The sequence below is a fragment of the Euprymna scolopes genome, chromosome 8 (assembly GCF_053919585.1).
Source record: "Euprymna scolopes isolate OS-2025 chromosome 8, ASM5391958v1, whole genome shotgun sequence".
NCBI classification, from domain to species: domain Eukaryota; kingdom Metazoa; phylum Mollusca; class Cephalopoda; order Sepiida; family Sepiolidae; genus Euprymna; species Euprymna scolopes.
Genome location: NC_136489.1, coordinates 162,927,661 through 163,071,839, shown reverse-complemented (window position 1 = coordinate 163,071,839; position 144,179 = coordinate 162,927,661). Strand labels below are relative to the sequence as shown.

The 144,179-nt window shown below is 33.9% G+C and overlaps 1 protein-coding gene across 1 annotated transcript; it reads left to right on the top strand.

Moving 5' to 3' along the window:
- The first annotated feature begins 24,556 nt into the window (after positions 1-24,556).
- On the top strand, positions 24,557-121,986 carry LOC145284000 (uncharacterized). Its single transcript, XM_080133093.1, has 9 exons — positions 24,557-24,655; positions 24,837-24,953; positions 66,756-66,785; positions 69,582-69,752; positions 72,889-73,034; positions 96,300-96,395; positions 100,948-101,014; positions 117,195-117,355; positions 120,511-121,986. Exons 2-9 carry the CDS (start codon positions 24,878-24,880, stop codon positions 121,915-121,917), a joined length of 2,154 nt encoding a protein of 717 aa, XP_079989219.1. The 5' UTR covers positions 24,557-24,655; positions 24,837-24,877; the 3' UTR covers positions 121,918-121,986.
- The last annotated feature ends 22,193 nt before the right edge of the window (positions 121,987-144,179 follow it).

The window sequence follows — 144,179 nt, the reverse complement described above, 5'->3', positions numbered from 1 at the left end:
TATATATATATATATAGTAAAAAACTTAATAATTGTGAATTATCAATCAGTTTCAACAGGAAAAACAAAAAATCAACTTGAGTGTACGATCTTTTCGGAAACGATGTTCATTTTAATTAAAATTGACAATAATTATTGACAAAAATTGGTTTTTTTTTGGAACATAATCTCCTCATCAGCAAAAATGGGAGGGGGGGCGGAATTAAGACACCAAAATAAAACTAGCAATTTTGTCGCAAGTAAGGCGGATGTTTCTTATTAAGTTTCATAAGAAAATTTGTTTTAAGTTCAATCAGTGTATCTTTTTTTTACAAAGGAGTAACCACTTATGAAGGCCTGGAGGCCACTCGAGGATAAGGGTTGATAAGCGTACAATGGTCAATGGGACAATGTCGTAATAATTGTTAGTAGTGGAAGTTTGGTAAATTGGATTACTTAAGGAGAACGGCTCATCAAGAACTTATTTACATTGGACTTGAAGATGACCATATTATAGTTAGCTGGAAAGCAGGCAAAAGGAAGAAAGTTCCACAGGTGTGCAGTTCTAAGAAAGAAACTTTGTTTATGGAATCTACGATTAGGTTTAGGCACAGATAAAGAGTGGGGAAAATTATTGATCGTGTTTTCAGCTAGATGAGCGTTTGTCGTGAAAGTTTGGTCGGGGGGGGGACATAGATCGGAGCTCAGACGAGCACTTGCCATGAAAATAATGATAAAGCAGAGACAGGCTCGCAACATCTCTTCTGTGAGAAAGAGGTTGCAGGGAAGAGAAAAAGGCATCTTAACCGGAAGTGATGTAGGTTTAAATTAAGGCTAGACAATTGAAAACAGGCGATGAATTTCGAAAATATCGGCAAAAAAAACGACCCGTCTCTGTAGAAAAGTACCCAATTGAGGGTGAAGAAAGAAAGTAATTTTTCGATATTTGTCATCCGAAGGGTCGAGCTTCAAAATGATACCGATCGTTAAAATCCATTGCCTCTGTCGAAATTTTTTTGCGATACATACATACAAACATACATTTAAACAGACAAGTGAGATCTATATTATCGATGAAGACCTCTATAGCACGGATACACTGACGACCCCTCCAGCAAGTTTTGGGCTGTTCGGGTATTTGGCAGTAGGTATCACAGGCACTGCAGAAAAAAAACAAAAAAAACATGGCGAATGTAAATAAACTTCACAAGCAACAAAATTCCACCCCTACACAGTAAAGATTTCGAGATGCCAGAAAGTCTTCTACTCTAATAGTTTCTTCCCTAGAACTGCTAGACTTTAGAATTCCCTTCAAGGTTCCTGCTTCCCTGGCCGTACTAAAGTTCAAGGGTAATGTAAACAGACACCTTGCTGCTCAACTCCCTACATAGTATCCCTGTAATTGATGTCCCTGACAGTAGCCCCTTACATCAAATGGCACTGTGCCTTGTTTGAGGTGGAGATGCAATAAAAAATTTTAAAAATAAATAAAACGTATCCGCCAACAAACGATGGAGAGTTATAATTACAGACTTTGAAACGTGCACAAGGAAATCAGCTAATTGTTTTGGTCTTTTTAAAATGGCTGTGCAATTTGTCTTTTTGTAATGGATGTTGTACTTTGGTAGGGTTGGTGAAACATAACGTTAGAAAAATAAAACGGGGGGGGGGGGAATCAGGTTTCAGAGTGGAGGAGGGGAGTCGTTTATAGCCGATTTCTATTGTCCTCCACCCCCAAAAATGTTTCTGTCTCTTGAGGTCTCTTGAACATTAGCCCAAGACAACTAAAGAATAAAAAACAGGAAAGAATGAAAAGAACTTTTCTTTTAATATCCAGTACATGTGCGTATGAATAATTATCACCTGGAAAATAGCTGAGAAAGGGCAACAGAAAAAAAAAAAAAAAAAAAATCAAACAAATAATGTAAGGTAACATCACGTCTCCGAAGTTAAGCAATGATAAACCTGGCCAATACCAGATGGGTGACCGTTTCTGAATACTGGACATTTCATATATTGCACTGTGACGTAGAAATTTCCATGTTAGTATCTGGTGGCATGTTTCAGACATGATAGATAACTCCTACCGTTTTTTGGAATTGGTACACAACTGGTCTGCAACAACAAAAGAAAACTGGTTCTTATCAAACGGAAATGACATCATGTCGTCTTTTCTAGTGCAATAATTTCATCGTTCCATCCTGTATTACCGTAATTTATAAAGTTTAATAATTGCCTCTTCAATTGGTTGGTTGTTTTTGTTTTACGGCATATCAACCCTTTTCTGGTTACTTAATGCCGAATCCAAAGATTTGAAGACAAATTTTTTTAATAGAATATATTTGTTGTCTTCACGTCGGTTTCTATTTAACCCATAGTTGGGAGCCTAACAGATACTACCACTCCAGGTCAGAGTGGACCTGGGAGCAATGGTAATTAAAGGGTGGCTCCACACTCCCCAAAGCCCACAAGCTGGGGCCTCACCACTGGATATAGTTTAAGGTCATATCCAGGACCCCCATTGAGGGACTTTTATCCTCTGCAGGGGGGCAGTCGGCGTATTCTAATGCCCCACCGACAGGGTCGTCTTCGATTGACAAAACAGATAAAGTATTTGGTAAAAATCAGTTGTAAAAGTTACACTCTTCTAGGGGTTCCAGGTTCAACCCTCAGTGCAGGCGACACTAAAAAACCAATCGTGAATTATTTAGGACTTCTACTCAGTCATGGCTGATGGAACGAGAGCGTTCTACCCTTATGGATTCAATAAAGGATTCCGTTCAAAATTTTGTGCAGATTCCAGAATTTAACTGAAAAAATTATTGAGTTTGACAAGATGAATTTGACTTGAAGAAGGTCGAAGGTTACATCGGTCGAAACGTTGTGAAAATAACACTCAAGATGAGAACAGGAATTCGAAAAATTCAAATAATACAACTCTAATTGAAATCTGCTAGAAAAATAACTTCAGTTCTGAAATGAACTTTATTTACACAAAACTATAACAGGTTTTTAGTTCTTTGAAAATTGATATTTCTTTGAAATCATTATATAAAACTATATATATATGTGTGTGTGTGTGTGTGCGTGTGTGCGTAAGATTCACTCCTAAACTAATTAACCGATCATTATAAATTAAATGCACCTTCGGTCTTCGTTAAAACATGCATCTAGGAGAAGGAAAACTCTGGTATAAAATCCGAGGTCTACTATCTGCTCTGTCTTATGGTAATCATTTGCACCGACTGAGGTTAGCAGTGATTTCAAAAAGTGTGCACAGTCCTACACAAAGCCTTCACTACAATAAACAAATCATTTGGGTTGATTTCGGACAATTTAGTTGTCAGAACCGCAGACATCAGGATTTGACAGCAGAGTATAAAAGTGAGAATGTGTATGTGCGAGAGGACACTTCTCAACCTATATACTCCACAGATATTTTATCAACAAACCTGAAATTTGGTATATAGAGTATTCAGACATGTGGAAAACTTTTTAGTCTGTTTTGATCCGGATTAAAGGGCTGCTAAGGGGTCAAAATTGCAAAATTGGTACATGGGTGGCCACCGGATTTTTATCTGTTTTCAACTGTTTCACGACTGCGCATGCACGGTCGTGAAATATGACAGCTTCCTTATGTTAAGTATGAGATGGTTTGAAAACACTATTTAAAAGTAATGTCAAGCTGGTGTAATGGTTATCACACTTGACTCACTGTTTGTAAGCTTTGGTTTCAATCTCAGCTCGAGTAGTTTTTTCCTTCAAAAAGTGAGCTGTTTAGAAAAAACATAATGCTCACATGCTCATGTCTCAGTTTGTTTAAGCGTTGTGAGTTCCAGTGAAAGAGTTCTCTGCGTGATATAAAATTCTCCTGCTTATATGGAAACGAGCTTCAAATTGGAGAGAGAAGGTTGACAGTTATGTAGGCTAATTAACTTTACTGCCTCAACAATTAACATCATATTCTTTCTGTGTTTGGAGCAATCCTTTCTGTATCCATGTTTGTTTTAACCGGACTATTGCGCATGCATTGTGAATTTGACAAATGTAATTTTTAACATGTGAGGTCTTCAACCGAAATAAATATTCATTTATAAGTTGAGTCATCAAAAAAAAAAAAAAAAAAAAGAAAAAAACAGTGTTCTTTTCACCTCAAACTTTTTCGGTTAAACAACATTGAACTTTCCTTTTATCATAATACTAGCCTGGGTGGTCGGCGTTGTCCCAACGTTTGGAGGTTGAGCAAAAACAAAAAATAAAATAAAATAACAAAAAAGAAAGAAAAAATGGTAGTAGATAGGCAGGCAGGCTCAAACCCATACCACCAAGGATGAAAAAAAAGTGAAAAAAAAAAAAGGGACATCTTTGCTGCTGCGTTCATCACCAAACCGGAAGTGGCGAAGGTTTAAATTAAGGCTAGTCAATCTAAAAGAGGGGATAACTTTCGAAAATATGGACGAAAAAAGCGACCCCTCCTTGTAGAAAAGTGACCAGTTTGATGGTGAATTAATGGTTTCAGCCAATTTTTCGATATTTGTTATCCGAAGGATCGATCTTTAAAACGATACCGATCCCGTGAAAATCCGTCGCCTCTGTTGAAAGTTTTTGGCATACATACATTATATATATATATATATATATATATATATATATATATATATATATATAAAGACAGGTTAGATTTATATTATAGATGATGGACTAAATGTTCAGCATATTTTTATTTCTTAATTTGTCACAATGGGCCGTAAATTTTTGTCTTGTTTCTGAAGACAGAAACTTTTTAGAAGCTAGAAATTTAAGATCATGATTTAGAAGTTCGTTCTTAAAAAAAAGATGAGATGTAAAAGTAATACAGTTTAAAAAAAAAAAAAGCAGAAACTTCGTTTGCATTAATCTCGAATAATGGCAAGATCTGCCATCTTGGATTTTTTTTTCACTTGGCATGCTCACCAGCTTAGTTTGGATAAAGGCCCATTTTTTTTTTACAGAGATCACTGTGCAGGGCGTCTGCCTATATATATATATATATATATATATATATATATATATATATATATATATATATTTTTTTTTTTAATTACATTTTCACCCCAAACAAGGCAAATTGCCACTTTGGTGTAGGGAGCTACTATCAGGGGCAACAACTACTGGGGTACTATGTAGGGATTTGGGCAGCAAGATGTTGGTTCACGTTACACTTGAACTTCTGAACGTCAGTACTGTTGGGGAAGCAGGGACCTGGAATGGAATTCCAGAGTCTAGCGGTTCTGGGGAAGAAACTATTGGAGTAAAAAGATCTTTTATGGAATTGTCTTCCATTTTCCTGCTTTCCAGCTGACTACAATATCGTTGTCTTCAAGTCTAATGTAAACAAGTTTTTGATGAGCCGGCCCATATAAGTTAACAAATTTACCGAACTTCCATTACTAACGATTACTATATTGTCCAATTTCTACTATACACTCTTTAACCCTTATCTTATCTTGGCCTTGATAAGTGGTGATGCCTATGTAAAAAAAATACTCGAGAGTTAAATCAATAAAAAGAATATGCTGGTATCACTAATCCTTCTTTTTAATAAATAGGATAACCCGATCAAATAATTTATAATCTGGAAACTGTAAGACACATACGTACGTATGTATTTATGTAATTGAAAGGTACTATGGTATTAAAATATAAATGATTCGTTGTAAAGTAGTAATTAAATGAGGGAAATAAGGTTTAATACTCTTTGCAAGTTAATTAGTGAATAAACACTCATTGATCTTCTGGACATCATTTTTTTTTAATTACATTTTCATCCCAAACAATGCAAATTGCCACTTTGGTGTAGGGGGCTACTACCAGGGGCAACAACTACTGGGGTACTATGTAGGGATTTGGGCAGCAAGATGTCGGTTCACGTTACACTTGAACTTCTGAACGTCAGTACTGTTGGGGAAGCAGGGACCTGGAATGGAATTCCAGAGTCTAGCGGTTCTGGGGAAGAAACTATTGGAGTAAAAAGATCTTTTACATCTAGGGATCTCTACAGTGTGGGGGTGGGAGTTAGCAGCCTGTCGGGTTTGTCGAGGGTGCTCACGTCGTGGGGGCACAAGTGATTGCAGTTCGTAAGAGCATTCACCACTAAAATACTTGTAGAAAAGGCAGAGGGATGCAACATTTCGTCGATGGGACAGAGGCTGAAGCTTAGATGCCAGTTCAGGGCCTATCAGGTTTGCGACTCTCTTTTGAACCTTGTCAAGGAGCGAGAGACTAGTAGCAGATGCACCAGCCCAGATGTGGCAGCAATACTCCATACATGGGCGAATGGTGGCCTTATAGAGGTACAGGATACTTTCGGGTGTTATTCTTTCAGTTGGTTCTCGGCAACTTCTGATGTAAACGCAAGTTTTGCATGGTGTATTCGTTGGCCCCCAGTACATGCCCAAACTATCCCTTCTCACTATTCCTTCATCTTACCCTCAATCAGTGAGACGCAAAATGCCTTTGGATGCTGTCATGAACGTGAAAGGAAGACAGAAACATCCAGTGGAAAAAGGTAAGATTGCTTATCAACAGTGAAACGTGAAGACGTGAATCAATAGAAAAAGAGAAATGTAGCAGGATAGGCCGATTCTGTTACTAGATTGAAAGAGAAGGTCGACATTTTTAATACTCAGAAGATAGTTTAGACACAATCATTATCTTTACTATTACATAAAAATCACTGCGTGTGTGTACGAGTTTTTTCCTCATAGGTTCCGAAACGGTTGAGCTGATCTTTTTGCAAATTTCCCACAAAGGTAATTCATACATCTGGCAGCGTTCTTATATATGCGTTGTACAGAAAGTCACTCAGTAAGTATGAAAAATCGAAAAAAAAAAAAAAAAAAAAAAAAATCCGATCTTAAAAATAGCCTTTCTTCTCTTATAGATGAAAAAATAATTTTTACAGGGGAATATTTTATGTTACACCGGCCATGAAAAAATAATTTTTTTTGGTGTAACATAAAATATTCCTCTGTAAAAATTCTTCTTTTTACCAATAAGAGAAAAATAGATTATTTTTAAGATCAAGCCAAAACATCAGCTGATCTTATATTGTAAACAAACATAGACGGAATTTGATGAACAACATTATCATTATTATTTTTAATTTATTTATTTTATTTTTTTTTTTTTGCGAATTATTTCACCGGGCAAATAATTCCTTGTAATGTATAATATTCAATTAAGGATTGATTCTATAAAAATGCATATGCAATCTGCATAAATTAAAATATCATGTTTAAGCATATTGTATGACCGAGCAACGCCGGGCGGCCAGCTAGCTAATTATATATTAAGCAATTTTTAATTTATAAAATATAATAAAATACATCTTTAAATTTGTCATTTTAATATAGGGATTGAAAAGCTTCAAAATACCACTATTCACCCATGTATGGAGTATTGTCACATTTCGGCTGGTGCATCTGCTACCTGTCTCTTACTCCTGGACAGGGTTCAAAAGAAAGTCGCCAACCTGATAGGTCCTTAACTGTCATCTAGGCTTCAGCCTCTGTCCCATCGACGAAATGTTGCATCGCTCTGCTTGTTCTACAGGTATTTTAATGGTGAATGTTCTGACGAACTACAAGCACTTGTACCCCCTTGACGTGAATACCCCGACAAACACGACAAGCAGCTAAATCCCACCCCTTCACAGTAGAGACCCCTAGGTATAAGAAAGCCTTCTACTCCAACAGTTTCTACCCCAGAACTGCTAGACTTTGGAACTCCCTTCCGGGATTCTGCTTTCCCAACTGTACTGACATGCAGAAGTTCAAATGTAATGTGAACAAACATCTTGCTATTCATCTCCCTTCATAATATCCCTGCAACTTATGTCCCAGATAGTAGCCTCCTACTTCAAAGTGGTACTGTGCCTTGTTTGGGGTGAAAATTGAATTTAAAAAATCATCCAAACTTCTGAATTGTCTCGTGAGATATAATCCCTAACTCAGTACAGAAATGGCTAAATATTTCTAAAAAAAAAAAAAAAAGAAAAAGGAAAGAAAAGAAAAAGAAGGAAAGAAAAGAAAAAGAAGGAAAGAAAAGAAAAAGAAAAAAAGAAAAGAAAAAGAAAAAAAAGAAAAGAAAAGAAAAAGAAAAAAAAGAAAAGCAAAAGAAAAAAAAGAAAAGCAAAAGAAAAGCAAAAGAAAGGAAAATCGTATAAACATTGACTCCTTCCACCAAACTATAATAATATGCGATAAATGGTGGATAATTCAAATTTTGCCGTTAGACAAAGTCTAGTGAGATAGTTTTATTATTATTGCTGTGTGAACGGTCTTCACTGAAATCTATATTTCTGCACAAGTCAAGTTGATTGAGTATTTCTAAGATTGTTTAATCATAATTTTTTTTAGTGTTGAGATTGCTGTAAGAAGTTTAATTGTGAAGTAATTATTTGCATACATTTAATTGAATACAAACTCCTTTTATCTACCTTTTTTCTGGGGTTTCTTTTTTTTTTTTTTTTTTTTTTTTTGAAAGACAAACTTTTCCCATTGTTCTAATAATAGAGAAAGTTTTATGATAAATCGATTTGGCACAAAAAATCGCAGACAATCCCCCCCCCCTTTTTTTTTGCAGGCGATAGGTGTTGCGAGACAACTCTACAAACCTGTGATTCATGGACGCCAGTATATAAAAAATAAAAAATTGGCGCAAGCATTACCGTAGGTCATTTGATATCTTTAGAGACATTAGGTTTGTCTTAACCAATCCACGTTTTATATGCGAATCAAATAGACAGCCAAGGGGCATAATTCAAACTATTTTACGTTTTTTTTGTTTTTTTTTTATTGACATTCAAAAAAAGTTCGTACTTTGCACAGTTTTATTACTTTGCATATTTTTTTCACATCGTAACAATATTCACATTTCACAAATTAATTACTAGCTTTCCCTAACCCGGTGTTGGCCAGGAGTCTTTTTACTTTCATCGTCCGTTCTTTGTTACTTTTTTTTAAATGAACATTTTACAATTAAAATTACTTATTATGTTACCATATAAATTATTAATTGAAACAAACCAAGCATGCGGGGTCCCCGTTCATAAGTGAAAAATTTACTTTCACCATGACTAATGTTTGTGGAAAATCATTTTTTTTTTTTAATCAGGGCGTGATTATTGAATTAAGTGCAAACGAACAAACGAACGATTTGGGGGCAATTTTGCCCCTGGTGGGTGGGAGCAATCAGTTATCCTGGAAAATCCGTTCTGGCAAAATTTTACTTTCACCATGACTAATGTTTGCACAAAATTTCAAAATAATACAAGACGTGGTTATTGAGAAAAGTGCAAACAAATGACTGGATAGACGGGAGTAAATTATTAGGTCCAATCCCCCCTTCGTCGGGGCACCAACAATTATAAAACTACAACTATTTTTTTTTCATGCTAATGTTTCAGGCTGTATCTATAAAATTATAAGATGTCAAAATTAAAGTTATTACATCCAATAAATTTTATAAATACAGATTAAAAATTTAAAAGGTTCAATGCATAAAGATTTGCTGTTAAATATTAACATGGTTAAAAGTTAAATTAGTTATTATCGATCTATCCGTCTATCTATTTATCTATCTATCCAGTGATGTTGTCAAAATAGTTTTTTATTGGGAGTTATTTATTGTTTATAGAATTAAGTGCAGCAATAGGTTTTAGCTGAGGATGTTTACATGAATTGGCTGGGTTAAATAAACAAAATAACCTTGGGTAGGCATACATGGAAAGGTCGCACATCAAGAGACGTGTGCTTTTTAATGATAACGTAACTGAACTGAGGTCAAGAGGTCGGGAATATTAGAGAAAGGAGTAGAGTTTGAGTTTCGTCACGGAAGTGAACAGATGTGCTTCAAAAAGCCAGGAAGCAGGCTGTAAAGAACAAGTATGTAGACACATAATGCAGACTATTTGTGAGGACCATTTGAGACAGCTAAAATGTGGTTTCACAAAAGAAGGAAGAACAGAGGTCTTAATTTGTTATGGTGTGTCAGTTTATGTTTCATCACGGAGTTTAGCAGTAAAGAACTCTTGAAGAAAGAAACGGTATGAAACATATTATTCTTCTTATAAAAATGATATCTTTACGTAAATATGAACTGTAATATATACCCGTGTGATAACTCTGATACAGCATGACTCGTTTATACGGCAATATCATACCCCCTGGCTAGACAACAATACATACCATTTATACGTTTATCTCGTGACGTTTGAAGAACAATATATATCATCCTTCTATCCCTGACTTTGGAGCATTGCTAAGAATATCAAAATCAGAAGTAACTTCCTATTCGACAGCTTAACGGCTTCCAAATTCTTTACAAATCCGAAGGTTAATCTATTTTATTTTTCAACTACACTGCATACCAGAATAATATGCATATGAAAACACTGGCGTTCCTGATAAGAAAAAGAGGATGGAGTGGGCAAGAAATCACATTAAGGTAAATTTTCAAACTGTTTTGTTCACCAATGAGTGTTGAGCGACTCTTGATGGATCTGATGGGTGGAGGCGAGAAATGCTGTTCTGACTGCTGTCAAAGAAATTTCATCAGATGAAATCGAAAGACTGATATCTTCAATGGACCAATGGTCCCCCCTCGCCAAACTTTCACAAGAAACACTCGTCTACCTAAAAACACTATCAATAATTTCCCCCACTCTTTATCTGTGCTTAAACCTAAACGTAGATTCCATGAACAAAGCTTCTTTTTTAGAACTGCACGCCTGTGGAATTGTCTTCCGTTTTCCTGCTTTCCGGCTGACTACAATATGGTTGTCTTCAAGTCTAACGTAAATAAGTTCTTGATGAGCCGTTCCATATAAGTTATCAAATTTAACAAATTTTCATTACTAATGATTACTATATTGTCCAATTTCTACTGTACACTCTTTAACCCTTATCCTTGAGTGGCCTCTTGGCCTTGATAATGTGGTGATGCCTGTGTAAAAAAAGGCTTTTTTGTTTCTTGTTTTAAAAAAAATGGCAATTATATACAATATTAATTGTACTATGAAACCATATTAAAAGATATTTGCCCTGTATTCTCGTTCTCAAATTATACATTCCTAAAATAATCAATATTTAAATGCTGCGTCACCACTTCGCCATATTTGATACTTTAGCAACGATGATTTGTATATAAAGCCGGCACTTTGAAACAGGCTGAAAGTAACCAAAATGGCTGTCGGTTTTTGTTATTATTATTGCGCAGATTAGCTTCAAATTTTAGATCAGCGCATGTTAGTGTCGCCATATGATTATCAGGAACGCCAGTGTTTTCAAAAACTTTCTTTCTAGTTTCAAAAGGGTTACAGCGGACATCTATCTTGATCCCATTCATGACTATGCGATACACGTGCTTTCTTATGATTTTTTTTTCCTTTTTCAGAACGTCTGTTACAAAGTTCAGGATTATTATTAAATTCTTTAATTGTGCAATGATCATGGTTCAATTCTTTTGCTATTTCTAAGGTGGTTCTATGGGGAAAGCGGTGGTTGGTTACTTTTAATGCATCTAAAACCAAGCTCCTATCTTTACATCATCACCGCTCTGATCCTCATCTGGCATCAATTGAAATGAATGGCTCTCGTCTTGGGGAGGCTCCATGTTTTGACAAGCTTCTAGGCTTGACCTTTACTCCTGATCTAAAATGGAATGCGTACATCAAATCCGTTGCCAAGGCCGCTAGAAAAATGGTGGGATCCATCTACCGCTCGAGTAGATATCTCATTCCTGATGAAATTCTTTACCTATATAAAAGCCAGGTTCGGCCAATGATGGAGTACTGTTACCACATCTGGGTAAGAGCCGCGAGAAGCAGCTTATCCTGCCTTGGAGTTCAAAATAGACTTCATAGCTTAGTGAGGCATGCCCTTTGATGAAATGTATAAATATATACACATATATTTGTAATTTGTATTTATAAAACTATTCTTCATCTGCTTCGGTTTGTGTCTTTCCGTTACCTCTGCATTTAATTACATACTATACAATGCTTTTGATTTACTTTAAAGGCTTTCTTTTAAAAACAAATTTTATGCATTAATCTATAATATAAATATCATGTCTATTTAAATGTACGTATGTATGTCTGAGGGCTCCCATAAGCCGTGGTGAAGGCAACCTTTCTAGGAGAAGCAAATCTGATTTAAAAAAACAAAGCGGGAGACCAGTACACACATTTAGCTGGTCTGCAGTTTAATTTGTTGCTGGCTATCTTGCTCTTGCTTGTTGCTGGATCTCAACATTTTGAACCGAGAGAGAGACTTTGCTGTCATACAAAGCTAAGATTCTGTAACATCATCTTTGTATAGATACTCCCTCAGGCATTTGGGCTCATGGATTTTAAATGTCCGAGGGAGTGGCACTCATCTGACAAGACGTTGCAATCATCATCATGTATGTCTGCCTAAAACTTTCGACAAAGGCAACGGATTTTCACGAGATTGGTATCATTTTGAAGATCGACCTTTCGGACGACAAATATCGAAAAATTGGCTAAAAACATTCATTTCTTCACCCTCAACTGGGCAGTTTTCTACAAGGAGAGGTCGATTTTTTGCAAGCCATTTTTGCAAGTCATCGTATCGGTTGGATTGACGTTGCCTAATTTTAACGTTCCGAACTTCTGGTCGCGTCATGGAGTAGTGGTAAGACGTCAGATTTTCTTTCACTTTCTTTTCCGCCTTTGCGTCACGGGTTCGAGCCTGTCTACTAGCACCTTTTTTTTTTTTTTTTTTTTGCTCAACACACACCTCCAAACTCCCGGGCAACACCTGGCACCCAGGCTAATAAGAATAGAAAATCAACTATTTGAGGAGCTCTCGATATTTAAAATTTAACGGTTGAAATATCAGACAAGTGCAAAATTGATTTCAACAAACATTTCCATTTATCAAAATAAAACTAAAATATTTTTTGTCAAATTTTCGAATAATAAAAGATTTTTCAGGAAATGCAACCACATTTTTTTTTTCTTCTTACGTGTCATGTGAGCATAACACCCGGCATGTCGTTACAGGTTGGAAATTGAAGTTGAATGATGTTTAAATGTCCGGTAACAGTGTTAAACATTTGATCGAACGCATGGGTTAATAATGATAAGAAATCCAATGTTTGCGAAATAGTCGATATTAAGAATTAGGAATTAAAAATTTAACGGTTGAAATACCAGGCGAGTGCAACATTGGATTTAATAAACATGTCTATTTAAAATAAAATTGAATTATTCGACAATTTGAAAAAAAAAATCAATTTTATTTCAGGTATTTATTTGCTTTCCCACAAAAACCAAATGTGACACAAGGTCGTTTTTAATATGGGGAGGGGACCAGCTCCCCTAAAAGTAGGGCAGAAAGGGGAGGGGGCACTCTGGTTGGAACCAAAAATAATAATTGTTCCAGTATAGAGGGTTTCTCCTCCATTGACCGGGACAAATTACCTTAAGTGCAGCATCTGCAAAACAGATACTAAACTTTGATCCCGGCCCGAAGTTTAATAATAATAATTTTAATAAACAAAAATGTTTATCAAAATCAATTTTGCATTCGTCTGGTCTTTCAACTGTTAAATTTAAAATTTTATGTGTGTTTTAAATCATTTCATTTTTTTTTTTTAATCCTGACTATAGGGTGGGGCTGGGCAACAGTTTTTTTTTTTTGTTTTTTGTTGTTTTTTTTAAATTAAATTAAGACACCCGAAGATATTCTCTTAGGATTAGGTAAACTTTTTTACAGTCATATTAGACGATGTCAAAGTGGGATGAAAAGAGACAGCGGATGTGGAAGAAACTTTGCCAACCCAGTCGGGTAGCTTTACGATATATGGTTTAAGATGAAGACAAAACGATCATTACCAAATTTCTGTCTCCACATAAACTCGGAAAGGTAACTGTCGAGAAGCCCCTGGCTGATCCCATTGATTTATTTTTCCAATATTTTTTTCCAAAGATCGTCTACTCTTTTGCTGCGTATTGATCGGTGTCTTATGTCCGATTACAATGAAACCTTAGTGCCTGACATCATGTTCTGAGCTAAGCCGAGCGGACAGTGAGTTGCGTCGTACTCAAATTCTGCATAAATACCCGGAACCTTTTAATTAATTTCTCAGCCAGGACCGGGTAGAAGGTCTGAATAATTTGCAATTGTATTTTGAGTGTCGACTGCTCTGAGAATCGAACCTTCAACTGTTTTTTTTTTTTTTTTTACAAGGTGGTCACCTCTTATCAAGGCCCGGAAGCCACTCGGGGATAAGGGTTATTGCGTGTACAGTACATTAGTGTTGAGATTTGATAAAGTGTCTTACTTAAGGGGGCGGTTCATCAGGAACTTGTTTATGTTGAATTTGAAGACATCCAGGTTGCAGTCGGGTGAGAAACAGGCAAACGGAACAGAGTTCCACAGGCGTGCACCTTTAAGAAAGAAGCTTTGTTCATGGAATCTACATTTTGTTTTTGGCAAAGATAAAGAATGGGGAAAATTTTTGATAGTGGTTTCAGCTGGACGGGTGTTTTTCGTGAAAGATGGGCGAGGGGGGAACCAGGGATTGGAGCTCAGACGAGCACTATAAAAGAGAATTACTTAACAACTGAATTTTACCAAATACTTTATCCACTATGCCAAGCATCCTTGTAGACAATTTAAGTGTGAATTTGAGGAGCCTTAAACACAATAGAACGAGAGCATTCTACTCCCATGGATTTAATAAAGGGTTTCTATTTGAAATTCTGTGCAGATTTTAGAGTTTGACAAAAATACACCAAAAGATGGTCGAAGGTTATCTTGACGGAACCGTTATGAAGATAACATTCAAGACAAGAATCCAAAGAATCGTAATACAGATGATCGATCCTCATCTCCAAAATTTAGAAACAGGTGGCTGGTTAATTTTAATGCATGTAAAACCAAGATTCTATCTTTACATCATCAATGTTCTGATCCCCGTCTGGCACCAATTGAAATGAATGGCTCTCGTCTTGGAGAGGGTCCATCTTCTGACAAGCTTTTAGGTCTGACCTTTACTCCTGATCTGAGATGGAACACGTACATTACATCCATTGCTAAGGCTGTATAAGAGCCAAGTACGTCCTCGGATGGAGTACTATTGCCACATCTGGGCAGGAGCTGCTAGAAGCAGCTTATCCTACCTTGACAGAGTTCAAAAACGACTTTATCGCTTAGAGCAGGTGTCTTTTCTCTTCCTTGCAACCTGTTTCCCACAGAAGAGACATTGCGAGTCTATCTCTGCTTTATTTCATGGCAAGTGCTTGTATAAGCTCGAAACTATGGTTCTCCCTGGTCTGACTTTCACGAAAAACACTCGTCTAGCTTAAACCACTATCAATAATTCCCCCCCCACTCTTTATCTGTGCCTAAAGCTAAACGTAGATTCCATTATTCTTTTTACTTTTGAAACCACGACTCTATAATAATATATGAAAACTAGACAAATTAAAATATAATATTTAAGCGTAGTTTTTGCCTGGGCAAAACCAGGCGCTCACCCTTCCCCCGCTAGTTGTTTATAGTTTATAAGTAAACATGTCGGTTAATCATTTTGATAATCAATTAGGACTTCAAATCGATTCCTTCTCAGCTGACATTAGTTAAATCCAGTGGCAAAGCTTAAGTCAACTGTAAACAATGCCAGGATGAGCAGGGGGAAAAAAACTGTACAAGTTGGACTATTTGATATTCTGTTTTATTGTTTGTTATAGTCTTCAACGCGGTTAGCATATTGGATATGTTGAATCACTATGGATGACACAAGATTGGGGTATAAGTAGGAAAATGAACACATTTCTAAAGAAATGGCAGAAACACTAGAGGAAGACCTCCAATCTGTGGTGGAATGGGGACAAAAGTGGTTGGTCGCGTTCAATGCTGCCAAGACTAAACTAGTTTCATTCAATAATTACAAGAAACCCTCTCTACCACCTATAGCAATGGCCAACGACTCTTTATCTGAGAGTACATCTTTCAAACTCCTTGGCCTAACGTTCACGGGAAACATGAGTTGGAACAATTACATTGAAGGCATTGCCAGGGCCGCTGCAAGAAAGGTGGGCTCTCTCTACCGTGCTAGACAACTACTAACACCCGAAAGTATCCTGTACCTCTATAAGGCCACCATTCGCTCATGTATGGATTATTGCTGTCACATCTGGGCTGGTGCATCTGCTACTAGTCTCTCGCTCCTTGACAAGGTTCAAAAGAGAGTCGCAAACCTGATAGGCCTTGAACTGGCATCTAAGCTTCAGCCTCTTTCCCATCGACGAAATGTTGCATCCCTCTGCCTTTTCTACAAGTATTTTAGCGGTGAATGCTCTGACAAACTGCAATCACTTGTGCCCCCACAACGTGAGCACCCTCGACAAACCCAACAGCTTGCTAAATCCCACCCCCACACTGTAGAGATCCCTAGATGTAAAAGATCTTTTTACTCCAGTAGTTTCTTCCCCAGAACCGCTAGACTCTGGAATTCCATTCCAGGTCCCTGCTTCCCCAACAGTACTGACGTGCAGAAGTTCAAGTGCAACGTGAACCAACATCTTGCTGCCCAAATCCCTACATAGTACCCCAGTAGTTGTTGCCCCTGATAGTAGCCCCCTACACCAAAGTGGCAATGTGCCTTGTTTGGGGTGAAAATGTAATTAAAAAAAAAAAAAAAAAAAAAAAAAGACAATGAAAAAAAACAAAAAAAAACGGTTGTCTTTAAATATATACTAGCAGGGAATACCCGACGTTGCTTGAACTAAATTAGGATCAACGGGTTCTACACTTCCAATATTGGTAAAACAAAATTAATGAAATGGCCCATTTCTTTTTTTTTACGTAGGTATCACCACTTATCAAGGCCAAGAGGCCACTCGAGGATAAGGCTTAAAGAGTGTTCAGTAAATATTGGACAATATAGTAATCGTTAGTAATGGAAATTCGGTAAATTTGTTAACTTATTGTTAACTCATCAAAAACTTGCTTGCATTAGACTTGAAGACAACCATATTGTAGTCAGCTGGAAAGCAGGTAAACGGAAGACAATCCCATAAGCGTGCAGTTCTAAGAAAGAAACTTTGTTCATGGAATATTACGTTTAGGTTTAGGCACAGATAACGAGTGGGGGAAATTAGTGATAGTGTTTTCTGCTTGACTGATTGCCTTCTCTAGTTGGGGATCCATCGCGGCGCACCAGGAGGAAGCTTCACATGCATCCTTGCAGTGACGTCATCCACAATACATTGTAGTTTACATTGCACTGTGGAGACCATACCGTTGGTTTTATAAAAATTATTTGTTATATAATAGTTTGAATTAAAGTTAACAATGCAAAAGTTATATAGCATGGTTAAATTGTGCTCTAAACAAACATTCATTACCAACGCGCCCGTCTTATTAAAGAACCTACTGTTGATTTTAAACACTGGGCCCTTCTGCTTCTGCGGTGATAAAACTTCTCAAATGAACTTGTGATGTTAGGTTGTACCAGACCTTAACTGTGATACAAATCTGACTGTTCCTTTTTTTAATTTGATTTTTTCGATTATCAACTTTTGATACTTATTAGGGTTATTCCGATTCAAAACCTATCCAAGAACACTCCCAGACGCAAAGTACATTGGTCAAAATGCTGGAGAGTACCAACAAAAGACTTACTGTTAAAAAGTTGATTTTTAAGGGTATTTGGTTGGTTGGTTGCTTGTTTTTGTTTTACGGCATATCAACCTTTTTCAGGTTATTTAATGCCGAATCTAGTTATTTTAAGGAACGATTTTTAATGGAGTATATTTTTTTTTAAGTCAGATTCTATTTAACCCATAGTTGAGACCCTAACAGGTACTACTACTCCGGATCAGAGTGGACCTGGGAGCAATGGCAATTAAAGGGTGGCTCCATACTCCCCAAGGCCCGCAAGGTGGGGCCTCACCATCGGATATAGTTTTAGGTCATATCCAGGACCAAGGGTATTTGGGTTTATTTTAAACAAATATCATATTTAAAATTGTCGCCAACAAATAATTTTTATGATATTAAAATGTTTATTATTCAATGTTTTCCCTATTGCTTTCACTGGTCGCCATGTTTGTTTTTGCGCATGTACATTTAACTTTTGCATGCACAAAAACAAACATGGCGAGCAGCGAAAGCAATAGGGAATAACATTGGATAATCAAGGTCTTGATATCATAAAAACAACTTATCGGCAACAACTTTAAATACGATATTCATTCAAAACGGACTCGAATAATCCTAAACATAAACTTTTTAAAGGTGAGTCTTTAGTTGGTACTCTATCGCAAAAAAAAAAGAAAAAAAAAATCGACCCAGCTTTTTCGGAGTCCATAGGGAACGAACTGACACTCATACATGAAGTGCCTTTTATATATAAGTAAATATACATTTTCTCACAAAAAATGCGATACATAAAAATGGTGGCAAAAAATAAACATTTTTTTTTGTTTTGTTTAAAGCAACAATCACTCTAGCTGGGTTGAACCAGCTTCCTATGAAGAAGGAAGTTCCATGGGAATAATAAATTTACAAGCGGTCCCCAGTCACTTGTATATCTCCATCAGAAAAAATAATGGCGCTGCGTTTTCGCAGATTATGTCAATGTTGTCCTATATACACCAACTTGCATTCCCAAATAGTCACTGAACACATACTAACCAGGCTCAACGTTGCTTAATTTTGGAGATCTAATGGAAACCGGTTTATCAATGTGATTATGCTACACATTACAAACAAATGAAATTATTAACAAAAGAGTCAAATGCCAGTGTGATGCAATCGTATCCAGGAGGGTAACAAGGTTTGTCCGTATTGTGAAAGCATCTCTTGAAAAGAATTTTACTGTTCTAGCATGTTCAGTGCATGGACCCATCCTGTTCAGTGCAGTACAATTGTCACATCCTGGTTCAACCAGTTGTTGTTCATTGGTTCTCATGTCTAAGCCCACATTGTTAACATCCTTAAACACCATGGCCTGATGCTGTCCAAATAGGTAATACCTGTTGTTGCGTTTGATGTTCCTATTTACCTCACCACGAAGGCGGACACAAAGTCCGTTTTTAACATGGGGAAAATCAGGCTCCCCAAAATGGGGCACTCTGGATAGGAACAAAAATAAAAATTGTCTCAACCTAGAAGGATTTCTCCTCTGCTGGTCGAGGTCAAAAAAGGTAAAGTGAAGTATTAGAACAGATGGTGTTTATTTGCTCCCCCACTGAGCAAATTAGGCACAAGGCCGTTTTTAATGTGAGGTAAAAACCAGCTCCCCTAAAAGGGGTCACTCTGGTTACCAAAAATAATAATTGTCCCAGTATAGAGGGTTTCCCCTCCATTGACTGGTACAAATTATCTTAAGTGCAGCATCTGCCGGAACAGATGGTATTTATTTGCTCCCCCACAGAGCAAATTAGGCACAAGGCCGATTTTTAATGTGAGGAGTGAAGGGGAAATGGGGACCAACTCCCCGGGGAGTAAGGGAGCTGGATAGTGACAATTGGTATGAAGGGTTGCCCCTACATTGACCAAGGTCTTATATGTGGGGTCGCCCCCACATATGGTCTTTGCTTGCAGTATCTGCCGGAACAGATGGTGTTTATTTGCTCCCCCACTGAGCAAATTAGGCACAAGGCCGTTTTTAATGTGAGGTAAAAACCAGCTCCCCTAAAAGGGGTCACTCTGGTTACCAAAAATAATAATTGTCCCAGTATAGAGGGTTTTTATTTAAATGCTGCCCACATCAGCATTATGTGGCACAAGGCCGGAAAGTGGGAACCCCGCAGGCTCCCCTAAAGGAGGGGCACTCCTGCAATATTAAAAATTGCCTGAGTAACCCCGTCGGCATTCCCCGGTCGGGGCGCCTCAGGCAGCAAGCAATAAACTTGCCCCACCGGAAAGCCCGGTGGCAAGGCCTGGGAGGGTGGACCTCCTAGGTATTACCCAGGCGGTTCCCAGTATAGAGGGTTTCCCCTCCATTGACTGGTACAAATTATCTTAAGTGCAGTATCTGCCGGAACAGATACTACACTTTGCTCCTTGCCAAAAGGCCAAGGAACAGCTATATTAATTCACGCCAGAGAATTGTCTAGACTTATTAAGGACATCTATAATACAAATCTCACCTGTCTGTTTAAATGTATGTATGTCATATGCTACTGGTACCATGTAACCCCAGTACTACCTGCCTCATGGTCGGGTCACCGACGACTAAACTGGTTCCCCCACCAGACTTGTTTGGTGAGGAGGGCGGCTAGTCTCCCCGATGGATTAAAAACAAGACCTTTCAAAGGGCAAATGAACCATTTTTCGGGGTCAACGGCGAACTAGCACCGTGTGTGTTTGTGTGTATGTATGTGTGTGCTGGGGTGGAGAGGGCTCCCGTAAGCCGTGGTGAAGGTAACCTTTCTAAGAGAAACAAATCCCTGATTTAAAAAACCATAAAGCAGGAGACCAGTACCCGCATTAAGCTGATCTGCAACTTAACTTGTTGCTGGCTAACTTGCTCTTGCTTGTTGCTGGATCTCAACATTTTGAACCGAGAGAGAGACTTAGCTGTCGTACAAAGCTAAGACTCTTTAACATCATCTGTGTATCGATACTCCCTCAGGCATTTGTCTATAAAAATATTCCTGTGGCGATGGAAGTCATTTTTGGGCTCATGAACTTTAAGTGTCTGAGGGAGTGGCACTCGTCTGATAAGACGTTGCAATCATCATGCCTGCCTAAAACTTTCGCCAGAGGTGACAGATTTTCATGAGATCAGTATTTGAAGCTCGACCCTTCGGATGACAAGTATCGAAAAATAGGCTAAAACATTAATTCCTTCACTTTCAACTGGGCAGTTTCCTACAGGGAGGGTCGGTTTTTTCGCTGATATTTTTTTCAAGTCATTCCACCCTCACGCCCACGACGTCGATATAGATTTATCTATTTCCCCATTAGCATAAGATTAGCCTAGGTGCCCGGCGTTGCCCGGGTGTTTGGATGTGTGTGTTGAGCAAAAAAAAAAAAAAAGTGGTAGTAGGCAGGCAGGCTCGAACCCGTACCACGAAGGAGGAAAAGAACATGAAAAAAAACACCAGAGTCTTTGCTGTTGCGCCCATCCCCAAACTGGAAGTGACGTATGTTTAAATTAAGGCTAGACAATCGAAAAGAGGGGATGACTTACGAAAATATCGGCGAAAAAGCGACCCCCCTTCCTATAGAAAAGTGCCCAGTTGAGGGTGAAGGAATTAATGTTTTTGGCCAAGTGTTCGATATTTGTAATCCCAAGGGTCGAGCTTCAGAATGATATCAATCTCGAGAAAATTCTGTCGCCTCTGTTGAAAGTTTTTGTGAGATATACATGCATACATACATGCATACATACATTTAAACAGACAGGTGAGATTTATATCATAGATTATCAATGGCTGCCAAAAATACTTAATTGCTAAAAATCAGAAATTTAATTCTTCAAATAAAAAAAACAAAAAAACTGCTTAATCAATTTACGTGATTTTTGGAGCATAACCTTGTAGTTCCATGACGAGTATGCATGCTATAATTCTAAATATGCAGCAAGAATTCAAGGAAAAATAGGCACAGCCAGAAGAAAGAAGCAGCAGGATACATTATAATTTTTTTATGTAAGATGTCCTCGATAAGTCTAGACAATTCTCTGGAGTGAATTAATATAGCTGCTCGTTGGTCTTTTGGCTAGGAGCAAAGTGTAATATCTGTTCTGATACTACACTTTACCTTTTCTGACCTCGATCAGTAGATGAGAATCCCTCTAGATTGAGACAATTTTTATTTTTGTTCCTATCGAGAGTGCCCCATTTTGGGAAGCTGGATTTCCCCATATTAAAAATCGACTTTGTGTCTATACCTTCATGAGGAGGCAAGCAAATGAGAACACCAAACAACAACAGGTATTATCTATTTGGACAGCATCAGGCCATGGTGTTTAAGGATGTGGGCTTAGACATTAAAACCAATGAACAACAACTGGTTGAACCAGGACGTGACAATCGTACTGCATATTATACTGTTGGAAACAATTTTCGATCTTAACCATATAAGTTCAGTGTATTCGCTGCTCGATAGTCACCACGTTACAGAGGTTGGAGAAGGGGGGGACGAGTTATTATTAGTATGACTCGTGAGTCAAACAGTCGAAGTTTAGGTTGCTGTTTTGAGGATACAGGTTCAAATCCTGTAAAAGTCTTATTTTTCACCCTGTGGTTTTCTTTGTTTATTCTCAGTCCAGTGAACTTAATCAACCGTTTATTTAATAGAATTAAATAAGCAAAGAGAAGTATCTCTACAAGTATATAAATGCAACTTTGTCTGTGTGTGAATGTGTATGAGTTTGCTCCTTATAGACTCCGAAACAGCTGAACAGATTTTCTTTAAAATTTACAGAACTTCAGTGTATGAGTCTAGGAGTGATCTTAGTTAAGTTTTGTTTCAGAATCCCCAAATAATTACCGATAATCGATAATTGAAATCGTTATTTTAATTTATCTATCATCGGTAAAGTCATTTTTCCATGCCGTTGCTTAGCAACAATGATAGAACAACGGGCCGTGAAAATTCTACTGTGGGTAAGTTGATAGTGTGTTTTTTTATGCATGACGTGGTCTGTAGGTTTAAACTCCGCGAGTAAATTTCTAAAAACTTGAAAATTTGTGTGTGTGTGTTTTTTTTTTGTTTTTTTTTTTGTATGACGTGGGTTCAACCCCCTCACGTAAATTTCTTAATGTTTTTTTTTTTTTTCTAACTGGAAAAGAAGTTTATATAAAATAATTTCATAAAAGAAACAGTACATTCTCTACAGTGCAATGTAAAATAACATTTTGGACTAAGTTACTGCATGGAGGCATGTGAAGCTCCTCCCGGGCGATTTCACGGATTTCGATGACAATAAAAATATAGGAGAGTGAAATATTCGTTGATCATCATTCAATTCCGGGCAACGTCGCATCTTCCTGCTAGTCAAGAATAAAAAAAACAAGCAGCAAGAGATATCCATCCGTTCAGCACGGCCGTAGCCGAGATTGAACTCACTACACGAGTTTGTAGTGTAATTCAAATCTTGTCGGTAGCTGAATACTTGATGTATCGCCAGGGCTATCAAGGTTACTTTTTATCATGACCCCATCACTAGATGGGGTGCCTACCATGGCTTAAGAGAGTCCCATCTACCCTCGAGAGAAGGACAGACCGCGCCAGTTTCTCAACTTGGTATTTTACCTCGCGGTACATACAGTGCTTCGCCTTCCCAAATGGTCACTCATCTAGTACTGGCCAGGCTCAACATTGCTTAACTTTGCTGATTTTGCGAGAATTGGTGTGTCAACGTGATTGTACCGCAAGATAGTGATAATACCAAGTTTTTCGCACAAAACTATTGAGCACTTTGCAATATTAACATTATTTAGATCAACATTAAATTTTCATCACTCATGGTCTAATGCTGATTGGCTAATCGCTAAAAGTGCCGACTGTTTAGAAACAGTAAAGTTTTGATCTCGGCTAGAAGGCACTCGCCTGTTTAGCCACTCTGAAAAGCTGTGATACAACGAAACTCTCCGTGGATTACATCATATCTGTATATTAATACGATAGCGTGTGGATTATTCTGTGCCACGCTTACATTTTTTTTTCTTCCGAGTGACTGTCGTTTAATTGTTATGAACGCCCATTTCTTGATAAATAATTTTACCAAGAATTCTTTATAAGTTTTGGTTTCGGTTTGGATTATAGCGGAAGGAACTCAATATATATATATATGTTCTTCATAAATTTTGGTTTCGGTTTCCATTTAAGCTGATGCACCCAAATCACACACACATATATATATATATATATATATATATATATATATATATATATATATATATACGCATACATATATATATTGAAATCACAACTTCATAATATATAGGAAGCAATAGAAAATTGACCCTATAATAATATATACAAAATCTGTATAAATTAAAATATCATATTTAAGCGTATTTTACGGGCTCGGCGTCCCTGCTAGCTTAGAGAAATCTTTTTGCAGTTTTAACAAAAGAGCTACAATAATATCACGGTGTCTCCATTTACGCTGAACATCCACAGAATGACAGCATCAATATATTACATATGAAAGAGTCCGCCGTGGAATTTCCACAGGTCCCGGTAGTATTTTTTTTTTTTGTTTAAAAAAATTATTTAATTTATTTATTTATTTATTTATTGTGTGCATGTGCGCGCCCTTCATTGTTATGCTGACAGTAACCACTTACCTTTTATTTTTATTTTATTTTTTTTTTTTTTTACAAACTTCTTCCGCAGGTGTGTTTGTTTTGTTTTATGTGTTTTAGTCCAAAAAAAAAAAAAAAAAAAAAGATCGGTGTGAAAACTTGATCAAAAAGATGAACGGTGGACAAGAGAAAAAAAGGGGGAAAAAATAACTGTGCGTGGGAAACGAGGGTGGGTGGGGGACAAAACAGGTTGGGAGGAGAAGGTCACGGCCTAACTCTAATTTTAAAGAAGAGGTGGGGAGAGAGAGAGAGAGAGAGAGAGAGAGAGAGAGAGAGAGAGAGAGAGCGTCAGTTTGGCAGTGGCAAGTCATCGGGAAAACCTGCCTTAAGGTGAACAGAAAGTTTGCAAACATTTGCAGACGCGAACAAAAAAAAAATAATAATAATAAATTACACATGCAAATGTAACATATATATATATCATAAATTTGATTTTGAAAAAGTTTACCTACGTAAGTGCAAAATTATTTTGTACCGACAGATAAAAAAAAAAATTTTTTTTTTTTTTTAGGTTCATTCATTGAAATCGATTTTGGAGTTTCATGTTACGTAATGGATCCACGTGAAATTCTAAAGACAACTAGAAAAGTCTTATTTGTATTCTTTCTGGTCTTCATGGAAGTTTCAGGTTAGTTTGGAAAATCCCTTTTGTGCTTACCTTTTTATGTTATTTCTTTTCTTGACCTGTCTTATATGTATCTTTCCTCTTTTGTAAAGTGTTTGCAAAATATATATATATATATATATATATATATATATATATATATATATATATATATATATAACTACTTCATTCACTCACATAAATTAATATACGAAAGTCTGAATTTATGCGTAAACTTCAAGTATTTATATATTATATTTATTAGTGTCGGAACGATTAATCAGAATCGGGACTTTCTGGAGTATCGGAATCGGCAGCGGAAAAATTTGAGCCTATTTTCTAATGCCAAAACCAATTCCTTTTTTTTTTTCCCCGATTTTGTTTTTATAAGACATCTTCCACTGCTTGTAGTAATAATAAAATATTGAATATTGTTTTTGATTTAAACTTCCAGTAGGACTAAAATCTCTAGTACAAGTGTGTTTTTATGTTTGAGAAAATGCACATTAAAAATGCGTTTTTACAGTAATCCGGACAATTTTATAGTAAAATAAAAAAAATATATATATATATATATATATATATATATATATATATATATATATATACGGCATATTTCATTAAATAAAATGGACGTTCTTTGTCTATTCATCCTATTTTCGATCCTTTCCAACTTCCGATTTTCCAACTGTTAGTTTTACAAACATTTCAAGATGCTATTAATTTTAACCAACAGATAAAAACGATAAAATAAATAAAATAATTAATCAATGGGAAAAGACAAGAGAAAAAAAGAAACGTATATAAATTGTTCAAAGCCAGTTAAATTACTTTATCCCTGAAGATGAATCCTGAAGGATTGGAAAGTACTCGGACATGATAAATATGGTGATTACATCAGCCAGTTCCTGCCAGAAGTGAAGACTGTTATTCGGAAGTTGGAAAGGATCGAAAATAAACTTGATAGACAAAAATCGCCTATTTTATTTCATGAAATATCCCATGGAGAAAAAAATGCTTACTATATATATATATATATATATATATATATATATATATATATATATATATATATATATATATATATATATTATATGAATTCGGGATGCTGAACTGTCAGAATTGGCACTAATTAATTAAGGTTCGAATCTCTGTTTATTTGCTCGTTACATCTAGTGACACTGATGTGTCATGAAATGAAAACAGCTGCATGTGGATTACACATGTGTACATACCCGGTGAACCAAGTGCAAAGGAAAAATATAGAAAATTGCACTTGAAGGAACGGTCAGAATCTTAAAAAGATCTCTCTGTTGGAGTGACTAAACTTATGAGAAAAGGTTTGGCACCCGGTAGAATACCTCATTTGAGTTTTCTTTCTTTCTTTTTTTTTTTTGCTGGGGGTGAGGCATTCTACCGGGTGCCAAACCTTTTCTCATATATATATATATATATATATATATATATATATATATATATATATATATATATGCGCATCACTTTCACTACAATGATGAAGACCGAAGGATCGGTCGAAATTACTTACTTGTAAAAGAATTTTTTTTTAATTTATTTCATAATATTTTGTATTGCTGCACGTCACCGATAGAAAACGAATAAAGAAAAGTTATAAACTTTTATGCTTTTCATATTTTTTATACATTTTTACACACACACAGATAAATAGATAGAGAGGTAGGTGAGGAGAGAACTAGGCGCTTCTACACTAATGGGACGAAATTTCAGAGATCGTACTAATAAATTTTAAATGAAAACAATGGCATCTATTCCTCGTATTTGTAAGATGTTTATATCCAAAAATTACGAAAATCGATAAGGCAGAAAATTATTTAAAGAAAATAAAAATAGAATTTGATGAAAACGATCGTAAGACATAAGAAAGTTGAAAAGGGAGGTAATTTTCCGTTTTGATCGAAACAAGATGGCGGCAATTTTTCACCTACAAACACGATTCAAGTTGTTTTGTTTAATAATTCAGTAATATTCAGGTAATTTTGACTGCATAATTTGGAAGCCACCATTGTGACTTATTAGAATTGACAAAAAAATTAGTTGAAACCATTGTTTTTTTGTTTTTTTTATCTGAAAACTCCATTTATCGACTACAAAATCTTGTCCCAATTCTGTAGAAGTGCCGAGAAATGTTAAAAACTGACAAACGTGAATAAATAGAAAACAATTACATCAAATCAAAGTCATGGCTAGAGATATTATTTTGTTTATAATTATTGAAAGTCTTTCTCAAAATATCCATTCAAAACTCGATGTTTATAATTGTGTGTGTGTGTGTGTGTGTGTGTGTGTGTGTGTGTGTGTGTGTGTGTGTGTGTGTGTGTGTGTGTGTGTGTGTGTGTGTGCGTGCGTGTGTGTGCGTGTGCGTGTGTGTACAGTGTATCACGAAAGTGAGTACACCCCTCACATTTTTTTCAAACATTTAAGTATATTTTCTCATGGGGAAAACACTGAAAAAATGATTTTTTTGACACAATAAAAAGTAGTCTGCCTGCAGCATATATAACAGAGTTAATTTATTTTCCTCACAAAATATAGCCATTAAAATCTAAATCCCTGGCAACAAAAGTGAGTACACCCCTTACGAAAAGTTGTCAATATTAACACACAACATGTCAACTCTCAATATTTTGTGTGGCCACCATCATTATCCAAAACTGCCTTTACTCTTTTGGGCATGGAGTTTACCAGAGCTTCAAATGTGGCCACTGGATTGGTTGGTTGTTTTTGTTTTACAGCATATCAACCCTTTTTGGGTTACTTAATGCCGAATACAAAAATTTTGAAGAAAAATTTTTTTAATAGAATATATTTGTTGTTTTCACGTCGGTTTCTATTTAACCCATAGTTGGGACCCTAACAGGTACTACAACTCCGCGTCACAGTGGACCTGGGAGCAATGGTAATTAAAGGGTGGCTCCACACTCCCTAAAGCCCGAAAGCTGGGGCCTCACCACTGGATATAGTTTAAGGTCATATCCAGGACCGTAACCACTGGAATGCTCTTCCACTCTTCAATTACGACGTCGCAGAGCTGGCGGATATTTGAGACCTCCACCTTCTGTTGCCCCTGAGATGTTCTACTGGGTTTAAGTCTGAGGGCAATCTTGGCAGTCCATCACCTTTACCCTCAGTCTCTTCAGTTTAGCAGTGTTTGTCTTGAATCTCATTTAAGCATGGTGGTGGGAATGTTATGGTCTGGGGCTGCAGGAGTGCTGCAGGTATTAGAGAGTTACATTTCATTGAGGGTGTTGTGGTGGCACACATTCATTTGCATATGTGGATAGTAATTACACATAAATAGGAAGACTCAGTTAGTCTGAGTGTGTGTTCACCAGAAGCCACCGAAGGCCGCCGAGAGCAGATATGTTTCTCCAGCAAAGACTCTCTTATTTGACACCATTATGTAAATATCCTGTAAATATACCTTTTCCTAATACACTTCTTATTTGATCTACCTTTGGTTGTTGAGTCGTCATTTGTATTGCTTTCTACGTTACTTGTTTCAACCTGCAAACTTAACAGAGGGAAACATGAACTCCAACATGTACTGTCAAATACTGCAGCAGAGCATGATCCCCTCCCTCCAGAAACTGGGTTGCAGAGCAGTGGTCCAGCATGACAATCACCCAAAACACACACCCAAGACAACCACTTAATTAACACGTACATATTTAGAGTTTCATGTTTGAAATGATCAACTGATCCCGATCTGGCTTCAATTGAAATGAATGGCTCTCGTCTTTGGGAAGCTCCATGTTTTGACAAGCTTCTGGGCTTGACCTTTACTCCTGATCTAAAATGGAATACATACATCAAATCCGTTACCAAGATCGCTGGAAAAATGATGGGATCTTTCTATCGATCCAGCAGATATCTACCTGCTGATGCAATTCTCTACCTATATAAGAGCCAAGTACGTCCAAGGATGGAGTATTGCTGTCACATCTGGGCAGGAGCTGCCTTGACAGAGTTCAGAATAGACTTTGTAGTCTAGTGGGAGATGCCTTTTTCTTTCTCTGCAACCTCTTCCTCACAGAAGAGACGTTGCGAGCCTGTCTTTGTTTTATCGTTATTTTCATGGAAAGTGCTCGTCTGGGCTCCAATCTATGGTCCATCCTGGCCAAACATTCATGAGAAACACTCGTTTGGCTGAAAACACTATCAATAATGTTTCCCACTCTTTAGCTGTGCTTAAACCTAAACGTAGATTCCATGAACAAAGCTTCTTTCTAAAACCTGCACACCTCTGGAACTCTTCCGTTTACCTGCTTTCCAGCTGAGTACAATTTGGCCGTCTTCAAGTTCAATGTAAACAAGTTCTTGATGAGACGTTTCCCTTAAGTAATCCAATTTACCAAATTCACACTTCTGACGATTACTATGATATTGTCCTTTTGACCACTGTACATTCTTTAATCCTTATCCTTGAGTGGCCTCTGGGCCTTGGTAAGTGGTGATTCCTTTGTCAAAAAAAAATGTTTTTATGTGCATGTAAATCCGTTTGGAAGGATTTATTTCGTTTGATAACCTTTATTTGATAGTTTCATTTTTTTGTTGTTTGCTCTGCCCACCTTGACTATCAAGCACTTCGCTTGTATGTACTTCTATTGCCACTTATTAGTATAAGAATAAATTAATCATTTACCTCATAATTATTTACTACTAACGGGACCTGTGGAAATTCAACAGCGGGACTCATTTATATGTAATATATTGATGTTGGCATTCTGTAGATGTTCAGTGTAAATGGAGACGCTCTGATATCATTTGTAGCTTTATTTGTTAAAACTGCAAAAGTATTTATCCAGGCTAGCACGAACGCCCGGAAAAGCCTATTCGTAAAGTACGTTTAAATATGATATTTTAATTCTTGCAGACTTCATATATATTGTTACAGTGTTAATGTTCTATCGATTTTTATATGTTGTAAAATTGCAATTAAAAAAAAAATATATATATATATTCCATGAAATTTTTTTCGGTTTCGATTCAAGCTAATGCACCCAAGTTATATGAATATATATATATATATATATATATATATATATATATATATATATATATATAACTTGAGTTCGTTCAGCCATAATCGAAACCAAAACTTATGAAGAATTCTTGATAAAATTATTTATAAAAAAAGTAGATGATTTAAGTGCCATCAGCTATAGTCGAGACCTAGACCAAAGCTTATGAAGAATTCTTGGTAAAATCGTTTATGACAAGAAATAGAAGAACATAACAATTAAACGACCCGGATGTAATCGTGACACACAAAAGAACACACACGTTATCTTATTAATATATAGATTATTATAAAGCTTTACCTGAAAAGGTACTGAAAATGTATTGATATGTTCAACTTGTTGCTTTCTTGCAGGATAGTTTTAGGAGTTTAGTTGACTTTTTTTTATGTTACTCTTTCTCTTCAACAAGCGACTGTTCGTTTACACATAAAATAAACATATATCGATTGCAGATAAGATTGTGCCGTTCGCTTCTCAGAAAACGCACTTCAAATAAAATACACGCGCGTGCGCGCACACACACACACACACACACACACACAAAATACACACAATGACCGTTACGAACAAGTTTCAACAAGACAGCTACATAATGACTCAGCTACATCAGAACGATAAAGAAACCCGGATTTCAGAAATGTGCTTCGTTCAGTCAACCCAGTAGTGAAATTTATTCACTCGTTGCATAATGAAAATGGCGTCGTTATTAACATGACGGTCGCTCAGTGTACGCACATAAGCAAATTTGCATGATAACTGTCACTTTCAAGAGTATGCGATTATAAGGGAATAAGATCGACAATTCCTATATCTTTTCTGTCTTTTTCTTGTGTTATCAAACATGCTGAATTTTTCTTTCCAATAGAATAACGAAATAACGAAATCTTTAAAAAAAAAACAAAAAAAACAACAACTATATATATATATATATATATATATATATATATATATATATATATATAACGGGCTCCTTCAGTTTTGACAGCTTATGGATACTCACGAAGGGGTGCCTGCATGTGAAATTTTTGAGGTAGGAGGTGCGCAATCTCCAACCACACCTCTCCCAATTCGACATTGTTAAATACCAGTGGCAAGTGAAGTGTCCGTACAGAACGACTGGGAACAAAGGCCGAGATAAGCGGAGAGCGCATACAGCGCCTAAAATTCACAAATCGTCACCCATCTGGTACTAGCCAGGTTCAATGTTGCTTAACTTTGATGATCTGACGAGAACTGGTGTGTCAACGCGATTGCACACACACACTAATACGGCACAATCACGTTGAAGATAAGCAACGATGAGCCTGACCAGTACCAGATGGGTGACCATTTGGAAGGGCTAGGTGCTGTATGTACCATAACGAGTCGTAGAAATATCCAGTTTGGTATCTGGGGACGCATTAATTCACTGGGAGAGATGCACCCCCAGTCTCTGTTAAGACATGCATCTAGGACAGTCATTCCCAACGTGGGGCACATGCCCCACCGGTGGGGCATGGCAATATTTTGGTGGGGCATGGGCAGGACGTGCACCCTTGGGCTTACTATACCATATTATATATTAAATATCACAAAGGGGAGGCATCAGGATTTTAGAAATGCCTAGGTGGGGCATGGCCCAAAATAGGTTGGGAACCACCGATCTAGGAGAAAGAAATCTTTGATGTAAAAACCTGCAGCCTACTATACGCTCTGTCTTGTGGCAGCCATTGCACCGACAAAGATTAGCAGTAATACCAAAAAGTGTGGTTGGTTCTACACAAAGCCTTCACCACTATAAACAAATCAGCAGTATGGATTTCCGAACAACTTAACTGTTATGACGGAACCTTATGCGTCAAAATCGACAGGGGTGTCTACGTTTTTTAATCTATATGTTAATACGATAGCGTGTGTGTAATTTTGTGTCAAGCTTACATCTTTTTTCTTCCGAGTGACTGGCGTTTAATTGTTATGACCTTCCATTTCTTGTAATAAATAATTTTACCTAGAATTGTTCATAAGTTTTGGTTTCGGTTTCGATTATAGCTGATGCACTCAAGTCATATGGATATATATATATATATATATATATATATATATATATATATATATATATTTTGAAATCACAACTTTATATAACATAAAATCGATAGGACATTAACTCTGTAATAATATATAAGAATCGATGAAAAAATAAATTGACTCTATAATATATACGAAATCTGCATATATTAAAATATCATATTAAAGTGTATTTTACGACCGGGCTACGCCGGGCGTCCCTGCTAGCTTACATAAATACTTTTTGCAATTTTAACAAAAGAGCTACAATAATATCAGGTCCTTTTGGTCAAGATCAAAGTGTAGTATCTGTTCTTCAGATGCTGCACTTCTATTTCTTGTTCTCTTTCGGTGGAGGAGAAATCCTTCACGACTGAGACAATTTTTATTTTTGTACCTTTTCTCCACGTTAAAAAACGACCCTGGTGTCTAACTCTGTCCCGTGGGGAGGCATAGTAAATAGGTACAATAATATCAGGGCGCGCTGAACATTTACAGAATGCCAACATCAATATATTGCATATGAAAGAGTCCGCCGTGGAATTTCCTCAGGCCCCACTAGTAAATAAATAAAATAGTGTATCATTTAGTTTTACCTATTCACCCTGAACCTGAACTCCTTAAAAAAAAAAAAAAAAAAAAAGAAAAAAAAAAAAAATGAAAGAGTCCTTTGTGGAATTTCCACAGGTCCCACTAGTAAATAAATAAAATAGTGTATCATTTAGTTTTACCTATTCACCCTGAACCTGAACTCCTTAAAAAAAAAAAAAAAAAAAAGAAAAAAAAAAAAATGAAAGAGTCCTTTGTGGAATTTCCACAGGTCCCACTTGTAAATAAATAAAATAGTGTATCATTTAGTTTTACCTATTCACCCTGAACCTGAACTCCTTAAAAAAAAAAAAAAAAAAAAAAAAAAAAAAGAACGAATTCCCTATGTATTAGGGGAATTTATTGTTCGTCTCGTACAATCGATACAAGTAACTTAGAAATTTAACGCTGCACTATCAATCTGCACTCGATTCGTTTAGGTCTTTTAAAATAACTAGCAGGGCGCCCGGCGTTGCTCGGCCTTAAAATATTACATTTTAATTAATGCAGATTTTTTATTTATTATAAACAGAAACACCGTAGGAATTAAACGTGACATTAAAGCTCTTTAACAAGAACATAACTAAAAAGCCCTAAACAAAAATGGGTCCTGGATATGAGCTTAAACTATATGCGATGGTGCGGCCTCAGCTTGCGGGCTTTGGGCAGTGTAGAGCCCCTCCCTAATTGTTATTGCTCCCGGGTCCACTCTGACCCGGAATGGTAGTACCTGTTGAGGTCCCAACTATGGGTTAAATAGAAAATGACTTGGAAAAAAAAAAAAAAAAATAAAAAAAATAAAAAAATATATTCTATTAAAAACTTTTTCTTCAAAATCAGATGGGTGACCATTTGGAAAGGCTAGGTGCTGTATGTACCATAACGAGTAGTAGAAATATCCAGTTTGGTATCTGGGAACGCATTAATTCACTGGGAGAGATGCACCCCAGTCTCTGTTAAGACATGCATCTAAGAGAAAGAAATATTTGATGTAAAAACCTGCGGCCTACTATACGCTCTGTCTTGTGGCAGCCATTGCACCGACAAAGATTAGCAGTAATACCAAAAAGTGTGGTTGGTTCTACACAAAGCCTTCACCACTATAAACAAATCATCAGTATGGATTTCCGAACAACTTAACTGTTGTGACGGAACCTTATGCGTCAAAATCGACAGGATTGTCCATGTTTTTTAATCTATATATTAATACGATAGCGTGTGTGTAATTTTGTGTCAAGCTTACAAAATGGATTTGGCATTAAATAACCTAAAAAGGGTTGGTATGCCGTAAACCAACCAACCTTAGAAATTTAACGTTGCACCATCAATCTGCACTCGATTCGTTTCGTTGTTTCTTATTAAATTTTTGTTTCGCATTCCTTTGTCGTTCAAACTTTGATCCATTTAAAAAAAAAAAAAAAAAAAAAAAAAAAGGTGATAAAAACTAACAGACTTTCACACCCCTGCTGTAATTCTATATTTCTTTTTCTTTTTTTAAGGTGAAGAATATTTGCTCACTGTTTTATTTTTTATTTTATTGGGGGGGGGGAGGAGTCACCACTTATCAAGGCCCAAAAACCACTCGAGGATAAGAGTTAATGAATGCACGGGTAATAGTGTAGTAGTAATCACTTATGGTGCAAATTGCGTAGAATTTGATTATTTATGAGGACGGCTTAACAGGAACTTGTTTACATGGGATTTGAAAGCTACCGTGTTGTATTCAACCGGGAAGCAGCCCAGCGGAACAGCGTTCCAAAGGCGGGCAGTTAACAAATATGACCATAGAACATAGAAAATATGGAAAAAAAATAAATACGTCTTCATAGATGTTATTTCTTTAGAACTCTTTTACTTCAAACAAGACACATTGCAACTTGGAATGTACTGGAGCTACTATTTCGAATTGCGTCTCACATGAAACTGTAGGGAGTTGAGGAGCGAGATGTCCGTTCACATTAAATTTAACCTTCTGGGGGTTTACTGCAACAAGGGAAGCAAGAAACAGGGTAGGAATTCCAAAGTCTAGAAGTCTGACTAAAGAAACTATTAAAGTAGAAGGCTTTCTGGCATCTAGGAACCTCAACAGTGAAGGGGTGAGATTTTGCTGCTTGTCAAGTGCTAGGAGTTCATTAGAGCACATTTCAGTAAAGTACCTGTAAAACCGGCACAGAAATGTGACATTGCAGTGATGGGGCAGAAGTTGGAGCTTGGTCGATAGTGTGGTATCTATTAGTGTTAGAGAGTGGTCGTGTAGAAGCAGTAAGATATTTGTTTATTTGTTTCTCTAATTATCTGTGTATCTATCGATCTATCTGTTTATCTAGCTATCTATCTATCTAGCTAGCTATCTGTCTACCTATCAATCTATCTGTCTCTGTAAATATCTATCTATCTAGAGTTGAGTGGGCAACAGAGATTGGAATCGCCATGTTTTGACAAATTGTCAAACATGTCAAACTTTGTGACCTGATCAGTTTGCACCGGAAAGTATTGCATGTCACACAAGCATCATTGAGTTGGATTGGAGGCGTTGAATGAACAAGATGAGCTAAAATAGGTCTCCCCATGAGGAAGGGTGAGAGAAGTCTCAGAATGGAGACGTAGAAGAACCCCCCTAAGCCAAGAACGTCGATCATTTCTCTGCTGTGACGAATACCTAGGAGTGAAATAAATACTTAAAATCTCATATTGTCTTGAGTCCTGTCTTAAGTGTTCCTTCTAACAGATTCCAGCTCCCTCAAGGACGTTTGCCGAACCTCCCAGAAGAAAGAATAGCAAGAACAGATATGTCGTCAATGTGTGTGTTATATGTGTTTACATGCATGCACCACCACCTAGACAAATCACTGGTCGCTTAAATAGGCATTAAGGATGAGGACAACAGTTCGTTATACACGATAAACACAGTGTAACAACATACATACATTCTTCTTGCTCATCCGTCGAAGTCGACGATGACCAAGGTATCAATCAGTTCGGCTGAGATGGCTGATGAGGCCAATCTGTGCTCGGCAGACTCTTCCACACTCTGGACATGTGAAGGCGGTATCGGCAGGCTGTGAACCGGCAGCTCTCTCCTTCCTCCTCTTGCACTTCTGCTGGTCGTGTGTCATGCGTTGATTCTCTGCCCTGTCGACTCCTAGGCTGATGCCGCAACGCCAGGCAGAACGTTCCGCAGCGAGACTCTCCCAAGACTGGGGGCTGATGTAAAAGTCTTTGAGGGAGGTTCTTAGGCAGTCTTTATATCGTTTCTTTTGGCCTCCTGCAGTCCGCTTTCCCTGGCTGAGTTCCCCATAGAAAAGTTGTTTGGGGATTCGGCCGTCATGCATGCGATAGACATGGCCTGCCCACCGGAGTTGGGTTTTGCGGATTATGGTGGTGATGGTATGGAGCCCACGCGCTTCAAGACTTCTGTGTCAGGAACTCTGTCTTGCCAGCAGATGTTGAGAAGATTACGGAGGCATCTGAGGTGGAAGCCATTCAGCTGTTTTTCATGTCTTTTATATGGCGTCCAAGTTTCACAGGCGTAGAGTAGAGTTGTCAGGACGACTGCTCGGTATACTTTCAGTTTGGTTGCGAGTGTAATGCCTCTCCTCTTCCACACATTGTCTCTAAGTCTTCCAAATGCACTGCTCGCTGTAGAGGTCCTATGGTTAACCTCAATGTCGGCGGTGCATACATACATACATATGGTCCGGTTATGACAAGAACACAAAAGACATTTAGCAGTGCCATGTATACACATTCAACGCCACGATGCAAACAGCATACACATATATAGAACCCTTCTACATCACAAACACGTATAAACACACGTACGTTTATTTGATACTGTATGTACACAGTCATATATAAACGGTACTTGTACTGAACTGGTCACTGAAGTGTGATGTCTGCACAGATGCTGCACTCAAATTAATTGTCCCCAGTCAATGGAGGGGGGAAAACCCTTCTACACTAAGGCAATTTTATTTTTGCAGAATCCCCTTTTTTGAGGAGCTGGTTATCTCCCGCATTAACCCGACCTTGTGTCACATTTTGTTCCGTGGGGAAAAAAATAAATAACCAGTCATATATAAACATCCTCACAACGTATAACATTTTTTGATCCCTGTCTAAGAGTGAGAAAAGTTAGTGGTCTTCAAACTAGTTTTCATTGATAAAACCTAACTTTAAATCAACCCAGTACATAGCAATAATTTGGTTTTATTGAGAAAATTCATTAAAGCAATCAAGTCTTTTCACTTTTGTTTACACACCAAAATTGGTTTGCAAAATAATTGGTTAAAAGTTGCCAAAATTAATAAAATACAACCTCCTCTTTCCCACACACAAAAAAGTGCTATTTATGGAATCCTTAATAACATTCATCATATAAAAAAATAACATTATCTATATATAAAAGTGAAAGTGCCTGTCAGCCTCTCTGTTTGTGTACATTTCCCTACACAATAACTCCCTCAATTTTAAGTCTACAGACTCGAAATTTGATATACAGGGTAGTGAGATTTGGGAAAATATTTGTAATCCGTTTTCGGCCAGAAATTTGTCTGTTAAGGGGTCAAAGTTCAACGATTTGACCTTTGAGAACTCTACCAAACTCCTCCGACAATTTTAGGTCTAAACACTTGAAATTTTAGATATAGGTTCCTTGGACATGGATCTAATTTAATAATTTGATTTGAACTCAAACTAATAAATCTTAAGGGGTCATAATAGAGGTGAAAGTTTTTACAAATTTGACCTTTGCGGTCTCTACCAAATTACTAAAGACAGTTTCTGGTCTAAACATTTGAAATTTTACATAAAGAGTATTCAGAGATCGTGCAAGCTTTTTAATCAGTTTGGGTCGAAAATTTGAGCTACAAATATATAAATCTATCTATGTATGTTTGTATGTCTGCCTAAAACTTTCGACAGAGGCGACGGATTTTCACAAGATCAGTATCGTTTTGAAGCTCGACCCTTCAGACGACAAATACCGAAATATTGCCTAAAAACATTAATTTCTTCACTCTCAACTGGGCACTTTTCTACAGGAAGGGGTTGTTTTTTCCGCCAATATTTTCAAAAGTCATCCCCTCTTTTCGATTGTCTAGCCTTAATTTAAACCTGTGTCACTTCTGGTTTGGCGGTGGTCGTAACAGCAAAGACGTCACGTTTTTTCACATTCTTTTCCTCCTTCATGGGACGGGTTCAAGGCTGCCTTCCTACTACCACTTTTTTTTTTATTTGCTCAACACACACCACCAAACACCCAGGCACCACCGGGCACCCATGCTAGTGTGTGTATATATATATATATATATATATATACTCGGGTTTTTTTTATTCAAAAGTAATAGACTAGTGAATTCAACGAGGTTGTTAGATAGTGCTCAATAAAAAGAGCCGATAATACTTGTTTATTGTTATATAAACATGTTTACATCCCCTGCTACAAACAGCCATTAGTTTTAATCAAGCAACAGATATCATCAGGCAGCGACCTGACTATTCAAATGTTCAATGAATAATGAATATATATACACACACACACATATATATATGCATATATATGTGTGTGTGTGTGTGTATATATATATATATATATACTTGTTTATTGTTATATCAACAGGAGGAGGAGGAGGAGGATAGTGCGCAAGCAAACAAGCAAACAACCAAGAACGACAGTTTTAGTATTATATATACACACACACACACATATGTACGCATATATATAAACACACACATATATATACACACACACACACATATATATATAAATACGCATATATATACACACACACACACATATATATATATATATATATATATATATATATATAAATTATATACACACACATATATATCTTTTGGTTTTGATAAGTAGTTACACATTAGTATACAATAAGTTGTTTAATTGGGTTAGTATAGCCTCTGCTATGTTTTGGGTAGCCTAGAAAAAGGCTTTCTAAACGATTGTTGTCCATAAAAGGACAGTGTATTGCATCTATTAAGTTGAGAATTAACAGTTGCCCTGAAAAGGACAAGCTATTGCTTGTCATAGTTAATGAAATAAGCTTATCCTAAAACCGACAATTTATCATATATCACATATATCATATATCATGTATATCATGTATATCATATATATCATGTATATCATATATAGTACTGAGTGACATTTTGTCTGTAAGAGGATGTCTTTGTAGCAGCTTATAAATGTTTGGAATCAAGCTTAACTGTTGTGATGATGAAATCGAGTACTTACGTTGATAAGTAGACTGCAGTTGCTGCTGTTACCATTAATGGTTGTTATATCTAGCAGCATTGCTGGAGGTATAGCACCCATGCTGGACCAAAGTAAACTGTAAGTGAGAGATAGAAGGTGCATTCACTCAGTTCCTGTCATTTGATTGGTTAAGAGCTGGAGGAGGAGGATGTGCTGCACTAGGCAGAACAAGGTTTAATTACTTGATGTTGATTTATCATATCGGTTAATGTCACTGCACTCAAGTTGATAATCATGTTGACACACCGGATCCCGTTTGATCACCGAAGTTAAGCAACGTTGAGCCTAGGCAATATTAAAATGGGTAACCATTTGGTTTGGTTGTTTTGTTTTACGGCATATCAACCCTTTTCAGGTTATTTAATGCCGAATCTGGTGATTTTGAAGAACGATCTTTTAATATAGTGTATTCGTTTTTTATGTTGTATTCTATTTAACCCATAGTTGGGACCCTAACAGGTACTACCACTCCGGGTCAGAGTGGACCTGGGAGCAATGGCAATTAAAGGGTGGCTCCACATTCCCTAAGGCCTGCAAGCTGGGGCCTCACCATCGGATATAGTTTAAGTCATATCCAGGACCGGGTAACCATTTGAGAATTCCAGCTGGTGTATGTGCTTTTCACTTATCTCGGCATTGTTTCCAGTCATGCTGAACTTCTTCTCGCCACTCAGGAGAGATGTGGATGGAGGTTACGCAACTTTTGCCTTACAATTCCATGCACAGCTGCCCATTACAGGAGGTATCTAATCTCTTGAGACTGAACAGAGGCATCGCATCGCTCACAAGTAGATAACATGATTCAATAGAATGAGATATAAGATTTAAAAGAAAAAAAACAAAAAAAAAACTGGAATTCTGAGGATAAAAAAAGCGGTATCCTTTTTTTTTTTTTGTATCTTAATTCCTGTTGCTAAAGAATAAATAAAAAATGTGCATAAAAAATAAAAGAAAGGACGTGACGGGCAGTGAATTGATATAACAGGTCACGTGCCTTCCTTCAAGAAAATTGCTTCTTTTTTTTTTTTTTTTTTTTTTTTTTAAAGACGCTTTGTACTAAGAGCAATTACAGTGTCATTAAACATGGAGAGAAAAGCAATGAAAAGTCTAGCCATGACGTAAAGGAAAACATGTAACACCATTAGACACGTTTCTTTCATTTTATTTTAAAATGATGACTGTATTTTTTTTGTTTTGATGCACCAGAAAAACAGAAACAAAGTTATTTTTCATATATCAATGAAATTAAGCTTTTCTTTGAAACCTCGAAATAGACATTACATCACATAACGGAATTTTAAAATTTTTTTCTAAAATTACACATTATCGAGTAATCAGTTTCTGGAAAATCTACGAGTGTAGTAAAAAATTACCTCATTATTCAACAATCATTAGGTTGTTTTCACGGCAACCGAAAAGGCTAACATGCCAGTCGGTTTGTCTCAAACTCTACTTTGAACCCAGCAAACCACTTCCTCCGCGATTTTCCTTTGCGGACAGAAACCAGACTAGATGATCTGAAAATCAATCGTTCTCAAGTAAATGATACCATAAAATCTAGACACCTCAAAAGCATGTGGACCTGATCTCATCCCGGCTGTACTATTAAAAAAAAAAATGCTCTGCTGAGGTTGCTATAGTTCTCTCCAAACTTTTCAACAAATGCCTTAACGAATATTCCTTTCTTTACTGCTAGAAAACTGCTTCTGTGATACCAGTTACCAAGAATTCTGGTGAAAGAACTGACCCATTAAATTATCGCCCCATTAGCCCTCTCCCTCTTTTTGCCAAAATATTTGAGTCCATAGTTAATCAAGCTCTAGTTCATCACCTTACAGTTGCTAAACTTCTTTCTAACCAACAATATAGGTTTAGGCAAGCCTGTTATACTGCAGATATCCTAACTGTAATCTCTGAACGTATATACCATACATTGAAAAAAGCAGAGGAGGGGAGGGTAGTAGCCTTAGATATATCTAAGGCTTTTGACAGGGCATGGCACAATGGTCTTCTCATGAAAATCCTATCATATGGTATTACTGGATGAATACTTAACATAATTAAATCCTTCTTAAGTAAAGAAGAATTAAGATGGTCCTCGATGGTCGTACTTCAAAACGATATTATATAAATGCAGGTGTATCCCCAGGGTCGATCTTTGGACCTTCATTATTCCTGATATTCATAAATGACCTTGATAAAATTGTTTCTGAGATGGGTATATTTGCTGATGACACCATGCTCTATAACAGGCACGAGGAGAAAAACGAATGAGCACATATCTAAGGCAATAATGGAAAATCTGCAGTCTGTAGTGGAATGGGGACAAAAATTGATGGTCACATTCAATGCTGCCAAGACTAAGCTTGTTTCCTTCAAGAATTACAAGAAACCTTCTTAACCAACAATAACTATGGCTAATGATACATTACCTGAAAGTAGTTCTTTCAAACTCTTCGGCTTAACGTTTACAGGGAACACGAGTTGGAACGGATACATCGAGGGCATTGGCAAGGCTGTTATGAGGAAGATGGGCTCTCTCTAATGTGCTAGAAAGCTACTTACGCCTGAAAGTATCTTGTACCTCCCCAAGGTTACCATTTGCCCATGTATGGAGTATTGGTACATCTGTCACTAGTCTGTCACTCCTGGACAGGGTTCAAAAGAGAGTCGTCAAACTAATAGGTACCGAATTGTCAGCTTGGCTTCAACCTCTGTCTCATCAATGAAATGCTGTGTCCCTCTGCCTTTTTTTTACAAATATTTTAATGGTAAATGCTCTGACGAACTACAAGCCCTTGTACCCCGACATGCAGCAAAATCCCACCCCTATACAGCAGAGATCCCCAGATGCCAGAAAGCCTTCTATTTTTAATAGTTTCTTCCCAAGAACGGCTAAACTTTGGAATTCCCTTCTGAGTTCCTGCTTCCCTGATTGTACTGACACGCAGAAGTTCAAATGTAATGTAAACAGACATCTTGCTGCTCAACTCCCTACATAATATCCCTGCAATTTATGTCCCAGATAGTATCCCCCTCAAATCAAAGTGGCACTGTGCCTTGTTTGGGGTTAAAATCTAATAAAAAAATAAAAAAAGCATGATTGAAACCAAAAGTTGTTTTTTTTTTTACATATAGGCGAGAGAGGGGGGGGGTCACTGCTTAACATTTTATTGTAAAATGAACATTTTATGGCCGGTGTAATTGAAATCATGTCTTCACGATGTAGAACATAGTTTCCATCTAGAAATTTGCCATATCAGTAAAACTGTTCATTGAAAGTATAAGAGAAAGATTTCTTTAAATAATTCCACTGCAAATCATGAATTGCATGGTTTTGCAAATAATCATAGAAATAAAAAAATTTTTTTTTTTTACAATGAACATGAGTAGAAAGTGGATTTTCAGTACCTTCTCGCCTCTAAGACATAAAGTGCTAATGCAACTTAGGGATCAGGGCCCATACTTAAAGGAATATCCTAAGATGCACAAAGGTATTTGTTTACATTACATTTAAATTTCTGCATGTTGGTACAGACAGGGAAACAGGAAGCAGAGAGGGAATTCCAAAGGCTAGCAGTTTGAGGAGAGAAATTATTAGAGCAGACATTCTTCAGACATCCGAAGTTCATTGGAGCACATTCCTTGTGAAACAAGCACAGGGATGCCAGATTGCAATGATGAGACAAGGGCTCGAACATGGCAGATAGTATGGGGTCTATTATATTAGAAGATAATTTCTGGATCATGTCTAAGGAGGAGAGGAAAGTGGTCGGTGCACTAGTTCAGATACAACAACAATGCTCCATGTATGAAGGTGTTTTCTAGTTTCCAGACGTTCTTAAAAAGTGTAAATTCCATCTGCACACTTTGGGATGAAAATCCTATTTCCAAAGTTAATAGGATTTACAATTTACAGATTCCATTATAGCAATACAAGCAAGCGCATACGAGGTCCCTTCAATAAGTTTCCAGACTTTTTTGTACAGGCATTTAAACCTTCACTATGTTATTGCTATGCATCTTATGAGATGACTGACCAACTTCTATGATTTCACGTTCCAATGAACGGCTACAGCAAGAATTGGAATACACCCTACTAAAGCCTGATTGTCACAACAGGTGAATTTCAAAAATGCAATCTGGACATGAAGACACTTTAGAAGAACGATATGCAATAAAATTATGTGTTGAACTTGGAAAAAATGCCACAGAAACGTATGGAATGCTTCAGACTTCTTTTTGACCATCTTGCATGAATCGAGCATCAGTTTTTGAGAGGCATAAGAGATTCAAGGAAGGTAGGGAGTCTATGAGGAATGATGAGATGCGTGGGTGGAATAAGGAAGTCAGAAATCAGTGATTGGCCAAATACAGAATTTCATGGATAAGGACTGTAATGTGTCTATAGAGACAATAAGTGCACTGTTTGATGTCAGTGTGGGAACTGTACACACGATTATTCGTGATGAACTGAAGATGCAGGAGATTTTCACAAAGTTTGTCTCAATGGTGCTCAGCGAAGATCAGAAAGAAAGACGTTGTCATGACAACAGGGAGATGGTCAAGCTGATTAATTCAGATCCCGCAGTTCTTGATGCTTTGGTGACCTGCGATGAAATCTGGATCTACTGCTATGATTTAGAGATCAAGAGATAAGCTCTCAGTGGAAGCATGCTGGCTTTCTCAGACCAAGAAGACCAGATAGAGCAAATCCACCCAGAAACTTATGATCCCTTTTTTTTGGACAGCATGTGATCTATTGGACAAACAATCAACAAGGAATACTATGTTGAGGTTTAAAAGGTGTTCAGGAAGAGATTCCTTCTGAAAAGGGCAAAACTCTTCAAATTGAGTCCGTGGCATTTCCACAAGGACAATGTGCCTGACTATAACTCTATCCTAGTCATAGACTATTTGGCCAAGATGGGCACCAAGACAGTTCTTCACAGACCATGTTCCCTTGCTCCCTGTGACTTTTGGTTATTACCTAAGCTCAAGGAAAACTTTGAGGAGATGAAAGAGGCTGTGAAGAGAGTCATTGACACACTTACACAAGAGGACTTCCATGGAGCCTTCCGGAAGTTGTTGGAATGCTACAACAAGTGTATTGCAGCCGGAGGAGATTACTTCAAATGGGACTAGAGTATCATATGTATACTATTAACAAAAGTTCCAAAATGGAAAAAGTCTGGAAACTTATTGAAGGCACTTTGTAATTTAAAGATAGAAATATAAAATTTCATAAAATAATTACAGTGGCTGACTTGTTTTCTATACAACATTAAATAATTCCAATAAACTATTTGTTTCAAACAAAGTATTTGTTGAGTATTTTTTTTTTTTTTCATAAAGTTATTCAGTAAAATGACTTACTTGTTTTCTAAGAACCGAAATGCATTATAGTGGATTTAAATTTATCAGTAAAATAATTTATGTAACTGCGATAGTTTTTTTTTCCTTTTTTTTTTTTAAGCCCAAACAAGACATCGTGCCACTGGCTACTATCAGGATATAAGTTGCAGGGATACCACCTAAGAAGATGAGCAGCAAGGTGTCTATTCACATTAGACTTGAACTTCTGCATGTCAGTACAGTTGTTCTCTGTGAACGTAAGGCCGAGGGGTTTTGAAGAAGTATTCTCAGATAATGTATCTTTAGCCATTGCTATTAGTGGTTGAGAAGGTTTCTTGTAATTTTTCCTTTAGAAACAAGCTTAGTCTTGACTGCATTGAATGTAATGATCCATTTATGTCCCCATTCCACTACAGATTGGAGGTCTTCCTCTAGTGCTTCTGCCATCTCCTTAGATATGTGTTCCTTGGTTTTCCCCTCATGCCTGTTATAGAGCGTGGTATCATCAGCAAATATGCTCATCTTAGAGACAATTTTTTCAAGGAGGTGATTTTTTAATATTAGGAATAATAAAGGCCCAAGCATAGACCTCTGAGGCACTCTCGCGTTAATACAATAGCGTTTGTGAATAAGATTTATATTTTAGGAAATGATCCATTGTAATGGATGACTTTTTTTTTTAATAAATAAACTGCAAAACATTACAATTCCTTTTCCTCTGACCAGGAATAAAAAAAAATGTTTTACACTTGCCCAAAAGGCGGAAAGAACCACTTTCTTTATCTGTGCCTAAACCTAAACGTAGATTCCATGAACAAAGCTTCTTTCTTAGAACTGCACGCCTGTGGAATTGTCTTCCGTTTTCCTGCTTTCCGGCAGACTACAATATGGTTGTGTTCAAGTCTAACGTAAATAAGTTCTTGATGAGCCGTTCCATATAAGTTATCAAATTTACCAAATTTTCATTACTAATGATTACTATATTGTCCAATTTCTACTGTACACTCTTTAACCCTTATCCTTGAGTGGCCCCTTGGCCTTGATAATGTGGTGATGCCTATGTAAAAAACAAAAAAAAAAACAATGTGTCGTTTCTATGTGCTAAGAAATAAAAAGTTCATAAAAATGTTTTGGACCCTATTCTAAATAAATATATTTTTATTTGTTTGATTTTTTTTTTTTCATTTTTGCATAATATTTATTTACTAGCTGAACGCCCGGCGTTGCCCGGTCGTACAATACGTTTAAACATGATATTATAATTTATGCAGATTGCGTATCTATTATTATACAATCAATACTCTATTGATTGATTATTATATATTACAAGGAATAATTTGCCCAGTAGGCTAATTAACAAACAAAATATAATAATGATAATGCCGCTCATCAAATTCCGTCTGTGTTTGTTTACACTATCACGTCAGCTGATATTTTGGCTTGACGATCTTAAAAATAGTCTTTCTTTTCTTATAGATAAAAAAAGATTTTCTACAGGGCAATATTTTACGTTACAGTGTTACGTAAAATATTCCCCTGCAAAAATTATTTTTATTTATAAGACAAGAAAGACTATTTTTAGGATCGGATTTTTTCGATTTTCGATATTGGATGAATTTCTGAACGAAACATATCTAAGAACACTGCCAGACATATAAATTAGCTTTGAGTGAAAGTTGAAAAAGATATGCCGAGCCGTTTCGGAACCTATGAGGAAGGAACTCACTCACACACACACACACACAAAGTGACTTTTATATAATAGTCGAGATTTTTTACTTGTTTCAAATCAAAATGACACAATAAATCTGAACGTGGGATATACGTGAAACGTATTTTCGGATGATCTAATTCCCACGAAACGGATTGGCAACAAAAATAGAAATTGTCTCCTCCTTTAAGCGAGGATAGAAAAAAAGACTTCTTTTAATGAAATGCGGAGAATCAGCATAATAACTTTAGTGAATGAATTGTGTATTTTGTTTTGTGTTCAGAAATTGTTTGAAAATTCACACTTCATTAAAAATAAAATATGGGACACTGTTCTGAACAATTTTGATTTGTTTTGTAAACTTAAACGTTTTCATTAACCCTTTATAACCTGAATTATGATGTAGATGACCAAAAAGATATTTTCTGTTAATTATTGTGTTGAGAAATTATTTGGAAATTGACATTTCATTAAAAATTGAAGTTGTAACCCTATTCTGGACAATTTTGATTTTGTGTGTGTGTGTGTGTGTGTGTGTGTGTGTGTGTGTGTGTGTGTGTGTGTGTGTGTTGGGAAATTATTTAAAAATTGACATTTCATTAAAAATTAAATTTGTAAACCTATTCTGGACAATTTTAATTTTTGTGTGTGTGTGTTCGGAAATTATTTGAAAATTGATATTTCATTAAAAATTAAATTTGTAACCCTATTCTCGACAATTGATTTTTGTGTGTGTGTGTGTGTGTGTGTGTGTGTGTGTGTGTTGGGAAATTATTTGAAAATTGATATTTCATTAAAAATTAAATTTGTAACCCTATTCTCGACAATTGATTTGTGTGTGTGTGTGTGTGTTGGGAAATTATTTGAAAATTTAATTTTCATTAACAATTACATTTGTAACCCTATTCTGAACAATTAAATTTGTTTTGTAAACTTAAATGTTTTCATTAACTCTTTGTGACCAGAATTATGAAGTAGATGATCAAAAAGTTATTTATTGTTAATTTTAGATGGCGGCATAATGAATTTAAGCTAGGGCCAGTTGCAATCTGGAGGTATCTGCCCAGATACTGAACTAATATGTACAAGGCGTGTTTGAATCAATTCCCACTTTATTTATGCTGTGATATTCATTCTACGACTGAACGAATTAGTTAAGCCAGGTAATAAAGAGTTAATTCAGTTTTTTTATTATTTCTTTCATGCTGACAAAACACATCACTAGAAACAGTTATAAAGTGGAACATAGTTTCAGATGATATAATTACTCAACAAACATACGCAGAAAAATAAATCATTATAACAACAATACTATTTGTCAACCACTCCACAATTTACTTGCAATAAACAACACAAACACCACTCAGTTACTGTGATTACAATTTCGTTAAAGAGTGGTGTTATTTGTTTTTCTTTTTCAGTCATAAAATACTTAAAAGTTTGTAGTGAGAGTAAATACAAATTGCATATATTTTGCATGAATGACTGTATATACATTAGACCGAACATGAAAATGAAGATCCACAGATATTGAAAGCCGCTTGCAATATTTTATTAAGATCACATTTTAAATAGTATTTTACTTCTGATTATGATATTCAAGTAATTATAACATTATTTTAAATAGTATTTTACTTCTGATTATGATATTCAAGTAATTATAACATTATTTGAAATAGTATTTTACCTCTGATTATGATATTCAAGTAATTATAATATTTTAAATAGTATTTTACCTCCGATTATGATATTCAAGTAATTATAAACTTTTAAATAGTATTTTACCTCTGATTATGATATTCAAGTAATTATAACAACTAAATAGGTTAGCATTTACTGTAGAAAATATAATTGGCCATATGAAAGCAAGCATATATACATAAATATACAATTTTTCTTTATTAATGATGTAAGCAGCAAATGCTGTCAAGGTGATTAATAGGGCTATGACAATAGAATATTCTTTTCATTATTTTGACTCTCGAGTATATATCCCACATCACTATACATTAAAACATGTTTTATGTATAGTGTTGTGGTTCTTGATTTATTAACTGTGTCGGATATATACTCGAGAGTCAAAACAAAGATAAGAATATTCTCTTGTCATAGCCCTAGTGATTAGTAAGAAATTTCTCCAGTTTAACAATATTGCAAGTTGGAATAAGTATTTGCTGGAAGAAACTAAAGTAAAATGCATTTGTTATTGCATAAAAACCTGGTCACAAAAAACAATTCATTATTTAGAATGAAATATGTATATCTTCATATATTAGATAAAACGCACACAAAAAAATTTAAGTATAAATATATAGAAAGTAAATTTGAATTTACAAAAGGCAGACGTGTAACAGATAGACACAAACCGAAGTAAATTAAGATCTTTATTTAATACAGTTTTTGTTTTATATGATGATGGAATAAGTCTTTATTAAATACAATTTGTGTATATATTTTTATTATTTTATATGTATTGTGTTCTTTCTTGCATTAGTATAGACAACTGAAATATCTACATTGCTATGTTTCGGAAAAACCTCCCTTCATCAGATATGTGTTCAACTTTTAAATATGCATATTATGGCTATTGTGAAATGAGTAAATTCTACAAAAAAATTGATTAATAATTTGTTATAGATTTATTATATTTAAACTTAATAATTAGTGCTGGGATGATTAATCAGAAAAATCAGCAAATTTGGGGGTATCGGAATCAGAAAAATCGGTGCCTTTTTTCCGATGCCAAAACGATTCTTTTGATTGTCTTTTTTATTTTATTTTGTTTAAAGCAAAATCTGGTAATAATAATAAATAAATAGTTATAGATTTTAAAAGTTAAAATCTATAGCTCATCCTCCACGCGTGTAATTTTACGTTTATGAAAATATCTGCATATTTAACATGTGCTTTTTACAGAAATCGGGGAAAATAACAACAATATAGTTAAATATTTAGAGATTTATAAAGAATCGGAATCGGAAATTGTATTGGAATTTAGTACGGAATCGGTAATTGTATCAGAATCAGGAAAAATATTGGAACCATCCCATCACTATAATATAGTGTTTGTGTTAATACTCAATATAATTTATTTTATTTTTACATTATACTCAAACTTAGTACTATAGTACTTGTTTTGATACTAAATACTATTCAATTTTTATATTTTTCTCGTATTTATAACATTTGTTTTACTTTTTAATTTATTTTCTGCGGCCTATACGATGATATACGGCGCAATCAGATTAACACATGGGTTCTCGCCAGATCACCGAAGTTAAGCAACATTGAGCCTGGCTAGTACCAGATGGGTGACCATTTGGGAAGGTGAGGAGCTGGATATACCGTGAAATAAAAATACCAGGTTGGGAAACTGGTGTGGTCTATCCTTCTCTCAAGGGTAGATAAGCCTCTCTTAAGCCGTGGTAGGCGACCCATCTAGTGATGGCGTCACAATAAAAAAATTCCTTGATAACCTTGGTGAAGCATCAAGTATTTCCATCCATTAGAAAAAACGTGAAAGATTCCATGGAATTTGTTCAGATGTTACCTGCACCTACTGGCATTGGATGAAACATCTTTCCTTTTTTTTTTTTTGCTATCTTATTAAAACGGTTGATGTTTAAATTTTAACTGTTAAATACGCTATGTACAAGAGCTAAAAATTAGATATGACGTAAAAATATATTTAAAAAAAATAAAATGTGGAAGATTGTCTTTATTAGTTTTTATAGATTATGCTGAAGCAATTAATCAAAAACAGTCTCACTTGAAAATGCCACAGCAATTAAGTCTCACTTGAAAATGCCACAGCAATTAATCAAAAACAATCTCACTTGAAAATGCCACAGCAATTAAGTCTCACTTGAAAATGCCACAGCAATTAAGTCTCACTTGAAAATGCCACAGCAATTAATCAAAAACAATCTCACTTGAAAATGCCACAGCAATTAAGTCTCACTTGAAAATGCCACAGCAATTAAGTCTCACTTGAAAATGCCACAGCAATTAAGTCTCACTTGAAAATGCCACAGCAATTAAACAAAAACAGTCTCACTTGAAAATGCCACAGCAATTAAGTCTCACTTGAAAATGCCACAGCAATTAAGTCTCACTTGAAAATGCCACAGCAATTAATCAAAAACAATCTCATTTGAAAATGCCACAGCAATTAAGTCTCACTTGAAAATGCCACAGCAATTAATCAAAAACAGTCTCACTTGAAAATGCCACAGCAATTAAGTCTCACTTGAAAATGCCACAGCAATTAATCAAAAACAGTCTCACTTGAAAATGCCACAGCAATTAATCAAAAACAGTCTCACTTGAAAATGCCACAGCAATTTAGTCTCACTTGAAAATGCCACAGCAATTAAGTCTCACTTGAAAATGCCACAACAATTAATCAAAAACAGTCTCACTTGAAAATGCCACAGCAATTAAGTCTGACTTGAAAATGCCACAGCAATTAATCAAAAACAGTCTCACTTGAAAATGCCACAGCAATTAAGTCTCACTTGAAAATGCCACAGCAATTAATCAAAAACAGTCTCATTTGAAAATGCCACAGCAATTAAGTCTCACTTGAAAATGCCACAGCAATTAATCAAAAACAGTCTCACTTGAAAATGCCACAGCAATTAATCAAAAACAGTCTCACTTGAAAATAACACAGGAGCATCGAACTGCACTCATGAAACGATATGACACACACACACCATGTATTTATCAACATAAATAAAATTACAAGGTCACGACATGATGTTTTGGACAGGTGATCAGGTAAAACAACAAGTCCTCATCAGATGACTTAAACAAAAAGTTGCTTTCTACGGAAGAAACCAGTCCTCAAATCGATTTGACTTGTATATTTTGGCAGCAAGTCATTATGCAAGCACGTCTGATTAAACACAACTGAGTTCTTCTTTGCAATATACTCAATGAATATTTTTTTAATATCGTATGAAAGGTTTTCAATATCGAACGAATAATTTTGCAACATCGTACAAATATTATTGCCAATGTGTATATTTTTTGTTGGATAACTTTTCAATTTGCCGAGCGGTCTTTTTTTTATTTCATCTAGCATGTTGTATATTACACCCATCTTTATAACCAATAAAAAAAACTTTTTTTTTTTAATTTAAAAAAAATAGAACAAACTATAAATACACCAAGCCTCAATAAAGAAAATGACAACAACAATCGCTCCTGATGACAATCGGATATACCGATTGAAAACGCTTGAGAAAAATATGACCGAACAATAACTACTGGGCGCCATAATATACACCATGCCAACCAAAATAAAAAAGATAGCTCAACGAATTGAAAAGTTATCCAACAAAATCAGAAAAAAGAAGAACTCTGCTGTGTTCAATCAGACATGCTTGAGTATATATATATATATATATATATATATATATATATATATATATATAAAAGTGAACGTGTCTGTCTGTGTAGATTTCCCTACGCAATAACTGTCAATTTTTAGTCTACAGACTCGAAATTTGATATACAGGCTACTGAGATTTGGGAAAATCTATGCGATCAGGTTTCGGCCAGAAATTTGGCTGTTAAAGGGTCAAAGTTCAACGATTTGACCTTTGAGAACTCTACCAAACTCCTCCGACAATTTTGGGTCTAAAAACTTGAAATTTTAGATATAGGTTCCTTGGACATGGATCTAACTTAATAACTTGATTTGAGCCCAAAACAATAAATGTTAAGAGAAATCATAATAGGGGTCAAAGTTAAAAAAGTTGACGGTTTTTTTTGTATTTTTTTCTCAACATACACCTCCAAACACCCGGGCAACGCCGGGCTGAAATGATAGTATGCATATATATATATATATATATATATATATATATATATATATATATATATATATATATAGAGAGAGAGAGAGAGAGAGAGAGAGAGAGAGAGAGGAGAAAGAATCCCTGCTAAATATAATTGAAAAAAAAAGAAATGTCCACATAGATACACACACACATACACACACACACACACATATATATATATATATATATATATATATATATATATATATATATATATATATTTGTATTAACAAAACCAAGACTTCAAAAAAAGAATTGGTAGCAACAAAAAGTGTATTTCATTGTAAGTTACAATTGTTTCAAGACCGGTTGGACAATTTCAAGCATTATGGCGTTAGAAAATTTTCACATAACCAGCCTTTCTTCAGACATCTTTATAGATAACAATAGAACATTATTTAAAGAAATTTCCCTTAAAGGAAATGAAGCATGCGAAAACATTTATCCCGGACGCATCCTTTATCAAGAGCTTATTTAAATATAATTACATCACCTAATTTTCGTATCCTTATTTAAAAACCTGTCATAAGAAGTTTCCACAAAAACCCGTAGTCATTTAATATTTTTTAATAATACTATTCGTTGAATTCCTAAATTAGATTTCTATATTTCTTTATTTCACATAATTAATTTTTTTGAATTTTTAAAATTTTATTTTTATATTTATAATATGGCCAGAACAACCTAGCTATAACGTTACGGTTATTTTTAGTTTCGTATTCGCCCAATGATGGTTTCAATGTTTACAAAATATCGACTATCGTATTACTTAGATTTAAGACCAATAAATTTAAGACGTAATTTATTGAATTATACGAACCCAATAAAATTCAGTATATTACAAACAAATATATATATATATATATATATATATATATATATATATATATATATATATATATATAGAGAGAGAGAGAGAGAGAGAGACAGAGACAGAGAGACAGAGACAGAGAGAGAGATATAGATAGATGAGAGAAAGAATCCCTGCTACGTTTAATATATCACTGTGAGCAACCCACATGTTAATGTCAAATATATTCTGCATCCGACAAGCTAAACTATTTTTCTTTCTTCTATCGATTTGCGATTCTAAAAACTTGTCATAGAATTGTTATCTTTCTCAATGTAAAAACTAGACGCAAATTGAAGCCATAATATGATTCAAGTGGTGCTTCAAAAACACAAGCTAAAGATAATTTAATAAATAAGACAATATAATGAAACTTTTTTTTTTTTTTGCTAATATATGCACTTATCTTTCAACTTTTCCATATCAGACCTAAATATGAATATATCTAATAACAAATCAATGTTTGATTTTGACTAGCCATTTCTTCCTTTTTATTCTTGTAACACGTTCTTCACATTCAAAATATGTATATAATTCCAGATTCTTTCTGAAAAGAATTATTCTGGTTCGGAAGATTATTACAATAGAGACAATTTTAAATCTATATATCTATAAAAGTGAACGTGTCTGTCTGTCTGTGTACATTTCCCTACGCAATAACTGTCAATTTTTAGACTACAGACTCGAAATTTGATATACAGGCTACTGAGATTTGGGAAAATCGATGGCATTGGTTTTCGGCCAGAAATTTGGCTGTTAAGGGGTCAAAGTTCAACGATTTGACCTTTGAGAACTCTACCAAACTCCTCCAACAATTTTGGGTCTACACACTTGAAATTTTAGATATAGGTTCCTTGAACATGGATCTAACTTAATAACTTGATTTGAGCCCAAAATAATAAATATTAAGGGGTCATAATAGGGGTCAAAGTTAAAAAAATTTACTTTTTTTTTTTTTTGCTCAGCATACATCTCCAAACACCCGGGCAACGCCGGGCTGAAATTCTAGTAATCATATAAAAAGCTAAAAATTCTACTATCCTTACTTTTAACTTGAAAATTTAAACTAAAATGACATAAACGAAAGCTAGACTATGTCAGGTAGGTATACTTAGTATATATATATAATATGAAGTGTAATAGACAGGGTCTTAATGGGCAAAGCCTCAGTAAAATATATTTAAAAGGTGCTGTGCTCAGAGTATTGCAGTTATGATAAACTCGATAATTGTAATTATCTAGAGCTATATAAATAGAAAGGGTGGGAGATCAATGATTTTTGAATTATCAATCAAGTTTTCAGAGGAGGAAACATGACAAAATCTAATTTTTTCATGTACGATCGTTTCGGAAACAATATCCTTTTATTCATTCGATATTTACAAATAAAATATTTCTAAATATCGTCTCCTCATCAGCATAAATCAGGAGGGAAGAAGACACCAAATTTTAACCAGCTTATTGAAATAAATATAGTTTGTGAATCTTTGTAAGGGAGTGTTTCCATATTGTTTTGTTCTTTTTTAAGCCATAAACCTTCTTTGATACGGATATTTTTTTTTTTTTTAATCTAAAAGAGATCATTGATATTTGTAACTATTTTTCTTTAAAACTAAATTGCTCCCCTCCGCATTTATGTTGATGAGGTGATGATATCCAGAAATATTTTACTTATTTCCCAATGGTTTTATTTATAAATATTGGAAGATACCGTCTCTGAAATGATCGTACATTTGAATTTGATTTTGTTATGTTTCCTCCTATGAAAACTTGATTGATAATTTCATAACTATCAATCTCTCATCATATATATATATATACATATACATATATATATATATATATATATATATATATATATACATATATTATAAATTCACAATAACCAAGACAACAATAAATTATAATAGGTTTATCGTAAGATGTATTTCTTCAGTGTTACAATCGTTTTTTAACCATTGGCTGATAGGAAGGGTGCGGTGGATACTAGAAAGCTGATTGGCTAACTAAAATCTCAATAGAAGGTGCGTATATAAAAACGACAAACAACCACAAAATTCGCACATAAGCCTGAAGAGTCCTAGAGTGGATGAATGTGAAATATTCAGTATAGCTTAATCACCATATATATTTTATAACTTTATATATATTTTATAACTTTATATATATATATATATATACATATATATATATATATTATAAATTTACAATAACCAAGACAACAATATATTATAATAGGTTTATCATAAGATGTATTTCTTCAGTCTTATAATCATTTCTAAACTATTTGCTCAAGCTTAAACATTATTTCGTTAAAAGTTATTCCAAAATAGCTAATCATCAGACAAAAAATACAACAGTAATAAATATAAAAATATAAACGATTGTTACTCTGAAGAAATACATCTTATGATAAACCTGTTACATACTATATAGCAATAAGTATATTTAGTCGGTATTTTTTTTTCTTATGCATTAAATAAAGTAGACGTTTTTTGTCTATATTAATTCTAGTTTGGATCCTTTCCAACTTCTGAATAACAATAAAGGTGGAAACATATAGGTTTGACTACTACCACTTTGTTGAGGAGGTTAACCATGCATCGCTCCAAAACCAATGCTATATTTAACTACTTGACTAATCAACACTCCTCTCCCTTGTCCCAGTTTAGGAAAATTTTAGTTGACAACACATCTATACTTGAACAGGTCAATAATAAACGAAAACTTGAAATACGAGAAGCATTACTAATAAAAACTAAAAAAAAAAAAGCTACTATTAATAAAATAATTTTTTCCAATAGTTATAATATCCTGAAATGTTTGTAAAGTTATTAAAATAATTAACCAATCGAAAAAAAATTATATAAATTACATTACGTTAACAATAAGTAGGTTTGAAAACATTTTGTAAAATCGTGTCAAGCTGGTCTAATGGTTATCATACTTGACTCACAGTCTTTAGATTTTGGTTTCGATCTCAACTTAAATAATCAAATTATATTCAATTTTCAACACTACCGATCATTACGGTGTTGTCTCACTGACCACTTTACACTCCGTAACCCTTATCCTCGAGTGGGTTCCATGCCTTAATAAGTAGTGACTTCCTTGTAAAAAAAAAAAAATAATATTCATATTTTTCAACTGAAATTTTAACGTGCCTACATATTATCTATAAAATGTTCGATTTCTTATTCAATTTAAGTTTAATACAAAATAAGATAAGGCAAAAATGAAAAAAAAAAAAATACTGAATGCAAACGGTATGATGACTACCCCCCCCCCCCCCAAAAAAAATATGGAATTGATAAATCAAGTTTAAGCCATGCCATGTCTGTCAAATTTATATGCGTACAAATACTCGTGGGACGTGGCTTGGATGTAGCTCATAGCAGCTAATTTCTACACGTAAATTTTTACATTAACACCACCAAAAAAAAAAAAAAAAAAAAAACTCTAAAAATTAGTTGATTTTTTTTATTAATAGTACCTAATTGCATCTATCAGGTGTTGTCCGGGAGTCTTTACTTTCATTTTCATTTAGCGCTTTTTAGTTATATTCTTGTTAAAGAGCTTTACTCTCACATTTAATACCTACGATGTTTCTATTTATAATCAAAATTCTGCATTAATTAAAATATAATATGCGTATTTTAAGCCGGGCAACGCCGCGCGGTCTGCTAGTTATTTGAAAAGACCTAAATATTTTATTTTAATTCAATAAATTTTCAGATAATAAACGTTTTATTTTGTGTTATTGTGTTGATCTAATGAGTTTGCTTTTACCAAAATAAATAAAGTTCCGCAAAACTTTAATAACTTGGAATTGTCAATAAGTAAAACAGTTAAAAACAGATAAAAATCCGATGATGCCCCACAGACACACACACACACACATTCTCACTTTTATATATAGGTATATAATTTCGAAACAAATTACAAGCGTTTTTTTGTATTTATATAAAAATGTATAGTCTGAAAAAAAAACGAGCATTTTAACAAATTTTAACGAATAGTCTCTAGTAAGAAAAAATATGAAATGAATAAAAATCGTCATTAGATGAAAATGTATGACTTAAATCCCTCAGGGTTTCATCCTGGGCCCAACTCTCTTCCTGGTTCATGTTTAAAAAGGATGTGTCCTCTATAGTATCCGACCTGACAGAATGGTTAATTGTAGGTATAGACCGTTTCATACCCTCGAAAAAGTTCCAACAAAAACCTAACAGCCAGCCATGGTTCTCTCCAGAATGTGCTGCTGCCATTGCGCACAGAAATCACTTTTTTCACTGCTTCCAACGTAATAGATGTATGGAAACTAAAGCCGCTTTCAGGACTGCCAGCAACCATTGTAAGAAAGTAATAAAGAACGCAAGAGAGTTGTATGCTCAATCCGTTAAGTCCAAAGTAGCTGAGCAGCAGCTTGGTTCCCACCAGTTTTGGCAAATAGCAAACAGAATCCTGAACCAGAACTAGCGCCCATACTTACAAAACTGTTTAAACGTTGTCTTAAGGAGAATCGCTTCCCATCATCCTGGAAAATTTCATCAGTATGCCCTGTATTTAAGAATTCAGGTGATCACTCATCCCCCTCTCAGTACAGGCCAATAAGTCTCCTGTGCATCATGAGTAAGTTGCTGGAATCTGTGTTAAATACAGAAGTAATCAACCATCTCAGCAAAAATAACCTTCTTAGTGACACTCAATATGGTTTCCGTTCTGCTAGATCTACAGCAGATGTGCTTACAGTTATATCTCATAGGATTAGCAAATCTATCGAGGGAAACAACCTTTCTAGGGTAACTGCTCTTGACATATCAAAGGCCTTTGATAGGGTATGGCATAAAGGTTTACTTCACAAGATCTCTAGCTATGGTATAGCTGGAAATGTCTTCTCAATTATTAAATCATTTCTTTCTGATAGGTTCATAAAAGTAGTAGTTGAAGGGCAAAAATCAGAAGCTCACAGTATAAATGCTGGAGTCCCTCAGGGGTCCATCCTGGGCCCAACTCTCTTCCTGATTTACATTAATGATCTTCCAAATCACATCCTTACATCATTCGTAGACATTTATGCTGATGACACTACTATCTATGGTACCACATCTAAGATCGTAAATGATCAACTTCTCTCTGATTCTCTTTCCTCTGATCTTGAGCACGTGGTACAATGGGAAAAGGAGTGACTGGTTACTTTTAATGCATCTAAAACCAAACTTCCATCTTTACATCATCAACGTTCTGATCCCCATCTGGCATCAATTGAAATGAATGGCTCTCGTCTTGGGGAGGCCTCATGTTTTAATAAGCTCCTGGGCTTGACCTTTACTCTTGATCTTAAATATACACGTACATTAAATCTGTTGCCAAGGTCGCTGGAAAAATTGTGGGATCCTTCTATCGATCCAGTAGATATCTCACTGCTGATGCAATTCTCTATCTATATAAGAGCCAAGTACGTCCAAGGATGGAGTACTGTTGCCAAATTTGGGCAGGAGCTTCTAGAAAGGACTTTTTCTGTCTTGATAGAGTTCAAAATAGACTTTGTAGCCTCCTAGGAGATATCCTTTTCTCTTCTCTGCAACCGCTATCTCACAGAAGAGATGTTGCGTGTTTGTCTCAGCTGTGTCGTTATTTTTATGGCAAGTGCTCGACTGAGTTTCAATCTATGGTCCCCCCTCGCCAAACTTTCACAAAAAACACTCGTCTAGCTGAAAACACTATCAATAATTCCCCCCACACTTTAATAAAATCAAGATCATTAAAAGTTACAAATAGTTTTGAACAATTATCTTCTCTTGTTCTTAGTAGAATTCTTTAAAAAAAAAAAAAATAAATAAAAAGCCTACAAAAATTGACCTTCAAACATAAAATGCATAAGTATAATTATTTGACAGTTTAAAGGCTCTCAAATTCCTTTCAACTTCTGAACACTAACAAAAAAGTTTTTAATAAAAGATTTAAATATTTGATATATTTTTTTTTTAATGAAAAATAAAGACAAAAACGCATTCTGGGGGTTTTAATTCTGCAATTAAATATATATTTTTTAATAGGATTTTTTAACAGTCTGTTTTAGTATTGCATTTTTTGACACATAATAAGAATGATACGGTCCAATTTACATAAATATAAGATACACAGAAACACGAGAATTGGTAATGCAATTATTATTCATATATCTAAGTTGAATTTGTTTTGCCGGGTTAACATAAATCAATCGGCCATATTGTATAAATGATTTGTGTACAAACTGCATGGAAGCGTTTGATCCTTTTTATCTATCGGGTTGACAAGAAAGTTCTTGCGGTTTTTACTTTTAAATTCAGACGAACATATCCCGACTTAAAAACAATATTTATTGATCGCAATAAGCATCATCAGAATCAACACACGTTTACCAACGCAAAAAAAAGTCTATTTATGCCATTAACGTAAAAATCTTGCGTTCTGGTGGCGATGAAGGTGTTTTTGATATCCATTAGGTTTTTGGAGCATTTCTCATGCAAAAAGTTGTCGAGATGCTTGAAAAAGTGATAGTCAGTGGGTGAAAGGTCTGGATAGTATGACGGGTAAGAGACCATTAGAGTAGAAAACTGTCTTACATTTGGGGATCTCTACTGTGTAGGGGTGGGATTTTGCTGCTTATCGAGTTTGTTGGGGGTGTTTACCTCGAGGGGGGACTATTATTAATTTTTTTAATTTGTTTCTGAATTTCTTTTTTTCACAAATATTTCAGAAAACGGATTTGTAATAACTTCGGGTAATTTCATTGGTAAAATGTTTATCCTTCAGGTTGACAAGAAAGTTTCTGCGGTTTTTAACTTTTGAATTCAGATAAACATATCTCGGCTCAAAAAAAAAAAAAAAAAAAATTATTGATCGAAATAAGCACCGTCAGAACTGTCTTGTCAACCTAATAATTTAATTTGAAAGATAATAACCTTAAGTTAATTTTCCAAAAAATATCATTTGAATAAAATAAAATACACATCAAGTGCGCTTGAAAGCCAAATCACAACGTAATATTAGAAAAATAAACAAATATTTTACATGTTTGAAATTTATAACAAATATATTTCAGAGATATACTCCATCTTCAGTATGTTTTCTTTCTTTTTTTCTTCCTTGCCATGTTGTAAATTTGGAGAAAGAAGTCTGTTTGTAAAGAGCCGCACGGTTGTATTTTGAAATGTTTGAACTGTGCGTAGGCAACGCGAGAATGACGTCAACATGGCAAGGAAGAAGAAAAAAAAACAAAGAAAAAACAACATACTGACGATGGAGCATACCTCTAAAATATATTTGTGATAAATTTCAAACAAGTAAAATATTTGTTTATTTTCCTAATATTACGTTGTGATTTGGCTTTCAAGTGCACTAGATGCGTATTTTATTTTATTCAAATTAAAACAACGTTTCTATTTTTCTTCTTTTTTTTTTTTTACACAGTGATCACCACTTATCAAGGCTCGGAAGCCACTCAGGGATAAGGGTTATTGTAAGTAGAGTACGTTAGTGAGGAGATTTGATGAAGTGTTTACTTAAGGGGGCGGCTCATTAGGAATTTGTTAACGTTGGACTTGAAGACATCCAAGTTGTAGTCTGGTGGGAAGCAGGCAGACGGAACAGAGTTCCACAGGCGTGCAGTTCTAAGAAAGAAGCTTTGTTCTATTATGAACTCTCATCCTTGATGAAAATATAATTATGATGTTTGCAAATAAATTTTTTAAAAATATTACTCTCCACCCCAAAAATTAAAAAAAAAATTATTTACATATCTATTCATGAATTATTAGGATGAGCTCCTGTAGCAAAACAAAAGAATAGGTCTAACGAGACGCAAATTTCACTACACGGGTTGTATCAAAAAGTCTGAGACGCAGAGCACTGTTCACAGTACGCAGGTCTGAACGCACCCCCCCCCCAACTCCTCCCAGTTATCTGCTTTTACCGTGCCTGGCATGCTTCATTAGCAGGTGTGTCATGTGACCATGCGAGAACTGTGCGAGATCGAAGGCTTTAAAACACCACGGACGCCATCTTGGATCATTTGATTTTTCTTTCTTCTCAGCCCGCAGGACAGAAGGACGTCTCCGATGTGAGTGTTGATTATTTATCGTTTGTACAGCCACACAAAACACAAACGCGTGACCGCTTGCCTCTTTGGTGCTGAACGTCACAGCTCCCTTGAATTATATCCAAGTTATCTCCCCCTGGACTATTATTAGCCATTGAAAGAATGCACACTCTTATTTCCGGAATCTAAAATATATATATATTTGATGTATATATATATATATATATATATATATATATATATATATATATAAATTCCACCCAAATTTAAGATGCCAGATTTTCTGCCTCTTTTTGGATTGGGCTCTTTCATAAAGTTGATACCGCACCTTGTAGTCGTAGATGAAACTCACACAATATTGCGACTCAAATGGATGTTATCTTTTTCTTTTTTTTTTTTTTTTTTTTTTTTACACTTTTCATGCATATTTCTCGATTTGTTCACCTTGGCGGCATTGTTTTGGAAGAGAATTGTGTTGTCGTTTATTTACTAATTTCAAGTTCGTGTCCAGCACGTCTTTTTTGCTTACAAAATTTTGCTTTCGGTTTCGCTTCTGGCTGATGGTACCCAAGTCCCCCCCTTTTTTTTTTCTTTTTTTACACTCAGGCAATGCCAGGCACCATAATATGTAATGAAAATAATGCTATTTTTGATACTTAAGCCAATATTTTTTTATCACATTCTTCCATGATTGAGATCTTTCAAAATTAAGATAAAATGACTCTACACTAGTTGACATGCCATAAAACTAAAGTCAACTAACCCCTCTTCTCTCCCTTAATGTATTTCGATTGTCTTGGGATATTTTTGATGTATTCTTCCATTTAATAATCATGTCTTTGGTCTTCACCTCTTTATGTATCATCTTTCATATGTCCTTCATTGACAAACTGTCTCCATGAGAATCAACGTGTGTGTATATATATATTATTTTTTTTTACTATAATAATTAAATACCTACAGACACTAGTGTTTCATCCTTTCGGGATTCTTCAGTGCAGGGTGTCACGATTACTACCAGTCGAACGATTCGAACCCCGCGACACGAGACATCTCTGGCTCGATTAGCGGAGGCCGTATCCATTCGGCTACCATTAACCGTGGGAAATAGCGTTGAATTTTAAACATTTTAATTTAAATGTTCATTACGTCAGACAGACAGTGATCAAATCGTTATACGATGATCTACGCATAAGAGCTAAATTGACCGACTTTTTAATTCAACTGAAAGTGCTCAACGATAAGAAACGAATTTCTTAAAGGGGCTGTCATAGTTATTTTTTTTACTATAATAATTAAATACCTACAGACACTAATATATATATATATATATATATATATATATATATATATATATATATATATATATATATATATATATATAACCCAGTACTACCTGCCTCATGTTCGGGTCACCGGCGACTAAACTGGTTCCCCCACCAGACTTGTTTGGTGAGGAGGGTGGCTAGTCTCCCTGAAGGATTAAAAACAAGACCTTCCAAAGGGCGAATGAACTGTTTTTCTGGGTCAACGGCCAACTAGCACAGTGTATATTTGTGTGTGTGTGTGTGTGTATATGTGTATTAGGGTGGAGAGGGCTCCCGTAAGCCGTGGTGAAGGCAACCTTTCTAGGAGAAGCAAATCTCTGATTTAAAAAACAAAGCGGAAGACCGGTGCCCGCATTAAGCTGGTCTGCAGTTTAATTTGTTGCTGGCTATCTTGCTCTTGCTTGCTGCTGGATCTCAACATTTTGAACCGAGAGAGAGAGACTTAGCTGTCGTACAAAGCTAAGACTCTATAACATCATCTTTGTGTAGATACTCCCTCAGGCATTTGGGCTCATGGATTTTAAATGTCTGAGAGAGTGGCACTCGTCTGACAAGACGTTGCAATCATCATATATATATATATATATATATATATATGATGAGAATAATGGAAATAGTATTCTGACAAAATAGAGAAATAAAAAAGAACAAACCGAGTTATGTGTTCATTAAAGTTTCGTCTTTATTTATTTATCCAGAGGAATTCTCGAAATAAAGACGAAACGTTGATGAACACATAACTTGGTTTGTTCCTTTCTGTATAAATATATTTCCTTACATACCAATCCTTATTTAAGAAGCTCAATGTAATTACAGAGCAATATAGTGAATGAATGACAAAAAACTTTTTCCAAAATTCATGATGTTGACCATCTTATAATTTATTCTTATAATTCAGTTGACATTCACAATTCTTGACAGTATCTGTTTTGTACTGCAAAAGCAATCACTTAATTATTATATATCAATCAGTGAATTTATTATGCCCTTAACTCATCAGAAGAAGTAGCAACAATCAATCCGTCAAAAGGAAATGAAGTGAGATTTGACATGATTAAAACCTGAAAATTGGAAGAGAAGCTGCATATACCTTTAATATGTTTCCATTACGCCATTTTGAATTTTAACAGATTGATTGTTGCTATTTCCTCTGATGAGTTAAGGGCATAATAAATTCACTGATTGATATAATAATTAAGTGATTGATTTTGTGCCACAAAGCAAATAGTGTCAAGAATTATAAATATCAAATAAATGAAAGGAATAAATTATAAGATGGTCAACATCATGAATTTTGAAATATAGTTTTTTGTCATTTATTCACTAATATATATATATATATATATATATATATATATATATAGGGAATTAGATCTGGAGTCTAAAGAGCAAAGTTTATTTTAATGTATTAATACTTTAAAAGAACAGTGATTATAGTAATGGAGATATATAATAAGCTCAATAGGTATATTTATTCTAGAGCTATATCAATATTGAGTATAAAGATTAAAAATTGTAAATTATGAATCAGTTTCAAAAGGAAAAACAAACAAAATCAAATTGATTGCACGATCGTTTCGGAGACGATATTCATTTTATTAAAATTGAGAATAATTATCAATAATCATTGACAATAATTAAGAAATACTTTTGTTTTCGAATATGATCTCCTCATCAGCACAAAAAGAGGGGGGAAAGAAGTTCAATACACCAAAATAAACTAGTATTTTTGTAGTAAGTAAGGCGGATTGTCCTTATTGATTTTCATTAGAAAATTTGTTGTAACCATTCGCCGCCAAAATTCAACATGCCCACACTTTAAGAGATTGGAAAGACAAAAAACTTTATAAATGGGTGCTTCATGAATTGAACAATAACCAAAAGAAACGTCGTTATGAAGCGTCATCTTCTCTTCTTTTATGAAACATGAACGACCCGTTTCTCGACTCTATTGTGACTTGGGATGAAAAGTGTTTGTTTTAGAACAACTGATAACGCTCAGCTCAGTGGTTAGACGCTGATAAAGCTCCACAACACTTCCTGAAGCCTGGGTTGCACCAAAAGAAGGCCATGCTGACTGTTTGGTGGTCTGCAACCGATCTCATCCACAACAGTTTTTTGAATACAGGCAAAAGCATTACGGCAGAGAAGTACTGTCAACAAATGGATGAAATGCATCAGAAACTTCGACAACAACACCCAGCATTAGTTAACAGAAAAGGCCTAATTCTCCTCCAAGACAATTCCTGATTGCACGTTGCTAAACCAACCTTGCAGAAGTTGGAACTCCCCTCCAGGTTCCTGCTTTCCCAACTGTACTGACATGCAAAAGTTCAAATGTAATGTGAACAGACATCTAGCTGCTCAACTCCCTAGATAGCATCCCTGCAACTTATGACCCCGATAGTAGCCCCCTACATCAAAGTGGCACTGTGCCTTGTTTAGGGTAAAAATGGAAAAAAAAATTTTTTAATTATCCAGAGAATTACTGCAAACATATCTCATAACATTTCTGCTTCTTGCTTATTGGTAAAAAACACTCTCCAAGTAGAAGAGATTTTTAACTTTTTGAAAAGGAAGTTTAACCTTGAAATATCAAACATCGCACACCATACTATTTTGGATTTGATGCAATACATTGAATTCGTTATATTATCTACCTTCACCTTATTTGATTTTGTAACTTCAATCTGATATCGCAACTTCCTACACATGCTTCAAGCAAATTACAAAACACACATTTAATAAAAAGTTTTTATTTTACTTTCCTCTTAAACAAAATTGTTTGCAACAACTCAACAGCCATTTTTGCATACGGTGTTTACACAAAACCATTTTTAGCCGTGACCAAATTCTCGTCTAAAGGAAAATAGAATAAACTTTTAAAAAAAAAACATTAAATATTAACATGTTCTCATCCTTTAAGAATTTATTTTTATTTAGTGTTCTAAGAAATAACTTCCAATTTCTTTAACAATCTTATTTACATGTTGGTAAAAACGATTTTTATATAGATTTTACTAAAATGTAGTTCTAGTCTATATAAAGAAAACACTAGATATATGCATGCGTGTCTGCCTGTGTGAAAATATTTAACCGATAAACTCTTAAACAACTAAGAATTAACAGGAAATAGTAACCATACACCAAGGATGGTTTATAACAGGTAACATTATTAATTTATTTATTGCGGACTATTATCCTCATCTTTCTTAGATGTTGCTTCACGATGTTTCGGCCAACTATTCCTCTGGCCAACGGGATAGAAACTCTGAATCTCCTAACTGCATTCTCAGCAATTACTGCCATCCATAGTTGTCGTCTCACTACGTTTTGGCCAAGTAAACCTCTGACCGGCTTTGGGTAGGATTGAAACCGCTATCTTCAGGCAATTCTCACATGGAACCATAGAGATTCAACGTCTCTATCCACTGCTCCACGGGCACTGAAGTTAGGAGATTCGGAGTTCCTATCCCATTGCAGTTACCACCTGACAAAGGCCAGAGGAATAGTTGGCTGAAACGTCATGAAACAGCATCTAAGAGAGATGAGGATAAACATCCGCAATAAATAAATTAATGAATAATGCTCATCTCAATAATGAATTTCAATTAAAATAATATATAAAGTAATATCTTTGTTTGGATGGATGTCAGCAAGTTGAAATGCAAATTGTTTATTTCAACTTGCCAAGATATTTCTATTACTTTTGTGCAAATTCATTCATAGCTTGTAGTGGCTTAATTTTAAATATTTTTGCCGATAACTTAAATGGTAGGGAATGCGGCTGGAGTGCTAAATGTTTTGGTTTCAATTCTAGCTGATGGCACCCAAGTCATTTTTTTTTTTTTTTAAAAAAACATCTTTTGAAATCAATACTACATATGAAAAAAACAAACAAACAAAAAAAGGTTCCTTCAGTAATTGACAGATTATGGAACCCACGAAGGGATACCTCACACAAATATGGTTTGTTAACTCTAAAATCCATGTTTGTATTGTTTGGGTTACTCGGACGATTATTCTCACCTTGGATGTTACTGGGACAACGTTTTAGCCGCTGTACCCTGCAACCTTCTTCGGATGTTGAATACATGTTTCCTTTTCTCTACAAAGGAAAAGAGGGGTTAGCTCAGTATTGCAAGAATTCGACTGTGGGTTTGAGGGTGTGTCTGCAGATTATAAACAAAGTTCAATCTTCAGGGGTCACTCAGATATTATTTTTTTAAGGCTTTCGTATGACTCGATTTCACGGGATATCTATGCTAATTGTTGATATTAATGAAAAAAATGTTTTACGAAACAGAGGATCGATATCTCACGTTTATTTTCGTTAAAAAAAAAGAAAAGAAAAACCACTGTGACCCCTAAAGATTGAACTTTCCTGATGATCTACAGGCCTACCCTCAAACCCACAGTCCGAATTCTTTCTTTAGTAATTCCTCTTTTCCTTAGTAGAGAAATGGAAACATGTATTTAACACCCGAAGAAGGTCGTGGGATGCAGCGACCGAAACGTTGTGCTAATAACCCCCAAGATGTGAATAATTGTCCGATTAACCAAAACAATACCAACATTCACATCTCATCTAAAAAAATTCAGAATTGCTCTAAAAATCAACGTTATCAATCGTATACACTGATTATCAGCAATTAAAGAAATTATTTTTTTATCTTTTTCAGGAAATAAATGGGGCTATAAAGGCAAAGCAGGTGAGTCAGATTTTAAATATTCATTTCATGTTTAATAGAGAAGCGTTCATTCATTTCATATCATTCAAGCAGTAAATATTTTCCACTAGAATTTTTGTAGAACTATACATTATAATAACATATGTTTAAAAAAAAAAAAATGAAACTTAAATAGCAACACAAACGCCATCAAGTTATTGACGGGACTACTGAGAGTTTGACTGAAACATAACATGTGTGCAGAGTTCTGGTGATTTTTTTTTTTTTTTTTTTAACACAAGAATAACAACTTATCAAGGCCCGGAGGCCACTCGAGGATAAGGATTAATGTGTATACATTAGTCAATGTGATTATAGTGTAGTGTGGAGAACTAACTTCATGTATGCACTCAAAAGGCTCTAAGTCCTGTTAGCGAGAAATATTATGAGAAAGGGAGATAATTTGGATGATCTCTCCCTTCTAAATTTGAATATTTGGGGTTCAGTTTCTGTAGCCTCCTTGAAAGCATCTAGTACTGAAATGCTTAACTGTATTTAAGTAGTGTACTGCAGTAGTATAGTATGACAGTGAAACAAAAGATGTTTTCTTTTTATAAGTTGTAGAGCGTATATTTCATTGATATAACAAGAAAAGCACTTGGTTGTCAAAATGTATGAAATAACAGAAACCTGATCAAATGACAGTAAATGGTTTGATTAGTGCTGGGATTATTTAATCGGAATTGGAAATCGGGAAAATCGGAAGATTTGGAGACGTCAGAATCCGTGTCAGAATCGGAAAAACTGATGCCTATTTACCGATGCCAAAACGATTCTTTTGTCTTTTTTTTTATTGAATTTTGTTTAAAGCAAATTCTTCCATTGCTGGTAATAATGACAAAATAATAAAAACTTATTGATTTTAAAATACCAGTAAAGCTAAAAATCGATAGATCATCTTTCAAAAAGCATATTTTGATGTTTAGGAAAATATCTGCATATTTAACATGTGTTTTTACGAAAATCGAGGAAAATAATCTCATAGTTAAATAATTAGAGACTTATAAAAGAATCGGAATCGGTAACTGTATCAGAATCGAGAAAAATATTGGAATCGTCCCATCACTAGGTTTAATATTCTATAATTTTGTAAGTGCTTCCATTTTAACACACCAGCCAACCCTAAATAGTCCCGGAACGCACAATTAAAGATGTAATTGATCGCGTAATTAAAAAGAGTTGAGGATATTGTGCATCCCTGTTGAAAAGACTTGCCAAGGTCGCTGGAAAAATGGTAGAATCCTTCTACCGCTCCAGAAGATATCTCACTGCTGATGCAATTCTCTATCTATATAAAAGCCAAGTACGTCCAAGGATGAAGTACTGTTGCCACATCTTGGCAGGAGCTTCTAAACACAGCCTATCCTGCCTTGACAGAGTACAAAATAGAATTTGTGGCTTAGTGGGGGGATGCCCTTTTCTCTTCCCTGCAACCTCTCTCCCATAGAAGAGACGTTGCGAGCCTGTCTTTGTTTTATCGTTATTTCCATGGCAAGTGTTCGTCTGAGCTCCAATCTCTGGTCCCCCCCTCGCCAATCTTTCAGGAAAAACACCCATCTAGCTGAAACCACTGTCAATAATTTTCCCCATTGTTTATCTATGCCTAAATCAAAATATAGATTCCGGGAACAAAGTTTCTTTCCTAGAAGTGCACGCCTGTGGGACTCTCTTCTGTTTGCCTGTTTCCCACCTGACTACAACTTAGATGTCTTCAAGTCCAACATAAACAAATTCCTGATAAACTGCCTCCTTATCGCCATTGTTATCTTTTCCCGATCTGCTCTATTAAGGCCAAAGTCATTTGGAACTGTGACATCGATAATGAGTGCAGTCCTTTCGGGCTTGTTCCATATTACTATATCTGGCTCGATGGCCTTGTCTTTTATGTACCTGCCCGCCTGTATGTTTTTGTCGTAGAACACTGTAACTTTTCCATTTGATGTTATCGGTGGTGGTCCATGTTCCCAGATGTTCGACAACCTATCTCGTTGCATCTCTCCACAGATCTTCCAATCTACATACTTTGTTGTGGCGCTGCGTGTGTGGAACAGTTTCTATTAAATTAGTCTATCAATTCTTAGGTTACAGACTTCAAACTTGATATATAGGATACTTTGTTATGTGTAACAAATTCGATTTGGTTTTTAGCCGATATAAACAGCTGCTGACATGTAAAAATTTTAGAAAAAAATGGAACTTGGCATCTATCTGCCTACATAATGCACCAGGGAGAGTTCCTATCAACAGGGTCGAATGTAACAGCAAAAATAAATGGCGCACAGAACAGTATGTAATATGTCAAGCTTAAGTTTGAAATAGCATTGAATCAATAGAAAGTGTTGTGTCTGCACAAATAATTAACAAGAACACAAAAGTAAAGGTATACAATAATATATTAGGAAGAAAAGTTATATACATATTTACATGTCTTCAGATATACTTCAGTAGGAGATATTCCGACAGGTGGCGTGTTGCATGTCTTACTAGAGGCAGCATAGGCGTCTTGCCTATTTGGCGGTCGTTGCCGGACTCCCCCGGTATTGGTGATTGATGCCTTTATATATCTCACTCACCCGCCTATGTTAATTAGTGGGCGTCTCCACAACAGAAAGATGTCAAGAAAAGTCTTGTTTATGGAGAATGTAATCGCAATTACATTAATATTACAGTTTCTATTTTGATTTCTTTCTGATATTGCAAAAACTGCATATACATGCAAGAATTTATGTTTCGTTGGATGTTATTTTAAAATATCTCTTTTCCTCTCAAATATTTCAGGTCCTGAATTCTGGCATAAATTATTCACAACCTGTTCCGGCAAAAGACAATCTCCTATCAACATCATTTCCAAGGAAACGATCCATGAACCAAAGCTGACAAATTTTGCCATCTGGTTTGATCCACCGCATCCGCAAGATCACATGATCGTCATTAACAACGGACATACAGGTGAGAATAATAATGGCGCATTCCCCTTTTTTTTTAACAATCTATTGTAGAAAAGTTTTTTTTTTGTTGTTTTTTTTTACACAGTGATCACCACTTATCAAGGCCCGGAAGCCACTCAGGGATAAGGGTTATTGCAAGTACATACGTTAGTGTGGATATTTGATGAAGTGTTTGATTAAGGGGGCGGTTCATTAGGAATTTGTTAACATTGGACTTGAAGATATCCAAGTTGTAGTCCGGAGGGAAGCAGGCAGATGGAACAGAGTTTCACAGGCGTGCAATTCTAAGAAAGAAGCTTTGTTCATGGTTTGTACAAACCATCAAACCAATTATGCACCATCTACCCAAAAAAAAAAAAAGATTCCACAACCATTTTCAGGTTCTTGGGCCACTATGTCCGTCATGCAGCAGTTCTGTTGCCGCCCATCTTTGTTCAGGCTATACTGTCTGTCAAGGTTTGGTTAAGTGGCCTATTATTTTCAAATGCTTGTGAAATGTGCCGTGAGGTAGGACTGACTCTACAGACAGACAGATTTAAGTGCAACCATTCTATTAGGTGATATTTGCTTACGTACTATCATGTAAGTGATGGTGGTCAAGTTGTTAATGATATGGACCAACAACCTGTTCAAATCTAGTCCTTTCCACAAACTCATTTTCATTTAGGATGTTGGCAACCTTCACGTGGTTCTACTTGTAAGTATTTGATGTCTTTCTAGAAATAATTCTGACCAGACAAATATCGGGAAAACCAATGCAACAATAGAATCTCCAAATTCATACGATATGATGATGTACAATCTAAACCAGGATTTCATAAAGTGGGCTCTATGGAGCCCTGGGGGTCCGTGAGTGAGGCTGAGGTGCTCCGGAAGCCCTTTCTTAAAGAGGACAAAATGCTTTACATGGAAAAATTAAATGGCTGCAGACATTTATTGAACTTTTTTTTATTGGAAATAGATACGATACATAACTACAGGTGTAAGCTGAGGGGCCCTGGAAACCCTTTCTCAAAGAGGACCAAATGTTTTATATAAAAAAAAAAAAAATGACTGCAGACATTTAATTATTGATCTTTTTTTCTGTAAAGAGATACGATACATAACTACAGGTGTAAAGAGTTTCAGGATGGTTCATGAAAAACTAAAAAAATAAAAAATAAATTAACAAAAAATGTAACAATTTTTGATTAATCAAAAACAAAAAAATAATTGTAAACACAAAAATATAATAAAATCACAAACAGGAACAACTAATGAACAAGTATAAGTTAAAATTTGAAATTAATATTTTTCATATTTATTTTAGAAATTATCTTGTTAGTGCTTTGGGAAAAACTTTTGCCATGCTCAGGAGCTCCATGGTGTGCTAAAGTTTTGGAAACCCTGATTTAGACTATTAATAATTAGTGATTATTGCTAATTATTTCATGTTAAGAACTTTAAATGTTGAAATAAAGGAATCAAGAAGCAGCACATTTGAAGTTAGTTTTTTAATAATAATAAAAGACGAAAATCCCCCCCCCCCGTAACATTACAGTTATCGAAAAAGATTTCATCATGAAGCATATCACATTGATGATGGGATCATCATAATAGAAAATATTATTGGAGAAACGACATTTGCCATCACGTGACATGCTAACATTCTCCTAAAGTTCTTGGCTTTCAGGCCAAGATCACACTATCTGTTCTGGTGCTGTAGTTCACCTTTTCTGTCCTCAGTCAGTAGATTGATTGGTTGTTTTTGCTTTACGGCATATCAACCCTTTTCAGGTTACCTAATGCCGAATCCAGTGATTTTTAAGAAAAAAAATTTTAATGGAAAATATATATATATATATATATATATATATATATATATATATATATATTTTTTTTTTTTTTTTCAAGTCGGTTTCTATTTAACCCATAGTTGGGACCCTAACAGGTACTACCACTCCGGGAGCACCTGGGGAGCAATGGTAATTAAAGGGTGGCTTCACGCTCTTCAAAGCCCGCAAGCTGGAGTCTCACCATCGGATATAGTTTAAGATCATATCCAGGACCTCAGTCAGTAGAGGAGAAATCCTTCATGACTGAGACAAGATCAATAAAAAAAAAACGGTATTAGATACGTTTGAAGCCGAAACAACACAGTATTACAAAATAAACAGACATTTATTTTGTTTGAAATTTATATTGAAATTCATAAATATATTTCGAAGGAAACCTTCATCTTCAGTATGCCTTTCTTTTTTTTTTTTTTTTTTGACATGTTGTTGTTGGAGCAGAGAATCAGCAAGTAGAAGTCCGTTTGTGGTTTCTACGGTAGTTTTTTAAATGTCGGAACGGCGCATTTGGTCACGCGGGATTCACATTAATATGTGTGTTTCCTTCAATGTTCTTCATTTTGAAACTGATTTTGTTAGTGCTTCGTGAAAAAATTTTGCCCTGCTCAGGGGCTCCATAGTGTCCTAAAATTTGGGCAACTCTGATCTAGACTATTATTAATTAGGTACTTGTACAGTTTAGTGAAGACATTAAAAAATGAAAATATCGAAAAAAAAAAGGTTATATTGTACGTATCTGTTTTGGACTGAAGATCTCTGAAAAAAAAATTTCATTTAATTTCATCGAATATTTTTTTTTTCTTTTACAGCGGAAAAACACGTTTTTATGAGAGCGCGTTGAAGGCAGACATCTTGGATTTTATTTAAATTTTTGTTTAAATTTATAAACGCCATGGGAGATAACTCCAGTAAAAGCGCCGACACTCCCTCCCCCCATCTTTAATCCAAGCTTTTCTTCCTAAAAATTTAACCTTTTGCTCGGTATTATAAATTGTTTTTTCGCTGTAAAAAAAAAAAAAAAAAAAAAAAATACTTAATGAAATGAAATTTTTTTTCAGAGAACTTCATTCCATAACGGATGCGTGCAATATAACCTTTTTTCGATATTTTCATTTTTAATGTCTTCACTAAACTGTACAAGTACCGTTAATTAATTACATGGTAAGAACTTTGAATGTTGAAATAAAGAAATCAAGAAGAAGCACATTTCAAGTTGTTTTTATTTAACGATACTTTTTTTTATTTGATAGTAAATAAAACCGCATTAAATACTTGTTGCACATTGAATCTTTTATTTCTTTTCAGTTAAAGTAAAGACGGTTGGAAAGTTTTACATAACTAATGGCGGTCTTCCAAATGTTTACAAAACTGCGCAGTTACATTTTCACTGGGGTCCACAAGACGACATTGGGTCTGAACATCAAATCGATTCAGTTTCATACCCATTAGAAGTAAGTATGGAAAAATGAATGTGGAGAAAGGAGGTTTGGTGTCGCTAACCAAAGATAATATTTAAAAAAGGAAATGGTATTAAACAAAAACAATCAGTATATATATATATATATATATATATATATATATATATATATATATATAGGAAATTTGAATTCTGACGATGCTAGTTGGATTTTTCCTCTTTTTGAGGATCTTCCTCCAGCTAAACAATATGTAAACTCATTCTGGACTCACAGTAATAAATTTCCTATATACTGCTCTGGCTACACATTGAGTACTCTAGTCCGGTTTTTTCACCACTGGTAAATATATATATATATATATATATATATAAAATTTATTTATACAAACATTGATGGCTACATATGTGCATACATGTTTCTGTAATCACCCGTTATTGGGGAGATTACGTCTTCAGGCCAAGAATTACCCTCGAAAACTGAAACCTATATATATATATATATATATATATATATATATATATATATATATATATATATATATTTGTTTACTGTTTTGGGGGGAAAGAATTCCAACAAAGTGCTCAATTGCAAAGAAAAACCTTTTCGATATAAGTGCTTAATAGTTATTTATTTAATAGTACAGAAGTTCAGAAAAACATTAGTACCGTCGGTTTCAAGCCCAACATAAAGGGGACCAGTTACGTTTACATTTTACCATTAACTGGCCACTTTATGTTGGGCTTGAAACCGACGGTACCAATGTTTTTCTGAACTTCTGTACTATTAAATATATATATTTCTATGGAAATATACTTTATTTCCTTATAATAAATACCAACCCTTATTCAGGAAGCTCAATGTAATTACAGAGCAATATAGTGAATGAATGACAAAAGGCTATATTCCAAAGTTCATGATGTTGACCATCTTACAATTTATTCCTTTAATTCAGTTGACATTTACAATTTTTGGCAGTATTTGTTTCATAGCACAAAATCAATCACTTAATTATTATATCAATTAGTGAATCTATTTTGCCCTTAACTAATCAGAAGAAATAGCAGCACTCAAAGGAAATAAAATGCATTTTGACAGGATTAAAATATAAGCTGTAAATACCTTATAATATGTTTACATTACGCCATTTTGAATCTTCTGAATTTTCGGATTTTAATCATGTCAAAACGCACTTTATTTCCTTTTGACGGATTGACTGCTGCAATTTTTTTTTTACCCCTTTGCAGTTCTTTTTCCGGATAAAAACCAATTAAAAATTTTTTCACATGTCTGAATAGTCTATATTCCAAATTTCATGTCTGTATATCTAAAATTCGTTGAGAAGTGTCCTCATGCACACACATTCTCACTTTTACAGATGTATAGATTATTACACAGATTATCCACAGACATGCATTTTGCTCTTAAAAAGTCATCAGTGTGGCTATATACAGCTAACATATTGATGTTGAAGTTCAAACCTGAGACTTTTGGTCACCATTGACTGCGAAAGTTCGCCGTTCTAACAATTTGCTTGTTGACAGAATGCAAAAACCCTGTGATATAGTGGCCCTAGGATACGTTTCTTTTCAGGTTACGATGTGGAATACAATATTTTTCCAACCCCTGGTTATGGTATTTACCCCGCTTTACAGTGTTATTTATAAGGTTATTTATTTATTATTATTTTTTTTTTACATAGGCGTCACAACTTATCAAGGCCGATACGCCACTCAAGGATAAGGGTTAAAGAGTGTACAGTAGTCAAAATGACAATATAGTAATCGATAGTAATGGAAGTTCGGTAAATTTGTTAACTTAAGTGGAACGGCTCATCAGAAACTTGTTCACATTAGACTTGAAGACAACCATATTATAGACAGCTGGAAAGCAGGAAAACGGAAAACAATTCCACAGGCGTGCAGTTCTAAGAAAGAAGCTTTGATCATGGAATCTACGTTTAGGTTTAGGCACAGATAAAGAGTGGGGGGAATTATTGATAGTGTTTTTAGCTAGTCGAGTGTTTCTTGTGAAATATATTTGATTATATACATGTGTATTATACACTGTATTGTATTTTGTTACTAATTTTTAATATGTACTGTATAAAATTTTGCTAAGGCCCCAACATACGACGATTTGACCTTACGATCCTAACCCCAGAACGGATTAATGGCGTATCCCAGGGTTCTACTGTGCTGCATTTATTTACAATAATTTATTTTCAGAAATGATTCAATTCTTTTTTAGGAAAATATCTTGTTAAATAGTCCATGTGAATATGCAGGGCGCCTGCTAATCTCATCATTGGCTCTCATACTCTCAATTAAATCATGAGCAACTTTTAGTGAAAAAACAAGTTTCTTGGCCTTCAGGCCGAGATCGAAGTGTATTGTTGATTTTCAATGTATTTTTGTTAACATGAATAAAGAATTTAATATCTCAAAGTGTAGTATCTGTTCCGGCAGATACTGCAAGCAAAGACCATATGTGGGGGTAACTCCACATATCAGACCTTGGTCAATGTAGCGGCAACCCTTCATACCAATTGTCACTATCCAGCTCCCATTTCCCACCCATCGAGAGCTGGTCCCCTTTCCCCTCCCCCTCTCTCTCCACATTAAAAAACGGCTTTGTGTCTAATTTGCTCAGTGGGGAAGCAAATAAATACTTCTTGGCCTTCGGGACAAGATCACAGTGTAGTATCTGCTCTTCAGATGCTGCACTTCAATTTCTTGTTCTCTGTCAGTGGAGGAGAAATCCTTCACGACTGAGACAATTTTTTTATTTTTGTACCTTTTCTCCACATTAAAAAAACGACCCTAGTGTCTAACTCTGTCCCGTGGGGAGGCATTGTAAATAGGAACAATACCGTTGTTGACCTTCAAAACATCCAAACCAAGATTCTGTCTTCTTTCCTTCGATATATCTAATCTATAAAAAGCTATACGTCTCTCTGTCTGTCTCTCTGTCTCCATGTTTTCAAACTATCTTTTCTAAAACTAAAAGTCGCAAAGCGGCGCTAGGGGCCTCAAATGATTGGATTTTTTATGGATCATTCTTTTATGGGTCTTTAGCCGGTTAAAATAGTTTTTAAGGGTTCAAAAATGGGTCAAAATTGAAAAAAAAAATCGTGGAACATCTTAGTTTATTTTGAATTTTTCATTTGTAATCAGTTTTTATGCTAGTGTTGCAGAAGTTCCTTCCTTTTCTCTGATTTTCGGTAAATAGAATGCAACTAACTAGTATGTATGCTCTGAAACTTGTACAAGGTTGATTCCTACGAATTCACTTTGATCCTGCATATGACCTTAAACTATATCCAGTGATGAGGCCGCAGCTTGCGGGCTTTGGAGAATGTGGAGCCACCCTTTAATTACCATTGCTCCCAGATCCAGTCTGACCCGGAGTGGTAGTACCTGTTAGGGTTCCAACTATGAGTTAAAAATAGAAACCAACTTGAAAACAACAAATATATTCTATTAAAAAAATTTGCTTCAAAATTTTTAGATTCGGCATTAAATAACCTGAAAAGGGTTGATATGCCGTAAAACTAACCAACCAAACAACTTAATTACTCACTTACGTCAACCAGGAATCATTTTGGTTTCTTCATAACCATTTTTTATCTTTTATTAACCGTAGAAATAGTACAGGAGTTACTCCGTGAGTCTTTGAAATTTTAAAAGAATTTAGAAGCATTTAAACATGTCTAAATACCCTATAAACCAAATTTGCTACGAGCGTATATTTTTTTATGTCGCACGCGCGTAAAACGATGGCCACCAAAGAATACAATGCGTAATGCAACTTTTCATATCTCGATAACTACTTATTTCTGCAAAATTTCAATGCGATTTCCGTATTCAGCATAGTAGAAAACTTAGAAAAGTCGCCATTTAAAAGAAAATTGTGGAGGTGGACCTAATCTAAAAAAAAATAGCAGTAAATTTTCTTCAAAATCTTTGGATTCGGCATTAAATAACCTGAAAAGGGTTGATATGCCGTAAAACAAAACAACCAAACAACGAATTCACTTTAATAATAAAACGGACAGAGGTGTTTAGTATACGCATGCGCGCACACAATTTTCCTCTCTCATACGCATGCTTTTATATACAAAAAATGGTAATCGTGAAGAAAGACAGAGCCTGTTTCCTCCGTTTGACTATAGGTGGCGTTACTGTCTGTCCACCCAGCTACGGAAGCACAAAATGTGCCACCCGTGAAATAAAAATAAATGTTTTTGTTATATTTTAATTTTAAGCATGTTTTTTTTTTTTTCTTTTTGCAAACATATTTAAGTTTGGGGTGTTTTCCTCAAACATATTTACGTTTATTTTTGTTTTTGCAAACATATTTAAGTTTTATTTTTCCAAACATTTACGTGGCTTGTTTTTTTTTTCAAACATTTAAGGTTTTTTTTTTTTTTTTTTTTTGCAAGCATAAACTAAATATTTTTGAAATATTTTTCTTTTTGAAAAGTTTGCTTATGCACTTATTGTACCGCGCTATTTTTAAATTGTAGTTTCAAGTAAGATTCAGGTTTTACAATATCCTTTTTCATATATATATATATATATATATATATATATATATATATATATATAACTACTCGCGGAAAAGGTAAAATAAGTGCAGAAAAGTAAGAAAAAAAAGAGAGGGGTCCATAAAAAAAAAGATTTAAAAAAAAAACGTTGATTTTTTTTTTTTTAATCATAAGAGCGTAAAAAATACTCGCGGAAAAACGGTTGTACCCATAAATATGTTTGAAAGAAAAATATAGCAAAAACATTTAGTTTATACTTGCAAAAAAAAAAACGTAAATGTTTGAAAATAAACAAGCATCAAAACGTAAATGTTTGAAAAAAATAAAACTTATATGTTTGCAAAAACAAAAAAAAACGTAAACATGTTTGAAAAAAAAAAAAAAAAAAAAAAAAAAACGTTTAAAATTAAAATATAACCAAAACATTTATTTTTATTTCAAGAGTGGCATTATATACATTTTGTGCTTCCGTAACGGGGTGGACAGACAGTAACGCCACCTATAGTCAAACCGAGGAAACAGGCTCTCTCTTTCTTCACGATTACCCAAAAAATTCCATCGCATCAAAAATCATAAATCTTGTAGATGTGCTCATATTTCGCATGACAAATTTCCTTCGATATTTGTATTTCGTCTTCCGGTAAACCATTTTAAAATGTCACTCATTTTCTTTTCAAGTTTTCTACAGTATATTCCCCTTCCATTTTGCTATCATCTTTTGTTCTGGCTGCACATTTACTGTATTCTTTTGTAAAATTGATTTCAAATTAATAACCGTTGGTTTTCTCACTCTGTTTTTAGTGGAGAACGAATACATCTACCAAAACGTCATATGAATTGAATAAAACCTACTTAACACAATTTCATTTGCCAGTTATTATTAATATATCATATTTTCAAATATTTCCATCTTATATATATATATATATATATATATATATATATATATATATATATATAGTCATCCACATACAGTACTGTTTCGCTGTTTCACAGCTCATCAGTGCGGCTAGACAGGCAACTACCTCAAGCCAGGATTGAAACCCGACCGTTTTCACGGCAGTCAAGGCTCCTAACCATTACGCTATTGGCGGCTGCTTGAACGAGTAGTGAGTTTAACGATGTTTTGATATCGTCTGAATACAATATATATATATATATATATATATATATATATATATATTGTATAATATATACAGGAATTTACATTTATATCGGTAGTCGGTACCGACGGTTTCAAGCCCGGTAGTTGAGGACTGCTCTTAATATCCGCCTCAGGCTCTCTTCAGCCGACTCTCATCTCTTGAAACCGTCGGTACCGACTACCGATATAAATGTAAATTCCTGTATATATTATACAAAAAATATATTGCTCTTATTTCGAGAAAGGTTTTTCCCTAATAATAGAGCACTGTATGGGATTTCTTTTTCTACAAAAAAGTACAAGTATATATATATATATATATATATATATATATATATATATATATATATATAAAATTGTTATCTTTTATTAAAATCATATTATTATAACCTTATATTTAAACCAAATTCAGATTTATAATTTTATTCTATTTTTTATTCTCAACCCATATTACATTGCTTATCCACATTAATAAGTAACTATTTTCCTTTGTATTTTAACTTTATATATATATATATATATATATATATATATATATATATATATATATATATATACTAGCGGGGGGGGGGGTACCCGGCGTTGCACGAGTGTTTGTAGGTGTGTGTGGTTGTTAATGAAAACCTAAGAATAAGCGAAGTAAAAAAAGAAAACAAAAAAGAACGTTAAAACCTATCTGAAAAATAAAGCGGGGGGGGTACCCGGGCGGTGGGTAATCAAAACACCGAAAAAACACACACACACACACACACACACACACACACACACACACACAAAAGAAAAACTAACGTAAGGCAAACGAACGATGTTAAATGTAAAAATCGAAAAAACAGAAAAAAACAGAAAAACGAACTTAAAACTACCCCCCCAAAAAAAAAAACACGTGAAAAATGTCTTGAATAAGCCTGTTTCGATATTAAAATTTAAAAAATCGGTGAGTACCCGGGTGTTTTGGGGTGTGTGTGGTCGGTCGGAGGTGGGGGTGTTAATGAAAACCTAAGAATAAGCGAAGTAAAAAAAACAAAAAACCCAGAAAATCGAACGTTACGTAAAAAATGACTTAAATAACTCTGCTTCAATATTAAAATTTTAAAAATCGAAAAAAAAAAAGGCATCTCACACTACAATTCGAACCCAAAACGTTTAGATAATGACCCAACGCTCCAACCAACTGACCTAACAATACGTACATGAAATTTAGTCAATTCTTCAACTATTAAACTAAATCAGGTCACGACGTCATCTGACGCATGCGTAGAACCGATCTTGTCATAAGAGGACGGTTTTTGTTGACCCCCTCCCCTGTAGAAAATTGTTGATTTCAGGGTGAAAAAAATTAACGTTTTGGGCCAATTTTTCGATATTTTTCGGGCGAAGGATAGAGCTTCAATAAGCTACCGAGTTTGTTGATTTTTGTTCTGTCGAAAGTTTTAGCGGACACAAAAACACGCATACAAACATACGTACACACATTTTCTCTTTTATATATATAGCTATATTGATATATATATCAATATATATAAAGTTAATAATATATACATATAAAGTTAATATATATATAAAGTTAATAATATATATATAAAAGTTAATAATATATATATAAAAGTTAATATATATATATATATATATATATATATATATAAAAGTTATAGGCACCGCCAAAAATGGCCGCAAAATCAAGTTGTTGTTTTTTAAAACGAAATTACATTTATTAAAATCCATTATTTCTGAGTAACTTTTTTTTCCAGAGAGATAAAACCCTGAATTTTATCATATAGAAAACAGAATAATGTAAAACTTTTTCGACTATTTTTAATTAAATTTTAAATGTTAAATTTTCCCAAAAAGTTAACAATTGACATTTTTTGTCTTGTACAATAAACGTACATAAATATTTAAAAAAAAAAAAGGGTTTTGAAATAATTAATTTATTTATTGTCTAAGATTTAGGATGATTTTCTAAGAGAATATGCAAAAATATTATCATATAAGTACCTGAATTTCAAATAATTCCACTTATTCATATAGGTAACTAGATATTTCGCGTCCATCTAGAGTCTAAATCGACACTGTTTACGTTTGCGTTTGCTAAGAAGAAAACTATGGAAGACCAAACAGGCCAAAAAAAAAACTTATTTTTCAGTGACGAAAATTTCAATGTATTATTAAGCTGAGGCTGGCCAGTACCAGATGGGTGACCATTTGTATGAGTTTGGTTTTTAATGTGTATGTGTGTGGGGGCCAGGCTCCCCAAAATGGGAGGGAGGCAATTTAAAGCAGAATAAAAAAAAAAATATTTCAGCGCGTTTGGTCCACCGTAGTCGAAAGGCGGCAAACGTTTTCAAACGGGATCGAAAAAAATGATGCTATTTTTAACACAAAGGGCACAATATTTATCAAATTTTTTTTTTGTATCGATTATTCAAAGCATGCCCTGTTTAATAATGGTCATGCATTATTCGGCTCGCTAAAAAAAAATTGTTAATTTATTTATCAAAAATTTTAAAATGGCTTTTTTCGTATAAATATTAAAAAATTTTTTTTTTTGTTTTGCTTAACTTAAATTAATTATTTTACTTAACATATTCACCGAATTTCACACTTCAAAACTCAAAAGCGGGATAATTAAACACAATCGAAGTTCTGATATTCAGACGTCAAAATAAGGTATGCAAACAATTTTTTTTTTTAAATCTATAATTCTGTCCCTTACAACAACACAATATCTTGTGTTCAGTTTCAGATGATTATTTTAAGCATATTTGTTCCCACTTCAAAACAAGGGGGGGGGTTGTAAGCAAAAAAAATATATATATAAATATCGTTTATGAAAAATAAGTACACTGTTATAAAGTTCACTCTTCTCCTAATAATCGCTGAAAATTTCGTATTGATCGGATAATTACCTGATTTTTGGTAGATTTTTAAAAAGACGGTCTGTCAAAAAGTACTGACCTGCCCCCCCCCCCAGTTTTGGCGGTGCCTATAATAATATATATATATATATATAAAAGTTAATAATAATATATATATATATATATATATATATATATATATATATATATATATATGCACTTAGAGAATTGCTATTTCTTATATCTCTGTTATACTCATTAGCCTTTCTGCTAATTTACGCTGGGTTTCACCAACGTATCTATGATGGCAATTTTAGCAAGGAATAATGTATATGTCTGCATTGGAAACTTGTGCTGCAAATTATTGTATTATTGGTGTAGGTAAAAGAAGATGTCTGTTTATAAGAAAAGTCTGTTTTACAAGTATCTTAATAGAATGTGCCCTGATGAACTCATAGCACATCTGCTCCGTCGATGTACATACTAATATTACAAGTAGCAAAATCTCACCTTTCCACTACTGAAGCCCTTAGATGCTGGAAAGTGTTCCATTCTAATAGTTTCTTCCTCGGACTGCTAGATATAAAAATTCCCTCCCTGTTTTCTGCTTCCTTAACTCTAGTAACCTGATGAAGTTTAATTGGAATTAGAACAGACATCTTGTTGCTCAACTCCCCGTTGTCCATTATTAGACACAATCCAAAATAGTAGCACCTTACGTTCCAAATCGCAATATGCTTTGTTTGGGGGGGGGGTTAAAAAAATAAAACAATAAAAGCAAAAAGTAAGGTATCTATACTTTTTTTTAATCTAATAAAGTACGGCATAATCACGTTGACACACCAGTTTCCGCTGGATCACCGAAGTTAAGCAACGTTGAACCTGGTCAGTACTAAATGGTGACCATTTGAAACTTCCAGGTGCTGTATGTGCTCTCCGCTTATCCCGGCATTGTTTCCAGTCGTCCTGATCTTCTCCTTGCTACTAGATCCAAACAGTGCCGATTCAGGAGAAGTGTGGTTAGGGTTAGGGTTAGGGTTGTGGTTGGTGATTGCGCAACCCTTGCCTCATAATTACACGCGCAGCTCCCTCTACATCTTTGTCTTTCAAGATTGAACGGAAGCATGGGGGGAAAAGTACTTTTTGTTAAAAAAACTAATGATGTTTAATTGTATTAATGAAAATTTGAATGACAATTTCAATCGTTTTAATGACAACTTTATTTTAGAGACAATTTTTGATTTGCAAAAGATGGGATATCAAGTGCAGTGCATTTTTATTAACTATTTCATTTTAGATTCACTAGTTTTCAGAGAAATTAATTTTTACTTTTTTTTTCTTTTTTTTTACGCCGTTTTCACTGATTTTTAATGAGCTTTTTATAAAGAACCTATTAGAATGGAAGGCTTTTCAGCATCTAGGCACCTATTAACTTAATAAATAAATAACATAACAGCTCAGCTCAAAGTTAAAAAGTTTAAAAAAAAAAAAAAAACGGAAAGGAGAAATAAAAAAAAACAAATAAATAAATAGACCATTTACTAATCTAAATAATTATGCAATTAAGAAAGGAAATTCTTTATTTTCTTCCTAAACGCTAATTTCCCTGCTAGCAACTCGAAACATTATAAATTAATTAAGAAATACTAATATTAATAAAAAAAAAACAGATAGAAAAGTCAACATTCATTTCTTAAAATATTTTCTCGTTCAAATTGGACAAAATAGAAAGTTAAATTTTACAAATTTTTCTTAAAAAAAAAAAAAGAAAAAAAAATTAGAATTTTATTTTGCCTACTCCAGTCGTATTTAACTTTCAAAATGTCATTCGGTATTCTGCGTTAGAAAACTGCAAAGAAAAACCTAATTGCTAAAGTTGAATTGCTTTATTTTTTTTAAGTAAAATATCAAAGTTTGTTTACATCAGATGTTATTGGAAAATATTGCAACATCCACTAGCTCCATAACGAGTCGTTTCATATTAATGCAATTTTTTCAAATGGACATCATTATAAAACGATATCCTTTTTATTGCATGTTGCCTTCAAACGAAATTCAAAAGCTGAGGTATTATAACGTGCTTGCGAATCAATTTGAAAACAAACACATTAAAAGGTTCCGGCTTTCAAATCTTCGTTTATTTCCCCACAAACTTAAGCATGGCAGACAGTAGACAAGCACGACTTCTTATCATAAAGATGCATACAGATTTTCAGCCAGATCGGTCCAGTAGTACTCCCCCTCCCCAAAAAAAAAGAAAGAAGTAAAACGAACTGACAGACCATGAGAAGTGTGTGTGTGTGGTAATGAAATGGATATCCTTATATTCAATAACGATAATGAAATTCCCAACTAAAAACTTGTCGGATCAATGGACAAAGAACTTCTTATAAAGATGTATGGGCACATCTAATAATGCTATTTCCATTCTAAGCATGATGGATCAACGGAGATGCTATTATAAACTTAAGCATGATCGACAAAAGAAAATGCCATTTCAAACTTAAGCATGACAGATAAAACAAAGAGGCGTTCTAAAGTTAACCGTGACATATTGATCGATGGAGAGAACCTACCATAAATACGCTTTAACGCATCCAAAAATAACGTCGACAATGGAACATTATTTAAGCCGTTTATGAATTATGAGACATCTTATGACCCGTTGAGTCACAACTACTATGACTATTTTACTTTGATTTTATTCGAAAATGTGACATAACTTCTTTCTATAATGAATAATCATGATTTTTATTTCTAATTTAGCAGTTAAGAGATTTATTATTTTCGCTAAATGACTTACTGTTTCTGATGCATACATCAACTATGAGATAGCAAAGTTTAAAAAGAGTCACTCTTTCTCTAAATCCTCACAGATTAAAAACTATCAGACAATAATTGAATCCACAGGGTGAAAGGAGGCAAAAATACATAGTTCGGGGAGAGAGAGAGAAAGAGAGAGAGAGAGAGAGATGAACGAGAGAGAGAGATGAACGAGTTCTTCAGTTAATTACAAATTACAACCAATCAGAACAAAAATTGTTTTTTTTTTTTTCGAGAAAAACACAATTGCAGGACTAAAGTATATTTAACATGTAATTTGTGTGTTAAGAGTATAATTAAAAAAAAAAAAAAGTCTCAAGAAAAAGTAATTCTATTGAGTTTTAATAGAATAATAATTACCGGCTGGACCAGTGGAAATTCCACAGGTGACTGATTCGGACGTAACATATTGATGTTGGCATTATGTAGATGTTCAGCATAAATGGAGACGTTGTGATATTGTTGTAGCTATTTTGTTAAAACTGCAAAAGTATTCATCCAAGCTAGCAGGGACGTCCGGCATAGCCAGGTCGTAAAGTACGCTTAAATATGATATTTTAATTCTTGCAGATTTCGTATATATTATTATAGAGTTAATGTTCTATCGATTTTTATATATTATAAAGCTGCGATTTCAAAAATAAAAAATATATCCATATGACTTGGGTTCATCAGCTTAAATCGAAACCAAATCCGAAACTATATATATATATATATATATATATATATATATATATATATATATATATATATAAAATAAAAATTACAATTAAATTTACCAAAATGATCCAAGATGGTAAAATTAAAGTATATTATAAATATTAAAGAATTAATGTTTACAAAGTTATCTTAGCCAGATATAAAAGCTCGATAAAACCAAATAGGAAATAGAGCTTATAATACGAGCAAACAGTTAATAAAACATGTTAAAAAACACTTTGAAATGAGTTAAAAACATATTCAATCTGAAAAGGAAACACTAGATAAGTGGATAGTCCTTAATCCGCGGAGTTTCGAAGAAATACTTTCCTTCTCATCAGAGGGTAGGAATTAGCAAAATGCGGGATCGGATTTTGCATGCAGAAGTATTTGATGAAACAACAAGTGAGTCAAAGATCTTACTTGAAAACAAAATAAGTTAAGCAGAGGGAATATGGTGAAGAAAAACGTGATTACACACGAATGGATAGTCTGGTGGAAGATAAATAATCCAGTGATGGTAAAATCCAAATGTATAACTTCAAGAAAGTTAATATATATATATAATTTTAGTTCCTTCAGCCGAAACCGAAACCAAAACTTATGAAGAATTCTTAATAAAATTATTTATAAAGATTACTAAGGTGCCATCTGCTCAAATCAGAACCAAAACCAAAATTATGAAGAATTCTTAGTAAAATTATTTATTAAAAAATCAAATGTTTTGAGTGCCATCAGCTATAATCGAAACCAAAACTTAAGAATTCGTGGTAAAATTATTTATTACAAGAAATGGAAGTACACAACAATTAAACGACCCGGATGTAAGTGTGACACAGAAAATAACATACACGCTGTCGTATATATACTACTGGAACCTGTGGAAATTCCACAGTGACATCTTTCATGTGTAGAATATTGCTGCAGGGGCATTCTGTGGACGTTCAGCGTGAATGGAGACCCCCGTGATACGATTGTAGACCTTTTGTTAAAACTGCGAAAGTATTTATCTAAGTAATGTAGTTAATGTGAAGGTTAAGATTTAGAGAGGTGTCGTTTGATCAACACTGCTGGATGATTTAATATACTGTTTTGTTTTGAAATCCCCGAAACAATGTTTCATGGTAAACAACTGATGATCCCTTAAATTACATTAGTTCTATAGTGAATTTGAGAGTGCAAGTTGATGCATTGATTGCAGGTGATTAAATGACTTACTGACTAAATATTTTTCTAACGAATGATAAAAAATATAAAAATTAAATAAGTTTTTTGTATATAGTTTTAAAGGTTAAAAACACACACACACACATATATATATATATATATATATATATATATATATATATATATATTAGCGGATAAGGGGGGGGCTTTGTCCTGGCGTAAAATACGCTTAAATATGATATTTTAATTTGTTCGGATTTCGTATACATTATTATACAGTCATGATTTCAAAAGTTAAAAAAAAAAAAAAAAAATGGGGGGATGCCATCAGCTAGAATTGAAACCGAAACTGTAGCATTCAAAGCTGATGACGCCACCACTCTACCAACGTGGCACGCATATAAATTGATTAAAAATAAGGTGAATGTATAACGATTTTTTTTCGATTTTACCCATTTTTGATCCTTTAAAAACTATTTTAACCGGCTAAAGACCCATAAAAGAATAATGTGTAAAAAATCAATCACCCCTCTGTGACTTTTAGTTTCGGAGGAGATAGAGTTTGAAAATATGGAGAGACAGACAGAAAGACAGCCTGATATATATATATATATATATATATATAAGATCAAATAGTTAATAAAACATGTTAAAAAACACTTTGAGAAAGAGTTTAAAAAAAATACTCCCCAGCTGTGTTGATCAAACACCACCTCCCTTAATCTTAAGAAAGAATGTCACAGATATTAAATCTAGTTTCCTATTCTTAATTTGGCTCGCCTGTTCATGTTATAGAAATGAATTCCTTACCTGTGAGATTCATGTTTCCAAATAATATATATATATATATATATATGCGCGTTTTATTTTTTTATTGCCGTATCTTTCTGTTAAGTTACATTATTGTTTCAGCTACTCGGCCGTTTTTTTTTGGCCGTCTGTAGCTTCCTCAGACTTTTTTATATATAAGGAGAGATAGTCTTTTCTTTTGATCTTCCTTCTACAGTATAGCAGATGCAAAAAAAAATGTGTTTTTTAAATCGAGGGATTCTAAAAAGAAAACATTCGTTCTTTTTTTAAGTGAAGAGATTTAACTAAAGAAGAAAAAAACAGAAAATGGTGATAATTTACTTTTCGCATCGTTTGGGATTATTCGAATGCTATTCTCATCTTTGATTTTATTCTCATAGCGTTTAAGCTGAGATAACCTCTGATCTTTTTATCGGTATATTTTGTCAAGCTCGGGAATTTCGGACAGAACATTATATTCCATGGGGCTAGCTTGCTCTCGTTTCGTCTGTCACGATGGGGTAGAGGTCTTATGTAATTCGTAATTAATTCCGTCTGCAATGAGGATTGAATCTTCACCCAACATAAGACTTTCACTAAGAACTGGTGAACACTTTAGCACTTTAGCCATTAAGCCACAAGTGTTTGCATAATAAAAAGTATCAATACTCAAAAAAAAAAAAAAAAAAATCCGATACGAAATTTCTTTTTATTCATTTTGTCTGAACAAGTTCAATTGTAGCTGCCATCAAATACGCATTTTTTTTTATGCGTTTGTCATCAATTAAACAAATCATGATGAGATACGTTTATTTCTCAGTTTGATTTGCAAAATAATAAAAAAAAGAATCCTTAGTAATGACGTTTTTGATACAGATCTTTGGACTTTTCACTTTTTAGGACTTATTTTATTTTTTTTTCTTTCATGTTTTTGTTCATGAATGTTTTTGCAACCGGAAATAATTCAAATTCTATGAATAAAAATTTCAAGACAGAATAAATTAGCATCGAGTGGGGAAAATTAAGTTAAAGAAAAGAATTAAAGTACAAATTCACACACATAATATCCTTTTTTTTCTTTTACGTTTACTGATAAATGTCACGTCGTCGAAAAAAAAAACAAAGGAAATAAACAGGAAATATGATTCGATTTTCCTTTCTTTTTTAACATAAGTCGTTTATTACCGTTTGTCTTTCTATCGATCTGGACGCCCACTTAAAGGTCTTTTGCTGCCACATGTCCATTCAACCTAGTCGCGTTTCTCTTTCTTCAGAGCGCACGCTCGCCACAGTTAGCCCATTCTTGCCTTCATTTTACACGTCCGTCTCCTTCGGTGTCGACTTTGTTTCTCCCTGACCACGTGGTGTCCTTTTTTACGTTTTTTTTTTCAGACGCAAGCTCGAACACACTTGTTAATTTGCATACGCGTTCAAACGCTGCTCCTGCTGCTAATACAATCGCTTGCTATCCATCCTTTGGCTGCAGCTAATATTTTCATGCGCGCTCATCTGCGCTCTTTTATAAAAAGTCGGGATTAAAAATTAAGTTCTTCCAGACAAAAAAAAAAAAAAAAAAGTGAACAGCATTCACCCGAATGTGACACACGTTGACACAAAAGTTGGAGTTCTTGGTTGTTTTTGTTTTACAGCATATCAACCCTTTTTAGGTTATTTAATGCCGAATTCACTGATTTTGAAGAAAATGTTTTTAATAGAATATATTTGTTGTTTTCAAGTCGGTTTCTATTTAACCCATAGTTGGGACCCTAACAGGTACTACCATTCCGGGTCAGAGTGGACCTGAGAGCAATGGTAATTAAAGGATGGCTCCACACTCCCTAAAGCCCGCAAGCTGGGGCCTCACCACTGAATATAGTTTAAGGTCATATCCAGGACGAAAAGTTGGAGTTCATCTGTCTATCAGGAACTTTGATTATATCATTTCGATATATACGTTTTTTCCGTTTATCTCTCACTACATACACGACAAAATAATAGTCGTAAGAATTATCGATCATGGTTTTGGAATCTGAAGCTTAGAGGTAAGCAGAAAGAAAATAACCTGCCGCTACCATCGAAGAATGCCAGAACAGATTCAATTTTAAGATGCGTCTATTCCAATTTGCAGTTTACTGATAAATATGCTATTTTAAATTTGAGTAAGACAAATATTTACAAAATAAAGATTGACAGCACAATGAAAATTTTATTTTGAACTAAAGCATGACAGATCGATGAAAATGATATTTTAGATTTAAGCATAGTGTATGAAGTGACTGACAATTATATTAAAAATAAGCAGATATATTTGAAATAACTATAAAACAAGGCAGATCATTACCTTTCCAAACAACCTTCATTTGTTAAATTCTGATCAATAGTCGCTAAGATTTGGAACTTAAAAAATTTCCAAAAAAAGGTGCTCTCTCTCTCTTACTCTCATATATATATATATATATATATATATATATATATATATATATATATTCCCAATTTTGACCGCCTTAGCAACACTTTTTTTTCCGGATGAAAACGAATTAAAAAGTTTTCCACATGTCTGAATTTTCTATAAACCGAATTTCAAGTCGTTAGATCCAAAATTCGCTGAGTATGTAGGTTGAGAAGTGTTCTCACACAGACACACACACACACATTCTGACTTTTATATATAAGAGTGAGAGAGAGACACATGCAGAGAGAGGTATGTACCGCTGCTCAACTCCCTACATAGTGTACCTGCAAATTTTGTCTCAAATTGTAGCCTTGTTTGTGATAAAAAAGAAAATATATTAATATTAAGACTCATTCTAACCCTAACTCGACCCCATCTTACATCAGGCTTTTGTAAGTCGTAATCAAAACCTTTATCACTCTAAAAAATGACATTTCAAAATTTCAAAAAGAATCATGTTTCTATTCTGAATAACTTTTAAAAGTAATTCATATATATATATATATATATATATATATATATATATATATATACTAGCAAAAGTACCCGTCGTTGACTGGGTTCAAAAACAGCCTACAGAAAATGGACTCTGATTTATGAAAGTATGATAGGTTATGAAAAGAAAGGATTGTAAAGAGATAGCTTCGAATTTGGGGGTATCAAAACCAAAGCAAAATATGATGAAAGTAAAAATAAAATAGATAAACCCCATAATTTATTATACCATACCTGTTCACACTGAAACACGTATCACAATATTCTGCGGATCTATATTAAAAAACCTTGTTAAACTTTGTGACATATTTCCATTCTATGGAGGTCAGACGCGAACGAACACCCCATAATTTTATTATACCATATTTCTTCAAACTGAAACATAATTATCAAAGTATACTTACACAGATAGATATGAAAAGTCTTAATTAAAGTTTGTGCCTATTTCCATTCCATGGAGGCCAGGCGCGAACGCAGACCCCACAATTTTATTATACCATCCCTATTTAAGTTAAAACATACTTATCAAATATTCTTATGTACATCTATATCAAAAACACTTGTAAACGTTTTTTTTTTTTTTTTTCATTTTAAAATTTTTTATTTCCATACTTTGTGGACCAGGCGCGTGCGCAGACCCCACAATTTTAATGAATCATCATTATGCCACATCAAACATACCCATTCCTGTGTCTCGATACATCTTCTATCATTATATGTAATCAGTTTTTTTTTTGTTTTTTTTTGAATCGTCAACCATATAGGAGCCTATTCGTGACCAGACACACACACACACACACACACAGTTTTATATTATAGATATAAGAAATTTGAAAACCTGAAAATGTTGTGAAATGATAAAATGATTTTTATTTACTTTTTTTTTTGGTGTTATTAAATTCCGAATTTTCGCCAATAACATGGCTTCATCAGGGAGATGTCAGTCCGATTAAGTTTTCTTCTTCTTTTTCTTCATAATAATGTAATAAGAGGTCGAAGCTTGTCTCAGTAACTGTTTATATCCGCGTGTTGTCGCTTTGTTTAAGCACGAAACTTGACCAATATAAAGTCATACATTTTAGAAAACATTTTAAAATGTTTTCTAAAATGTGTGACTTTACATTGCTTAATCCACCTATATATATATATATATGTATTAATTACCAAAGTAGTGCACACACACACACACACACACACACACACACACACACATATATATATACTACTTTGGTAATTAATACATTTAATTTTAACTCAGTGTATATAAACGAGCGACAACCACAACTTTTCGCAATAAGCCTAACAAATTCTCATGAAGTTAAATGCGGAATATTCTGTGTAGCTTAATTGCCATATATATTTTCTACCTAGCTCTACTTATGTATTGAGCACTGTTGAAGTAAATACTTAAAACTTTAAGCACAAAATTATATCTTCGTATATTTATGTGATTAAACAAAGTAATCATTATATATATATATATATATATATATATATATATAATCTAAAAGGACAGGTTGATCCCTACTGGAAGTTGCCAGACCCTCAGTCGCGACCGTGACAAGTGGAGAATGATGGTTCACAGGAAGTTGTCTTCGGACACGAAGGACAGATGATATATATATATATATATATATATATATATATATATATATATATATATATATATATATATATATATGAGAGAGAGAGAGAGAGAGAGAGAGAGAGAGATGCACACTTCTTTGGTAATTAATACATTTTACTATAGTTTATCGCAAAATGTGTGCAGCAGCCCTAAGAGGAAGTCTATTCATAAGTCTTATATTCTATAAGGCAAAATATATCATTTTTGCATTTTGATAATTTTCTTTTTGATTTTAAGAAAAACGATTAAAATTAGGTTTTCCAACAAATTTTCTAAATTGTATGAGGAAACATTTTAAGTTTACTTTTTGGTAATTATATGATTTCTTAATCAACTTGATTATAATGTGTTGAGTGGCAAGTAAGGAATCAAGAATTTCTTTTCTTGATTGAATAATTATTTAGATTTGAAAAGATTCCTCTCTTTCGAAAACTTTGTGACTTTATGAACTTGGGCGCTATTTAGTGAATATTTGGTTGGAGAAGGGGATAGTTCTCTCCCCAAATCGTGTACACCATGTAAAAGGTCACACAAAAATGCCAAAAAGTCACAAAATATTTGTTTTTTTTTATTATTAAAGTTACAAAGAATCCCAAAAGTCTCCAAAATTCCTAGTTACAAAAGAAAAATCCTTAAGTCACAATATCACATATGCATAAAATGTCGGGTTTCAGAAGCTGAAACGTCGTGGGAGAGGGTTTGAAACGTTGGAGGGTCAAAAAAAAATATTTGAAATATTGGGTGGGGGGTATCTGAAACGTAGGGGGTGGGGGAGAACAATATCCGAAATGTTGGAGTGAGGAGGAAAAATATCCAGAACGTTTGGCGTGGGGGTAGCAGAGAAGAATATTTGAAACGTTGTGTGTGTGTGTGGGGGGGGGGTCTGAAACGTTGGGGTGGGGGGCAAAAAAATATCCGAAATGTTGAGGTGGGGGGGAGAAAAGTATCCGAAATGTTGAGGTAGGGGGAGGAATATCCGAAACGTTGGGGGTGGGGAGAAAGAAAAATATCTGAAACGTTCGGTGGGGGGGGGGGGTAGAAAAATATCCGAAACGTTTAGAAAAATATCTGAAACGTTGTGTGGGTGGGGTTGAGAAAAATATCCGAAACATAGGGGTGAGGGGGAAAATATATATTCGAAACGTTGAGGGGAGGAGGATATCTGAAACGTTGGAGAGAGGGGCATTCGAAACGTTGGAGCTGGGGGGGGGGGAGATATCCGAAACGTTAAGGATAGAAAAATATCCAAAACAATAGAAAAAATATTTAAAAAATGTTGGCAAAAATTTCCCTCACATAACCATGCAATAAGACGAAGAACATATTTTACACAGTGATGTACCAGTCTACACCACGTTTCTCAAATTGTCCTCTTCTATCCATCAAACATGTCTTTACCGAAAATTATCATTAAAAAACGCAAAAAAAAAATCACTCTTTAGCCTTTTATTAGATTGCAAAAATGTATAAAATTACTTAACATTAAATAACATTTATCGATGTTTAAATTCATTCAAGTCCTTCCTCTTTCCAAAGAAACCTTTTATTTGCAAGAAAGAGAGAGAAAATAATGTGACGTATTATTTGTTTTTTCATCTGAAACATCCAATTGAACACGGAAGTAAAGTTACAGATTTGCAAGCAGAATCAAATAAACAAAACAAAACAAAAGTATTTGTTATGCTTTATAGATCGTACAGTCAGAATCCATTGTTTAAATCGAAATTCGATCAATGCTTTGTTATGGCCAAACGTGTCTTGCCATAAGTAATCGTCAAGATAAAGTGATTTATAATTTTATGGGTGAAATGTACTTCATTCATCTAAACTTAAAAATCTCAAAATGACTGAAGTGAAACGATACACAATGTTCACTTTTTATATATAGACTAGCCCCTGGGTGCCCGGCGTTGCCTGGATGCTTGGAGGTGTGTGTTGGGCAAAAAAAAAAAAAAAAAAAGTGGTAGTCGGCAGGCAGGCTCGACCCTTTATCACGAAGGAGGAAAAGAACGTGAAAAAAAAACATAAATACGTGACGTCTTTGCTGTTACGTCCATCGCAAAACCAGAAGTGGCGAAGGTTTAAATTAAGGCTAGTCAATCGAGAAGAGGCGATGACTTTCGAAAATATCGGCGAAAAAAGCGACCCCTCCTTGTAGAAAAGTGCCCAATTGAGGGTGAAAGAAGTAATGCTTTTAGCCAATTTTTCGATATTTATCATCTGAAGGGTCAAGCTTCAAAATGATACTGATCTCGTGAAAATCCGTCGACTCTGTCGAAAGTGTTAGGCAGACATACAAACATACATACATTGAAACAAACTGGTGAGATTTATATTATAGACTAGCGAGGGGTACCCGGCGTTGACCGGGTGTTTGGAGGTGTGTGGGGGAGGGGGTTAAAAAAGTAAGTATGAGGATCGAACCCGAACCGTTGAGGCAAAGTTTTAAATTAAAGTGTGAAAAAAAAAAAAAAAACGTGCGACGTTAACCATTGCCCCACCGCGAGATGCTAACGGAAACACGTTTGAATTCATTTAATTACTTGGATTTAGCAGGTGCCCGTTTTAATGAGTTAATGAGGTCAAGTTTGACTGCGGAACAGTATTCATTTACTGCTGAACGCTTTTTTCCCCTCTCAAGATGTTATAGGGAAAAAAAACCAAAGCTTCTTTCTTAGAACTGCACGCCTGTGGAACTCTGTTCCGTCTGCCTGCTTCCCACCGGAATACAACTTGGATGTCTTCAAGTCCAACGTTAACAAATTCCTAATGAACCGCCCCCTTAAGTAAACACTTCATCAAATCTCCACACTAACGTAATGTATTTGCAATAACCCTTATCCCTGAGTGGCTTCCGGGCCTTGATTAGTGGTGATCACTGTGTAAAAAAAAAAAAAAAAAAAAATAACCCACATGCGGCGAGCGACAAATATTAAATATTTATCTTCCCGAAATCGAGCAAATTAAATAGACAGGCGAGCTTCGTTGTTAACTGTGAGATATTACGATTTATATGTGATATAAAAAGTTTTAAAAAGTTGTGAAGCGAGCGACCGCTTCTCTGAAAAAAGCCTTTTGTTGACATACAGAAAAAGCGAACACACATACATACATACATTTTCGCTTTTATATATATATATAGATTACAAACTTTATGAAATACACTTTTTTTTTCAAAGATAAACGTTGAATCGTTAATAAAATACATAATCCTTTCTGCAATCCAACTATGTCTAGTACCAATAAATTTAAATCTATGCTTGCCTTGTCCACCACGTTTCAGCTTATATTTATCATTGAACAGACACAAAAGAAAAACTGTTGGCCATTATAACTGAAATTTGGCGGACAAGACAAGTACAGGCAGGAATTTATACCAAATATGGTTGGATTGTAAAAAGAATTATAAATTATATTAAGGATTTTCATGGGACATTTAGGAGGCGGGTCCCATTATAACAAACAAGAATGAAACAAGTAAAAAGTTTTGATCAAGAATAAAAGACGCTTTATTCTTCGGACTATTGTTCTCATATTGGGTGTGGTTTTCACAATGTTTCGGTCGATGTAGCCTCCGACCTTCTTCAGGTGTATCTGTCAAACTCGGGAATGTTTCTGTTGAACTCGGAATTTGGAATTTCGAATGGAACCCTTTATTTATTTCACGGGGGAGCGGGATAGCATGCCCTCATTCCGTGGCTAACGATGTGGTTCGAAATTCTGTTCAAATTCCAGAGGTCGGCAAGATACACCTGAAGAAGGTCGAAGGTTACATCGAAACGTTCAGAATTGAACCTTCAACCTCCAGGAGAAGGTCACTTTTACAATTGAGTTTTCCTAGTAATCTAACCACTGCGCCATAGGTCCTTGCAAGCCAGAAACATTTCCGGGTTCGACAAGATACACCTGAAGAAGGTCGGAGGTTACATCGACCAAAACGTTGTGAAAATCATACTCAAGATGAGAACAGTAGTCCGATGAATCCAAATAACATGAATAACCAATCCATATCTAAAAAAAAATTTCATTATAAAATTCGGTACTTGTACAGTTTAATGAACACATTAAAAAATGAAAATATCAAAAAAAGGTTATATTGTACGTATCCGTTTTGGACTGAAGATCTCCGAAAAAAAAAAAATTCACTTTTGATTGAGTAGTTTTTTTTTTTTTTTTTTTTTTTTTTTTAACAGCGGAAAACACGTTTTTACGACACCACGCTGAGGGCAGCCATCTTTGAATTTTTTGAACACACCACGAGGAGATAACTCAATTTAAAGCGCCGACATTCCTTCCCCATCTTTAATGCTAGCTTTTTTTTTTTTTTTCCTAAAAATCGAACCTTTTGCTCGGTATCATAAAAAATTGTTTTTTTTTCGCTGTAAAAAAAAAAAAATAAATAAATAAAAAAAATAAAAAAAATAAATAAATAAAAAATAAATAAATAAAAAATAAATAAATAAAAAATAAATAAATGAAAAATAAATAAATAAATTAAAAAATAAATAAATAAATACTTGCTAAAATTAAGCGATTTTTTTTTTTTTGTTTTTTGAGAACGTTATTTCATAACGGATGCGTACAATAGAAACTTTTTTTTTTTCGATATTTTCATTTTTTAATGTGTTGATTAAACTGTACAAGTGCTTAAAACTAAAATGTATGAATCTTCATTGGTTTCTTTGAATTCCTTTCTTTCAGCTACACATCGTGAACTTTGACCATTCGAAATATACAAGCCTCCATGAAGCAATGACGAAAGAATTTGGGCTTGCTGTGCTGGGAGTCATGTTCAAGGTGAGTCGACATTTTAACATTAAAAAAAAAAAAAAAAATGGTATCGTTATTTCATCAACATTACACTCCACCTTCGTCTTTCTCAAGAATATAATCAAACATTCTAAAAGGAGATGAATTATCGTTTTCATGTGTTGCTTGTTGGTTCTATGACAGCTCGTTTTATTTCGTGATGGAGCCATTCATTTTGGCAAAAGATTTTGTGCCTCAAAATCTTAACATCTTTCATATTGCTGTGAATCCAGGTGTTGTACATAGTTTCTAACTTGATTTGCTTTGCTGGCATAAATTTTGAAAACAGTCTCTTGATATAATTTGTGTCATAACCAATACAAACATTTGCTACAAACATTTTCTCTGAAGATAAGTGCCATGCATTGAAAATCCATGGATTAAGGAAATAACTTTAAATTTCTTGTATTCCTGGTTTCAAACAATAACTGTTTTGTTTAAAAGTTCTATATTTTTACTTCACAAGATTTAAACATAAAATCTACAACTTTTATTTTGTTCTATCTTGTGTATTGAACTGTTTTTTGCTAGGATTGTCTAATATAAAAATATTTCCTTTAAACAATATATTATAAGACAATATTAATTCATCTGTGCTTTAACTTCTCTAATTGTTCGAATATATATATACCTATTATATCTATAAAAGTGAACGTGTCTATCTGTGTGTGTCTGTGTACATTTCCCTACGCAATAACTGTCAATTTTAAGTCTACAGACTTGAAATTTGATATACAGGGTACTGAGATTTGGGAAAATCTTTGTAATCAGTTTTCGGCCAGAAATTTGGCTGTTAAGGGGTCAAAGTTCAACGATTTAACTTTTGAGAACTCTACCAAACTCCTCCGACAATTTTGGGTCTAAACACTTGAAATTTTAGATATAGGTTCCTTGAACATGGATCTAACTTAACTTTATTTGAGCCAAAAAAATACATGTTAAGGGGTCATAATAGAGGTCAAAGTTAAAAGAATTGACCGCTGTTTTTTTTTTTTTTTTTGCTCAACATACACCTCCAAACACCCGGGCAACGCCGGGCTGAAATGCTAGTATATATATATATATATATATATATATATATATATATATATATATATATATATATATATATATATATATATTATAATTTAGTCATTTAAATTTTATGTCGTGAAATGATTAAATTTCAAATCTAGAATTTTATTATATGCAAGACAAAGAATTAATTTCAATAAGTATATTTCCTTAACCTATAGGTTTTCTATGTCTACCATTTCCTCAGAGGAGAAAATATTAGCAAATATCATAAATGGTTTATACCTAATTTGCTAAATACAATAAACATAGAAAATCATAATTAAAAGTTTTTAAGTGTTTAAATCATAGAGTAAGGGAAATTATATATTGGTTCAAAATGAAAAGGATATTGAATTTCATATCCAAATTTTATGGTAAATTCCGAAGTGAGAGTCTGGATTTCAATACCAGTAGATTTATTGCATTACATTATTCGGAAGTATATATATATATATATATATATATATATATATATATATATATATATATATATATTATACACAGTGATTTTGTACGTAAAGGTAGCAGTTGACATGTACAAATGTAGACGTACCATTGATTTTGCAACACACTGTCTCTATTTACAGAGATTTAAAGAGCAAATATGCAGAAAGGCAAAGATTAAGTTCATCTGCAGAGTCGGCCAGCCAACATTAAACATGATCCAAACGAGTTTTAATTAAAGACTCGCTGACATTATAGGTTTCGACTAAGTAAACGTTTAATAAAAAATCTCAAGAGATTTTTCTCACTAGAAGTTTTATTTATTAAACCCAAGTTCAAAACAAGAGAGAAAGATAAAAAAAAAAAAAAAAAAAAAGAGAAATGGAGAATTAAGACTGGTCTTCTCCCTCACTCGTAATTCATCATGTGTTGTGATTTCAGTCGCAACACGAAAAGATCATTTCAACTATTCATTGTTTTGGAATGAGAGGTTTGTCTGAAACACAACCAGACGTTTCTTTGATATAAGAAGAAATATCAGATCATCACTAGAGCTGGGACAACAGCATATGCTTTTCATTGTTTTAACTCTTGAGTGTGTATCTGTTAATATCTTTTTTTTTTATATATTGATGGATGTGGTTCTCGGTTGATTGAGTGTGTCTAACTGTGCGGGATATATAACCGAGAGTCAAAATAATAAAAAGAATGTTCTGTTGTCACAACCCAAGTGATCGCGCATAAGTTGCTTTTTTCTTATATGTGTTCATCAACGTTTCGTCTTTATTTCAAGACATCCTCTAGATGAATGAGATTCATTTATTAGTAGGAAGTCTCGAAATAAAGACGAAACGTTGATGAACACTTAACTCTGTTCCTTTTTATTTCTCTATTTTGTCGGAATACTATTTCCATTATTCTCATCATACACACACACTAAAATTTATTATGTAAAGCTATTCATAAAAGGAAATAGAGTACTCTTCGGTTGCTGATATTGATTATATAAACAGAAAGATTTATATTCCTTGCTCGTTCGTTGTAATCGTATAATGATAAAAGTTTGAACTGTCTAAAAATTAACTGGGTTTCAATTTCAGCCTGAAACATTATTATATTTAGCCACACTGGATAGCCGTAATACAGCGAAACACTATCAGTGGATAATCATATGTGTGTGTGTGTGTGAGAGAGAGAGATGAAAATAATGGAAATAGTATTCCGACAAAATAGAGAAATAAAAAGGAACAGAGTTAACTGTTCATCAACGTTTCGTCTTTATTTCGAGACTTCCTCTGGACGAATGAGATAATAGATGAATCTCATTCATCTAGAGGATGTCTTGAAATAAAGACGAAACGTTGATGAACACGTAACTCGGTTTGTTCCTTTTTATTCTAAAATATTAGACATTTTTTTTTTTTAATTAGTAACTGAAGAATATTTTTGCCGATGTTTATTGAAAACTGTAAAACTTGTATTTTTTGTAGTATTTGATATCATTTGATGACACTCATTTCTTTTAACTGTGAAAGATAATTGGAAAAAAGATTAAGTAGTTATATATATGTGTGTGTGTGTGTGTGTGTGTGTGTGTGTGTGTGTGTGTGTGTGTGTGTGTGTGTGTGTGTGTGTATATATATATATATATATCTAAGGGGGCGGTCGGGGTGACAGCAAAGGAAAGGTGACAATGTCAGTGGGGTGATATTTAAGCAGATCACCTCGGGTGACGTTTACTCTAGCTACGTCACTGTGGTATTCTAACAGGTTCTTCCCTTGAACTACTAAACTTTGGAATTCCCGTCCTAATTCTTACTTCACTGGCTGCATTTCTTGAGTTGTACGCCATTTTTAGTTTCAGAAGACTTTCCGATGGTTAGTTGCTCTATACAAGTGTTGGAGATGAAGAATTCTCAGTGGACAGCTGTTCCGTACAGGTTCCGGACTTTATCACTTTGTAGCCAAAGAACAAAAGATCCTCCTCGTGTTGACACGAAAAAAATATGTGCAAGGTTTTTTTTGTTTTTTTTTACATAGGAACCACCACTTATCAAGGCTCACAGATCACTCGAGGATAAGGGTTAAGAGTGTACAGTAGTCAATTGGACAATATAGTGATCGTCAGTAATGGAAATTCAGTAAATTTGTTAACTTAAGTGGAACGGCTCATCAAGAACTTGTTTACGTTGGACTTGAAGACAATCAGATTGTAGTCTGCTAGAAAGCAGGAAAACGGAACACAGTTCCACAGGTGTGCACTTCTAAGAAAGAAGCTTTGTTCATGGAATCTACGTTTAGGTTTAGGCACAGATAAAGAGTGGGGGGAATTATTGATAGTGGTTTCAGCTAGACAAGTGTTTCTTGTGAAAGTTTGGAGAGGGGGGGCCATAGATTGAAGCTCAGTCGAGCACTTGCCATGAAAATAACGGTTGCTAGAAAGGTTTAATCTTTATGGAGCAATTTTAGTTTCTGATTGGTTGGTAGCAGAACGTGAATTAATTTGATTTGTCAGTTCCTAGCAGCAGCGTTTATAAATAGAATATCCCAACTCTGGGGAACAATACCCCCCCCATTTTTATGGTGATTGATGAAGGATGTATATGCTGATGGATGTATGGTATGAATGCGGTATTGTGGTGAAAGTAGAGTAAAAGTAGGAACTAGCTAGGTTAGATTAGTTAGCTTTAGTCCGTGAAGACCGTCCCCTCCCCTCCCCCCATTTTTGGCCTTGTACCAAATTTTTCTTTCAATTTTTACTTTTTGTATTTTTTAACGAAAATAAATAAACACCCCCCCCCATTACGAGTCAAAAATATCACAACAGTACTAACCTACAGAAATTTAAATGTAATCTGAACAAAAATTTCGCTACTCAACTACCCACAGCCACCTTTTAGATGTGATCCCAAATACTAACCCCTTACCTTCCAAATGGCAATATGCCTTGTTTGAGGTAAAAAAAATAAAAAAATAAAAAAAATCCAGAAAAATCATAAATACGGAATTAACACCAATTCAACTTAAATCTTCTCATCAGGTGACAGAAGAAGATAATCCAGTGCTGAATCCAATTATCGACGTCGTGGAAGAAATCCAAAAACCTGGTAAGAAATTTACAATATGCGATATTTTTGTACGGTGTGACGTTTTGAGGCTTATATTTGAAACTAGCGTGTGGAGGGACAGTGCCCGGTCGTTAAAAAAAAATTCTGACAACAAGGGCGGGGGTGCTCCTCGGCTGATAAAAAAAAAATCGTGCTTGGGGCTAAGAAGCAAAAAAAAATTGTGACAGTGGGGGGGGGGGTAAAAACATGGGACTCGAATGTGATGAGCCAGAAACTAAAATTTTGTAAGCAAAGAAAAAAAGAAAGAGAAAACAGAAAATAAGTGACACATGACAGGTGCAAACTCTCATAACTAAAGTTAGTAACCGAACGCTTTTATCGATGTTCTCACGATTACCCAGATGTTATAACGTCGCAAATTAAGCTATTTAAAACAAAAGAACGCATTGACTATTTGCGCATGCGCGGTTTGCAAATCGTGTTGAAAGTCAGGTTTTTATCTGACTCTCACTTCAAACAAAACGATATTTCTACACGAAATTATGCATGATTCCCCCCCCAATTCTTCAATATTTTTTGTTCGAGAGACAAACGTTTTTAGCAGACATACGAGCACACACACATACACGTTGGCCCTTTATATAATAGACTAGCGTGGATGCTCTACTAAGGATATTAAGTACTTTCATAGATACTCCCACAACAATTTCAAAAATAAAAGAATGGAATCGCCCCAAAAAAGAAGTACGTGCCAACCTAAAGGGATATGAAGAAAAGCTATTCTCTGGATATTGAGCACTTCTTGTTAAAAGGTAAATAAATAAATCCAAACACCTTTTCTTTTAATCAAAATAGCAACGAGTGCCTGTGTAACCGAAAAAAAAAATGAAGCGCGGCAGCTGATTTCAAACCTTAAACACGAAAGAGGAAAAGAAGAGAAAAAGTTACTGGCAAACGTGCTTGCCATTACGGTCACGACTGCTTATGACGTCATGATACTACAAAATAAGGCTTTTAAACATAAATTTAGTGAATTACACATGCGTGACTTGTGAAAAACGTGCTGCAAAAACAGACCCTCCTTCCAAAAAGTGGTCCAGTTAACCACCACAGAATTGATCTTTTTTCTAATTTTCACATATTATGCATCCGAGGGATTGATCTTTCAGATGGTACCAGTTTCAATCTGTTCAGATGTGGCAGACTAAAGTTTTTAGTAGACACACGCACACACAGACATCTTTCCTTTATATAATAGACTAATGGGGGGTAACCGGCGTTGCCCGAGTGAAGAGAGGTGGTATACTAAAGATATTGAGTAATCCCCAGAAAAAAACAAAAATAAATGAACTTTTGTTTCAATCAAAATAGCAGCGCGTACCCATGTGAGCGCGAAAACAATTAGCCGCAGTAGGTAGGCTCGAATCTGAAACGCGAAAGAAAAGGAGGTGTAAAAAGTTAACACACTAGTTGTCGTAGCCACAACAACTTATGACGTCATGAAGAAACAACGTTTTTTAAACATACATTGAGATTGCTACTCCTCCAAATAAATCAAAACAACTTTTGTTTCAATCAAAATAGCAGGAGTATGTGGCGTTGCCTAGGTAGAGAAAGATGGTATACTAAGGATATTAACCAACCCCCCTCCCCCCCAAAATGTTTCAATCAAAATATCAGCGAGTGCCCTTAAAACAGCAAAAAAAAAAAAATAGCTGCAGTAGGCAGCAGGCTCGAACCTCTAACGTGAAAGAGGAAAAAGAAGGTGAAAAAAGCTAACTCACTAGCTGTCACGGCCACAGCGACTTATGACGTCACATGCCTTCAAAATAACGTTTTATAAACATACGTTGAGATTGGTAGGTATATTACTTGCAAAAATGTTGACGCAAAAAAATTACCTCTCCTTGCAATAAACGGCGCGGTTGACCAGCACAGAATTAATCTTTTTGGCTAATTTTTAGATATTTTTTATCAGAGAGACCGATCTTTCTAACAATACCAATTTTGTCATTGTTTCATGGGTCTGTCAAAAGTTTTTGGCAGACACACACAGGCACACACACATTTTCCCTTTTATATGACTAGTGGGGGCACCCGGCGTTGCCCAGGTGTCGAGAGGTGATGTAGTAAAGATATTGGGTAATCTTCAGAAAAAGGCAAATTAGACGTAGCCCGGATGGAGAGATGTGTGGGGGGGGGAAAGAGGTACGTGAAAACCAGCTTAAGCAAACTTGAAAATAATTCAGTTTTTTTTTTTAAAGGAAAAAAAAAAATCACATTACGTAAGCCTCGAAATAAGAAAAATGAATTAATCTTTGTGTCCAATTTTTTGATATTTGTTGTCCGAGAGAGTGATCTTTCTAACGATACCAATTTTGTCAGTGTTCACCGCATGTCAAAAGTTTTTTGGAGACATACACACATTTTGTCTTTGATATATATAGAAGACTAGCAAGGGTACCCAGGATTGCCCGGGTGTAGTAGTAAAGATCTTGAGCAACCCCCCAGAAAAAAAAAAATAGACGCAGTGTGCCAGCGTGAGTGGAGAGAGGTATGAAATAAAAACAACACAAAAAAAAACATGAAAATATGATCAGTGAGAAAAAGAAGTACATAAAAAACCAGTTTAAACGAACTCGGTCTAAAGTGAAAATAATTCAATTTTAAACAATTCAGTTTTTGTTTTAAAAGGAAAAAAATCACATTAAAAAAACAAACAAACCCTGTTTAAAATAAAAAATCTGATTATCGTTACGTGGGATCGAACATAACTAAAAGCTTATGACGCAACCTCGTTACCCACTGCCCCACGACGCTGTCAGTGAAATAACCTCGTTTTTTTTAATTATTTAAACCAATTCAAGAAAGAATGTTTGACGCGCATGCGTATTTGTCGAAGTCGTTTAAAATGGAACAATTTTCCCCGACCCTCCCTTGATATAAACGGTTATTTATATACGTAATAATTGACGTTTTTTTTATAAATCTCACATATTATTTGAGTGAGACATCGCTTTTTCAGATGATATCGACCAACGCGAGTTTACAATAACTGATCTAAATATGCTCCTCCAGTGTTAAATAAAAGAATTATATTTTTAGAAAAATGCCTTTGTTTGCTGTAGTGATACAAAGAAGACACAAGAAGAGGGCTTGATAAGTGGTGACTCCTTTGTAAAAATAAATAAATAAATTTCTTTGATGCTCTTACTTTAAAATTAACTCAATCTATACCTGGCTCACATATAAAATTTTTGTCGTTGTTAAAAGCATTTGATAGTTTCAGTGCCTTTAATTTTATCTTAATGAACTATGGATATTCACGTATCATCCAACTAGTTACATGGTTGAGAAACTTCCTGAGAACGGCAAAACCAGCTCCCGGGGGAATAACCGATATCAAATGATAGGCACATAGACGACAGAAACATCAACGGGTCGGTATAGTGTCGACTATAACTGTGTCGGATATATACCCGAGTCAAAAGAATGAAGAGAATACTGTTGTCACAGCCTTAATGATGATAAACCTAGGAATAATATTAATGGGCTATTATTATGGAAAGCCTCCATTCAGTCTTGAAAGACAACGGATACCCTCTGGAATGGTAGCTGCACGTGAAATTGTGTCACAAAGGTTGCGCAATCTCCAACCATATCTCTTCTGAAATCGGCACTGCTTGAGTCCAGTGGCAAGGAGAAGTCCAGGATGACTGGAAACAATGTTGAGATAAGCGGAGAGCACATACAGCGCCTGGAATTCCTAAATGGTCACCCATTTAGTACTGACCTGGTTCAACGTTGCTTAACTTTGGTGTGTCAACGTGATTATGCCGTTTTTATTATATGATTATTTAAAAAGAAAAAAAAAAAACAAAGAAAAAAATCTCTTAAGAATGTTTGATCTTTGAACATCCAATATTTTTGGAGTATGATTACACCTTTCACATTGAGATTTTGGGATCAACTAATTTGGTTTCAGTTCAGTTTCATTATAATTTATAATTTTAACAGAAAATACATTTTTGGTTCTTTCTGATTTTTTATCTATGCTCCTAAATCGTTATAGAAAAAATCTGGTGACAAAATAAAAAAAAATAAACCATTACTGAATTAACAGTAAAAAAGAAAAAAAATGGTCAACGTTTCTGAATTTCCTTTTAGATTTTTTTTTTTTTTTTTCCAATCATTTCTTTTTTTTTTTTCCAATCATGTCTTCAAGTCCAATGTTAACAAATTCCTAATTAACCGCCCCCTTAAGTAAACACTTCATCAAATCTCCACACTAACGTAATGTACTTGCAATAACCCTTATCCCTGAGTGGCTTCCGGGCCTTGATAAGTGGTGATCACAGTGTAAAAAAAAAAAAATGTCAATCTATGCTTCGTAACACTAAAAATAATTTGACTGAAGCAATAAGTTGAATAGAAAAACAAACAAAAAATAAGGATTAATGAAAACAAGATATTTCTTTTTCACATTCAAGAACATTATCACTTTTATAGTAAATGAATTTACAAAATAAATTTAAAGAAAGTCAACTATAAAGCTTAAAATTGATCATCACTTATTTGTACAAGACGATCAAAAGTGAAAAACGAAAACATTCCTAGTTCACCACAAACAGAGATTTTAACTCGTTTATTGAAATGCTAGATTCACCGACCCCGTCGTTGCCCAAAAGTTTTTATTTTGCTTTTTTGTTTTGTTTTTGTTAAGTATAAAATCACAACAGGGTTGAGAGTATTTGGGCATCACTCTGATCTTTATATGGTTACTAGCATTTCAGCCCGGCGTTGCTCGGGTGTTTGGAGGTGTGTGTTGAGCAAAAAAAAAAAAAAAAAAAGTGGTAGTAGGAAGACAGGTTCGAACCCGTACCGTGATGGAGAAAAAGAATGGGAAAAAAATATGACGTCTTTGCTGTTACGATCACTGCCAAACCGGAAGTTACGTAGGTTTAAATATAGGCTAAACAATAAAAAGGAGAGGATCACTTTCGAAAATATCGGCGAAAAAAGCGATCCCCCCCTGTAGAAAAGTGCCCAGTTGAAGATGAAGATATTAATGTTTTTAGCCAATTTTTCGGTATTTGTCGTATGAAAGGTCAAACTTCAAAACGATACTAATCTTGTAAAAATCCATCGCCTCTGTCAAAAGTTTTAGGCAGACATGCAAACATACATACATACATACATACATACATTTATATATTGGTAACTCAAATTTTCGACCTAAAACAATTAAAAAGCTTGCCCATCTCTGAATACCCTTTATGTAAAATTTCAAATGTTTAGACCAGAAATTGTCTCAGTAATTTGGTAGAGACCGCAGCGGTCAATTTTTTTAAACTTTGCCCCCTATTATAACCCCTTAACATTTATTGTTTTGGGGTTAAATCAAGTTATTAAGTTAGATCCATGTCCAAAGAACCTATATCTAAAATTTCAAATGTTTATACCCACAATTGACGGAAGAGTTTGGTAGAGTTCTCAAAGGTCAAATTGTTGAACTTTGACCCTTTAGCAGCCAGATTTCTGGCCGAAAATGGATTACAAAGATTTTCCCAGATCTCAGCTCTTGAGTTAAGAACGTTTCCATGGCACAAACGTGTTAAATACTTCATACAATATGAAAAAATAAAACCGAAATAAGACTTTGGCTTATCTTTACATTGTCAGTCAGAAAAATACAGTATCAGGACTGAGTTATGTTCCTGTATTCAGATGAAAAATCATAAGATATTCCGATGGTTAGTTGTTCTATACAAGTGTTGGAGATGAAGAATGTTCTTGTTTTACTTATATTTTATATTTCTTAATCTTAATTTGAAAAGTCTATTGTAGAAACTTACTATATTATAGATAATATGAAAAATGTATTGTAGATGCTTACTATATTATAGATAATATGAAAAATGTATTGTAGATGCTTACTATATTCTATATTGTAGCCAATATGAAAAATGCATTGTAGAAACTTACTATATTGTAGACAATATGAAAAATGTATTGTAGATGCTTACTATATTATAGCCAATATGAAAAATGTATTGTAGATACTTACTATATTATAGCCAATATGAAATATGTATTGTAGATACTTACTATATTATAGACAATATGAAAAATGTATTGTGGAAACTTACTATATTATAGACAATATGAAAAATGTATTGTGGATACTTACTATATTATAGACAATATGAAAAATGTATTGTAGAAACTTACTATATTATAGACAATATGAAAAATGTATTGTGAATACTTAATATATTGTAGACAATATGAAAAATGTATTGTGAATACTTACTATATTATAGACAATATGAAAAATGTATTGTAGATACTTAATATATTATAGACAATATGAAAAATGTATTGTGGAAACTTACTATATTATAGATAATATAAAAAAAATGTATTGTGGAAACTTACTATATTATAGACAATATGAAAAATGTATTGTAGATACTTAATATATTATAGACAATATGAAAAATGTATTGTGGAAACTTACTATATTATAGATAATATAAAAAAAATGTATTGTGGAAACTTACTATATTATAGACAATATGAAAAATGTATTGTGGATACTTACTATATTATAGACAATATGAAAAATGTATTGTGGATACTTACTATATTATAGACAATATGAAAAATGTATTGTAGATACTTACTATATTATAGACAATATGAAAAATGTATTGTAGAAACTTACTATATTATAGACAATATGAAAAATGTATTGTAGATACTTAATATATTGTAGACAATATGAAAAATGTATTGTGAATACTTACTATATTATAGACAATATGAAAAATGTATTGTAGATACTTAATATATTATAGACAATATGAAAAATGTATTGTGGAAACTTACTATATTATAGATAATATAAAAAAAATGTATTGTAGAAACTTACTATATTATAGCCAATATGAAAAATGTATTGTAGATACTTACTATATTATAGACAATATGAAATATGTATTGTAGATACTTACTATATTATAGACAATATGAAATATGTATTGTAGATACTTACTATATTGTAGACAATATGAAAAATGTATTGTGGAAACTTACTATATTATAGATAATATAAAAAAAATGTATTGTGGAAACTTACTATATTATAGACAATATGAAAAATGTATTGTAGATACTTACTATATTATAGCCAATATGAAAAATGTATTGTAGAAACTTACTATATTATAGACAATATGAAAAATGTATTGTAGATACTTACTATATTGTAGACAATATGAAAAATGTATTGTGGAAACTTACTATATTATAGATAATATAAAAAAAATGTATTGTGGAAACTTACTATATTATAGACAATATGAAAAATGTATTGTAGATACTTACTATATTATAGCCAATATGAAAAATGTATTGTAGAAACTTACTATATTATAGACAATATGAAAAATGTATTGTAGAAACTTACTATATTATAGCCAATATGAAAAATGTATTGTAGATACTTACTATATTATAGCCAATATGAAAAATGTATTGTAGAAACTTACTATATTGTAGACAATATGAAAAATGTATTGTAGATGCTTACTATATTATAGCCAATATGAAAAATGTATTGTGGATACTTACTATATTATAGACAATATGAAAAATGTATTGTGGATACTTACTATATTATAGACAATATGAAAAATGTATTGTAGAAACTTACTATATTATAGACAATATGAAAAATGTATTGTGGATACTTACTATATTATAGACAATATGAAAAATGTATTGTATATACTTACTATATTGTAGACAATATGAAAAATGTATTGTAGATGCTTACTATATTCTATATTGTAGCCAATATGAAAAATGTATTGTGGATACTTACTATATTATAGACAATATGAAAAATGTATTGTAGAAACTTACTATATTATAGACAATATGAAAAATGTATTGTGGATACTTACTATATTATAGACAATATGAAAAATGTATTGTATATACTTACTATATTGTAGACAATATGAAAAATGTATTGTAGATGCTTACTATATTCTATATTGTAGCCAATATGAAAAATGTATTGTGGATACTTACTATATTATAGACAATATGAAAAATGTATTGTAGAAACTTACTATATTATAGACAATATGAAAAATGTATTGTGGATACTTACTATATTATAGACAATATGAAAAATGTATTGTATATACTTACTATATTGTAGACAATATGAAAAATGTATTGTAGATGCTTACTATATTCTATATTGTAGCCAATATGAAAAATGTATTGTGGATACTTACTATATTATAGACAATATGAAAAATGTATTGTAGAAACTTACTATATTATAGACAATATGAAAAATGTATTGTGGATACTTACTATATTATAGACAATATGAAAAATGTATTGTGGATACTTACTATATTATAGACAATATGAAAAATGTATTGTGGATACTTACTATATTATAGACAATATGAAAAATGTATTGTGGATACTTACTATATTATAGACAATATGAAAAATGTATTGTAGAAACTTACTATATTATAGACAATATGAAAAATGTATTGTAGAAACTTACTATATTATAGACAATATGAAAAATGTATTGTGGATACTTACTATATTATAGACAATATGAAAAATGTATTGTGGATACTTACTATATTATAGACAATATGAAAAATGTATTGTGGATACTTACTATATTATAGACAATATGAAAAATGTATTGTGAATACTTACTATATTATAGACAATATGAAAAATATATTGTAGATACTTACTATATTATAGACAATATGAAATATGTATTGTAGATACTTACTATATTATAGACAATATGAAAAATGTATTGTGGATACTTAATATATTATAGACAATATGAAAAATGTATTGTAGATACTTACTATATTATTGCCAATATGAAAAATGTATTGTAGAAACTTACTATATTATAGACAATATGAAAAATGTATTGTAGAAACTTACTATATTATAGCCAATATGAAAAATGTATTGTAGAAACTTACTATATTATAGATAATATGAAAAATGTACTGTAGAAACATACTATATTATAGCCAATATGAAATATGTATTGTGGAAGCTTACTATATTATAGACAATATGAAAAATGTATTGTAGAAACTTACTATATTATAGCCAATATGAAAAATGTATTGTAGAAACTTACTATATTATAACCAATATGAAAAATGTATTGTAGAAACTTACTATATTATAGATAATATGAAAAATGTATTGTAGAAACTTACTATATTATAGACAATATGAAAAATGTATTGTAGAAACTTACTATATTATAGATAATATGAAAAATGTATTGTAGAAACTTACTATATTATAGACAATATGAAAAATGTATTGTAGATACTTACTATATTATGGACAATATGAAAAATGTATTGTGGAAACTTACTATATTATAGACAATATGAAAAATGTATTGTGGAAACTTACTATATTATAGACAATATGAAAAATGTATTGTGGAAACTTACTATATTATAGACAATATGAAAAATGTATTGTGGATACTTAATATATTATAGACAATATGAAAAATGTATTGTGGATATTTACTATATTATAGCCAATATGAAATATGTATTGTGGATATTTACTATATTATTGCCAATATGAAAAATGTATTGTAGAAACTTACTATATTATAGACAATATGAAAAATGTATTGTAGAAACTTACTATATTATAGCCAATATGAAAAATGTATTGTAGAAACTTACTATATTATAGATAATATGAAAAATGTACTGTAGAAACTTACTATATTATAGCCAATATGAAATATGTATTGTGGAAACTTACTATATTATAGACAATATGAAAAATGTATTGTAGAAACTTACTATATTATAGCCAATATGAAAAATGTATTGTAGAAACTTACTATATTATAGCCAATATGAAAAATGTATTGTAGAAACTTACTATATTATAGATAATATGAAAAATGTATTGTAGAAACTTACTATATTATAGACAATATGAAAAATGTATTGTAGAAACTTACTATATTATAGATAATATGAAAAATGTATTGTAGAAACTTACTATATTATAGACAATATGAAAAATGTATTGTAGATACTTACTATATTATAGACAATATGAAAAATGTATTGTGGAAACTTACTATATTATAGACAATATGAAAAATGTATTGTGGATATTTACTATATTATAGACAATATGAAAAATGTATTGTGGAAACTTACTATATTATAGACAATATGAAAAATGTATTGTGGAAACTTACTATATTATAGACAATATGAAAAATGTATTGTGGATACTTAATATATTATAGACAATATGAAAAATGTATTGTGGATATTTACTATATTATAGACAATATGAAAAATGTATTGTAGATACTTACTATATTATAGACAATATGAAAAATGTATTGTAGATACTTACTATATTATAGACAATATGAAAAATGTATTGTGGATATTTACTATATTATAGACAATATGAAAAATGTATTGTGGAAACTTACTATATTATAGACAATATGAAAAATGTATTGTGGATACTTACTATATTATAGACAATATGAAAAATGTATTGTGGATACTTACTATTTTATAGACAATATGAAAAATGTATTGTGGATATTTACTATATTATAGACAATATGAAAAATGTATTGTGGATACTTACTATATTAGAGACAATATGAAAAATGTATTGTGGATACTTACTATATTATAGACAATATGAAAAATGTATTGTAGATACTTACTATATTATAGACAATATGAAAAATTTATTGTAGATACTTACTATATTATAGACAATATGAAAAATGTATTGCAGATACTTACTATATTATAGACAATATGAAAAATGTATTGTAGATACTTAATATATTATAGACAATATGAAAAATATATTGTAGATACTTACTATATTATAGCCAATATGAAAAATGTATTGTAGATCCTTACTATATTATAGACAATATGAAAAATGTATTGTGGATACTTACTATATTATAGACAATATGAAAAATGTATTGTAGATACTTACTATATTATAGACAATATGAAAAATGTATTGTAGATACTTACTATATTGTAGACAATATGAACATTGTATTGTGGATACTTACTATATTATAGCCAATATGAAAAATGTATTGTAGATAGTTACTATATTATAGACAATATGAAAAATTAATTGTAGATACTTACTATATTATAGCCAATATGAAAAATGTATTGTATATACTTACTATATTATAGCCATTATGAAAAATGTATTGTAGATAGTTACTATATTATAGACGATATGAAAAATGTATTGTAGATACTTACTATATTATAGACAATATGAAAAATGTATTGTAGATCCTTACTATATTATAGACAATATGAAAAATGTATTGTAGATCCTTACTATATTATAGACAATATGAAAAATGTATTGTAGATACTTAATATATTATAGACAATATGAAAAATGTATTGTAGATACTTACTATATTATAGACAATATGAAAAATGTATTGTGGATACTTAATATATTATAGACAATATGAAAAATGTATTGGAGATACTTACTATATTATAGACAATATGAAAAATGTATTGTGGATACTTAATATATTATAGACAATATGAAAAATGTATTGTAGATCCTTACTATATTATAGACAATATGAAAAATGTATTGTAGATCCTTACTATATTATAGACAATATGAAAAATGTATTGTAGATCCTTACTATATTATAGACAATATGAAAAATGTATTGTAGATACTTAATATATTATAGACAATATGAAAAATGTATTGTAGATACTTACTATATTATAGACAATATGAAAAATGTATTGTGGATACTTACTATATTATAGCCATTATGAAAAATGTATTGTAGATCCTTACTATATTATAGACAATATGAAAAATGTATTGTAGATACTTACTATATTATAGACAATATGAAAAATGTATTGTAGATTCTTACTATATTATAGACAATATGAAAAATGTATTGTAGATCCTTACTATATTATAGACAATATGAAAAATGTATTGTAGATACTTAATATATTATAGACAATATGAAAAATGTATTGTAGATACTTAATATATTATAGACAATATGAAAAATGTATTGTAGATAGTTACTATATTATAGACAATATGAAAAATGTATTGTAGATCCTTACTATATTATAGACAATATGAAAAATGTATTGTAGATACTTAATATATTATAGACAATATGAAAAATGTATTGTAGATACTTAATATATTATAGACAATATGAAAAATGTATTGTAGATAGTTACTATATTATAGACAATATGAAAAATGTATTGTAGATCCTTACTATATTATAGACAATATGAAAAATGTATTGTAGATACTTAATATATTATAGACAATATGAAAAATGTATTGTAGATACTTACTATATTATAGACAATATGAAAAATGTATTGTGGATACTTAATATATTATAGACAATATGAAAAATGTATTGTAGATACTTACTATATTATAGACAATATGAAAAATGTATTGTAGATCCTTACTATATTATAGACAATATGAAAAATGTATTGTAGATACTTACTATATTATAGACAATATGAAATATGTATTGTAGATACTTACTATATTATAGACAATATGAAAAATGTATTGTAGATACTTACTTTATTACAGACAATATGAAAAATGTATTGTGGAAACTTACTATATTGTAGATAATATGAAAAATATATTATGGAACTTACTATATTATAGTCAATATGACAAATGTGGGTCATAAAAGAATGTCATTTTCCTTCATAAAATGAAATTGTTAGCAAACTTCAATGGCAAGAAAATCTCATACAAAGAATTGTAAAATGCTTTGTTTGCTTTCGCAATGAATGAACGTCAGATATTCAGAATTTATTTCAAAGAATAATGTTTGGTTACTTCTATTTATTGCGGAAACTTATTATATTGCAGCCAATGAAGTTTCGCATTTTAAATGATCTTGACTTTGAAAAGTTCTGTCGAGGTCGTAATTTTGATGGAATTCTTATTCCAAATTTGATCTATAGATCTGATGCTCTTTAATACAGTATTATCATCAGTTATTCTGATCAGTGTTTACAGTTTTCGAATTATGAACGTTTTCACGATAGAACTTTGAGAATTCTTCATACACCATGTATAAGTAAGGCCTATCCTTACGTTGCAATATCATGACTGATTTATGCATAAAAGCCGTCCAACACATGCCAGTATGTAAAACGAACATTAAACCGAATATGATTATGATAATCCTTATCCTCATGTTGATCTTGGCCTTGATAAATAGTGAGCCAATAATCAACACCAAAACATCTGGTGATACACAATACTTACAAGATGATCATCACTGACATTGCTAATATACTAATTATCACCAACATTATAGTCCCAACCAAGGTCATATATATTTTGTTTAATAATTTTATGAAAGACTTTTGTCAACACACAGTTCCTTTCATGTTTTAGAGATGAGATCCAGTTCTCTGAACGAAGGGTTTTATTAACTATGCCACAAGCTGGTTTCTTTTTCTAACCACGTTTTCTATTTCGGGGAAAATAAACTATATAAGTTTCTTAAATTACGCACATATATCCTGTTGACTAAGCCAATGACAATATTTTCAATAAGGAAGCAAAAATGTTAAAGGAAAGAGAAAACCATTTGAAATTCTATCCATTCTTCTGATCTTTCAAAAATCTCAAATTCCGGAATGTCAAGAAATGGTAAGAATGTTACGAAAGAATTCTTATGACAATTGATTTTGTATGAGATTTTTTTCCCTCCAAAAAAAAAAAAAAACATAATAATAATAATAAATTGATATCAGTTTCATCAAGATATGTTAGTGCTTTTGCAAGAATAGAGATGAGTTAGATTTGAGAAAAACGGAACAAAAACACAAAAAGGAAGATCCATTTTTAGTCAATGGAATTACTTATGTTTTTTCTTGTAATTTGATTATCAATATTAAATGTTTTTTTTGTTATTTGATTTCGTCACAAAACTCTTCAAATATTTTTCGTTACAAATCGAACTAATCGAACATAGTGTATAACACACACACATACACACCATATCTATAATATAAAGCTGAACGTCTGTGTGTGTGTGATTGGTCACGAATAGGCTTCTATATGGTTGACTATTTTAAAAAACTGATCACATATAATGATAGAAGATGTATCGAGACACAGGAATTGGTATGTTTGATCTGGCCTAATCATGATTCATTAAAATTGTGGGGTCTGCGTTCGCACCTGGTCCACAACGTATGGAAATAAAAAATTTAAAAATCAAAAAAAAAAAAAAAACTTTTAAAGTGTTTTTGATATAGATGTACATAATGATACTTTGATAACTTAAATAGAGATGGTATAATAAAATTGTGGGGCCTGCGTTCGCACCTGGCCTCCATAGAATGGAAATAGGCACAAACTTTAATAAAGACTTTTCATTTATTGAGATTGTCGGACTGACTTCCTCATCTTGGTTGTTATAGTCACAACGTTTCGGCCGTTTTGCCCTCCGGCTTTCATCAGGTGTTTTGTATCGAACTGGGGAACCGTTTGTTAGGAGTCTCGAACCCAACCCTTTATTATTATTATTATTATTATTACAGGGGTACCGTGTTCGGACTACAGCTAGGCTCTGGGACATAGTTGCTGATTCTCTGTTTTGAATGTTACTTTTCACTGCCTTCATTCAAGATTGAACTCAGCACCTTTGGGTAACTGTAAACTTTGATACAATGTCTAGGACCACTCGGCCATATGTCATTAGGACATATGGCCGAGTGGTCCTAGACGTTGTATCAAAGTTTACAGTTACCCAAAGGTGATGAGTTCAATCCTGAACGATGTCCTAATGACATCCACAAGGGCTGGCGGAACTCGGCGAATACTCGGCAAATGGTGGCGATCAGGCAGGTTGTGGGTTCAGGTCGGGGGAGGAGGGGGGGCAGTGAGAGAAGGGTACAAAGTTGTAGCACTCTTTCTGAAGCCAAGCCTGGGTTTCTTTGGACTTGTGGGCCAGTACCGAGTCCTGCTGCCACACCAAAAGTCTGCCAGCGGTCACCTGATTGCAGAAGGGGATCACCACATTCCTCAGCGCACTCAGGTGTTGACTTTAAAAATGTGAGGTGGCTTGATGTAGCCCTCATGTGAAACCACAACAAAATAACAAAAACAATAACCGTGGCTGGAAACACTGTTTTTTTTCGTTTTTTTTTTTTTACACAGTGGTCACCACTTATCAAGGCCCGGAAGCCACTCAGGGATAAGGGTTATTGCAAGTATGTACATTATGTTAGTGCGGAGATTTGATGAAGTGTTTAATTAAGGGGGCAGTTCATTAGGAATTTGTTAACGTTGGACTTGAAGACATCCAAGTTGTAGTCAGGTGGGAAGCAGGCAGACGGAACAGAGTTCCACAGGCGTGCAGTTCTAAGAAAGAAGCTTTGTTCATGGAATCCACGTTTTGATTTAGGCACAGATAAAGAGTGGGGGAAATTTTTCAAAGTGGATTCGGCTAGACGGGTGTTTTTCATGAAAGATTGGTGAGGGGGGACCAGAGATTGGAGTTCAGACGAGCACCTGCCATGGAAATAACGATAAAACAAGGATAGGCTCGCAACATCTCTTCTGTGGGAGAGAGGCTGCAGGGTAGAGAAAAGGGCATTCTTTTCATCACCCTGGGCATTTCCTTGTTATACGTGGCAATCCAGCGATGCATTTTTAGTGAGCTGGCAATGGTCCTGTTGTCATAACTTGAATCGGTAGAGAGCATGAGTTGTACAAACGGCACATCGCCGATCTTGCTCTGAATACTGTGTCACTTTCAGACATGATAAAAGACTCCTATCGCTCTTGGGATTTGCAACAAAAAAAAAAAAAAAAAAAGAAAACTAGTTTCCATATATAACCGGAAATGGAATCACGTTGTCTTTTCTAGAGCGATAATTTTATTGTCCCAACCTGTAGCAAGGATATTATTAACAAAAATCCATAGACTTTAAAGAAGAGTTAATAATTTTCATGGAAACAGCAAATTATCAATCTATTTTTATTATGTTATTTTTTTCATGCTTTAATGAGCCAAACTATTTTTCAGGCCATCCAAAGATACAAATCAAAGCTCAATCAATCAGGAACTTTCTGCCAAAAGATGTATCAAAATTTTACAGATATCATGGCTCGTTGACAACTCCCGGCTGCTATGAAACTGTCATTTGGACCATCTTCAAGCAGGCAAACCACATTTCACATCGACAGGTAGGTTAGAGTTATGCTCTCATATGTCAGAAATGAGAATTTATTAAAGACCAGAAAAATTGAGCCGGCATTTTCTATTTATCAAATATATTCAAAGATTTCAGGTGAACTTATGCAATTTATATCATGGATATTATATGATTCTATCTACAGAGACTTCTAAAATCTAACAATCCAAAGACACTCGTATAAGCGGAACTGAGATAGTAGGTGAGCAACATAAAAAGACAATGCGAGGTGCCTTCATTAAGTTTCCAGACTTTTTCGTATGGCCACTTTTATTTAGAGTACACACATGAAACTTTAGTCCCATTCGAAGTAATCTCCCCCGGCTGCAATGCACTTGTTGTACTATTCCAACAACTTCTGGAAGGATTTATGGAAGTCCCCTTGTGCGAGACTGTCAATGACCGGTCTCAGCCTCTTTCATCTCATTTGTCTCATAATAACAACCTGTAAGGATTTCCTTGAGCTTAGAGAATAAACAAAGTCACAGGGAGCAAGGTATGGACAATAGGGAGGGTGAGGAACTGCCTTGATGTCCATCTTAATTAGTCTGTGACAAGGATGGAGTTGTGGACTGCACTCTTGGGACAAACTTCACACAAATCTTCTGAATCTTCAGTTCCTCACGAATAACTGTGTGTACATCTTAATTAGTCTGTGACAAGGATGGAGTTGTGGACTGCACTCTTGGGACAAACTTCACACAAATCTTCTGAATCTTCAGTTCCTCACGAATAACTGTGTGTACATCTTAATTAGTCTGTGACAAGGATGGAGTTGTGGACTGCACTCTTGGGACAAACTTCACACAAATCTTCTGAATCTTCAGTTCCTCACGAATAACTGTGTGTACATCTTAATTAGTCTGTGACAAGGATGGAGTTGTGGACTGCACTCTTGGGACAAACTTCACACAAATCTTCTGAATCTTCAGTTCCTCACGAATAACTGTGTGTACATCTTAATTAGTCTGTGACAAGGATGGAGTTGTGGACTGCACTCTTGGGACAAACTTCACACAAATCTTCTGAATCTTCAGTTCCTCACGAATAACTGTGTGTACATCTTAATTAGTCTGTGACAAGGATGGAGTTGTGGACTGCACTCTTGGGACAAACTTCACACAAATCTTCTGAATCTTCAGTTCCTCACGAATAACTGTGTGTACATCTTAATTAGTCTGTGACAAGGATGGAGTTGTGGACTGCACTCTTGGGACAAACTTCACACAAATCTTCTGAATCTTCAGTTCCTCACGAATAACTGTGTGTACAATTCCCACACCAACATCAAACTGTGCACTTATTGTCCCCATAGATACACTACGGTCCTTCTCCGTGAAATTCTTTATTTGGCCAATCAACTCTGGTGTTCTAACTTCCTTACTCCTCCCACACCTCTTATCGTCCCTCACAGACTCCCTGTCTTCATTTATAATATTATAGAGATATTCTTTCAGCAAAAATGACTTCAAATTAATCTTTCCTTTTTTAATGTGAAGAATCCATCTTTTCATTATATAACCTTTAATAATTTATTTTGTTGATAAGTCCTAGGCCCCAAAAAATATTATTCAATTTCTGTGTATAAGATAAAAATGTAATATTTTCAAGTGATATTGTTTTGTTTTTGTGGTAAATAGTTTAAAAAAAAAAAAATAGGCACAACATATAAGAGTAAATAGGAAGAGTAGTATATATGTAGATAATAATAGAAAAAAATTATATATATATATATATATTTATTATTAAATTATATATGTGTATATATATTTACAGGGTGACCAAAACAAAGCAAAAGCTAAATGGAGGCAATCTAGAACATATGCTGTAGAACGGAGAAAAAAAGGCCAAAGACCGTAGTGTTTTGATTTGATGTTTTGAATCTAATAAACTAGTTATGAGCAAAGTTTCATTTCATTCAGACAAAACACTAAGAAACAGGGCCTAATTAGAGTTGGGTCCGTTTTTAGGGGTCACTCTATATATATATATATATATATATATATATATATATATGTATGTATGTCAGGTCATGTTATATGCTACTGGTACCATGTACCCAGCACTACCTGCCTCATGGTCAGGTCACCGGCGACTAAACTGGTTCCCCCACCAGACTTGTTTGGTGAGGAGGGTGGCTAGTCTCCCTAAAGGATTAAAAACAAAACCTTCCAAAGGGCGAATGAACCCTTTTTCGGGGTCAACGGCCAACTAGCACCGTGTGTGTGTGTGTGTGTGTGTGTGTGTGTGTGTGTGTGTGTGTGTTGGGGTGGAGAGGGCTCCCGTAAACCGTGGTGAAGGCAGCCTTTCTAGGAGAAGCAAATCTCTGATTTAAAAACCCATAAAGCGGGAGACCAGTACCCGCATTAAGCTGGTCTGCAGTTTAACTTGTTGCTGGCTATCTTGCTCTTGCTGGATCTCTATTTTGAACCGAGAGAGAGACTTAGCTGTCGTACACAGCTAAGACTTTGTAACATCATCTGTGTATAGATACTCCCTCAGGTCTATTAAAATGGTCCTGTGGCGATGGTAGTCATTTTTGGGGTCATGGACTTTAAGTGTCTAAGGGAGTGGCACTCATCTGACAAGACATTGCAATCATCATATATATATATATATATATATATATATATATATATATATATATTACACACACACACACATATATATACATATGTTTGTGTGTGTGGAAATATGTTGTTTTTTTTTTCAATCATATTTCACCTTTTATTCATACCAATCCTTTAATTTATAAAGCTCAATGTAATTACAGAGCATATAACAAATAAATGACGAAAGCCTATATTCCAAATTTCAAGATGTTGACCATCTTACAATTTATTCCTTTAAGTATGTTGACATGCATAATTCTTGACAGCACCTGTTTCGTAGTGCAAAATTATTCATTTAATCATCAATCAATGAATTTATTTCGCTCTTAACTCATCAGAAGAAAAAGCACTTTTTACTTCATTTAAAGAAAAATAAACGCATGCGGGCGTAATTAGAAAATTGGAAGAGAAGTTTTAATTACCTTTTATTTTTTTTAATTTTATCACACCATGTTTTCTTTTCGAAAATATAATAATGTAAAAATCCTTGAATGCTTCTGACAAACCATAACTTGTTTCTTTTTTAAATATGCAGATGAAAAAACTGAGGCGATTGTTCTACAACAAAGAGGTCGGAGGTCACCCTGACCATCACAATCATCACCATGACCATGACAAGCTGATTGAATTGGAAGAAACCGTTATCGAAGTGGGTGTTAATGACAAGGTGGGCCCGCCAGCACTTAAATCTGTAGGCATCCCGAAAGCCGTGGATGCTAGCGAAGAGGATAAAAAAACAACAGAAATGCCAACACCACCGACTGGGGATGATGCTGTTGATAATATCCAAATTGGTGATCGGGTTGCTAATACTAAAATTACTGATAGCGTTGTTAATAATAACAAAAGTGATGATAGTGTTGCTCAGGATAGCAAAAGTGGTGCTAGCACTGTTAATGATAGCAAAAATGGTGCTAGCATTGTTAATGATAGCAAAAATGGTGTCAGCGTAGTTAATAATAACAAAAATGGTGACAGTGTAGTTAATGATAGCAAAAATGGTGATAACATTGTTAATGATAGCAAAAATGGTGATAGCATTGTTAATGATAGCAAAAATGGTGATAACACTGCTAATGATAGCAAAAATGCTGATAGTATTATTCAAGATGGCAATGTGGAAATAACTACTCATCTTCCTCATCTCGAGATAAACCACAAACAATCAAATACAGAGATTCTGCCGAAGATAACCGATGTTGAATCAAAACCAGAAGAAATGATGATGGGCAAAAAGGAAGCTGTTGATAATAATAATTCCACAGTCAAGGAGCACAAATTTGCAGAAGTGGACACAATAAAAAATGTTGAATCCCCAAAAGAAGTATCTGAAATAACAAGACCTAAACCTCTAGAAGATCCCGACACAGACAGAAAAGAACCCCATGTGGCTGAAATGCAAAGAGATGCTGGCTATGCCCATTTAGGTTCCCGCGAACCCACTGGCCAAAAGCAGGCACTCAACAAACACAGGAATTACCATCATCATCACAGCCGTGACTACCACAGAAAAAAACGTGATATGCAAGGAGAGATACCTCATAACAATGATCCAGCAGGAGCAGCAGTGGTCCCAGAAGCCAAGAAGGAAGAGATCGCCGACAAAGAGACAAATTTCTTGATAGAAGGTGACAAAAAATTGGACAAGTTGGAAGAAGAGATACATAAATCGGATGCAATTTTTAAAGAGATTGAGGAGAAAGTGAAACCTCATAAAACCGAGCGAATTTACATCAGCGATAATTACCGTCCCATTCAGCCACTGAATGGTCGTCTTGTTCTTAGAAGTTTTCCATCATTTGAAGAGGATCCAATCTTATTGACAGGGCAGCAACCAAGTGCTGTGTGTTCCGACGCAGAATCGGTGACGCTTTCGAGTGCAAGATTTTACTTAACACTTTCCTTGTTTTACTTTGTTTCAAATTTTTTAAAGTTGGCATAAGAATCTCCATATTTTTTTTAACGTATATATATATATATATATATATATATATATATATATATATATATTTTAATTAAATTAAAAATGTTAATCTTTTCTTATCTGGAGGAACTAAAAATAAGTTAAAGAAATGATGATCTGTCATAAAAAAAAAAAAAAAGATGCTGAGAATTGGAACCTTTTCACGACACAAAGAATTCGGTACTTGTGTAGAATCTTAACCAGACGTAACTAACTGGGAAAATGGTTGGATCCTTCTATCGATCCAGTAGATATCTTACTGTTGATGCAATTCTCTACCTATATAAGAGCCAGGCAATTCCAAGGATGGAGTACTGTTGCCACATCTGGGCAGGAGCTGCTAGAAAAAACCTTATCCTGCCTTCACAGAGTTCAAAATAAACTTCGTAGCCTTGTGGAGGATGCCCTTTTCTCTTCCCTGCAACCTCTTTCTCACAGAAGAGACGTTGCAAGCCTGTTTCTGCTTCATCGTTATTTTTATGGCAAGCGCTCGTCTGAGCTCCAATCTATGGTCCTCCCTTATCAAACATTCACGAGAAACACTCATTTAGCTTAAAACACTATCAATAATTTTCCCCACTCTTTATCTGTGCCTAGACCTAAATATCAATTCTTTGAACAAAGCTTCTTTCTTAAAACTGCACACCTGTGGAACTGTCTTCCGTTTACCTGCTTTGCAGCTGACTACAATATGGTCGTCTTCAAGTCCAACATAAACAAGTTCTTGATGAGCCGTTCTCCTTCAGAAATCCAATTTATCAAATTTACATTTCTAACGATTACTATAATATTGTCCTTTTGACTACTGTACACTCTTTAACCCTTATACTCGAGTGGCCTCTGGGCCTTGATAAGTGGTGATTATTTTGTCAAAAAAAAAAAAAAAACTGACCACTCGGCTTTGCTCGGAACAGGACGTCAATCGCTGGTTTTCGCCGAGTGTCGTCGATTATCAAAGCATAACAACACTACTCAAGTAAAGTATTAATGAATAAAATGTAATAAAGATCATCAGAAAAAAATATAACGAAAATAAAGAAACAACAACCTACCGTAACAATTTTTGTTTTATTCTTGTAAAAAAAAATTTTAAGAGAAAAATAATAAACAAGTATGCTGTATTTTTTTTTCAACCATTTTTTTTTTTTTGTCAAACAAAATTGAACATTAATAACAAAACCAACTTTTTGTGCTTTTCATATTTTTAAAAAAATTTTTTTTACACAAAACTTTAAAAAAAAAAAAAAGCACTTTTTTTTTCATGTATTATATCTTTTGGAATTTTTATTTTTATTTAAAGTAAATCTTTTTTTTTTTTCACGAACATTTTCTTTTCCTATACAGTGCCTGTCCATTTTTTTTTTTTTTTTAATTAAATTATTACAAGAGTCGCCAATCTGATAGGCCCTGAACTAGCATCTAAGCTTCAGCCTCTGTCCCATCGACGAAACGTTGCATTCCTCTGTTTGTTCTACAAGTATTTTAATGGTGAATGCTCTGACGAACTGCAGACACTTGTGCCCCCACAACGCAGACACCCTCGACAAACCCGACAGGCAGCTAAATCCCACCCCCACACAGTAGAGATCCCTAGATGTAAAAGATCTTTCTACTCCAGTAGTTTCTTCCCCAGAACCGCTAGACTCTGGAATTCCATTCCAGGATCCTGCTTCCCTAACTGTACTGACATGCAGAAGTTCAAGTGCAACGTGAACCGACATCTTGCTGCCCAAATCCCTACATAGTGCCCCAGTAGTTGCTGACCCTGATAGTAGCCCCCTACACCAAAGTGGCAATGTGCCTTGTTTGGGGTGAAAATGTAATAAAAATTAAATAAATAAATAAGAAATAAAAAATTAAAAATTAAAACAGCCGGGATGTTCCCTTAGGATTAAGTATACTTTTCTACGGTCGCATCAGACGATAAGCTCCGGGCTGGTTCTGTATTTTTTTTTTTTTTTTGGTTGTTGTTTGGCTTCCTCCCACGTCTGCTTCACACGATTCATGATCGCTTAGCGATTAATCGTTTTGTTTGACAATATGAAATAACATCTTCTGACGTCTGCAACTGTTGATCCAAGGTGGAGATATTCGTCTTGTATAAAGTTGTTAGGAACGACCGGGTGAGGGTGTGTTGTTTATTTAATTTAATGATTTTTTTTTTCTTCCAATATTTTCCCCAAAGATCGTCTGCTCCTTTGCCGCGCATTGATTGGCTGATCAGCATCTTACGTCAGATTACAGTTTAACTCGAGCGCATGACGTTATGTTCAGCTTATGTTTAAGTTATGTTCAGAGCAAAGCTGAGCGGGTTAGAGTTGTTCCTGTTTACAATGCCTCCCCACGGGACAGAGTTAGACACCAGGGTCGTTTTTTAACGTGGAGAAAAGGAACAAAAATAAAAATTGTCTCAGTCGTGAAGGATTTCTCCTCCACCGACAGAGAACAAGAACTTGAAGTGCAGCATCTGAAGAACAGATACTACACTTTGATCTTGTCCATAAGGCCGGGTTAGGGTTGTTACGACTGGTTAAAATTTTCCACAAGTACCGAAAATTGTATAGAATTTGGCGATTTCCAATTTACAAGGAAGAAAGTGAGGAGTTCAAGTAAAAGAAAAAAAAAATGAGATCATTCCACTCCAAGAATTGTTCTTAAATGTACCATTTTTTTTTTTTTGATAATTTCTTTTAATCTGTTACTATTTTGTCATTTTAACGTTGAATAAAGACATTTTTAAAAACAAGGCTCTTGTTATAATTAATTAAAACATGTTTTCTTGTGTAAAAAAAAATAAAACAAAATACAAACGTCTGAGATTTTGAAACACAATCTACAGAATCATAAACAAATACCGAGTTATCTTTCTCTTCATCGCAACTTAGATGATGTCATAATAGACATGGCGGGTTTTATTGGGTTTGTACTACTGTACACATAGATTCGAAAAAGTTGTAAAAAAACAAATATATAACAAATAAATGTTATCAAAGGTAAGATAAGTCACTTTTCTGCCAAACTGGATATATTTTTTGTGTTTTTATTCAATGTAACATATTTATTCAGCTCGAAAAACATACAGTGTTTACCGATGTATTCGAAAATTCAAGATGGCGTCTCACACCCTCTTTAACACCGTAAGTATGGAAAAAGGTGTTATAAATAAAAAAAAAACTATACAAAATACTATTAAAAACCCGTCGAATATATGTCAACATATGTCACGGTAACATATATTGAGCGAGTTTTTAACAGTATTTTATCCGTTTTTTATTTATAACATCTTTTCCCACACTTACCGTGTTAAAGAGAGAATAAGACGCCATCTTGAATGTTCCAATACATATCGAGTTATCTTTGTCTACACCGCAACTTAGATGACGTTATAATAGAAATGGCACTAGTTAGAGAGATGTGTTGCGTTGCGGTATGTTTTTTTGTGTGTTCATCAACATCAATTAATGAAACTAGCGAGTTTACTTATTTACAACAGTAAACTTTATTTAAACAAGTGAAGAATATTTGTACATTTTTATATACAAACGATAGCTTTGGGGGGGGGAATGCATAAGGCTATGTGCGTGACGTGTTCGTTATGGGGATAACAAGAGTTAATTCTATAATTGTATCGTTTATGATTTTTACAAAGTTTAGCTTATCTCTGCAAGGCTATCGAATACGCAGGAATCGTTCATAATTGAGTCGGCTTGCATGTGTAACCAACTCGGAGTGTGCAAGTACCACGTCCGTTCTTGTCTGATGCACAGGAGAGAAAAAGAGAGAGAGACGGAAGAGAAAGTTGATATCGCCACCTATCGACTGAAACATGCAACAAGGGCGATAATCGTATATTTTTCAAAACTGAAAGTGTTGTGCATTGTGTCTAGGGTTGGATCAAATACAATTGTATTTGTATTTCAATTGTATTTAAATACAATTTTAATGTAATTCTATTTGTATTTGTATTTTTAGATTTAGGAATAAATGTATTTGTATTTGTATTTTTAGACTTAGGAGTAAAAGTATTTGTATTTGTATTTCTGGTAACCTAAACGAAAGTATTTGCATTTCAATTGTTAAAAGTCAGTATTTGATCCAACCCTGTTCACATACATGTTGCGTACGTGTACCGGTCTACCAGCCCTGTCCACTTCCAGTCACACACGCTGCTGCTAGAGTGACGATAAGTCTGTGAGTCAAGTAGCTTCAATTCAGGGTTGCCAGCTTGGCTTTTTTAAGGCCAAATTTCGCGAATTTGGCTTTTTTTGAAGCAGTTTGGCTTTCAAAATTTTTGTTTGTTTTTTTTCAAATTTATGCTTCAAATTTGGCCTTTTTCGGATAATTTTATATAAATATTTATTAAATATGGATTATTAAAGAAAAAGTTATAATAAAGTAATTTAAACAGTTGTTTGGATGTCTAAACTTGTAGATTTAAAAAAAAAACTTTTGACCTCCCACTCCCATTCATGGATTTACACCCTCTCGCACTAAGCGAATCTCACACCTAAATGTTTAATCCGGTTTCACAGTTACTTACTAAATGTCTATATGAACCCTTTCAAAGAGTTCACAGTTGAGTATGAAACCATTTTGGGGACATTTTTTAGTGCTGGCGCCTTGTCCCTGCCAATTAGGTCACTGAGTATATTTCCTCTGAAATAATTAATTCTTGTATTTTTCGTTTGAAATTCTTTAAAAGTAGTGTTTTGAAATTAATTGAATTAATTTATTTTCAATTTATAGAAATTTGAAAACTTATAACTATAGCTATTTAAAGTTGTATTTAAAATGAATATTTTTAAGTATTCATATACTTTTTCCTGAGTAGTCCCAAAAGTTTAATTAAAAGTCAATAATTATAGATTTTCTAACTATCTTGGATTAATAGACACATTTGCCTTAATAATGACGCATAGATTGTTCTTGGAAACAAAGTCTAGTTTTAGAGTTATGACTAAAATTAAATTTATCAATATTTTAGAGATATTTTAAGTTGATACCTCCAATCCCCTGAGTAAATTTGGTCTTCTGACGACTGACATAATTCTTTTAAGAATATGATTGACAAATAGAAACTTATTTACAAATTGTACCAATAAATATGGTATGGAAAAAATGGCACTAGTAAAAATGGTAAGTAGATGTGGAGTCTAAGATAATAACCAACTACTTTTCAATTATGCTGTCATCTTAGAAATCTGTCGATTATACTCGCATGTTTACTCATTGTAAGTGTTTTCTTCAGATTTCATGTGTAATACTAAATAGATTGTAACTCCAAATGGTTACTAATATCATAATCGTAAAAAAAACATTTATAAACATCTCTTTTATGTAATCTGTCCCCGTTGTCAATCAATGCTTACATTAAAGTGTAGTACCTGCTCTGATGACCTAACTTTATCTAGTCTGTCCTTGGTCGATGAAAGAAAAATTCTTCTAAATTGGGGTATATATTTTTGGCTATGGGAGATAAATTCTGTGCCTTTTACTTTTTAAGGCAATTTCATTTGGTTTTACAATTTTGCCAGTCAGACTTAGAGATAGAAAAAAGTTAACTACCCTAAAAAGTTATGATGGCCCGAAAATGAAGGATCATTTTATGTAAAATTTATATGCGAAACTAATTACTTAATTTAAATTATAAAATATTCCTTTTCTAGATGTTCACAAGTAATCTTTTGAAAAAAAGTAGAATTACATTTTTAGGAGGGATAGCTGAGGGTTCTCATCTACTTTAAAATATAGATATAATTTCATTTTAATTTGACAAACTTCTTAATGTTATCCTGGTGCTTGTCCCTAAAAGTACACAGGTGAAAATATCACTTCCAAATAAATTAACAAGAAAACTCTTTGATATAATTATGCATTAGGCAAAAATATGTTCTACACCAAAAATCTTATCTCCCCAATTTTACGTATTTGCAAATCATAAAACTATGATAAAATAATTAAAAATCCACTCAATAAATATCCTAATCTTTAAACAAAAAACAAACAAAATAAATTACTTATACCAAATGCAGTAGGACTTAATTATCTATCGACCGTAGAATTTTAACATGCTGCAACTCTTAATTGTTTTTATGTTTCAAAATGTTAATATGTGTTCTAAATGATCTTTACCCAACATTCCTATTATTATTAAACGTTTCATTTACTTATTTGTAAATGAACATTTATAGATCAATTTTGACAATTTTCTGTACAATAACATGTTTTTAACAAATAAAAATTATTTTAGTACAGAAAAATTAAAAGCAGCGGCTGCCAGCGATTAAATCGTTGAATTAAGTTTCTATTTTCAAGATTTTAATGTCAATGGCGTCAACTGAGCTATTTGTCTCCTAGGATCGTGCAAGAACATACGAGAATTGAACGTAGTGGAAATAGCAATGCTAAAAGAAGTGGTGCAAATTTTGGACCCATTCCAAGAGGCAATGTCGCAAGTGGAAGGAGAAAACATGGTGACACTTTCTTGCGTTGCACCAGTTGTTTTGGCCTTGAACACAGCCTCAAACTATTCATGGAAAGTAAACCAACCTACTGCTTAAACTTGGCTAATGCACTACAGTCTTCTATCAAAAAGAGATTGCATCCGTTTCTTGATAGGACTGATGTCATTGCTGCAGCTGTCATGGACCCCAGCTTTAAGCTGTCATGGCTGTCATGTGAAAAAATGAAAAATAAAAATATTTCGAAGATTGTGGACCTAATTATTTCGCAGTCAACTCAGTTGTCTTTGAAGAACACAGTTCAAGAGAGGAAGTTTTTCATGACCGTGAACACAAATCAAGACGAGGCTGACATGAATGCAAAACGCCCTCGTCTTTTTGCCTCATTGCCACCAGCTGGGAAGCTAAATGTAAGTCCATCAATAAGCGACACTACAGCGGTAAAGGCAGAACTCGATTCCTACTTAGAAGAATGTGTTCTGGCTTTTGACGTCAACCCACTGAGGTACTGGCGGGAAAACAAGAGCTTCAAGATTTTGAAGCCTTTCGCCAGAAATATTCTAGGGTGCTGTGCAACATCGGCACCATCTGAAAGAGTTTTCAGCAAGGCTGGTAATTTTTATACCCCAGAGCGAGCCAAACTTGGCCCAGAAACTTTCAGAGCTCTAATGATGATAAAATGCAATGAGGACATGATATAGAGTGTAATGTAGATGTCAAATTTGGAAGGAAATATTTCTTCTTTTTTCTTCTTTTCTTCGCATATTTTCAGATTGTTTAAATCAGTTATTGTATTTTTATTTGTATTTTGAGATTGAGGAATAAAAGTATTTGTATTTGTATTTTTAGCGTTAGTATTTGTATTTGTATTTTTAGAGTTAGGAATAAAAGTATTTGTATTTGTATTTCTGGTAACCTTAACGAAAGTATTTGTATTTGTATTTCAATTGTTAAAAGTTAGTATTTGATCCAACCCTGATTGTGTCCACGTGTGCGCTCTGTGAAAAAAAACTCAGACTAATTTGTCTCGACAGCTGGAACAGCTAAGCCAGTGGTTCTCAACCTTTTTGTACTCATGGACCCCCTTTTCCCTTCTTTTTATCTTGGTGGACCCTTTCATAACTATTGGTCATAAGACAATCTTCGATTTTTCACTTATATAAATTTTGAGGTTTTAATAATGAAAGAAATATATAATTAAGCTTTATTTTTAAATGAAAACTAATTTAATGCAAATAAAGTATTCTACAATAACTATAATAATTATGATTATAATGATAATAAGTTTTGCTACGTTTTGCCTGTGGACCCTCAGAAATATTCCATGGACCCATAGGGTCCATCTGGACTCCAGTTGAGAACCCCTGAGCTAAGCAAGCTGATAGAATGAGGATGAATACTATGAGAGGAATGAAAATGATGTAAGGAATGAATAAAATTCGATGACACATGAGAATTTTTTTTAATTTTTATTTTTTTACACGGGGGTCACCACTTATCAAGGCCCGGAAGCCACTCAGGGATAAGGGTTATTGCAAGTACAGTACGTTAGTGTGGAGGTTTGATGAAGTGTTTACTTAAGGGGGCGGTTCATTAGGAATTTGTTAACGTTGGACTTGAAGACATCCAAGTTGTAGTCAGGTGGGAAGCAGGCAGATGGAACAGAGTTCTACAGGCGCGCAGTTCTAAGAAAGAAGCTTTGTTCATGGAATCCACGTTTTGATTTAGGCACAGATAAAGAGTGGGGGAAATTTTTCACAGTTTAATTAATTAATTAATTAAAGGAAGCCATCGACTTGCTATTTTGCAGCTACAAGTGACGAAACCAAGAGGCAGAAAGTGACGAAACCAAGAGGCAGAAAGTGACGAAACCAAGAGGCAGAAAGTGACGAAACCAAGAGGCAGAAAGTGACGAAACCAAGAGGCAGAAAGTGACGAAACCAAGAGGCAGAAAGTGACGAAACCAAGAGGCAGAAAGTGACGAAACCAAGAGGCAGAAAGTGACGAAACCAAGAGGTAGAAAGTGACGAAACCAAGAGGCAGAAAGTGACGAAACCAAGAGGCAGAAAGTGACGAAACCAAGAGGCAGAAAGTGACGAAACCAAGAGGCAGAAAGTAACGAAACCAAGAGGCAGAAAGTGACGAAACCAAGAGGCAGAAAGTGACGAAACCAAGAGGCAGAAAGTGACGAAACCAAGAGGCAAAGTTTAATTAAACACACATATAAAAAATTATGGAAACGGCCATATATAGACACTAGATGTATCACGATCACATATATAGATGCAGACAAAGAGACACACGTAATGAAATATATATGCAACAGACAAAACACTGCCCTCTACCAAAATTTTACGGAATGTTTGTACATATTTTATGAGTCTTTGTAGAACAAAGGGGGAAGTATCTAGGAAGTTTTTGTCAATAAGTAAAAAAGGTGATAATTATTGATGGCTCTGAAAATTTTTTACACTCAATTACACAAATAATTTTTTACTAGCCTGGGTGCCCGGCATTGCCCAGGTGTTTGGACGTTTGTGTTTAGCAAAAAAAAAATAAATGTGGTAGTAGGCAGGCTCGAGCCCATACGATGAAAGAGGGAAAAAAGTGACGTCATTGCCATTGCATACATCGTCAAACCGGAAGTCGCGAAGGTTTAATTTAAGGCGAGTCAATCGAAAAAAGGAGATGACTTTCGAAAATATCGGCGAAAAAAGCGACCCCTCCCTGTAGAAAAGTGTCCAGTTGAGGGTGAAGGAATTAATGTTTTTAGCCAATTCTTCGATATTTGTCGTCGAAAGGGTCGAGCTTCAAAATGATATCTCGTGAAAATCCGTCGCCTTTGTCGAAAGTTTTAGGCAGACATACAAACATAGATACATTTAAACAGACAGGTAAGATTTATATCTATACTAGCGGGGGGTACGCGGCGATGCCCGGGTGTTTTTAGGTGTGTGTGGTTTTGGGTAAATCCAAACTCTGGGGGTTGGAGGAGGTTAAAGTAAAAAAAAGTTTTGGTAGGTGAGTATGAGAATCGAACCCGGAACCTTGAGGCAAAGTTGGAAAATAAAGTGTGAAAAACAGACGTACGACGTTAATCACTGGGCCATGGAGAAATACAAGGGAAACATGTATGAATTTATTTATTTAACTATTGACAGGTGGCAGCAATAAAAGTTAACTCTGCTGCTTCTATTTGACCTAATTATTGAGGTCAAATAGAAGTCACGCAGTTAACTTGGGTTTGTTTTTCCCCAACAGATGTTGGGGAGGAGGAAACCCCATTGTCCAGATTGATTAGCAATTGTCTGATATGAGAGGAGTTTGTCCCCACATTGATCAAAGCTGATTGCTTCTGGACGTTTCCTGGCGCGATGCCGAGAACATTGTTAACTTTGAATTAGTTTCGCTTTTTATACAAAAAAGCCCAATCAACACGCGAGAAGCCAAAATAGCAATAATTTTGTAAAAGTCGATGTAAATAAATATAGACGCGACGCGCTTTCCGAAATCCTAGATATTATTATCTAGGGCATATATAAACAGTTCTAAGCATCGTTAACCTCCCTCCCCCCTAGGAACGTGTGCCAGAAAAGCTTTTGCGAGACATACACGAAATGGTCATACACATTTTGCATTTTTATATATATATAGATATATAAAAGGCAAAACGGTCGGACGTGTTTTTGTATGTCCGGGAAAGGCCTTTTTCGCAGGAGTTCTCGACAAGGTTACTACTTTGGAAAACTTTCCTTATACTCCCGTCGTCTCTATCTTTATTTTGATCGAGTTTTTTGATTTCGAGACGATCTGCAACAAAAGAAGAAAATTGGAATCATGTCCTTTTTAATGCGATAATTTTATCGTTCCACCCTGTACGTCCGTGCGCCTGAAGGTGACAGTTCAGGCCAGCTGTTATCTTGCACGGTCTGATACAAACATAATCTGCATTAAAAAGAAAAAAAAAAGAATTTTCTGATGTTTTATTGTTCATATTTTTTTATTCCAATGGCCCATTTTTATTTATGACAAGTAAAAAAAAAAAGCCCTTGCATTGTATGGGGTCAATAATTTGAAACACTGTTCTTGGAAAAACAAGACACTGACACTTAAACCCCAAATGATCGTGTGCTGTCATTTATTAAATAACTTTTACAACAATAGTTAATACAAAAGGAACAAGAAGATGACACCAACGAAACAATAAGAAGAAACTGATGTGTTTTGTATTCTACATAACAAAACTCCAGCTGTTTATGCGATATGAGCCACTGTCTATAAATACTTATGAGATCAAATAATTGGTTCACTGTACAATACACTTTTCATAATTTAAAACATCTGTCGAGAATCAAATTACAGACATGCATTGATTATCGCTATCATTTCACAGAATATGAAAATTACTGTTAGCTTATAATTGAGTTTCATGATTAGTTGAATCAAAAAAGTTGCAAGTGATGAAAGGCTTCTTTTTTTTTTGTGTGTGTGTGTGTGTGTGTGTGTGTGTGTGTGTGTGTGTGTGTGTGTGTGTGTGTGTGTGTAACTCACTCAGCATGTTCAACTTGCATTGAAAATGGTTGAGTTAACAATTACCCAACCAAAGATATGAACCCCCTCCCCCCTCCAAAAAAAAAAAAAAAAGCTTTAAATGAAATGATTAGGTAAACTGTTTTAGTCTTTTCAGGGTAAACAGTTATAGGACAGATATTTACAGCTATGTCATGTCGACATACATGTTCTTAGCAGATAACAAAAATGCAGTTTGCTTTTAGGGTTCCAATTCGGGGGATTTTTTGACAACCGATTTTGGAAAAACTTTTAATGAAAACTTTTTTATCATAATCAAACGCGAGAGAAACATCTATAATATAAAAGCGAAAATGTACATGTTTTATCATATATATATATTTTATAATATATATATATTTTATAATATATATATATATATATATATATATATATATATATATTATAATATATATATTTTATAATATATATATATATATTTTATAATATATATATATATATATATATATATTTTATATTATAATATATATATATATATTTTATAATATATATATATATATATTATAATATATATATATATATTATAATATATATATATATATTTTATAATATATATTTTATAATATATATTTTATAATATATATATATATATATATTTTATAATATATATATATTTTATAATATATATATATTTTATAATATATATATATATATTTTATAATATATATATTATAATATATATATATTATAATATATATATATATTTTATAATACATATATATTTTATAACACATATATATTTTATAACATATATATATATTTTATAACATATATATATATATATATTTTATAATATATATATATATTTTATAATATATATATTTATTTTATAATATATATATTTTATAATATATATATTTTATAATATATATATATTTTATAATATATATATATTTTATAATATATATATATTTTATAATATATATATATATATATATATATATTATATATTTTTGAATAAGAGGTTATAAGTTTTATACTTATAGCCAGTAAACTATACAGAAGCATTTGTGTTTCATTCCATTAAAGAAAATCTTCAGACTAACTGCGAAATTGAAAATTGTAACATTCTTTATAGGCAATGTTTTTGACAAATACAGCTTCTGCTGCTTAAATTCTTTGGTTGTTACTGTTTAAAACGTTCACACCTGATTCACCTGGTCATTCCAGTTTAACATAAATCTAGTTATTTTTGCTTGTATAAACTACTGATTTTTACTCTACAGGGCGAAACGATAAAATCGTTGCCCTACAAAAGACGACATGATTCCACTTCCGTTTTATGAAAACCGATTTTCTCTTTTTGTTGCAGATCATCTACTAGCTTGGACAGGCGTCTTCTATCATGTCTGAAAGTGACATCGTGTTCACAGCGAGATCGGAGATAAAAACAAAGTTTCCGGCTACGGTTATGGTCCTACCTCACATCTTCAGAAGTCAGCTTAAAAATCAACACCAAAATGTGCTGAAGAGTGTGGTGATCCCCTGGTGCAATCACTGACAAACCCTGGGTGTGGCAGCAAGACTCAGCACCGGCCCACAAGTCCAAAGAAACCCAGGTTTGGCTTCATAAGGAGTGCTACGACTTTTTACCTATCATGCACTGGCCCTCATTTCCCAACCTGAACCTCCTGGACTACTTTGTTTGGTCATATGTCGAGAACATCACCAACATTACCTCCCACAGCACCAAGTATTTACTGAGCTCCCGCCGGCGCTTATGAAAAAGGCATGCTTCTAGTTCTGAACCTGTATCGAGGCAGTGATTGAGGCTGAAGGCGGCTACATCGAATAAATATCAGCTCCACTACATAATCAAGTTACTTCAATTGGTTTTTTTCAATAAAGGTTTTAAAATAAAGCTGTAGTGTTGTTTTCTTTGGGGCAAGAAATTTATCGTTATACCCTGTACTTCCTCTGAGATTCTGGGTTTCTAATACATGATTATTGTCATCAGTCCCAATCCCTCTTATTAGGGTCATCTATGTTCCGACCATAAATTTGACTTTTTTTTTTCATTTGAAAATAAAGCTTATCTTATATCTACAATTTTGAACATACTCGTTTATTTTGTTAAATATATTTTTGCATCTTAACATTGGCCTTCGGGTCAAGATCCAACTGTAGTATCTGTTCTTCGGATGCTACTCTTTAATTTCTTGTTCTCAGGAGAAGGAGAAACACTTCACGACTGAGAGAATTTTGAATTTTTGTACCTTTCTCCAAGTTAAAAAAAAAAAAACGACTATGGTGTCTAACTCCGTCCCGTGGGGGAGGAAAAGTAAATAGGAACATTAAACTTTTGTTTCTCCCTCGGGCATGATCTGACCATTAGCCAGCATGCTGTTCTTGTGATCATAAATAAACGCTTGAACCACACGGTCATCCCAAAAGAATTAACCTAGAGAGGGAACACGTGAAGCTTTCCAAATGTCGGAATGTTATTTCTTCAAGTTGATCTCAGAGTGCCAGTGATTAAAAGCTGAAACGAAAGGTGTTCATATTTGAAGAGAATGCCATGGGGGGCCGTCAAAATCACGAACAATAATTCGATCATGTTGCAACCAATCCCATACGAGTTTGTCGCTTAAACAAGATGGAGGAAGAAAATAAAGTATCAACAGTTTTTTTTTTTCTTTACATTGACAAAAATGACCAATAAAAAAATAACTGTTGCCTTATCATCATCATCATCATCTTTCTGTTCTTTTTTTCTATTATATAAATCTTAGCTGTTTTTCACTCTTATTTTCATTTTTCTTCACCTTTTTCTTCTAGGGGATGGGACATCCAACCAGATGTCTGACATTTACCCCTATTTTAATGAGTCCAACCAAGAGATCTTTTCAGGATTCTAGCCGTCCCTTTCAGTGCAATCGTTTGTATTTCACTTGCACTTGGTTCACTGGGTATGCTTGCTATGTACTTTTTAAAGTTCTTTTTCATAAGCCCAGTTGGTCCTATGATGACTGGTATAATTGAAACGTCTTTTTTGAAACGTGTGTGCGTTTGTGTGTTCATATGTCAGCTATAAACTTTTGACACACGCGATGGATCCTGAGGAAATTGATATCGTTACGAAGCTCCATCTTCATATCTAAAAATTAGCCAAAAACATTAATTCCTTCACCCTCAACTGGGCAGTTTTTACTACAAGGAGGGCTCGGTTTTTGCGTCGACATTTTCGCAAGTCATCATCTCCTTTGGATTGACTATCCTTAATTTGAACGCTCGCAATTTCTGGTTTCGCGATGGACGCATCCGCTAAGACATTAGTTTTTTTTTTATTACAACTTTCTTTTCCTCCCTCACATTATGGGTTTGAACCTGCCTGCCTACTACCACATTTTTAACACCTTTCTCCATCTGGGCTGCCTACTGTTGCTTTAATTCCTCCCCCCCCACCTCTACACGCCCTGGCAATGCCAGGAACCCCCGCAACTACCACTTTTTTTTTTTTTACACCTCTCTCCACCCGGAGCGCCTACTGTTGCTTTGATCCCCCCCCCCGAGTTCCTTACTGCACCACCTCTCCATATCCGGACAACGCCAGGTAGTCCCGCTAGTTGTTATATCAAAAAAAGAAAAACAATGGAATTTTGTAGTTAAAAAAAAAAGACAAAATTTTTATTGGGAAGCAGTCAATATTTATCGGTCTGTAATTAATATTCAAATTAGACCTGTGAACTCTACATTGTCGTCTGTAATAAATCACATTTTCAATAAACAATTTTCTTTTCTTTCTTTAACAATTTTAAACATTATAGAGATAATCATCATCATCATCATATTCGATTTAATGCTCTGCTAGCAAGCATTGGACGGTTTTTATAAATTGCTTTCCAAAGAAACCTATCTCTGACCAGGTATTTATTTGCCCCTCTTCATCTCATCCATCCTTACTCCCATGTTTTCCTTGGCCTTATTACGTTACACATGCATATTTGTAATACCGTTGTTCGACCTTCACCAGGCAAATTCCATTTTCTTAATTTTCAAACTTTTACACCGATTTTCAACGGCTAAAATACATTTTTCTTTTATTTGTATGGGTTCGAATACCCTATATACTAAATTTTATATCTGTAAACCAAAAACTAACAAAGGAGTTTGGTAGGCAAAAATGTTTAAATAAATATCTATATGCATACATAAATATATGTAGAAAGAGGTTTGTGTTTACTATAAACTTTTTACGCAAATATTACACAAGTATAAATCATGTGTATGACACAATCACGTTGACACATCGGCTCTCGCCAGATCACCGAAGTCAAGCAAAATTGAGCCTGGCCAGTACCAGATGGGTGACCATTTTGGAAGGCTATGCGCTGTATGTACCTTCTGGGAAGGTTGGGCAGGGGCCAGCACCCTCACCTTGTAAAAAAAACTCCTTGCTACAAAAACATCTACAAAGTTGTAGATGGCCTATGCCCCTCCAGGGCTCAAGGGCTATGGATGATCCATAAATCATGTCGAATATCTGCATGAATATAATTACACGTGATAGTTAACTAAAGATGATCATTCCATAAGAAGCCCCCCCCCCCAAAAAAAAAAAAAACTAATAGGGAATTAATTAAAATGAATGTTTAAAAAAATATGCAAATTAGCTAGATCTTTTGCAGATGAATGTAATTCCACCATGCATATATAAGAAAGATGTATTTTCTTTTTAAATAAATAGAAAAAAGGGGTTTTAATATAAATACAAATACACAACAAAAAAAATATATATGTATATTTATTTATTTACCAGTGGTGAAAAACCGGACTAGAGTGCTCAATGTGTAGCCAGAGCAGTATATAGGAAATTTATTACTGTGAGTCCAGAATGAGTTTACATATTGTTTCAGCTAAGGGGAAAATCCTCAAAAAGAAGAGGAAATATCCGTCTAGCTTCGCCAGAATTCATAGATGGACTCTATCTATGAATTCCGACGAAGCTAGTCGTATATTTCCTTTTCTTTTTGAGGAATTCCCCCTAGCTGAAACAATATGTAAACTCATTCTGGACTCACAGTAATAAATTATATATATATATATATATATATATATATATATATATATATATATATATCAGTTCATATGCGTGTCACGTTGGTTCTATAAAGTTGAAATTTTTCTCACTCTAACATTTATATTAGAAGTTTACTTCTCTATTTCAAAATTGTTAAAACAAACGTGTTAATATACTCATTCATGGATATGCGAGCAACTACACAAAAGTTAATTGATTTGCATGTTCCTTTAAAATACGAGCGTTAATTAATTACTTATTTATTTTCTATGGTTTCTTATTAGATGATTCGTTTCATTTTACTATTACGATGAATTCTATTTATGCATAGTTTCTACATTCTGCATAATTGCATAGAATTTTAGATGAAAACGTTATAGCACATTGAAATTTATACATATAAGTGACCTTGTCCGTGTGTGAGAAAATTCTTTCACAAAATTTTCTCTGAATATTTGGTCTACAGAGTTGAAATTTGATATACAGGGTATTTGGACTTGTAGAAGAATTTCGATTTGGTTTTTAGCAAAAATTGCTGCTAAGGAGTTAATATTGAAAGCAAAAAAGGTTGGCCATGGCAGGGTAAGTTGAATAAAACATTACTCATGCAAAATTTGACATTAATTTTTTACCTTCCGTATCCCTCTACCAATACCTCAGACGGTAACAATACTGCATTAGTAAATAATGAATAAAGTTGGTGTGCTACACGTTCTGATTTCAATTCTAGTGTATGGTACCGAAGTCATTTTTTTTTTTTGATAAATTTTGAAATCATGTCTATGTAATTACTTGGATATGTGTATTTTATGACCGGCGAATACCTGCTAGTATATATATATATATATATATATATATATATATATATATATATATATATATAGGTCAGTTGGAAGAAAGTAAGACAGATTTTCTACGAACCTTGAAACGAAAAGTGAAAAAGAATTGTCGATTTTTGTGTGTTAGGGTTAGTGTTAGGATTGTCGATTTTTGTGTGTAAGGGTTAGTGTTAGGATTGTCGATTTTTGTGTGTTAGGGTTACGATTGTCGATTTTTGTGTGTTAGGGTTAGTGTTAGGATTGTCGATTTTTGTGTGTTAGGGTTACGATTGTCGATTTTTGTGTGTTAGGGTTAGGGTTGTCGATTTTTGTGTGTTAGGGTTAGGGTTGCCGATTTTTGTGTGTTAGTGTTAGGATTGTCGATTTTTGTGTGTTAGTGTTAGGATTGTCGATTTTTGTGTGTTAGTGTTAGGATTGTCGATTTTTGTGTGTTAGTGTTAGGATTGTCGATTTTTGTGTGTTAGTGTTAGGATTGTCGATTTTTGTCTGTTAGTGTTAGGATTGTCGATTTTTGTGTGTTAGGGTTAGGATTGTCGATTTTTGTGTATTAGGGTAAGGGTTGTCGATTTTTGTGTGTTAGTGTTAGGATTGTCGATTTTTGTGTGTTAGGGTTGGGATTGTCGATTTTTGTGTGTTAGGGTTAGGGTTATTGATTTTTGTGTGTTAGTGTTAGGATTGTCGACTTTTGTGTGTTAGGGTTAGGGTTGTCGATTTTTGTGTGTTAGGGTTAGGGTTGTCGATTTTTGTGTGTTAGGGTTAGGGTTGTCGACTTTTGTGTGTTAGGGTTAGGGTCGTCGATTTTTGTGTGTGCCGAGAACGTGTAAGCTGCAGAAGAAACCTCTTTTATTTATTTTTGCATGAGCATTTAACGATTTTCGCCAGTTTAAAGGAAAACTTTAATTTCAACACTTCAAGGATAAAGCCTCAAGTTTCATAGACGTCTTGACCCTCATGAAGGTTGATGTCTGAGGAAAAATCGATTGAGTCTGGAAACTTATTGAAGGCACATAATATATATATACATATATATATATATATATATATATATATATATATATATATACACTAACATATATAAAAAAAACTTAATCTAGATTTAAAACAGGTTAAGACACTAGATATCTACGCTAAATAGCACACAAAAAGGAGCAGGTCCTGTAAGTGCCTGCTCATTAGCAGTCAACCGGAGGTCAAATTGGCCTTTGTCCTGTAAATTCCTGCTCATTGGCTGATTAGGAAGGACCCGATGATTAGCTAACTAAAAACCAATAGAAGGTGTGCATATAAAAACGCGAGGCAACCACAAAATTCTCGCATAAGCCTGAAGAATCCTAGAGTAGATGAAACACAAAATATTCAGTGTAGCTTAATCGCCATATATATTTTATAACTTACTATATATATATATATATATATATATATATATATATACTGGCTGGGTGGGGGGAATTTGCCCAGTTGTAAATGCACTTAAATATGATATTTTAATTTGTCCAGATTCCATATATATTATTATAGAGTCGTAATTTCAAAAGTTAAAAAAAAAGCTAGAATCGAAACCGAAAGCAAAACTGTAGCATCCAAAGCTGGTGACGTAACCACTGTACCAATGTGAAACGTCTATGAACTGATTAAAAATCAACTAAGATGAATGTACAAAATGTATAATGATTTTTTTCAATTTTGACCCATTTTTGACCCCTTAAAAACTATTTTAACCGGCTAAAGACCCATAAAAGAACGGTCCATAAAAAATCCCCAAAAAAATCCAATGATTTGAGGCCCCTGGCGCCGGTCTGCGACTTTTCGTTTCGGCAGAGATAGAGTTTGAAAATATGGAGACAGACAAACATATAGTGTTTATATATATATATATATATATATATATATATATATATATATATATATATATATATATCTTTAAAAAAAATTTTGAAGGATGAGATGCAGGTAAAATATTTTCCCATGTTTTTTTTTTCCACATAAGGAAAATGGACTCGATACTGTTAAAGTGTTTTTATTCAATAAGTCAGAAGAAAGGCTGTTCTTGTGAAAATTTTCAAACGACATAATGTTCGAATTTGTCCGAATAGTTTTGAAATAATTGTAACTAACGATGAAATACACTATTTGTTGCTATCAATCTATTTCTTGATGTCTTGATTTTGTTAAAACAATATATGAATGCTCAATTATGAAATATGATAATTATATTGCTTACTGTTTAAGTCATCTCATTTTGACTTAAATCGGATTGGTATATGAACGATTACCGAATTTTCAACTATATAAACCATGTAAAATTCGGAATACTATAAATAAGACTATATATATATATATATATATATATATATATATATATATACACATTATTGATGAAGCGATTCCAATATTTTTCCCAGCTCCAATACAATTACCGATTCCGATTCTTTATAAATCACTAAATATTTAACTATGAAGTTGTTATTTTCCCCGAATTCTGTAAAAAACACATTAAATATGCAGATATTTTTTAAAACGTAAAACACTTGAACAGGATGATCTATAGATTTTAGCTTAATAAGGATTCAAACTACAGAGAGAGGTACAGCTGCGCAGCAGGTCGGCAGCTCCCCAGAGAATCAACCTACCTCTTAAAAGTTCAACTCCAACCCCTCCACATTGGGAAGAAAGGAAAGCTCTGACCACTTCCCTTACTCATCTCCTGCTATCTTTTCACCCCTGGCTGATTCTAGCCTTTTGTTAGTGGTCACTATTAGGCCGCCCAAAGGTTGATCACTCGAGACCTCCACTGGTAACAAAATTTATTTTTTATATCATTATTGCCAGCAATGGAAAACTTTGCTTTAGACAAAACAAGATAAAAAAAAAAGACAATTAACAGGATCGTTTTGGAATCAGAAAATAGGAACCAATTTTTCCGACTCCGATACCCCAACGTTTGTCGACTTTTCTGATTCCCGATTCCGATTAATCGTCGCAATATATATATATATATATATATATATATATATATATATACACACACACACATCGTGTAAATACTAACATTTGAACAATGGTGGCTCTTTGAGATTAAATAGGTTATCAAGATAAATCAAATTTAAATAACAAACTTAAATAGAACACATAAAACAATTTCTCACTATAAACAATAACTAACATACCGCTATTTAACAAAATCGATTTTCCTTAACGTAATATGAAAATGAGATCACCTATTAACCGCATATTTTGCAAGAATCATATTATGTATAGAAATTAATGAAATAATAAAGTTGGTTGGTTGTTTTACGACATATCAACCCTTTCCAGGTTATTTAATGCCGAATCCAGTGATTTTGAAGAAAAAAATTTTTAATAGAATATATTTGTTTTGTTTTTTTTCAAGTCGGTTTCTATTTAACCCATAGTTGGGACCCTGACAGGTACTACCACTCCGGGTCAGAGTGGACCTGGGAGCAACGGCAATTAAAGGGTAGCTCCACACTCCCCAAAGCCCGCAAGCTGAGGCCTCACCACAGGATATAGTTTAAGGTCATATCCAGAACCAGAAATAATAAAGTAATGGACCTTTTGTATATATAAATCAAATTGTAAACAAACAGGAATACGAATATATATATATATATATATATATATATATATATATATATATATATAGTTGCGTTGGGCGGGTCATCTCATCCGGTTTGATAATGGTGTGAAGCAGGGTGATATAGCTGCACCAACATTGTTTTCACTCTATTTGACTGCTGTGCTCTGGTATGGTTTCCACGATTGTGATATGGGTGTTTATATTAGATTCCGAACGACTGGAAAGGTGTTCAACCTCAGAAGATTCCAAGCCAAAACACTTGTTATTGATGGACTTGTTAGGGAACTGTTGTATGCTGATGATGCTGACCTGGTAACACACTCCCCAGTAGATATGCAACTAGTGATGGATCTCTTTACAAATGCTTGTACCTGCTTCAGACTGACAGTTAGCATTAAGAAAACTAAAGTCATGTACACTCCCGCTCCCGATGATCTGTATGTGGAACCTGATATCTTTGTCTGTGGAAAGCGCCTTGAAGTCGTAAAAAATTTTGTCTACCTTGGGAGTGCCTTATCAAATGATGGCACTCTTAATGTGGAAATAAGACAGAGAATCAGCAAGGCATCTAATGCTTTTGGAAGGTTACAAGATAGAGTCTGGTCTGACGGTGATCTGACTCTGACAACTAAAATTTCAGTATATCAAGCATGTGTAGTACCATCCCTACTCTACGCATCTGAAACTTGGACCTTGTACCGGTCACATATAGAATTGCTCGAGAGGTTCCATCAGCACTGTCTTAGACACATTCTTGGTTTAAAGTGGTATAGCTTTGTCCCTGATACATATGTCTTCAAAAAGGCCAAAACAACCAGTATTGCTACCATTGTTATTAAGAACCAGTTGCGTTGGGTTAGGGTTAGGGTTAGGGTTATATATATATAGTTGCGTTGGGCGGGTCATCTCATCCGGTTTGAAGATTATTGTCTCCCAAAACAATTGTTCTATGGTGAGCTCTTTATTGGAAAAAGACCCCAGCACAAGCCCAAAAAACGTTTTCGTGATAGCATCAAGGAGAGTCTGGTGAGCTTTCATATTCCTATTGACAGTTGGGAGTCCCTAGCGTATGATCGCAAGCAGTGGAGGACACTGATATACAGGGGTGCAGAACACTATGAAGCAGCCAAAATAGACCGAGCGAAGCTTAAGAGAGCATGTAGGAAATGCCAAACCTTGCCGCCCAACCATGGAGATCTCTGGATCTGTAAGGTGTGTGATCGGACTCTGTTGTCTAAGGCAGGTTTTGTTAATCACATGAAAGCCCACGATAATACAGGTTCCGCTGCTGTTAGTCTCATACAAATCAGTGAACGTTTTCAGAGTCATGTCTGCTTGAGGGTGTGCAAGTCGCTGGCAGGGCTAAAAAGTCATATTCGGGCACATGGACTTTTAGTGACTGAGGGAGTGGCTCTCGTCTGACAAGACGTTGCAATCATCATATATATATATATATATATATATATATATATATATATAGGAAATTTATTACTGTGAGTCCAGAATGAGTTTACAAATTGTTTCAACTAGAGGAAAATCCTCAAAGAGAGGAAAAATCCAACTAACATCATCAGAATTCATAGAGTCCATCTATGAATTCTGATGATGCTAGTTGGATTTTTCCTCTCTTTGAGGATTTTCCTCTAGTTGAAACAATTTGTAAACTCATTCTGGACTCACAGTAATAAATTTCCTATATACTGCTCTGACTACACATTGAGCACTTTAGTCTG

Coding starts and splice junctions, on each gene's coding strand:
- LOC145284000 (XM_080133093.1), top strand. CDS start 24,878: ATGGATCCACGTGAAATTCTAAAGACAACTAGAAAAGTCTTATTTGTA. Junction 24,954..66,755: donor GGTCTTCATGGAAGTTTCAG/GTTAGTTTGGAA, acceptor TATCTTTTTCAG/GAAATAAATGGGGCTATAAA. Junction 69,753..72,888: donor CATTAACAACGGACATACAG/GTGAGAATAATA, acceptor ATTTCTTTTCAG/TTAAAGTAAAGACGGTTGGA.